Here is a 144,179-nt window from a genome sequence, read left to right as displayed (position 1 = left end):
GACAAAGAAGCTGAAAGTTGGACAGTTTGATTTTAAATCCCCAAAGAATCTACAAGAAGCTATTTTTTTTTGGAGGAATGTTATTTTACCAGTTAATGGGAAAGGCTAAAATGCCCGGCTTTAAATTAATTTTGACAGAACTGTTTGTTCTGATTAATGACTGGAGGTAATTTGACACTTCACCCTGTTGCTTTCAGGCAACAACTCCTTTTTGACCTGTTTCACCCCCACAATACATCCCTTTAAATTATACAATACCTTAATAAAAGTTAGAACATAATGTACCATTATATTTTTTAGAATTCACATGATTTAAAAAAAAGGCAAGTCAAGTCAAGTTTATTTATATAGAGCTTTTCAGCAACAAGGCACTCAAGGTGCTGTAGATAAGGAAAAAAATTACAGTCACTCAGTCAGTCATTTTCTGCCACTTATTCCATAGTGGGTCGCGGGGGAGCTGGTGCCTATCTCCAGCAGTCTATGGGTGAGAGGCGGGGTACACCCTGGACAGGTCGCCAGTCCATCGCAGGGCAACACACAAACAACCACGCACACACTCATTCACACACCTAAGGGCAATTTAGAGTTACCAATTAACCTAACAGGCATGTCTTTGGAATGTGGGAGGAAGCTGGAGTACCCGGTGAGAACCCACGCATGCACGGGGAGAACATGCGAACTCCATGCAGAAAGACCCCAGGCCGGGAATCAAACCCAGGACCTTCTTGCTGCAAGGCAACAGTGCTACCAACTGCGCCACTGTGCAGCCCTGAAAAAAATTACAATGATACAGAAAATCAAACAACAGAGGTAATTAAAAAAAATAAAGAGAACAGAATGATGGATAAGAAAATGAAAGGAAAATTGGACTGAAAACTTAACTAATAATGTTTAGGTAACACATTCAAAGGCCGCTCCAAACAAATACGTTTTTAATCTTGATTTAAAGCAACTTAGGGTTTCGGCGCTTTTACAGTTTTCTGGGAGTTTATTCCAGATTAGTGGGGCATAAGATCTAAAAGCTGCTTCTCCATGTTTAGTTCTGGTTCTGGGTATGCACAGTAGATTTGAGCCAGAAGACCTGAGAGGTCTGGGTGGTTGATACACTGACAACAAGTCTGTAATGTATTTTGGTGCTAAGCCATTCAGTGATTTATAGACTAACAGAAGTATTTTAAAGTCTATTCTCTGAGCTACAGGGAGCCAGTGTAGGTACTTTAGAACCGGGGTGATGTGCTCCACTTTCTTAGTTCTAGTGAGGACGCTAGCAGCAGCGTTCTGGATCAACTGCAGCTGTCTGATTGACTTTTTAGGCAGACCTGTGAAGACACCGTTGCAGTAATTAATTCTACTACAGATGAACGCATGAATTAGTTTTTCAAAGTCTTGCTGAGACATTAGTCCTTTAATCCTGGAGATGTTCTTTAGGTGATAGAAGACCGACCTTGTTACTGTCTTTATGTGTCTCTGAAGGTTCAGGTCTGAGTCCATCACTACACCCAGGTTTCGAGCCTGACTGGTGGTTTCTAGCTGTATTAACTGAAGCTGTGTGCTAACTTTTAAACGCTCTTCCTTTGGTCCAAAGATTATTACTTCAGTTTTGTTTTGATTCAGCTGAAGAAAATTTAGGCCCATCCATGCATTGATTTCTTCTAAGCATTTACCCAGCGCTTGAATGGGTCATGGTCACCTGGTGAAATCGTAACATATAGCTGTGTGTCGTCTGCATAGTTATGATAACTTACGTTGATGTTTATTAAAAGAGTTAGGGGGAGCATGTAGATATTGAATAGGAGGGGCCCTAAGATGTACCCTTAGGGAACGCCACATGTGATTTTTGTGCTCTCTGATGTAAAGTTACCTACTGATACAAAAAAGTCCCTGTCCTTCAAGTAGGATTTAAACCTGACTGGAAGACATCGAAGCGGTTGGTCGTTGTTAGGAAGTTGTTTAACTGTTGAAACACAGCTTTTTCAATAATCTTACTGATGAAGGGGAGGTTTGATATAGGCCTGTAGTTCTGTAGTAGCAGCTTGTCCAAGTTGCTCTTTTTCAATAGAGGTTTGATAATTGCTGTTTTTAGGGCCTGGGGGAAAACACCTGACAAAAGGGACGTGTTTATTATTGGTGTTAAATCAGATGTTATTACAGGCAAAGCTTTCTTATGGAAAGCTGTGGGTAAAAGATCGAGAGCAGGAAGAAGAGCTTAGTTGGTGTATGATTTCTTCTAAGTTGTTGTAGTTTATTTGGTGAAATTGGGAAATTTTGTTAAAATCAGTTCTAGTTGGTAGAAATAGTTGTTAGTCAAAATTAGCTCTAATCTTTGGTACTGGAGTTGATGTGGGTTGATTGTAGGTAATTAGGAAAGTTGTATAAAAGTGGAATAAGATACCTTGTGTGCAGACATAAAGCTTATCTGAAAACATGGAACAAAGAAAGCACTCGCTGTCCACTTTTAGATCTTTGGATCCATTTGGATCCAGCAGTTATATGTAAGTGCAAGCCTGGAGACAACAAGTAAATGCACGAGGCTAAGGAGTTTCATTTTAAGAACTATGGTAAAAGCTCTGTCTCCCATGTAGGTTTATGCCACTGCGTACAGGGAAACCCAATCATGAGTATTGCTACTTTGAACATTTTCATGAACACCATTTTTAAAAGAATGGTGTAATTTAAATAATGGATTACTGGAATGCATCAGGCCTCTGTTGACTCTAGTCCAAGAGCAAATATAGCCTGATTTAATGGTGTATCTCACCAAGGTGGAATTGTAATGAGTGTAATTCATAAAAGAAAATATCGGAAATACTTTCTGTGACAATCAAATATGACAGGGGACGTGTCCAGTTGGCAGGTAATCTACAGAACAACAAACATGAATTAGGTGGACAAGTTTGAACCTATTTTAGATTTACTCAAATGCTCACATGGTCATTACAATATTATACAAACAAACATATACTGTATGTACTTACATACCAGCACTGCCTGGTTAAATGTTCGTTACCAAGATGCCCCTCAACCACATGCTTTTTGTAGCCATCAACAACCTTTTAAACCAATTCTGGCTGGATATTTAACCACTCTTCCTGTCAGGTAGAGTCCATTTAAACTGGACAATTTCCTTGAATGGAAAGAAATCACTACCGGGTTCATATACACCCTGCCATGACCTGGAATCTGCTTGGACACCAGTTTCACATTGCAATGGACTCAAAATGTGTCTAAAAAGAAATAAGTCCCTGCACCAAAATCGCCACCATTAAACTGAACTGAATTTGACAACTGTTTACATGGACAATCCATAAGCCTTCTGAAGAAACTATTATGACCAGGCTACATGTTTGAAGCTTGAACAAAATTGGGGTCTCAGCAGGACAGTGACATCCTGAACCTGAACCATGAATAAATCAGGGTAACATTACATTTCACAATTGGCCCCAACCTTAATCCTGTTGAAAAATTTGTGAACTATGCTTTAAAGCTGAATTCTTGACAAAAAAAACAACCAATCGGAATTAACTTCACAAATTCTCTCATTTACCAATTCACCAACCTGAATTATGCCTGAAGCTTGTTGATAGCTACAAAAAAAATATTAAGCTCATTTAATCAAATATTAGTGGAAATATATGCATATGCTTGATCCTGTGGATAGTTTTTAATTTGTATGGTTTGGAGAAACTACATAATCACTTTAAACTTCTGCTCCTTAATGTGAAAAATCATTAAGGTTAAATGTTGCATATTTCAATTTATCCTCAAACATGAATGGCTCAAATGGGGAGAGTGTGTGTAAACCTTTCATTAGCACTGCAACAGATGTACTACAAAGGCACTTGGAAACACTGGTAATTCATCTATCCATGTCTATACCCGCTTATCCATGCAGAGTCAAGAGGGGAGGCTGGAGCCTATCTCCAGTGGTCAATGGGTGAGAGACTGCGTACACCCTGTATGGGATCCATCACAGGCCAACAGGGACAAAGAACCATAAACACACACCAATTAAAATAACAGTCAAGTCTTTTACTATGTGAGGAAGCCAGAGGATCCAGAGAAAACCCTTGCTTCCATGGAAAGAATATGCAAACCTCATCCAAAAAGACCCAGGCCGGAATTCAAACTCAGGACGTTGTTGAAATGCAGCAATACTAATAACTTTGTAAGCCTTGTGCAGCCTTGGTTAGTCCTACCAAATAAATCGAATAGATGTATTTTTTGGTGCATTGGAAAACTAATTTATTTCAGCCATATTTTTTGGGACATCAATCAATAACCCTGCCTGGATTTAATGTTTCTGTGCCTAAGACCACAAAAAACAAAAACAAGGATCAGTTTCAAGCACAGACATCTGCCTCAAACACCAGTACATGACACTAGCACTCTGACCACAATTAAGAGTAAGAGTAGACGAAAAGAAATGCACAAATGTATGAACTATAACATTTTTTCAAGATGTGGAGACTAAGAAACAGAGTACTAGAAACTAATCTGCAGCTGTATAGCATAGACCTCAGTCAGCAGAACTAGTTCTGCCTATTTCCCAAACTATATCAGGGCTACATCAGTTTAGGGTTATGATAGAAACATTAGTTAAAGAGGACAAGTAAGGAAGTGAGATCTCCTGCTGCTGAGTGTGATTTACATTGACTGGAGCTAATTAATATCCCTGAACATTAAGACCTGCACGTGCCTCGTCTCCTCTCTGTCTCTTTGACTTTGCACTTCAGGGCACATAGCAAAGATCTCTGAGAGGGGAAAGAGTGATTTATGTTAAGATGCCCAGTTAAAAGACCTGGTTTCTCAGTGAGGTTGAGGGAGGAAGGCCTAACAAGTCAGAGGTGCATTTTAGCTATGAACTTTTGTCCCACTCTGAAGGTTTTTGCAACATCAACAGTTTCTTTTTTCCCAGGATTGCCCTGCATTTAGTTCGATCCATCTTGACGTCAACTCTGAACTGCTTGCTTATCCCTGCCAAATGAAAAGCATTCCCATGGCATGACCATGCTTTTTCCGTGTTTTACCATGTGTGTGTTCAGGATGATGTGCAGGGTTATTATCTTAAAACACACAGTTATTTTGGTCTCATCTGACCAGAGCACCTTCTTCTGCATGCTTGCTGGGTCCCTTATACGGCTTGTGGCAAAATGCAAATGGAACTCCTTATGTATTTCTTTCAAAATTGACTTTCTTCTTAAGGGGCAAAGAAGTAAAAAGGGATTGGATCCATATGCACAGAACAATGTTCAGGTATTTCATTGAATTCCATAATTTCAAACTTTATATTAATCTATATCATAAAATCCCTATAAAGTATTTTGAAGTGCTTACCACATGTCAAACTGTAATAAAACATGAGGGGTGCAAGGCACTACATTTCTGAATAAAAGATACACATACTGCAGAACAGTGAGGAGTAAAATGTAAGGATGTGAAAACTGTTCCCTGGTATATCAAAGTTTTGTTTAATAAAATCAATCCTCTAAAATTTGTCAGCATTTTTTTCCACGATCAACATGTTACTCTCTTCAGTAATGCACAGGTGCAGAAACCTAGTGAAACCTAGAGTAATTCCCTCCTATGAAAAAACAAAAAAAACAAAGTCGGGTGTTTGGAAATTGCTTTCAGTTCTGAAAACAAAATAAACAAGCCTGGCCTTGTAACTAGAGAAGATAAGGTTTTACATTTATTGGAGCATGACCACAACCCCTTCCAAAGGTAATGCTATCAGTTTGTCTGACCTCAAAGGTTTCCTTGTAACGTGAAGGATGTGAAAAAGCAGTATAGCGGTTTTACTTCGGTACAAAAATAAGGAAGCTGGTTTTAGATCTATAAGTTCTTGTCTTATGAGTCTTTTGAGTATATCTATTTAAAATTTAATTTAATTTTAAAGCTGTTTTCTGGCTCTCTGATATTGTTTAACATTGATGATTATTAAAAGCACATTAAGAAAAGATGACTAAAACATGTGTTCTCTCACTCTGCTTTAGGTTATCTGTGCATCAGAACTGAAAAAGATAATCAGCATAATGACAGTTTGATTACTTTAGTTATGGCCTTATCAATTGCCCAACAATAGATTTGCATATTTGTTTTTGTGAAAGTTAGGTCAAATAATGACACTACATATATATATATTTCTTTTCATTAAATACATCACAACTGAAACCTTCCAGTTTTCCAGTCTATAAATACATTTAAAAACATTTTTATCCACTTTTGTTTTAAACTTTAAAAATCCAATAAAGCTTATGGACATGTGTTCTATTACAAATTACTTCCTCACAGTCCTTTTAGCTATAAATGTATCACTTGCTGAAAAAAGAGCATTACAAACACATACAGATGTAAAATATAAGTAAAACTTATACATCAGCTACAACAGCTGCACCAGTACTGATAAACAATACACAGTAATTACTGTTAATCATATTTCGAAACAGAAATGCATAATTTATTGAGGAACCACTTGGAGTAGAAATTGTTCCATTAGAAAAAGTAAAATGATCATAAACAGCACAAAGTTATTTATTTATTCCTGTTGTTAACTGTATACAGCATAAGACTCATTAACCCCTACCTGCACTCAGTTTATTTAGTGGTGCAAAACACAATGTAAAAATTGTAAAGTCCAAAACAATATAAAGTTAATACACACTTTATGATTGTGGACTGTGTAAATAATGTCAAGACATGATAACAAAGTAGTAGAAGTACAATGTTTAGAGTTTTAAAAAATATGTAAAATTTTCAATGTCTATTTAACTTCATTTGTTTTTACAAAAACTCTCATTATGGCGGTGGTGCAACATAAATATTGTATCTAAAATGTTGTAGATTATGCATTAATAAACAACCTCAATGGAGCCACTAGATGAATTTCATTGCTATGCAGTAGGTTCTTTTAGCAGGTCCTTCCTATTGAAGTCATTGTAAACTTTTAGATTTAGCTCTCTACCATATTGCTGATCACACAAGCTCTGAAAATGGCTCCTTGCCAAAAAAACCTTTATCATGAAGGCAAGGTTAAAACAACATCCTCTGCAACATCAACATTGGATACAAAATGCATTGACTTCTGTGAATATGTTTTTAAGTTAAGCATTAAGTTATGCTTAACAGCAGAACTCTCATATTTCTTCTGTTACACCAAGACAAACCATTGCCTTCATATCCCAAACATAGCTGACCTTCAACTGGATTCCAACAATGGCCATTTGAGTACAAGTCTGTCTTTTTGTCAGAGAATGCTAAATAAGTCAATAGGCAAAAGTATGAAATGGTGCAAGGGTCAAAGAGAGATCATGATCTGCTTGGTTGGGATAAATACATCTACAGAACACACTCAAGTTCATTTTCAGCTAATCAATTAGTTCTCACAGAACTAATCCCTGTTTCAGAATTTGTCCTGTTTGTGTACATCCTGTGCTCTGCAGGCTGATCTTTATAAATTATCAAATATCTCTGGGACTGTCAGATTACTAAATGTGTAAATTTGTAAAATTGGCCGTCAATACTGCTATAAAATAAAACCGCTGATCATAGTTATGTTTTAGACCGGAAAAGGAGACACTATGTTGTACTGCACTGAGGCAAAGCATACATTAGCTTAGTTTCACAAAAAATGAAATTTCGGACTTTTTTACAATCCTCAGAATGGCAGCTGCACCGTCATAGTTTAGCATTCAGAACAAGCAATCCATTTGATACTGCAAGCCAGTAAATAGGAAAGTCTGTACTCCCTGAGAACCACAGCTTTCTTCTTTTGCAGATCCCTTGCATACACCACTGTTATTTCCACTGAACAGATACTATGTGTTCTGTTGATTCTTTAGTGCAATTCTACCATCTTGTCAAAACACACTTTCATTTCATATGTTCACATGCATTTGCATTAACGTAACAAGTACAGCAACATGTATTTCTTTCTTTAATAGCAACACCATCTAAAAATGGAATAAAACTACATGTATCTATCTAATCAGAATAAGAAATCTGATTGATTTACATACAAACAGCCAATCTTTCTCAAAGATATCATTAAAAAGCACCCAACATGACTGCAAGGCAGCACAACCCCAATAAATTCTGTACTTAAGAGTAAGAGTGTGCACAGAAGGCATGGAATGTGCAGGTGAATGAGAGTTTTTACACTTATCTGATATTATTCTACGTATCTCGTTTGTGACAGCAGGTTTAGATGTTAATTTCTCAACGTCTGTTATATTTTTTCTGTCAACAATTCCTGCAGCCCAAAAACATGCACAAAAGCATTAAAACAGTATCTATTATTAGACTGTACCTCCATCTTCCCCCACCATTTTCTCCCAGTGAGAAAAAAATGCAATATGGGAGAAGACAGCTAATCTAACAACGGCAGAGCTTCTTGAAAGAGAGTAGAGCTTATTTAGAGTTTTATGCCAAAAAACGATGTGTACATGCATGTCCAACACTGAATCTCATTAATATGGATAAGCTGCACCCAATGCAAAGGCTCTCAGGTAAAAGAAATGAATGACCTAAGTGTGTTATTCAGCCAACAGCATGTATTAGTCACAAACCCAAGAGAATTAAGAGCCTTTTCCCCCGATGGCTAAATATCTGATGGAGCAGACAAAACCTGCAACAGAGCATCAATGCTTGACTGGTTACACACACACATGCACACACACACCAGATGAGGCTACAAATCCAACTGTGTAATTATACATGTGTAATTGTATTCCAACCAATCATGCACAATGTTTGCAGTTCGACAGAGCCTGTGAGGAGGGAACACAGCAGGTATGATGGGAAAGATGAACATAGGTATATAAGCACCACCTGCCCTGCCTCCTAAGACAGAATATCCGTACCTTGCGCCTGCGGTCCCTGGATCGATTCCTCTTTTTGATCTTCTCCTCTTCCTTCTCCCTCTGCTCCTGGGCGGCGGCCTCTGCGAGGTCCTTGGTCTTGCGGAGCTGCTTGGCAGCTTGCGCCATGGTGCCGCTGCTACTGCTGCTGCCGCCGCTGCTACTGCTCCAGTCGCCGTTGCTCCAGCCCTCCTCACGTTTGCGCTCACACCAGTTGTCTCTGTTTCCTTTTCCCGTGTCCCTCTGTCCCTCAAGCTTACTCTGTCACTTACCACAAGGTCCTCCTCTCCAGCCACATTGACGTGTGTGGGTTTGTGTCGAGGCTAGGAGATTTCTTTCTGTGTATGCAGATAATGTTGATCCTGCAGCAGCTACAAGACAGCACCCCCCCCCCCCCAACCTCCACAAAAAGAGAGGATGCTACAGCTAGTGTCGCTGATGCTGCTGCCTCATCTACTCAGCTACACCACCGCACTGAACTGAGCTGCCTCCCCTCCCCTCCCCCTGCTTTCTTCCCTGCCTTCCTCCCTTCTCTCTTCTCTCCTCCCTTCTGTTTGCAGAGACCAGTCACGCAGTTTTATGTTCAGCAGTACTGTGGGGATCCTGCTGCAGAGCTCTCTCCTCACTGTCTGTCAGCATCCTTCCACTCAAGCGGTTCTGCATATTTTCTCTCTGTGCGAGACACTTCTTGTACATGAGCTGTTGCTGCACATTGCATAAGTGAAGTACAATAGAAAAGGACGGAAAGCCTCCAAATAATCTCCAGTCTTCCCCGACTCTGACTGTGGCACCTCCTTCCTGGGAACAGATGGAGAGAGGGAACAAATGTTTAAAATAGGTGTATAACACACATTAGGTAACATAATACAGGATGATTTCTGTCTTAATTACCTTTGTCATATGTTGGATTTCGAATGTTATGTTGGCATGGAAACAGTATCAGCCTGCTTTGTTCCTGTTTTAGTGTCAGAGAAAGAAAAAGAGGAAAAACAACATGAATTGGTCATTAAAATTGCATGTCCTCCCCCTCCCACTTTTTGCTCCACCACTTACCAACACATCAGCAAGGCCCACATGGATGTTTGATGCTGGAGTTCAGGGGCTGACATGTTAAGAGCATACGCAGAGAGTATCTGGCGCAAATTTTAGTGTTTACGTATTATTATCCATTAAAATGGTCACTATTAATTTTTTTTTCCAATTAATTTGGAATCTGTTTTAAAAATTTCATATAATAAAACAGGGATTTGTCTAGTGCTCATTGTACATTTGTATTACAGGAACCAAAAGCTTATAACAACAATCCAACTGATGCCATTTATAGATATAAGGCATTTATTAGAGTCAAATTCTGTAAAATCTTTTATGTAATCCATAGCTTTTAGACAGTTGTTGCTAATGCATAATTCATTCATAATCAACAGCCTAAATTAAAATTAAATTATCATTTTGTATTTGTGCATCTTTGTACCCCATTGTTTTAGCTGTGTTTATGGAAACTGCTAAGATTTAAACAGTCAGGTCTTGGATGTTATGTGGTTTGTTGTCATATTAGGAGGACATTACCTTATTGCACCCTACCCTGCCAGGTCTACACAGCATTTTAAAAATGTGTCAGGAATATGCCATTGAATGTTGTATGGGTGTTAATGGGAATAAGAGTACATTTTTAATATTTAGAAGGCTGGGTTATGCTGTTACTGATGCCTATGTGGTAATTAGATTGCACCAAGTGGAAGTGTAACTTACATGGGTGACCATGAATACAGGTAATAGAGATGGAGGTATTGTTTTCAGGGTCAGGGATGACATGGCACAGTTAGTAAACATTATCTTCAAACTTTGGTCATGTAAAACATTTTATTGAAAATTAGTTATTTGCAGATTAATTTAATGTGTTTTTGGTGTTCCGTGGTTGTCGTAAGGCTCAAAGCTTATTTATGGAGTGTTTCATGTGTTGTTGGTATTTCAACCTGGAAAGACTCACAAAGAGAAGACAGGGATGCAATCAGAAAAGTTTAATAGTGAATGTTTAAGTCTTTGGCGCTCGGACCCCAGTGGAATGCTGAGAATGACATGAGCTTGAATGAACATCTTAGGGTTAGATTTAGAGATGTCTTCCCCCCTGGGATCCGATCCTGATGGTGGAGTGGAGGCCTGAGGAGATTTGGAAGGAGTTTGAAAGCCAAATGGTGGAGATGGGGTGGAGGAGGGCCAAAGTTCAACTGCAGAAAGGAGGGATCCATGGATGAAAATCTTTTAAAGCGGAGCCTTGAAGGATGATTGGCTGGGAGAAATGCAGACTTGACGCCGATTGGTGGAGCAGAGCCGCATTGAGGACTAATAAGACAAAGCTGGAGGTGATGGTGAGTCTTCCATGTTGAATTTTTGTTTAAACTCCATATGTCAAAATAACTACCATTAATTAGTTACATTTAAATTTACACATTTTTTAGTTTTTTATTTCTTGATACCTATACTTGAAACACCGTTTTAACAGTGGTAACACTTACCTAATGTAAAGTAGATAACTATAATGTCTGAATGTAGGTACAGATATGCGGGATGATAAAGTGGAGCAATAATCAATGAAATCAAAAATGAATTCATTGATATTGAATAATTCAAATTAACTTTTGATAGTTTTGTAACTAAATTCAATTCCATTGAACTAAAGTTAATGACATAATGTGTAGTGTTTTTATATATATATATATATATATATATTTTTTTTTTTTTTTTAAATATATATTTATATTATGTGTGTTTGTTGTCCGGGCTGTGTAGGTTTTGTGTAAGCCATGAATAAAGACATTATCTGCTGGGGAACAAAATCCTGTTTCTTTATTCACTGTTTTATTTTATCCATGACTTGATATAACAATTAAGTCCTATATAATAATTCTTAAAATATTACTAAGTAACACTTGAATCAGCCTCCATAAAACAGCCATAGTGGCAGTTTGGTCTGGAGCATCCTGGTTTGTGTCACCACAATACCAAGGTGAAAAGACAACAACAATTATCTTAGAGAAGGAATTGTTCTTGGTCATCAATCTTAGAATGGTTATAAGGGAATAGCAGAACATAATTCTATAGTAAGAACTATTATTCTCAAGTAGAAAAGAGTGCAAATTTTCCCAGAGGTGGATGTCCCAGCATATTCACCCTGTGGTCCAATTGTACAATGTTCCAAAAGCTAAATTTCCCAATCGACTCTCATTAGTTAGCATGCTAAAGATAAATATAGTGCAATGTTTGGGAAGAGCTGCCATGAAAAGCCTCCTCCCTGTGAAAAGAACATGACAGGATGACGTAGACTGGTGATACTGTATCACCACAAAATGTCTGGAACATTTCTGGATCAGTGTCCTTTGTACAGATAAGATTAAAGAAGATATAATTGTGCATAAGGTACAGCAGTATTTTTGTAGAAAAACAAGCACAGCTTTTCAGTACAAACACATATCAGCTGTCAGGCACGATGGTGGAAGGATAATGACTTGGGCTTGTTCTGGAACCTAAGTTTCTTGGCACCTTTCAATCATTGTGTCGACCATGAACTACCCTTCAAACCAAAGTATTGTAGAATCAAATGTAAGGCCATCTGACCAACAGATAAACTCGACCTAAACTGGATAATTAAAGGGACAAAGATCACAAGCAGAATAGCATATAAATTATATTCTGTCTGAAAAGAAAAAAAAAAAAATAATGGTCCAGACAATGTCCAGACCTCTACCAGAGCTATGAAGAAACAAGAATGTGTAAATACCAAAGAACTACATTGTAAGAAGGTGTGGGCCATCAGATTTCACACCATTTCAATGATGTAAAAGACTGGTTAAGTTATGCAAAATACAACTTCAAATTGTTCTATTTTTTTCCCCATCATGTTATTAACAATTGTGGATACTTTCTTTTTGCATGACTTGACATTATTTGGGTTGATAGCATTTCTCCCTCAGTAATGACTCCATCAATGTTTCTTACAGTTTAATACTGCACAAAGACTGCCGGTGATAGGAGAATTTTTATTAGAAATTCCAAAAGATACATTACTAATTAGGAGACGCAGTGACTCCACTAGGAGGCAAGGATAGTGACCAAGAGCCAAAAAGAGCTTCCTGCTAGGCTGCACTTATCAGGTGGGTCTGTCACCCAGAAATGATTAAGGATAGATTTACTGGTTTATCAAATTAAATTAAGATCTGAATGAGCTTTCTTGACTACATTACCTGCAATTCAAACTTTGCTGTTTAAAACTTGGCAGATCATATCAGTTTTTCTGAGTCACAATAGCAGAACCTTTCTCATTGTTTGGTATCACAATCATACAATTATATCCTTAAACCTATTAGCAATTTTATAGATTCAGCTGCAAAACTAAAACAATGTATTTTTGTGAAGCTGCTAGGTAGTGAAACGTTTCTCTTTGGTTAGGTAACATTTTCATTTGTATGGCTTGGTGGCTTACTGAGAAAAAAAAAACAACAAAAAAAAACTAATCACTTAGTAAGACTGGACTGAAGTCTGAAGAAAACACAAAGTATTAAGCAGAGATGATGGCTCAAAACTTCTATGCAGTCCTACATCAGGTGCTAGTTGACAATAATGTTTGGATCAGTGAAACAAAATGGAGAAAAGCCTAACAAGTTACAAACCAACATACTTTGCAAACAGTTCACTTAAAAAAAAAATGTATGTATGTTAAGTCAATCAATTAGCAGGTTTAAGTTCTTAGGAGAAAATTGTCTTAAGATAAGATCTCAAGATAAATGTTTGCAAAAACTTTGATATTTGTTACAAAATAGTCATTTTGAGGGTTTTGAAAGACAATGAACACTAAGTCAGATTTAGTGGGAAAAAAAGAATAATACACACCAATATGATAAATATAAATCACCTTTAAGTTGCAGAAAAGCTTTTCTGCCTGTGATTCTGATTTTTTGATTAATCTAGGAAGAATTAAAAAGGAGTTTGACTGAAATAATAGGGTAATTGTCTGACAATAAAAAAAAAAAACCAAACAAAAACATTAAGGCAATAATTCTGGGTCTGTGTATAACAAGTTAAAGACGCCAAGCACCAAAGAGTTGCCTGTTTGTAAATTTTGCTGCAAACCTTAATAATCCATGAGCAAAGCAACAACAACACATGCATATAAGCTAAATAGAATTATTGCTAAAATCCTGCAGTCATTATCCGAGACTATGTTTTAATATAAAAATAAAGAAACTTTCTGATCTTTGGAACCTAATGTAGAACATTCAAAGATAAGTTGTAAAAAAATGTGTAAACGAAAACCAAACAAAACCAGACAGGGTTCTGCTGTCACTGAAGAGTTATGTTTAAGCAGTTGACACGTTGAGCTGCACAAATGTTCATTATTTATCTCCAGCATGCCATGCTCTACACCTTTAAATAGATTAAGGGGCTTCCTGTGGGGGGTGACTGATGATCTACTGCTGTTTAAAACTAGACTGCATCATCTTTTGCAATTTATCATACTCTGTATAACTGCACCACCTAGTGGCTAAAGGCTCTTGTTGCAGTTACTCTGCTTAAATTTTCAAACATCACAGTCGGCTCTCAGGTTATTAACAAATGTTCTTTAACAAAGTTTAGTTATTTTCTATTATGTATTGTTCATGTACAGTTATGATGGAGAGAATGGGAAGCATGAGCCAATGCACACAGAGGGAATGGCAGACATTCTTTAATTACAGTAAGTATGGGTTGGTATGTACTCCTATTGTATTTGAGCAGCTAACATTGCTGATTTAACTCCTGGGTTCATACAAAGTAAATAGCAATAAATTTTTTATAAATTGACAGTGTTGTTTTTTTTTGTTGTTGTTGTCATTAAAATGTTATTAAAACATCATTTTGTTTTGAGCTTCTCTTTTTCTTTCACAAAAATACCTCATTGTTCATTTTATATTTCTAATGTTGTTGCCACATAAATGTTATTAATTCCTGGTGCTATGTTAAATAATTGTTTCTGAAATGTCCTAAAAATTCTTCACATCGCCCTTTACTTTCTGCCACATGTCATCTGGCCTCACTCCAAAACATACTGAGTGTCCTAAAGTCTTTGCCCTTGATGATGATTTGTGCTTACCTCAGCACAAAACACTGGGACTCAGCCAGTTTTGTTCTGTACAATGTAAAAACTGAATAAAAAAACGGCAGTCATGTAACAAGGGGCATGTTGTTCCTTTCACCTTGATTTAAACTTTCTGTAGTTGTGATCTTCAGAATAAATGAATAATAATAAAAATAAAACATGAAAATCTGTTTAACTATGCATTAATTACTGAATCTGTTTGATAGGGTCAGATTTGGAAAAGTTTATATTTAAAAGCTGTAGCAAGCTTTCTAATATAAAGTGCAAAATCATAAGTTCCCTTGTCATATTTGGCTTCCACTGAATGATACCTTTTTATTATTTTACTAGAAAATATTAAATAATCTTTCTAGAGACTTTAGAAACTATCTTTAGACATTTTCTGCTTTTCATCAGATTTCTTAGTTTTTATTTTTATGCAAGATTATTTTCATTTAGGTTCACGGTTAAGCAAACCTTTTTTTTAAAACCTTTCTTTTTTAACCTTATGTTGCTCTTCCTTATGACTTTTCATTTTAAGACACTAATAAGCTGCTAATAGTTTCATTGTTTTTGCCCTCTGCCTTTGCTCTCTGATGGCAGTTTATGCACTGACAGACTTTCAACTCTAGATGTCAGCAAACTTTCATTGCATGCATTTTGAGAATCCTCTATAGAGTACACATTTTAAAGGATTAGCTACAAGACGTTTTTCTTAATCAGTCTTTGCTCCGTTTCTGTGGAGGACCCTGTAGCCCTGCTAAAATTCTCTAATATACAGGATGATTTACTCATTGCTGAAATACAACAAGCATATTTGTGCATCATGGCACTGATGCATACATATTGTACTTTAGTCTGCCCAGTATCATTTGTATTTTTTTTTTCAGCTGGAATTTTTAAAATAAAGAAATAAATAGACATTAACATCTAATTACTGCAACCACAACTCCTAATAGTTGTGTTAGTTGTATGTTACCAATGTAAAAACTGCACAGACCCAGAAGAATAGATGCAGTTTAATTTGCCAAATGTTTTTCAAAAATTTCCATTGTTACAAAATCTATACTTTGGAGTTTGGGAAAAAGCAAGAGCATCATGAATAAAATCCATACAGACACAAACCTTTGCAAGAAATCTGAATACCTTTCACTTTTGTAGTTTCTGCCAAAAAAAAATAAAACAACACAAAAAACTAAAACTAAAACAAAACAAAAAAAATGCATATACAATAAATTAAATAACAAAAAATGCTTAGAAAGTTATCTTCTTCTGGCAAGCTAGCTAAGTTGATAGCTCATTTAATAAATAAATAGGTAGGTAGGTATATGAAATAGATAACAAATGAAAAGCTTTAAAGCATACAGCACAAGGCTACATAAATAATCTAAACTAAATTATCTTCTTATCTGTAGCTTTCTGCCTTCTTGTTTTACCAATAATTTTTTAATATTTCTCCGTTTTGGATAAAATCCTTGAAATATTGGACGTGCCTTGTGGTGCCATTTGCCCAGCATTCAGACAATGCATAATTAAAAACATTTCTAGGATGTTTTTGAACTGATATCCACACATCTTAATTCATTTATGGCTTCAGAAAAAAAGTGTTTTAATTGAAACTTTTGGTGCATATGAGGGTCCCTCCATTAGGAGCCATTGATCACTGGAGCAGAGCATGCCAAGACGCACTCTGTGAGAATCAATGTGCTTTGGGGGGTAAAATGCATTGGCAGTCGGCCAACAAATTATCTCAGAGTCACCCCTGCTGAAGCCAAGGCATCACAGTACTGCAGACCATCGTCCTGCCCAGGACAAGAATAATGAAAACTTTACCTCTTTCTGCCTGAAATGCTGATGGAAAGACTTGCACACACGACAAATCCTTACTGGTTTTAATACGCTCTCCTTTTTCATTGTCAAAGCCTTTTCAGGAAGTAACTAATAGCAGCTCAGCTTGCATGTGTATCAGCTTTATTGTATTTCCTCTTAAACATAGACAATCCAACACTGCAAAGGCATCTTGTGATAGTTTTTGAAGACAAAAAGAGACACGAAATATGCTAATTACCCCTTAAATAGTCATTAACGAGTCTAACAATGATGCCTTTGTTTCCTTCGGAGCTGTAGGAATGCCTAATTCACCCTTCCAGGAATTTTGCTGACCTCTGAGGCTTGGATTACCTGGCAGCACCCTGACAGATTGTCTCACAAGCACTTGAGAACAAGACCTGCATTGGTCCCAATCAATATTAATCCATAGTACTTTGTATCTTCTCTCTCTTCTTCTTTTAACTTTTACAAGAGTTAGATTACAGTAAATGTGTTTGCCATGCAGTGTTTCCGCAATATGCAATGTTCAATAGATTATCAGGCGCTGCTTAGATGCAGGGGGTGCGGTCCTCTTCCAGTAGCAGTATATGACAAACTGGGTGTCTCCCTTTACTGCGGCTGTAATCTTCATTTTATGTCATACTGTAGGATGATTGAGTAATAGAAATGGAGAGAGCGTGTTTAGATGTGATGCAGAAATGATGGATAAGATGGGCCAAGGCAAATAAAGTCACAATTTAATGGGCCAGATGACATGGCCTGATCAATATGGCAGCAGCCGAATAAAGCAACAGTTTCTAGTGCTTTTTGAGGTTGGTACAAATGATAAAAAGACATCACAAGTAGAATAGGAGTCCAGGGAGATCCAAGAATACAAAGCTAAAAAAAGGTTGTATAGCTGATTGAAAAAGTTTTACAAAAAATATTTAGAATGACTTATCTGACAAGAGGAATAAAAAGTAGAAAAAAGGCTCCAAAACTCAAAGGATGAACAAGTGTCTAGTTTTAATAGAGCAAACAGCTTCCAAAAGAAACTAAACTAAACCTATTTGGTTGAATCGGTGACAATTACAAGGATAACACAGTTTGACAAGACATAAAATAATATTTTAGGAACAGCAACAGGATTCACAGAGAACTACGATGCTGTAAAAAATTATTTTCCTCTGACTGATTACTCCTGTTTTTCTTTTTTGTCACCCTCAAACATTTTATCACAAAGAAAGTTTCTAACTAGTCCTTCCACAGAATCTCAGTTGTATTTGAGTTTATACTTTGACTAGGCCACTTAAGAAAAGCAACAAAGCAGGCCCAAATCATCATGACTGAGGGTCAGTATTGTATTATTTTTTTGAAAAACCTTTACTCCAGAAACGTAAACTAAAAAGTGACTAAAAAGTAGCCTTTCGCTCATTTGTGTTAGTCATTTATTTATTGTTGAATCATGAACAGTGACATTCACAAAGACAAATGAGGCCTGCAGTGTTTTAGATATTATTCTGGGTTCCTTTGTGACCCCTTGCATTAGCCATTGATACATAATTGGAGTAATATAGGTCGCCCAGTCTCCGTGGGATTCTGCATCACCTCGTCAACTCTGACCCAGAAGAAGGTTCCACTGTTGTGGAAGACGTCCTATCTTATTCCGACACCACAGAAAACTCACCCATCAGTCCTCAATGACTATAGACCTATTGCCATGATATTCCATATCCTGCATGTCTTAGAGAGACTCTTGTTGGCTCACCTGAGTGAGCAAACAATAAACTATCAGGACCCCTTTCTGTTGGAGTTGGAGATGAAGATGCCATCATACACCTGCTTTAACAAACCCACTGTCATCAGGACAAAGCCAGCAGGACTGTGAGGATCATGTTCTTTGATTTCTCCAGTGCATTTTACACAATTCAACTTCATTTGCTTTGTCAGAAACTCCAGAAGACTCAGGTGGAGGCCTCAACAATCTCCTGGATTAAAGACTACCTGACAAACAGACCACAGTTTGTGAGACTGAAGGGTTGTGAGTCTAACCAGGTAGTCAGCAGCACAGGAGCACCACAGGGGACTGTACTCTCACCATTCCTTTTCACTCTGTACACCTCAGACTTCCAGTACAAGACAGACTCCTATCGTCTGCAGAAATACTCGGATGATTCTGCAGTCGTGGGGTGGATCAGAGATGGACAGGAAGCTGAGTACAGGAAGGTGGTGGACCGCTTTGTGGCATGGTGTGGAAACAATCAGCTCATCTCAAATATGAATAAAACAAAGGAGATGATTGTAGATTTTAAGAGAAACAGGAATAGGTCAAACACTATTTCTATCACGAGAGAAGACATGGAGGTGGTGGAGGAGTATAAATACCTCGGTGTTCCCCTGGACAACAGACTGGAGTGGAGCTACAACTGTGAAACCGTCTACAAGAAGGGACAGAGCAGACTGTACTTCTTGAGGAAGCTTAGAACTCTCGGTGTTTGCAGCAAGATGCTGCATATCTTCTATAAGTCTGTTGTGGAGAGTGTGATCTCTTCTGCCATCATCTGCTGGTGAAGCAGCATCAGAGCCAGGGACTTAAAAAAGCTCAACAAGCTAAAAATAAGACTGGCTCTGTTTTGGGGACTCCTCTGGAACCTCTGGAGATAATTGTGCAAACAAAGATTCTTCATAAAATGAAGAACATTATGGAGAACCCTGAGCATCCTCTTCATGAGACTGTCCTACAACAACAGAGTGTCTTCAGTCAGAGGCTTCTTCAGATCTGCTGTAAGACAGAGCGCTACAGGAGATCCTTCCTGCCCACAGCCATCAGCCTCTACAACGGTTCTTTGAAGAAATCTGCATAATAAGAGCTACAACAACATTTAATTTCCCTTCGGGATTCATAAAGTATTTTTGAATTGAATTGAATTCACCACTGTTTCATGTTTTCTCCATTTGTGGACAACGGCTCTCACTGTGGTTAGCTGGTTTCCAAAGCCTTAGAAGTTGCTCTGGTACCGTTCTTAGACTTACAAATGTCAGTAACTTTGTTGACTTTGTTTCTTGGATTTCTTCAGATCAAGACTTGATGTGTTGTTTTTTAGGTCTTTAAGGCCGGTTCATATTCAGGCAGGAACTATTTAAATGCTTTCTTGCTTCTACATTCCTGGCAGCAGTCAGGCCTGGGTGTGACTATAGTGAAATTGAACTTTCCAGAATGTATGGTTAATCATAGTAGGTTTAACATGGTGAGATTATATTTTCCCACAGGTCCAGGTTACTTTGGATAGCTTTTTACCTGAAATGAAATCCTCATTTGAAAACTGCCTTTATATTTATTCAGGTTATCTTTGTGAGATATTAAAATTAGTTTGATGATCTGAAACATTTAAATGGGGCAAATTAATTCAATTGAGTTTATTTATGCCCTGCGATGGATTGGAAACCAGTCCAGGGTGTACCCTGCCTCTCGCCCATAGACTGCTGGAGATAGGCACCAGCTCCCCTGTGACCCACCATGGAATAATCAAATGATTGAATGAGTTTATTTATATAGATTCACAACAAAAGCCACCTCAAAGCATTTTAAAACACAAACAGGTCTAATTTATAAAGAAATATGTAGTCAGATAAATCCAGTCATTTATATTAAACAGTTTCAAAGTTACTTTCATACATTCCAATACAAGCCTTGTTTTAAACAGTGCAGTCAAGTTTAGTTTATAATGCCAATTGGTAAAACTTTTTTCAAAAAACAGAAAAACTGAAGAAATCTGTATGTGGATAATCACTTTTTCACAACACTGCTTTAGCTGAAAACTGGCTTACATTAGATGATGAACTAAATGATGAAGCATCAGTTACACTCTGCTGAAACTTTGTCATAGGTTTGGATGATGCCATATGCATCACTAGGGTATCAACGATTTTCTAAAATGATAACTGAATAAGAACTTTAAAAAAGTAGAAAAAAGACAACAAGAAGGCCCAACAGACAGCAAAAGGTAAGTGCTTTTCCAAACAGGTTTTGGTCATGGATTCCTTGCCTATGTATTAATTAAAATCTTTGTTTGTGTTATGCACCTTTTGAAAACAAGGCTTTTTGACATAGAATAAAACTTTCTAGTTGTCTCAGTTTGAACATCAACATTTAAGAGCCCAAGCCTATTTTCAAAACTACCTTAAATTACTATGAAACATCTTGGTAACTTGTCAAAATGGTAGAGTAATAGAAATGACAAGTGTTTCCAACAAATCGCTCTTTGCCATCAGTCTGTTTTTTTTCTGTTAGGCTTTGAACAACTCCATATATCAGTTTTCTAACCTCCCCACAGCATCGTCATCAAGCATCCAACTATTCCTTACTCTCTGATGGCCTCATCCTTCTCCTAAGATACAATCTAAGCTTTTGGTCTCGCTTTTCAATTATTCTCAGAGGCCTAAACAATGGCTTACATTCATTGCTTGGTTAAAAAAAATCCATCCCACTTAAAGTTTCAGGACCCACATCTGGGTGATCTAAGGTGGGGGAGATGTCTGTTTGGGCTCCTAAAGGTATCCTACAGCAAAGGGGAGGGATCAGGAAGAAGAGGGGATACAATACTTTTGTCTGCAGCAGTTTCCTCTTATGTAAGGGAAATAGGACATATTTTTCAATAAGGATTCAGCTGATGAAGCTGTTGGAGGAAACTGCAGCTGGCTTACAGAGGTCTGAGTTTGAAGGTTATATTTTAGCAAGTCATCCTATGGGAAAATCTCAGATAAGACCTCCAATAATTCAGAGACCTGCCTCAGAACTTGTGTAGGACAGTTTAAGAAAAAATATTTTAAGGAGGGAGAGGATTGAAGTGACGTGGGCTCCTGAGACATCCCATAGATTCATAGTTGTGTCTCACGACAGCAGAGTAATTTCCATAAACTTGATAGCATGTAAACATATCACTTTCATGTCTGAAACAGTACCCTGATTGGATCAACTACAAAATGGGTCCAGCAACATTCTTTTTTTAAAATTACAACACAAAACCTGCCAACATGTAAAACCCGTCCCACTGCCTCCTCACTGTCTCACTGCAGAGACAGAGAAAGGAAAAAGGAGCTGCACTGCAGCAACTGGGCGTTGGCTGAGTACATGGAGGGAGGCAGGAAAAAACTGAGTAAAGGGAAGGCGAGGCAGCATGTAAAATGTTTCTGCAAGCAAAAACAACAGTTTTCATTGTTCTCAGCTGTCAGTTTCTTTCATCTTCTTGCTTTAATTTTCATCCTCCAACTACACTTTCTCACATCATAAAGTTACTGATTAGTCTGAATATTCAAATTTTCTGTGAACAATATTTTAAACACTAATTGCACCATAAGAAATAAAGCAAATAAACTATTAGAAGTGAAAACAGATCACGGTATAACTGTGGAAGTTCTTTTTCACCGCTTCAGTGCATGTAGCTGGCATAAATGCAGTTATAAAAAGTACTTAGTATCTCTTTTTTTTTTTTTTTTTGCATTTCACATTGAATTATTCCACAGTTACATTGAAAAAGAAACAGTACATTTTCCAATTGCTCTTTGCAAAGGTTAGTGTAGATTGAGGGCTTATTGAAGTCAAGCTGTTAAGAACTTTAATTTCTCTACTAATTGTTAAGGCTAAATGGATCAGGAAACAACAGAAAAAATGTAAAATACACTTTCAGTCACAAGCTTAAACCCACTCATCATAGGCATGAATGTCACATTAATTCTGTCATATAAATTATGGATTTAAATATTTAAATTTACATTTTTAAGGTGGACCTAAAATACAACATAAAACTTAATTATTTTAAAAACAGGAATCAGGTTCACAAGTTGGAATTTAATGTTGGTTTTCTCCAATCTAGAGTCAAATAAATACACACACCCCAACTAATATTTGGTTTTAGTCATAGTCTTTAAACGTTTTAATAGGGTGTGCATTACAAAACCATTTTAGATGTGTGCTTGGCATTATTGTCCTTCTTCAAATGCTTAAATCTGTCCAACTTTTAAGTTGTTGAAATCTAGCTGTTGCACTGAGGTGAGGAAAAAAAAAATGGAGGAAGTAATCCATCTTCAGTTTTGCATCCACTGTGTGCAATACACTAGAACCTTGTGGCAAAAAGGTTGATGATTATGGTTATGATGGAACCATCACTGTAATTGACAACTGGTACAGTATAGCACAATGTTTGTGATCATAAAACATTGTTACAAAAGACTTTTAGCTGGCCCATATAGGTGAATGCAAGTTTTAGATGAGAATGAAGGTTTGGAGAAGGGTTTTTTTTTTTTTTTTTTAGACTCAAACAATTCATTTGAAAAAACTTTCAAAAAACCTAATGAAATTATTGGCATTATTTAAAACAAGATCGAACACAGTAACTGTCTTTATATAGATTCACTTTTTTCTTTTGATGCTTCGGATGTTTTTATTTAAGATCAGGTAAAATGTTATTTAAAAGGCGTACAAGGTAACTTTTTGTCTTTAGCCCTATGTTATTAATTTTTTCTTTAGTCACATCTATATTCCTATATTTTCTGTTGATGTTGTGAAATAGCTGACTGCTCATATTAGGTTCTATATTATGAATAAAAATCAAAGCTACCTCTGGTACAAAATGGTTCACAATGAGAGCATGTTGACAGAAAAATATCTTCACTTAGTTTACATCATAGGACAAAAGTAAATATTCTTAAAGTTTTATGCTGTTTTATACCAGTTTTGCATTTATAACTGAGAAATGTTGTGAATTTGTTCTGCAGATTTTGTTGACAAGATTCAAGGCTCCAAGTCATATATTTATTGTTTACATGGTTGTAATCATCATCTGTGGTGCACATGCCAGTGCACTGGCTTGGTTAAATGAGGTCTTTGCTCAAAAGCATGATTCATATACTAAAGGCCCATAAAGTGCAAACAGCTCCATTATCACCTATCTGAAAGAAACGCAGTGTGATGTTAAATCCTTAGATCATTTTTAACCCTTTTGAATCTCTGGTGTTTCATGGTATTCTGTTTGATTTATACCCTCTTTCAGCATCTTTATTATTAATTCCTATTCCTATTCTGTTTTTGCTTTTGTGTTCCTTCTTTTCTCTTTAGCTCTTCCCTACAGTGAGAAAAAAGTGCTATGTCAGCAGTGTTTTTTTTTTTTTTTCCCTTTTCCTTTTTTTGTGGTGCAGGAGAAAGAGGGAATAATGCTGCTTTTGCTAACAGGACAACTTTGCAATCTCTCCAAGGAAACCATGCTACAACAAAAAGAGATGCCAAAGCAGTTCGGAAAACTGGGTAAAAAAAAGACAAAAAGAGGAAACTGTATTTCTAATGAAAGGAAGAAGGAGGAACAGATACATCATAAGAAATTTTGAGAAAAATATTAAAGAAAGCATGGGTAAAGATCTATTTTGGAGAAATTCTGAGTATTTTAATGTCAAGATAGTTGCCCTGAGAAGACTTAACGTAATTGTAAAAATGTTTTTTCTCTGTTTTGATCAATATATGTTGCTAATAACTCAAACATTCTATCATTTACATATTTCTCTGGGCTTTTTCTGTGATTTTCATTCATAGTCCAACCTCCTTGTTGTGGTAACAGTTGAATAAATCCCACTGAAATGTTTAGCTTGTTATACAACTACATGTAATTATACATTTTGTTAAAAAAGTTCTCTTTAAATTTTAGAAAGTTAAAGAAAAGTTAAAACGTTATACAGTCCAAATCTCTTTTCTTGCTTTTTGAAATATTCTGCTGCACCACTTGTTTAAAACATTGTATCTCTTGTAGTTGATAAATGCAAACACAACTGCCTATCACTGCCAAAAAGGGAGGAGGCAAGCAAACGTAATTTAGGAGAAGCTATATGGCTACGTTCCAGGCTGTGATCATGACAATCAGACATTTCTCTAGCATAATTATGCCTGTGTCCGCAAAGCCTTTTGTAGGTGTTGCTGTAGAACTAGGGTGCTGGGATGTTTTTAGAGGTCATTCAATCCTTGTACAACCAAATGCCAGAGGTGTGTCCATCTTAGCTTGTTACCAGTGTGTAAAGATCTTCTTCTTCAGGCCTGTCTTCTCTTACTGATCAAAATGGAGGTGGTAATATCCAGGATGTCAAGATGTTGGAGCAAAGAGGAAGGTATATGGTTTGGCAAGTTCATCTTCATTTTTTGCAGATGATGTGGTTTTGTTAGCTTTTGAAGCAATGATCTTCAGGATGCACTAGAGCGCTTTGCAGGATTAGATCGGGGGAAGGTAACACTGCAGAATTTTTGAAAGAATTTTTTTTCTAAATATTTGAATCAAATGTTATTTAAATAGTTTTTAGCTCTGCTACACATCCAAACACACACACACACACACACACACACAAAGAAACATCTTGCTAGTGTAGCAGTTTTCTGCAAGTTGCACCGATCTCATGAAATATGCAGTTACAGTCAGCCATTGCCATTAAATGGTGAAGTTTGCTTGACTCTGAGTTTCATGACCCAAACTAAACAGACAACTTACTCAACCACAACACTACTCCAGCTCTGCTCATTGTAATGACATTACTCCAAGTAGTGCCCTCTGCCTCTTCATCTGACAAAGAAAGCTTTTAATTTCTCTGCATTTACATAAAAGTAACATTAAAATGAGGGAACACTACGAAAATAAGCTGAGATTAGTACAAACCAGATCTCATTAGATTTATACCTATTATAGGCTGAGATGCTGTTGCTGTGGGTCGCTTGGCTAACTACGTTTTCAAACGTTTCTCAAAGAAAAGTAATAAAGCCGTAGAAATGGGCATTAAACGTGCAGTGTATATATAAATATTAAATCTAGATTCCAAAATTGAGAAAATACTCACAAAGCACAGTTCAAAGCGAAAATTGGAATAGTTGCGGGATCAGAGAAAAGTGGAGTTGACCATATTGAAAAACATGGAAGCTTTAACTTCAAAGACCAGCAGCATGAAGGAGCAAACCTGGGACAGAAAACTGATATAAGGCTTCAAACGACTACAAGTCATTTCTATTAATATAACAACCCCTCCATTTTTCTATGCATTCCCAATTTCCCTTAATGCATCAATACTGTGCATCGTATAGTCTTGTTTCTTTGAATAAAAGGAGCCAGCAGGTAGGTCTATGAAGCTGTGTAATAACAAGCAGCTTTCCATGTTCATGCTTTCATATTTGAACAGCAAAACAATATAAAAACTAAGGTCAAGATAACATAACTTGGACAAGTTGTACACACATTTCAGTTGTTAAACCAGATCTATCAGTAGGAAAAGGGCAACAATTCTGCCAAACTATGGCTAGAAGCATGTAGGAGGATACCCAGAATGCTTAATCCATATTCATACAGTTTTAGAGGTTTTTCTACCAAATATTAAGGACACTGAAAAAAGAAAATTGAAAAACAATCATCTAGAAAATATTGTAATATTATTATTATTATTAGCTGCTTCTTTGAGTTAATAAAGACAGATCTCTTCAAAAATAAAAACCTTTCCCTTCTGGTTCATATTTCACTACACAATAACCTTGAAAGTCCAGTAAACTGATGAATGTGATTACAAGTTCATGAATAAAACAGACAGACCACACCTTTCACTGCATCACTGTTTTCTCTGCAGCAACAGATACAGTTACATAACAAGGTGTAGACTGATAGTTAACATTCCCAACGCTCACACAACAGAATTTTCTCCCTACCAACTTCTATCCCTCTTTCCCGGACTCACCTCTCCTCACCCTCCTATCCTCTCTCTTTCAGCTGGATCATGATTCTGCAGCTCAGCCTCTGCAGCATGACTCCACTTTCCTCCCTGCACCTCAATCAGCCTCTACGGCAAATCTCTGACAGGTCCGAGAAATACTGAAGGAAGCCAGACACATAAAGGTATAAAGGCATACAAACAGGTAGAAACAGTTCTATTTCTCTAAGCATTAACTCAAAAGGTTCTTTTAATTACATTTATGTATCACGTTCAAATTAGGATCATCATTTGCTCGGATGATGCAGGAAATCATCCATAAATCATCAGCATTCTAGACAGGAAAACCTCCTGTAATTCTGTTTACCTTGAAATACATGGAAATCTTGTTATATTCTGCAATACTGCTTCTTAAATCTAAGATTTGATGCATTTTATTTTTACCAATACTTGACAGGAAACCCTTTACAGGCAGTGTCCTTCATAAGTCACTGGGGAGCAATGTCAGCCAACGTGTTCAGAGGTCTCAGCATATTATAGCTTGTCTCTTCCACAACTGGTGCTGAAGATCCTTTAAACTGCTTCACAGACCTGAACCAAGGGATATGAGTTAGTCTTTCAGTTTTTAAATTCAGTTCATATAAGATTTAATTTGGCCAAAGTGTCTCCCCTGAATGTACCCCATGCTCCTACTGCCTCTGTGAATGCAGTTTTTTAGAGACATTCAATTTGTTAGAGCAGATGCTGACGAAATAGTCAACAGTTGCACCAACAATGATTTAGCATAACAACATTTATAAACTATAACTTGCTTTAATTATGAAATACTCAGTGGTTTATGTTCTGAACTTCAGTAATAGTGATTTAAGAGGAATAATCATTTAATTTAACATCTACAGTGCATAACGTTTCGAGCATCTTCGTTTAGTAGACATCTAGATAAGTTGGTCCATGAAGCTTGCACCAACAACTAATTCAAGGAGGACCCATACCAAAGCAGACAAATGGTGCGCTCAGTCGGCATTCTGAAGTTGGAATGTTCACGTTCAAGTAAGAAAAATCACACAAAACATCTCCAAAAGTTGGAAGTGACACATGGAAAGTTTGAGGTTCTCAAGCCACCCAAAGTCCAATATGCTGGTAGAAAACAGAGTAAGAGTTGCAGAAGTCAATGTTTTTTGTTGTTGTTGTTTTTTTCTTACTTTTCTGACGGGTTGTAGCCCATTAAATCAGCAGAAAATATGGTACTGTGTGATCTCTATTTGCGAACATGCTCCTTTGGGGTTTGAATACATATAATAGAAAACAAAATATGGCTTTTCGTTTAAGTCGGTCTGCTCACTGAACACAAAGATTGGCAACTCTGACCAGTTTTCCGACCTGCAACTTTAGCTCAGGTGTGATGCTATTCCTAGATAATAGTTTCAACCTTTGAGACAAACACAGGGTCAATTCCCTTCTGATTTATTATTTGAACTGTTCCACATTTATTTCAGGTGATTAAACTGACAACAAATGCTTTAAGTGTTCCATTCTTGGCAGAAAATCCTTGTTAGCTATGATTTCCACAATCTATGTTAAAAATACTGCTCTTAATTTGTTATTGAACTCTGTACTAGGAATTTGGGAAGGATGTCACTCCTAAGTTGAACACCTTCAAGCTGCAAGTTAGGAGAGGGATTTTGTGACCTGACGATCTTCTATAAGCAGTGTACACCAATGGAAGATCAGGAGTTCACAAATATACAGTACTATGTGTTCTACTGGTTTAAAGAGATGCAAACTCAGTTTATTCCTGCAACAATTCCACAGCAGCCATATAGGATATTGAACTCACAGTCAGCAGCTTTTGTTGTCAAAAATACGTCAAAACAATCTCTAAATGGTCCATATGCTCTGAGCTAAAATTAGTAAATATATTTAGTCTAAAAATATTTTGTTTTACAATGTATTTATAGATGTTTAGCAGAAGTCTAAATGTAGACCTGTTTTTATGGAGATTGACAATCACAAGAAAGAGAAGAGAATAAACTGGGCTCAAACTCAGGATTTCTTAGTTACCAACACATCATTCATACTAAATAAACACATATAAACGCTAAAACATTTTAGTGGTACCAGTTGGGGGATCTTTTACTTTCCAAGCTGGAATTTCAGCTTTGATGAGGTGATGGGTAAACAACCTGTTGTTATGAGTTCATGCAGTAAAATATGATCATCTACCTAATAGAAGACCGCTGGATCTAAAGAGTCCCGATGGGCTAAAGATGGTCCTGATAGCTGGTAAGCCAAAATGAAATCAAATCAAACTCAAATTATCTGACATTGTTATGGTAGGAAACCTTCTTTAAAGGCAGAGATAATATGCTTTTGACTATTTGCATTGATTTCTGTGAGAGATTGTGAATTTAATGTGATTGATTTTCATTATTATCATAGCGTCACCTCAAAGACACGGCTTTAATGAACAGTACTAACAGCGAAACAGACTGGTCAAGCCTTTGCTGCAAGTGTCATTAAAACTTTTTATTTTTCTCTCAGGTTTCTCTCCTAGTGGGCCTGCAATAGAAAATACGCACTGAAGTAATTTTCTGAGGAAGCGTCTAAAGACAATTCATGGAGGGGTATACCATTAAACTGTCCATTAAATGACTGAGGAGGTCATAGAGACATAAATAAGACACTGCAAAACTGCTTGTGTGTGGGCAAAGACAGCGAAGGAAGAATTGCTGGGGCTGCAGAGGAAGAAGGTGATGCATGACTTTGCAAAATTAAAAATACATGACTTCTTCAGACTCTGGCTGGATAAATGGATGACATTTAACACTAGCAAATGTAATCCAGTAAACATCTATGAGGGAATTCATCACATTAATTGTGTCGATAACAGGAAGGGAGTCTGGATTTACAGAAAGATTGCCTAACCTGATAGTTTCCATCCGCACAGGATTGTATCTTTCTATTCATTTTTATGACTCTGGTAGTTGGCACCCTGCTGCTGACCCATCTGGTACCCAGCTGGATTGTTCTTTCTGTTTAATATTTCTCTGTACATAGATCTTATAAACTATAAAGAAAACTTTGTGTCTCAATCAGGTGGATTTTATGAAAGGAAGAGTAACTATAGGGTCTCAGGGTGGTGCTGGTTCTTCTTGAGAAGAAGCTGGTGAGATAGGCTTTCAAATATCTCCAAATTAGTTGAGACGAAAAATCTTGGTCAACATGTGGGAGGGAGAAGGAAAAAGAAGACACACTGATTTTTTTGTGCACCACGTCTCTGTCACAACTCTGAACAACCACATCTGTCACATTGATATTAAATCTGCAGGTGTGCTGCATGCATCTATTTGCAAACTAACATCCATAAACAAATTTCTCCAGATGACTGAGACAAGGACATATTGACAACTTACACAATGACACAATACTTGCTGACATCTGGTTCAGGGTCTCTTATTCAGGGCTAGGCACATAATACAGTCAGAGGGAAGATGTACATATATTTAAAAACTTAAAAACATTTTACAAAGTAATGTCTCCCCATACAAATTTCTTCTTCAGATGAGTAAACACAATAGCAGTTTTCAAACGATAAGAAGCTATCTAAACTAACCTGCTTTATGTGAAAAAGTAATTGCCCCTAAACCTAATAACTGGTTTTACCACACTGAACAGCAACAACTGCCATCAAGCATTTGCCAAAAAAAAAAAAGAAACAGAATTAAGTCTTTTACACTATTAGATGGCTATAGAGAAACTTTGACCCACACTGGAGGGTTTTTAAGGTTATGCCACACCATCTTAATTGGGCTTCCATCTGGACTCTGACAAGCCATTCTAGAACTTTCATTTTTTGTTCTAGCTACTTAGATGTGGACTTGCTTGTGTGCTTTGGACCACTGCCCCACTGCGTAACCCAAGCAGCCTTACGTTTATCTAACAGATTGATGGCTGGATATTCTCCTGTAATATTTTCTGGTACTAAGCAGAATTCATTATTTCATCACTTTTGGCAAGTCGTCCAGATCCTGAAGCAGTAAAGCAGCCCCAGACCACCTCCCTACCACTACAAGATTCTATGTCTGCAAGATGTTATTTTTCTAAAATGCTGCTACTTTACAGCACATGTAAAGGGACACACCTTCCGAAAAGTCTTGTCAGTAGTTTTGAGGATCATGTTGTTTGGCAAATGTGAAAGTGAACTTAACTGATGCAAGTAATGACTTCATCACCTTAAATATTGTTCTCCCATTCTTTTATGTTGTCCAAAATGAGTAATTAATCTGCTTTTATGGTTGTTTTGTAGGCCTGCCAATCCTTGGAAGGTTTACCACTGTTCCATGTTTTCTCCATTTGTAGATAATGAGTGTCATCATGGTCCACTGGAGTCCCAAAGCCTTATAAATGTTGTTAATTACCTTTCCAGAAAGAGTGGTTGACTTTTTTACTCATTTGTTCCTAAATGTCCTTAGATCGGGGCATGATTTGTTGCTTTTTGAGATGTTGTATACCACTTCTTGTTGTCAATCTGGTTCTATTCAGTGATTTTTTGACTCTACCAATTTTGTAGTACTCAAGCCTGGGTGTGGGTAGTGAGGCTGAACTCATACACACTCAAAAGAAAAATGTAAAATCAAAAGACAACAAAACGACCAAATCCCATGAAGATATCACTGTTTACAGCAGCCACCCAAAGTCAAGTTACAGGTCAATGTCTTGCTGAATATGTCCCTGTTGTGTGGCCATTAAGTGTGCAATATCTTTTAACACACAGCAGTAAGATTCCAGAGTAACTGATGGTGCCTTGCCTGGTCAGACCACACATTTGCATAATGCATGGCCTGAGTAAACACTGTGGATACCTGGCTAGACTCCAGAGTCATTAATCTATGGGAACAAATGCTGCATTAAGTGCAAACAGCACAATAAATTTTGGATCAAGAAACGTCACTTGAGTGTTTTATTTCATTGCCAAGACACAAGCAAACAAGTTTCTAACACGTGTGTTTGGATTTGAGATTAGTTTTTCATTTGCTCAGTGAGCTCACAGATGGAGGCTCTGCTCCAAAATTGCCAAACACTTGGTTGCAGAGGATCATGAGTATGTGAGGGATCAACATTCATACTTACAGTACATTCATATGTATAGTAGAACATTAAAGAAAAAAAAAATATATATATATACAGGGGTTGGACAATGAAACTGAAACACCTGTCATTTTAGTGTGGGAGGTTTCATGGCTAAATTGGATCAGCCTGGTAGCCAGTCTTCATTGATTGCACATTGCACCAGTAAGAGCAGAGTGTGAAGGTTCAATTAGAAGGGTAAGAGCACAGTTTTGCTCAAAATATTGAAATGCACACAACATTATGGGTGACATACCAGAGTTCAAAAGAGGACAAATTGTTGGTGCACATCTTGCTGGCGCATCTGTGACCAAGACAGCAAGTCTTTGGGATGTATCAAGAGCCACGGTATCCAGGGTAATGTCAGCATACCACCAAGAAGGACGAACCACATCCAACAAGATTAACTGTGGACGCAAGAGGAAGCTGTCTGAAAGGGATGTTCGAGTGCTAACCCTGATTGTATCCAAAAAACATAAAACCACGGCTGCCCAAATCACGGCAGAATTAAATGTGCACCTCAACTCTCCTGTTTCCACCAGAACTGTCCGTCGGGAGCTCCACAGGGTCAATATACACGGCCGGGCTGCTATAGCCAAACCTTTTTACTGTTTTCCTCACATCCGGGAGAGTTACAGTGCGGAGAAGCCCCAAAGAAGCGTACCACCCAGACTGTTGCATGCCCAGAGTGAAGCATGGGGGTGGATCAGTGATGGTTTGGGCTGCCATATCATGGCATTCCCTTGGCCCAATACTTGTGCTAGATGGGCCCGTCACTGCCAAGGACTACCGAACCATTTTTGAGGACCATGTGCATCCAATGGTTCAAACATTGTATCCTGAAGGCGGTGCCGTGTATCAGGATGACAATGCACCAATACACACAGCAAGACTGGTGAAAGATTGGTTTGATGAACATGAAAGTGAAGTTGAACATCTCCCATGGCCTGCACATTCACCAAATCTAAATATTATTGAGCCACTTTGGGGTGTTTTGGAGGAGCGAGTCAGGAAATGTTTTCCTCCACCAGTATCACTTAGTGACCTGGCCACTATCCTGCAAGAAGAATGGCTTAAAATCTCTCTAACCACTGTGCAGGACTTGTATATGTCATTCCCAAGACGAATTAACGCTGTATTGGCCGCAAAAGGAGGCCCTACACCATACTAATAAATTATTGTGGTCTGAAACCAGGTGTTTCAGTTTCATTGTCCAACCCCTGTATATACTCGTACTCGTACTCGTCGTCTTCCGCTTATCCGGGACCGGGTCGCGGGAGCAGCAGACTCAGCAGAGACACCCAGACGTCCCTCTCCCCAGACACCTCCTCCAGCTCCTCCGGGTGGAGCCCAAGGCGTTCCTAGGCCAGCCGAGAGACATAGTCCCTCCAGCGTGTCCTGGGCCGTGTCCTGGGCCTCCTCCCGGTGGGACGTGCCTGGAACACCTCCCGAGGAAGGCGTCCAGGAGGCATCCGGTATAGATGCCTGAGCCACCTCAACTGGCTCCTCTCGATGTGGAGGAGTAGCGGCTCTACTCCGAGCCCCTCCCGGATGGCCGAGCTCCTCACCCTATCTCTAAGGGAGTGCCCGACCACCCTACGGAGGAAGCTCATTTCAGCCACTTGTATCCAGGATCTCGTTCTTTCGATCATGACCCAAAGTTTATGGCCATAGGTGAGGGTAGGAACGTAGACCAACCAGTAAATTGAGAGCTTTGCTTTTTGGCTCAGCTCTCCCTTCACCACAACAGACCGGCACAGTGCCCCCATTACTGCGGCAGCCGCACCGATCTGTCTGTCGATCTCCCGCTCCATTTTTCCCCCACTCGTGAACAAGACCCCGAGATACTTAAACTCCTCCACTTATATATATCTGTGGATATATGATATTCTTATGAACCAGTTCCTCTGTCCCTGCTCCACAAAAGCATTCCACAGAGATGTTTCATACTGAAATTAAATTACACACAGATGGGCTAAACTAATTATCCAATGAGCAGTTGGTTGAAAATGTGTCTAGACAATCTAAATGGTTCAAAAATGTCTAGGCTAAATTTGGTAGACATTTGGTTCAATAGTGAAGGTTTTTTCATTGTCTACAATTGGTTGTAGACAATTCTAATTGTCTGTCTGTGTGAAGTTCTGCTGATTCTTGCTGTCAGTGCACATCATGAATGGTTTGATTGTTCAATTAAACTTTAGATTAAAATGCATTTTCCTATCTGCCTGTACTGTGTGAACAGGCATATATCTTGTCATATTTATCATTATTCACTCTATTATTTACCTACAAAATACAAAATACATACATAACATTTCCCTAATTTAACATTATTATAGCAACATCAGAAATAGAACAGGATGAAATTAGTTTATAATACTAATACTAATGAAGGTGTCTTTGAGTTTTAGTTTAAGCTTTCTGACAGTTCTGCATTGTTTATAATTTTTTTGTGGACCTTTCGAGTTTTTTAGAGCATAAAGGATCTGAATCCAGATTTTCAGGAGAAGACTTTGGCACCCCACTCCAGATGCTCCATGTCCTGGCTGGTGAAGAGAACAACAAAACAGGCAGAGCGGGGGGATTTATAGTTAAGGCTGATAAGGGAATGTAAATAAGCAGGTGATTTGTATTGGTGTATCGTCAGTCTTCATCTTTACTCCCTAGTTATTTGCATTAATGATTTATGTATATTAACACAGCATATTATTAACTGCCAGTCCTAACAATATATTATCAACATATTCATTGTTAGAGCCCATTCGGTTGGCCTCTTTATATACATGTGTGCATGTGTTTGCAATCTATATGTGTCTAAGATAACAGAACTAGTTCTTGGAGTTTGGGCAGCTATCTTCAACAAACACAAAAATAAGAAAGAAATAGAATGTCTAGCAACTGAAATATCCATGTAGGATCACTTATAAGAAATAGACCTATCTACATGTGATCACTCTCTGAGGTGGGAAAGCAGGGAGGACTTACTGATGCATTGCAGATAAACTGCAGATCCCAGTAAAACCCCTCCCTTTCTTTCCTCCTTTTACACCCCCCTCCACTATCAATGCACTCGATGACATCACTGCCTCCAGACCACCCACAGTCATCACCCCACACAGATATCTACAACCTGTCACAGGCCACCACACCTCACCATCTGATCCTATTGCCCTCACAGCTCCAAGCAATCCATCTCAGCAAACCAAGGAAATATTTGCCCTTTAAAGGACTATGAAGGAAAAGTTCTTCAGTGAACAAAAGTCACAGAACTGTTTTACAAATTAGTGTAGTGGCTAAATGTGCCATTATCTTTTTGAGTTTTTGTATGTAAAATAAAACTTAATATTTGCATTGTTTTAGAGCACTGTTCATGTCAAAATATGCCCTTCAAAGTACTGTAATGAAAACTTCAGTTGGATAACTCTGTGTTGTTTTGACTGACTAAAACTCCAAGTACTTAGTATAACAAGAATTATAGAATTATCATTTGTGGTGTTCTGTCAAGTTTGTTAGGATACTTTCAGTTTGTTTTGGAGGGTAAAATAATAAATATTATGCACAAAAAGGGAAAAACTAAAAGAAAATATACTAAGGAAAATAAAAACAATACAAACGACAGTAAAATATGGGCATTACTTACACAGAAAAAGGAAACAATACATTGTCGATTTTAAAACAAACAAATAGCTAAGACATTATAGAAAAAAACTTAAAATTAAATTTTACAAAATAAACACTGAATGAGCAGTTATCTGATGACCAGAGGGGTCGAGATGGTACATACCTGATAATTAACTGACGTGTATTTACGTTCCTAATCATTCAGTGCCTTATAGGCCAAAAACAAAATTTTTCAAACTGTATTTTCTGCAAAGAGGGTGCCAGTACAACAGTTTAAGGACTGAGGTTATATGATCCATTTTCCTGGGGTTGATCAGAACTCTGGCAGCGACATTTTGGATAAGGATGGAGATCCCTGTTTATTTATTTATTTGTTCTGTATGAACAGTAAAGACACCAATACAATAATTTAACTTTCTGAAAAGAGAAGCATGCACAAATGTTTCTGTGTCCTGTTTGGACACGAAAACCTTAATTCTGGCTCCATTTTAATATGGTTGTGGTCTGATTTAGTGAAAGATTTTAAGTGGTTGTTAAAAAAAGCTTAATTTTCTGGCATTCTATGTTTATCATTTTTGAGTTCAGTAGAGCACTGATCAGTGAGTTGAAATTTTGGAACCAAAAACAATAATTTATTTTTTTGCATTAAACTGAGGGAATATATGGCACATCCATTCACTGATATTATGGACACACTTAATTTGTGCCTTCAAAGATGAAGTTAGTTGGGGACACAGAAATATAAAGTTATGCTTCATTAGCAGACAACATCATTATTTGAGTAAAAGTAGTTGTAACACTCTGCACTAGGAGCTTGAGGGAGCATGCTGATTTTGAAAAAAGATGTCCAGAGAACTGAGACTTGAGGAACCTTACACTTCATTCCTCTTTGCTTGGGCTTATAAATACCAAATGGCACAAAGCAGCATTGGTCTGCCAAGTCAAATTTGGACCAATTTAGCATTTTACCAGAAAGTCTCACACTTTCAGTCTATGGATCACTATATCCATAAACCTGTGGCAAGATCCAGCAAACTCCAAAAATAAGTTTTTGATGCATTCCTGTTTAGACATACAATGACTGTATAAGACTTGTGCAAACTAAATATATCCTGACATTACTACAAACACAATGTTTAAAATGTTTAAATTAAAAGGTTCCTGATGATGTAAATAAGGTTATACGACTATTTAAACTAAAGGTCTGATTGCATCATTTAACCTTAACATTATAAACACTTTTTTGTCAGCCTCATGTTATTCCCCTTTGTTTCAGCCTTAGGTGTAATGACGCATGAACACACACAATAGTGATAGCCTGGTCACAGTAACCTACTCTGTGGTGAAGGACACCTGCATAATGACTGCTGGTGGGGAGCTGATGTAGAAGATTTATCACACTTTATTGCATTAAATAAGGCCGTAGATTAAAATAGTGGGCACCACACACAATCATGCAGGGTACATGGGCTAACAGTTTGATGCTGTCATCACACCAATTTCACTCATGACTTGGATGTTCAATTATTTCTGCCTTCCTGCAAACACATTTGCACATATAGAGAGATGTTAACCCCCATGAGGTCAAGAAGAAGCACTGAGCTGCATCAATCCCTGCATTTCTTTATGACATTATCAATGTGTCCTTTTTCCTCTCCACTGACTCTCATCTTCCCGTTTCTTCTCTTGAATGTGCTAAGGACGAAGCTGTAACCAGCAGCCAACAGCACGAGACATCACAAATAACGTTTCATTATCAAGCTGTGTAGGTTTTGAATCAACATTTGAAATCAGTTAAACTAAATAAAATAGTCCTTAATTTAAAAAATACTGTTGGAGTCTATTTTTAACAGTGGAAGTTACAAAATACATAAGCTTTATTTTCTTTAGCTTGACATGGTTTAATTACTTTCTTGTTTGACCCATTATATATTAAAAACTTTGCCTAGTATGCCAAATATTGATTGGTATTAATAATTAAAGTTAAAATAAATTTGAATAAATTGTCATTATGATGCCTTTGGGATCAAGATGTCACCTATTTCTGAACTTATTCTGTAACTGTGAGCTTTGAATAGTTTTAACCTCCCTTCCAATCATCATCATCGTGAATGGAAATAAGATAAACCTGGGTCTCTGTTTAGCTTTGTTTGTCTCTATTCCAAATGTTTTTACCTTTTTAATTATTGCTCTGAATGCAGGCAGGGTTAGATAAAAAGCTACTTTCGTGCAACCACTTCCTGATCATCGGTTTTAACTGAATGACATGTTTTCTCATCTTTCCTATTTTTAAGGATGGGTAATACAAATTGTCCTCATAGATTATTTATTTAAATTTTCCACACACTTTTATAAATTTTTGACAAACAGACACGACCCATCTTCAATACACTTACTGAGGGAAGGAGGTCGTTGGCTGACATCTCCCCATACGTGGTTCCAACTCCATGCTTCATGGTAGGGATGGTGTTGTTGGGGTTGTACTCATCCTTCTTCTTCCTCCAAACAGCAAGTGGACATTAGACCAAAAAGCTCTATTTTTGTCTCATCAGACCACATGACCTTCTCCCATTCCTCCTCTGGATCATCCAGATGGTCATTGGCAAACTTCAGAAGGGACTGGACATGCGCTGGCTTGAGCAGGGCACTTCGCGTGTTCTGCAAGATTTTGATCCATGGTGGTGTAGTGTGTTACTAATGGTCTTCTTTGAGACTGTGGTCCCAGCTCTCTTCAGGTCATTGATTAGATCCTGCCGTGTAGTTCTGGGCTGATCCCTCACCTTCCTCATGATGAATGATTCCCCACGTGGTGAGATCTTGCCTGGAGCTCCAGACTGAGGGAAATTGACCATCATCTTGAACCTTCATTTTCTTATAATTGCGCCCACAGTTGTTGCCTCCTCACCACGCTGCTTGTGTATTTTCCTGTAGCCCATCCCAGTCTTGTGCAGGTCTACTGTTTTAACCCTGATGTCCTTCAACAGCTCTGTGGTCTTGGCCATGGTGGAGAAGTTGAAGTTAGTTTGATTTGATTGAGTGTGCGGACATGTGTCTTTTATACAGATTATGAGTTTAAACAGGTGCAGTTAATACAGGGCTTCTTAAAGAAGAACTAACAGGCCTGTGAGAGCCGGGATTCTTACTGGTTGTCAGGTGATTATATACTTATGTCATGCAATAAAATGCAAATTAATTACTTAAAAATCACACAATGTGATGTTCTGGATTTTTTTTTAGAGTCCATCACTCACAGTTGAAGCTATGATACAAATTAAAGACTTCTACATGCTTTGCAAGTGGGAAAACCTGCAAAATCAGTAGCCTATCAAATACTTGTTCTCCACACTGTACATCAGCTTGAGTTCAATCTTAAGATTTTGCTTAGTTCCATGAAGTTATCACATATGACTCTTATTGTTACCTTTAGTTGCTGAGTAAACACAAAGGTTAAATTCTTCATCTCCTCCCCAGTTTGTTTTATTCTTTTTGGAAGAATTTAGAAATAAGTGAAAGCTGTACATTTAAAACAATTAAAAATTATAAAAATAAAACAAATAAAACAAAGTGAATGTTTTCCACCAGATCTTTAATAAAAAGTATTGGCTCTATCATGATCTGGTTTGTTCTTTATATTCAAGCAAATGATGATGAATGTTTGCTTTTGGGCTATACTATATGAGTTATACATATATCTATATCTACATATATACGTAAGAGTAAATGAAAAGTAAATTAACTGGACATTTCCAGGTGAAACGACTAAAGGAGCTACATCCATTAACATGTACTTTTCCTTCCCATAGAAAAGACTCCTTGATCATTGCTTCTATGTTCTCTGTCTCTGCTCTGTTCTCTCTAACCCCCAGTCAGTCGTGGCAGATGGCCGCTCACTCTGAGCCTGGTTCTGCTAGAGGTTTCTTCCTGTTAAAAGGAAGTTTTTCCTCTCCACTGTCGCTACATGCATGCTCAGTATGAGGGATTGCTGCAAAGTCAACGCCAGTGACTGTCCACTGTCTCTACATGCTCATCCAGGAGGAGTGAATGCTGCAAGTCTCTGACTCGATGCAATCTGCTGGGTTTCCTTAGATAGAAAAACGTTTTATCCAATTTGAATAAATAACTGAATCTGACTGCACTGTTCAATGGTTAGGATTAATTGGAATGTATGTACCTGACTGTTGTGAAGTGCCTTGAGACAACATGTGTTACGAATTGGCGCTATATAAATAAACTGAATTGAATTGACTTGACATGAGGTAAATGAACTAGATATGAGATATGAGGTCATGTTGACTTTGTTGACATTGAAGCCTACAAATTTGCACACATATATCCCCCAAACCAGCTACATCCAATCCAATGTAAGAAACCTTTCCAGAGGATCAATGGCTTCTCTAATCGAGTGGATGTGTCTCTGCAGGTCGCAGGTTAGGATGGACTAACACCACCTAGAATGGGCTTATCTTTGCTGTTCGAGCTTGTTTCTACTGCATTGCCTTTTGAAAACACTCCAACTCTCCTGCAATGCGCTGAAGCCCAGAACTGTTGTGTACCCACACACCCTTAGTACATCATGTACGCCACCACTGCCCTTAATAGATCCTACACGAAAAGCTGTGCAGGATCCAAAATCCTGCAGCCAGTAGCAAGACATCGAAAGAAAGAAAAGCAAGTCATGGGACAATGGCGAAGGACACTGCAACATCAGCAACAGCTTGTTGGATGAAGTGTAGTAATTTACTGTGGGTATTATAGCTTTAAATAGGTTTCTCTGTCTGTTTAGCTCACTCTCTCTCTCATTGTCTGCCTTCCTGTCTGTGGAGCAATCTAAAATTGGCCAACCTTGATGCATTGGCTTCTTGAAAGCCTCCAAATGATATCCAATGTAAGACAAGCAAGGAAAAGCTGATTTTTATTTTGTATTTGGAAAAAGTTAATCAGCTCAAATCTCAAAATCCATATAAATCCTGGGAAAAAAATTCTGCATTTATTAATTAATGTTGTGTGAAGCAATTGTTTAGTCTTCGCTTTGCTGATTTAGACAGAATTAAACAACAAATAGTCAAAAAACGCAATGTTTTTTTTAACACATTAATTCTAACAACTACTAATGGCTTATCATTGATCCAAGTGACCGAATAATGAACAAAGGCATCAAGACTGATAGGTGATCAATAATCGGCTAATGAGGCCAAGCCTTCAGAGAAAACACTCAGAGAGCACAGTTTGGGGTGGGGGGTGGGCTTCACATCAAATGCATGGCTATTCCAGGTACTGAGGTTGCCCATAATTATTTTTTTAAAACAGAGAGAGAGCAGGGCGCAAAATGACGTCTGTCATTAGTGTTGTTTCCTTGAAAAAATAATTCATGCGTTCATGTTTAGTAGAACTGATTACTGCAATGGTGTCTTTATGCGTCTGCCTAAATAGACAATCAGACAGCTGCAGTTGATCCAAAAGACTGTTGTCCGCGTCTTCACTAAAACTAAGAAAGTGGGACCCATCACCCCAGTTCTAAAGTCCTTACACTGGCTCCCCGTATCTCAAAGAATAAACTTTAAAATACTTCTGTAAGTATAAATCACTGAATGGCTTAGCACCAAACTACTTTACAGTCAGTGTATCAACTACCCAGACCTCTCAGGTCTTCTGGCTCAAATCTACTCTGCAGAACCAGAACCAGAACCAAACGTGGAGAAGCAGCTTTTAGTTCTTATGTTCCACTAATCTGGAATAAACTCCCAGAAAACTGTAAAATGCTGAAACCCTAAGTTGCTTTAAATCAACATTAAAAACTTATTTGTTTAGAGTGGCCTTTGACTGTGCCATCTAAACGTTATTATTTAAGTTTTCAGTCCAACTTTCCGTTCACTTTTTATCAGTCATTTTATCATAAATTTTTTATTGAATTTATTTTTATCATATTTTTAATTATTAATTTTTTATTCTCTTTAATTATTTAATTACCTTTATGCCACTTCAATGTACTTTTCCAATTATGTCTCTTTTTCCTTTTTTTCATGTACAGCACTCTAAATTGTCTTGCTGCTGAAATGTGCAATTTAAATAAACCTGCCTTGCCTCACCTTCCTGAAGTGGTTGCATAATTAGACAAGGTGAAACAATTATTTCAAAAACAAAATGTAAAGAAATGAGTGAGAAATGAGACTCGGGGATTTTGCAAGGTCTTCAGTGTGCATGTGTGTGACTTTTCTGCCTTCTTCTGATACAAAAACATTAGTGTTACCTTTAATGGAAATTTTTAATGTGAATGCAGGTGAGCTTGGTGATTAAATCAGGCTTTTACCAACTTAGGCTAACAGCTAAAAGAAATTCCTAAATAAAAAGCTAGATAAAAGGCAAGACAAAAGGCAGTCTCCCTCACATGGATCTAGAGAAAGATCTATAACGTTAAAGTGGTTTAGATCAGGAATTGATAAATCATCTGCAACTGATGCAGAATGCAGCCACCTGTTTTATTTTACCTGTAAGTCTAAAAATGACCACATATCACATATGCTTGCTTCACTCCATATTCATTTGTGAAATTGTAATAGTATAATTGTTAAGTATAAAACAGCTGTTCTGTGAAGACATCAGGTTTGTTAAATCACATTAGTGAACAAACAGCATCAACAAAAGGAAATAAGTCAAAATATTCTACACACACTCAGAACACACCATTTCCACGATGAAACATGGTGGTGGCAGCATCATGCTGTGGGAAGGCTCTTCCTCACCTGTTAGAGGGGAAGCTGCTAATGGCAAGGTGTATGGAAGAAACCTGTTGGATGCAGCAAAAGACTTCATAAACTTTAACGAAAGTTAACAGAATCCAGACCTAAGTCAAATTGAGAATCTGCAGCAAAGCTTTACAAATGTCTCCCATCCAATCTGACTGAGTATGAACTATGAGTATGAGCCTAACCTTGATTTGAGTCACTGAATTGACAAGTTAAGCGAGGCAGTCTTGCTTGTGGACCTTGGCTGAGCAGTCAGCAGAATTGCTGACTATTACAGAGCTGTGATGGAGTGCTCTTTTGTTGTCAATATTCTGTTGTGAGGAAAAGCTGCTGTTTCCTTTAACGGGGTAAGACAGCAGTTGATTGTCGCTGTCTGTGGTGCTGAAATGATCGGGATGAGTCAGCAATTAGAACGCAAGTCAACAGACCACCTCAGTGTTTGTCTGTAAATGTATTCCAAATCCCACACCCACGTAGCTTCTGTGAGCCACGTGGTTCTGACTGAGCGAGTCCCGGGACCATCAGCAGACAGGCTGAGGTAGACGCTGCTTTAATCCCCTCCCTTCCTTCATATGAAGCAAAACTGCTTGGACTTCCCTTGTTAGCCACAGAAGCTCCGGTATATAAGGAAAAGTCGGAGTCTCTCTCAGTCGCTGTGAAAGCCATACACCCCTCACCTGCGCGCGCGCACACACTTTTACACCCACAATTTTCTGCATCTCCTGCATCGTCTCCCTTCATTCCTGCGTGCATCCTCTACTTTAGTCTGACCCGATGAGTTACCCGGTGGACACGATAGGAAGTCCCTTCAGGAGAGTTATGGATACTAGAACAACCAGTTACGGCTACGGCCGCCCCAGCGGCACCCCCTCAAGCGGCTTTCGCTCCCAGTCGTGGTCCCGGACAAGCCCGGGCTCCACCATGACCGCATCCTACAAGAGGACCCTGAACGCACCGGCTCCCCGGGCATACAGCTCAACGGTGCTGAGTTCCGCCGACAGCGTTGATTACAGTCAAACCTCGATCCTTAACGGTGACTACAAGCGATCTAACGAAAAAGAGCAACTTCAGGGGCTTAATGACCGGTTTGCTGTGTATATTGACAAGGTGCACTACCTGGAGCAACAGAACAAGCAGATCGAGGATGAGATCCAGGCGCTGCGGCAAAAGCAGGTGTCCCGCACCCAGCTGGACGACCTCTACGACCAGGATCTGAAGGAGCTGCGGACCGTTCTGGAGCAGATCCACCGCGAGAAGGCGCAGATCCAACTCGACACTGAGCACATTGAGGAGGACATCCAGCGGGTCAGGGACCGCTTCGAGGAGGAGGCTCGAATCCGCGAGGAAACGGAAGCCATAATTCGCGTCCTGAAGAAAGACACCGGTGACTCGGAGTTAGTGAAGTCCGAGTTGGAGAAGAAAGTTCAGTCGCTGCAGGACGAGATTGCCTTCATCCGCAACAACCACGAGGAGGAGGTGAGCGACCTCATCGCCCAGATCCAGGCGTCCCAGGTGACCGTGGAGAGGAAGGACCTCCAGAAGACCGACATCACCGAGGCTCTGCGGGAAATACGCACCGAATTAGAGGGCCACTCCAACCAGAACCTGCAGCAGGTGGAAACCTGGTTTATGTGCCGCTACACCAAGCTCAACGAGGCAGCGGAGCACAACAAGGACGCGATTAAGTCCGCCCGGGACGAGATTGCCGACTACCGGCGCCAGCTGCAGGTGAAGACGGTGGAGCTGGAGTCTGTCCGAGGGATGAAGGACTCTCTGGAGCGCCAACTGAATGACATCGAGGACCGGCACAACAGCGACCTGGCCAGCCTGCAGGCAAGGAGACACTCCGAAAAAACATATTTAGTATATGACATGGAAAAAAATTTGTATTATATTTTTCAATTCAAGTAACTTTCGTCATGTGTGTGATAACATTTTTAAAATAGGGCAAATGCTTTGGATTTCGTTAAAGATGACCACAGTTTTGCCATGATGACGCAGCTTTTTATTTAATACATTGCAAATGGCATACTTTCCCCACATAACAAAATAAAAAAATAACTTTAATTCTATCAGATATGATAGGTTTGATTTTTTTTTTTTTTTCATCTGCATTATGACTGCGGGTCTTTTCTCTCGCTTTACCAGCTTGGGAGATTTCCAAGTGATAAAAGGCAGACTCTGCACTGCACGCTCTTTTTTTCCTCCCTCCTCTCTTGCTGAGTCAGAGGCATGGGTCGATGCCTTCATTCGTTCTGTCCTTTCATTACAGCTCTCAGAGTTTAGAGGAGGGGTGGGGGTGGTGGAGGCTACCCTTGAAACAGAGGCTCAGCATCTCTACAATGCTGAATTGCGTCAGAATATATTAGAGCAACACCTTCAGTCGAGGCAAAAGTAGGAGTTTTACTGCAGTAGGAATTCAGAGGGAAATTTGAGAAAGTCCAGGATGGGCAAGAGGTTGTACAACAGAGAATAGCTCTGTCATGCTTCATCAGTTCTTTTTGTTGTTATTTTTTTCTTAGGAGACAATCCACCAGCTGGATAATGAACTGAAGAGCACGAAGTGGGAGATGGCTCGCCATCTCCGCGAGTACCAGGACCTGCTGAATGTCAAGATGGCCCTGGACATTGAAATTGCTGCATACAGGTATAGTAATGAAAACATACTTCCGATTATTATATCAGTTTTACACAAAATCTGAATTTAAACCTACAACAAATGCATTATGTTTCCAACCAGGAAACTCCTCGAGGGAGAGGAGACCCACTTCAGCACTTTTCCATATCGCCAGGCTGTCACCTCCAGCAAAATCTCCAAACCTAAATCTGAGGCCTCAAAGCTGAAAGTGCAGCACAAGTTCGTGGAGGAGATCATCGAGGAGACACGGGTGGAGGATGACAAGGCAAACATTGATGAGGCTCTGGCAAAGATAGCACAGGAGCTCTCTGCCACACCCGGAGAAGGAGGAGAGGAGGAAGAAGGGGAAAAGGAGGGTGGAGAGGAAGAGCAGGATGCTGGAGAAGAGGCAGCAGAGGAAGAGGAAGTTGTAGCCACCATTGAAGCCAAAGTTAGTGCTAGTGCCCTTTCCAAGGATGAGGATGAGGAGGAAAAAGGGGATGATGAGGGAGAAGAAGGTGACGGAGAAGATGGTAAGGAGGGAGAAAATGAGGAGGAAGAAGCGAAGGGAGAGGATGACGAAGAAAAGGGGGGTGAAGCAGAAGAAGGTGATGAAGATGGGGGAGAAGAAGCAGAGGAAGAGGAGGTTGAGGAAACAGTACTGTGCACCAAAGCTCCAGAGTCCAAAGCCTCCCCTGACAAAGATAAGAGTGGTGAAAAAGAGAGTAGTACAGGGGAGGAGGAGAAGGAGGCTGGTGCCGAAGAGGAGAGTAGCAAAAAGGAGGAAGATGACAAAGCATCAAAACGTGGAGATGAAAAGGAAGAAAAAGATGATGCAGAGAAAGGCAAAGAGGAAGATGAAAAGGATGTAAAAACAGAGAAATCAGAAAAATCTGTTGCAAAATCAGAAGCTTTAAAATCTGAAGCCAGCAAGGAAGAGGCCCCAAAATCTGAGGGATCAAAGTCCCCCAACTCGGAATCTCCAGTGGCAGGTTCCCCAAAGTCTGAATCCCCCAAACCTGGTTCCCCCAAGTCTGAATCCCCCAAACCTGGTTCCCCCAAGTCTGAATCCCCCAAACCTGGTTCCCCCAAGTCTGAATCCCCCAAACCTGGTTCCCCCAAGTCTGAATCCCCCAAACCTGGTTCCCCCAAGTCTGAATCACCCAAACCTGGTTCCCCCAAGTCTGAATCACCCAAACCAGGTTCTCCCAAGTCTGAATCACCCAAACCTGGTTCCCCCAAGTCTGAATCACCCAAACTAGGTTCTCCCAAGTCTGAAACACCCAAACCAAGTTCTCCCAAGTCTGAATCACCCAAGGGTGCTTCTCCAAAGCCTGAATCGCCGAAAGAAGGCTCTCCCAAGGCAGAATCCCCTAAGCCTAGCTCCCCCAAATCTGAATTCCCCAAGTTTGATACCATCAAACCTGAGGCTTCCAAAGAGGACAAAACAGAAAAGAAAAGTGACTCATCAGAAGATAAGAAGGTAGAAAAGAAAGATGTTGCCATGAACGGTGAGGTGGAGAAGAGTAGCCCAGAGGAAAAAGAGAAGAAAGATGAGGATGTGATTGCTAATGGCGTAGACGAGAGCCCCATCAAGGAAGATGGCAGCCAGAAAGTGGTGATTACCAAGACCGTGGAGACAATCACCACTGGAGAGGATGGGTCCAAGCATGTCACAAAATCTATCACGGTGACAGAAACAGTGAAGGAGGTGGAGGAGGTGCTGCAGGAGAAGCTGGTCTCCACCAAGAACACTGAGAAGCAAACCACCCAGTCTGTTAAGCAAGTGGCAGAGGCCGAATAAGCAGACTCTGCTTAGCCAAAGTGGAATTAGAGAACGGGGCAACCGTGAGCGGGGCGAAAGCTAGAAGAGAGAACATAAGCAATCCACAAAAAACTAACATAACAATGAAACCCATACAGCTAGAGCGATGTAACAACGAAAACCACACTAGAAGCAAATTATAGAGAGAAGCCAAAATAAAACATGACAAACTTCAAGCCTGCATGTTGAGTGAAAGCTTTAAGCAAGCTTTGCTGCCAATGCAGCGAAGAGCAAGCGACTGAGACATTTTATTCTCTTTTAGGTTCTTTCTGCTTTCATAAGGTGAGCTCAGGAGTAGGAGGAGGGGGTGGAGTATCTGCATGCTAGCTCAGGGGAGTGGAGTATTTTTCTCTCTTATGTATATGTTTAGTAGGATTGCACTTTAAAATGATTATGTAACACAAGACCGTCGAGCAGATTTTTGAGTTAAAGTAGAAGAGAGGAGGTCATGCAGGGGGAGGGTCCTTGGCGCAGACATGCACTCTACTGAAGAAGCCTTACCTGACATGTGAAGATGCCATCTGAGCCAGAAACAGTACTAAACATTAAATATGGAACATGAGGTGAAGAAACATAACCACACCAGTATACATCCGGTAACTAAAGCAATTACAGCTTAACAAATCTAAAGAAACTCCTAGCCTTAAACATGCTTTTTATCATGGTCTGTTATGTTTACCTGAGAGCAACTTAGACAAATGTAACTGTAAATGACTTGTGTATCCTTGTATGCACAGAATGAACTTGAATTTAACTACAGAAATAAATGAGGTGCTACTGTTTGCAGTCCCATAAACTCATCTTGAATTATTTCCCAGCAGCCTTTGCTCAATAAATATCATAACAAACCAAATTTTTGTCTCTTGTAATTTTTTTTTATCATTATGTTGTCTGGATAAACTGGTCCTACATTAAATTATTTAGAGAGATTTTAGTAATGGTTTCTTTTTTAAATGTATTTTATAATGTAATGAATCCATTAAATAAATGATTGCTTTTGATGCATTTTAGGATTTGTTTAGCACTGATTTTGCTGCTAGCCTTAATGATGATGATTTTTTCCACAGGGAGGGTAATTGCCCAGATGTTAATCAGAAAAAAGTGTGTAACACCCGGCAGTTAAAAAATCAAAAATCACCATCACCAAAATCACCAATCACCTAATCCTATTTATCTGATTAAGAGTGCTTGATGCTGCAGGCCATCCACCATTAAATTAATGCTAACATCAGTAGACGTTATTGATGCGCTTCACATAAAGATTTTTTATAAACATAAAGGACATAAAGAGTCCTCAGGTTTACTACCACGTTACAAAGATATACATGTTTGATGATATCTGTGTGCAGATATTAGTTGTGCAGCTCATTAGAACTTATTAGAGAGGGTGAACATTGTTTAATAAGCCTTTAAACATATAAACTGCTGTCACCTTTGCATTAGATTGCTTACAGCATTTTCTTTTTCTGATTGAAGATGTTTCACTACAGCAGTCTAATATTATGTTGGCCTGAATTTAAATAGCTGTTAGCAATAAATGGGATCTCTGTTTCATTAAACGGAAGGTGCTTAAAGGATTATTTACCACATTCTTGTATTTAAAGTGCTAAAGACGTAATAAAAATCTAACTCAAACATGACACTTTAAAAGTCTATAAAATAAAGCGTACATGAAGCTTTATGACCTTTTTGAGACTAATGTTATTTTAGCATAAAGGAAAACAAACTCTTTGAACAAGTAAAGATGCAAAGAAAGTTACAGTAATGTGCGCAAAAAGTGCTACAGATTGCTTGTTCTTTTGCTTTTTTGTCATGGTTATATGTTTCAGATCTTTAAACAAATGTTAGTATGAGAAATATAACCTGAGTAAATATCAATAGCAGTTTTCAAATGTTGATTTCATTTATTATGGAAAAAAGCTATCCAAGCCAACTTAGCTCTACGTAAAAACATAATAGCCTGGTAAATGTAAAAACTGACTGCTGTCAAGCATTTATAATAATTGGCTATTAGTCTTTTATACCACTGGATAAATGTTGGCTCTGTTTTGTGTGCAGAACTGTTCTGATTCAGAGACATTGGGGGGTCTTGAGCATGATAAGTTTGCTGAAGGTCACACCACAGCATCACAGTTGGATTCGTTAATTTTATGTTTTACTTTATTTTCATTGTCCAAGTGGCGAAGTGCTCTCAAACTCAAGGCCCTTATTGATGGATGAAAATGCTTCTGGATTTTGAGGTACAGAGCAAAATGTATAACTTCAGTAATTACAGCAAACAGTCCAGGTCCTGAACCAGCAAAACAGCCTCAGATCAGCACACTACCACAACTAGGTTTTACTGTCGGTTACTTTCGTTAGTCCTTAGAATATATTTTTATGGATGCTATTTTTGTGAAGTCTTGAATACTGACCTGAGTGTCCTAAAGTGCTTTATCAGACAAATCTATTTAAGTGAATTCTTGGCAGAAGTAGTTAATCACATTTATGATTTACCAAGGAGATGATTACTTTTTTGCATAGGGCAGGTTGGTTTGAAAAGCTTTTTACCTTTAACGAACCATGTTTGGAAAACAGCATTTTGTGTTTACTGTGATTGACTTTATCTCAAATATGTATATTGTTTGATGATCTGAAACATTTGGGTATGACAAAAAAGCAAAATACTGAAAAGATCTGTGAGGAAATCCTAAATTTTTCAGAGCACTGCATCTACTGGAAGTAAGAGATTACTGGTCAGAATCTTTTTTGAAAAAACAAATCTAAAAAAGGAACTATATAGGGGTGTGGCAGTGGCGTAGGTGTGAAGCGCTCGTCCCATGTTTGGTGGCTACAGTCCTCAACGGGTTTGAGTCCCCGCTCTCTTTCCGCTCCATTTCCTGTCCCTTCAGCCTCTTTTGTTACGTCGTTTTTTTACACTGGAAGTTGCAAAACAAAAGAAACACAGGTACCCACAAGCTTAAATGTAAAAAACTATGTAATTCTAAATAAATAGGCATCTCAAAAGTGATGATCATTTAAAGATAAGAGCGTTCAAGTGAACTCTAATCTGATTAGGCATTAGTGCTAAATGAAACATGTTTTACCTCGCAGTGACTCCCGATTAAAAGACATAAATACCTTTCGCAATAAACTATTTGTTAGACTGTTTTACATTGTAAGTCATTTTTGCAAGCAAAGTAACATAATGTTAATTATAAAACGAAAACAAGGATCTCTGTGTACAGGAATCTAATTCAAATGTGACGGCAGTTTTTGAGGTTTATAAAACAGCTTTTCCACTCAGCCCTGTGACTGTTAGCAAATTCACTAACTGTCAGAAAATTATTTTGCCATGTGTTCCTATTAACTATTTAATGTTTCATCAAATATTACTTGAGTTATCTAATGCAGGTAAGATATTGACTGTTCATAATTTCCTAACAGAACCCAAATTCTAAAAATCCAAATTTTTTCTTCCATTTTGGCTAAATAGCAACTGTTGCTAAATCTGTGTATTATGTACAATGTAAGATTATGAAGTGATTAAAAAAGGAATTAATTGATCTCTGTCAGCCTTGTAGGATACAGTACATAAGGGGTTATCAACTTAACCAGTTGTAGCAAAAAGTCTCTGAGATTCTGCATCACAGTGGAGCATTATCAGGTTGATCTAATCTTTCAGGAAATGTTTAACAGGATCACCAATCTAACACATAACATGGTCATATTTTTTTTATGTTCGAGCTCAGATTTTCTTCTAAAATCTGTTATCTTATCTTAATACCATTTATAATGAATTGTTTAAACTTACAAAATAACTGATGATCTGAAAGACAACCCTGATGGAAATGTACTTAACTGAAAGAGTCCTGCCATTTGTTGAAGGTCAAACTTCGAACTCAGAGGCAAAATGACCTACACACGTAGATTCAAGAATCATTCTTTATTTATTCAACCAAAACACAAACATTCAATGTATCATTCAGCAGTTATACATCTCACAGACATGAGGAACTGTGCAGTCAGACCTTTATAGTTTCTTCTTGATATTAGAAAGCAGTTAAGCTTGATTCGTTGCTGTAAATAGCTATCAGATTGTGTTATTGAGCACCATGTTACCAAGCAGGATTGCCAGCGCTGATGTCTTATCTGATTATTGAGCTCTGATTTGGACTGTCGCAACCAATGTGTGCTGACTTCACTTTTTACCTTTTGTGCTTTTTTCTTCAGCAGGCTCAGGTTTGGCTGTTTTTTCTTCAACTTTCTCCTTTTTGGTGTCATCCTTGTCGTCTTTCTTTGGAACAGCTTCTTTGACATCTTTGACATCAGCTTTGTCCTCCTTGGCATCTGCCTTATCTTCTTTCTCCTCACCCTTTTTAGATTCTTTTTTCTCCTCTTTCTCTTCACTCTCTTTAGAATCTCCTTTCTCCTCTTTCTCTTCATCTTTGGCCTTCTCATCTTCATCCTCTGCTCCTCCTGTTTTTTCCTCCTCTTCTGCTTCTGGTTTGTCCTCAGCTTCACCTCCTTCTTTTTCTCTCTCAGCAACAGTAGCCTGTTCAGCCTCTTCTTTTTGCTCCTCTTCATCACCACATGAATGAAAACAATAGGCTTGTTTATTCTTAATGATCATAATTATTAAAAGTTTATTTAAATAATTATCAAAGGAAATGTACTAACCATCCTCTCTCTCTTTAGTCTCTTCATCCTGCTTTTCTTCCTCTTGTTTCTCCTCCTCCTCCTTTTCTCCCTCTTCTTCTTTTTTCTCCTCTCCGTCTTCCTCTTCTTCTTCGTCTTTTTGCTCCTCTCCTCCCTCTTCCTTCTGCTCCTCTTGCTCTTCTTCCTTTACCTCCTCGGCCTCCTCTTCCTCCTCTTCTTCTTCTGCAGGAGGGCTGGCCTCTGCTTGCTGGGCGTGGCTGGCAGAGATTACACCCTCAGCAGTGCTGGAGCTGAGCAGACGGGAGGTCATCAGGTAAGAGGTGCCGGAGCTCAGGCTGGAGAGGATGGGCCGGGTGAAGGAGGGTGCAGCCAAGGTGTGGCTGTACAGGGAGGCCACGCCGCCAGTCACTCCCACACTGAAGCGAGACTCTTCCCCTTCCAAAAGCTTCCTGTTTAAGTCAAAATAAAAGGGATGAGACAAAAATGTCACTATTACATTTTTACATGTTGTAAAAAAGAAAACAAAATACATACATCTAATAAATGAATACATTTATCTATAGTTCTTTAAATGTTTTAATAGTTAAATAATTAAAGGTAGGAACTATTGAAATTAATTCATAATAAAATTTTATAGCATGTAAAACGCCATAATGTCTCTTCAAATAGACCCTAGCAAACCAATCACCTTTTCCATACCAGGATTAGCCCCGCCCACTGAGTGACAGAAATACTGACATTTAAAAGAAATTCACAAAACATGGCAACACAGGACTATAGAATGATTAAATAAATAAAAATCCCTATATAATATCTGACTAATTATATATGCTTTTCAAATATAATGCATACAATTTTTAAGAAATTATTGTAACATTTAGTTATTTCAGTATTTATTAAACTATTGAAATATTCAAAGGTATAAAAATTATTTATATAATATATAAATATATTATATAATTATATATATTTCTATTAAATAATTATTAAGTGTATGCAATTCAACATTTTATTTTAATTATTCTACATATTAATATTTATTCACCATTTATTTACCAATTTATTTATGTATTGAATTGTAGTTTAGAAAACACACAATGATATAAGTTAGACATTGTTTCTTATTGTGTCATATCTATTATTTATGAACCACCTGATTAATCAACACTCAGAGGGTCTATGCCTCACCTGTATGCTGCGATCTCGATATCCAGGGCCATTTTGACATTCAGCAGGTCTTGGTACTCCTTAAGGTAGCGTGCCATTTCCTGTTTAGTGCCCCTCAGCTCATTCTCCAACTCTGCAATTGTGTCCTAAATAGAAAGCAAGGTGAGTAACCTAAATATCCTAAGATATGCACAAGCATCACATTGTAGTGAAGTGTGCATATACTCACATGCATAGCAGCTATCTCTGCACTCTGCCTCTCCTCGATCTCGTGCAGCTGCTTCTCCAGAGATACATTGAGGCCTTTGCATGCATCAATCTCCAGTATGCGGGCCTGCAGCTGGCGCCGGTACTCTCCTGCTTCGTCCTTTGAACTTTTCACTGCACTGCTGTGCTGAGCCACAGTTTCCGTCAGGGAGCCCACCTTTCCCCTAAACCACTCCTCAGCTGCCTGCATGTTCCTTGCAGCCAGCCTCTCATACTGGGCCCGGATGTCCCTGAGAGCAGCAGACAGATCTGGAGCGGCGGCTTCAGATTCAACCGCTACCTGGACCCCCAGCTGGACCTGCGCCTGAAGTTCAGCCACCTCCCCCTCATGAATCCTCTTAAGGAAGGCCAGTTCGTCCAGTAGGGTTTCAACACCTTTCTCCAGCTCAGCCATTCCTAAAGCGGCCTCATCAGCCTCGCGACGGGCCTCCATCAACTTGCCCTCAGCTTCTTCCCGAGCCAACATCTCCTCCTCATATCGACCCTGCAGTGAGTTCAGGGTTTGTTCCAGCCTCTCCCTCTGGCCCAGGACAGTCTGCTGCTCTGCCCTTGCTTCATCAACAGCTGCTTTCAGAGTTCTGGCCTCTTGCTCATATAATGCCCTGAGACGGGATGGCTCAGCGTGCCTTTGCCTTAGCAGCAGCAGCTCGGCCTCCAGAGCACGGTTCTGCTGCTCCAGCTCACGCACCCTCTCGATGAAGCCTGCAAAGCGATCATTAAGGTCTTGCAGCTGGCTGCGTTCCTGTGTGCGTACGGCTCGGAAGTCGGAGCTGATCTGGGCCGCCTGGCTGAGCTCCCGCTCCAGGGAAGCGGCCGGGGAGGAAGAGGAGAATGTCACCCGACTGGGAGAGGAGTACTGCAGACGGGAGGAAGATAGTGGGGATGCACGGGAAGAGTAACCGGCATGGGATCTCCCTCTTACCACCACCCGAGGTGCAGGCTCGACATACAGGTGTTTGTACAACGAAGAGGCATAGTAGGGGTCATATCCGATGCTACTCATGGCTGAGTGTTGAAGGGACTGGCTGTTTTCCCTCTCCTCCTTGTGTCTGTGTGGGTGGGGATGTGTACAAAGGGCTCAGGTTTAAGCCCCGACTGCTTGCTGCAGCAGCAGGCTGTGCTTTTATAGCAGGACAGTCTGACGCAAGCACTTTCTCCAAACTCTGACAATGCAGCCTCTCTAGGCTTGCACTGCAGCAGCACAAGATGAGAGAGAGCAGCTATTGGCAAAGGGGTAGGAAGAAAAAGACTCAGAGAAAAAAAAAAATGAAACCAGTACATTTGATTTTTAAAGCAGCAAACACATAATAATTATTTAAATAAAAACAAAGAAAGAAAAATTCCATCAAGCTCCAGAATTATCACAAAACTGGAGCCCGGGTTTCACAGTATCACAGACAGCGGAGTACCTAGTTGTATTCATGATTTTTAAAGTATTAAAATATGGAAGAAACAAACTGCAGGCAACTGGGGATGGGCTGTCAGGACACAGCTCGCCCTCTTCTGGTGGAGAAGAGAACTACAGCTGTGACCTCAAATGACCTCCAGTGGTAAAATTCCTCCCAAAGAGAAGTTAAAAGATGACATTATGGAAGCACTTTGAAACAGCCAAAACTGTCTTTTTATATGTGTTTTAGAGATCATATGAGTTCTTTCCATTTTGCTCCAAAGCAGAATTTGAATTATGAATTATATGTATGTATAAAGAAAGCACAGCATTATTAAAACCATTAATAAAACATACTTATGGATCAACTGCATGTCAATGTTCAATTAAGGCATATTGTCTCTTAAGAAACTGAAACAAAACCAGCAAAAACCTGAGAGATACATACTCTTTCAGCTCATTCATCTGCTGTGTGCAAACTTTTCAGCTGTACTTTTTACAAGTTGTCTCCTTTTACCCACAAACTTGTGTAATTTATTGATATTTTATGTAATACAACAAGAAAAAATTGTCCATAATTTTGAAGGGGAACCAAATTAATAGATGAACGGACAAGTGTTGCTTGCATTTGCATTCAGCCCCCTTCACACGGATACCCCCCCAAAAAAAACAGTGTGAGCAATTGCCTTCTGAAGTCACCTTAACTGTAAATGGAGTTCATGTTTATGTCATATATTCTTCTTCAGACGTTTTTGGTGGCACCAGTGGCCCTTATCAACAATTATTGGACATGAAACAAAAGAGAGTGGGGGAAGAAATGCAGCTGTTATGTGAAGACCTTGTATGTTTGTTGGTGAACAAACAGCATCATGAAGACCGAGGAACACCCAATAAAAGTCAGAAATCAAGTTTAAAGAAGTTTAAATCAGGGTTAGGTCATAAAACAACACCGCAAGCTGTGGACTTTTCAAGAAGCAGTATTCAGTCCATTTTCTATAAATGGAAAAACAGAATATAGTAGTACAACAGTAACCAAGACATGGCCATACACTAATACGGATTACCAAGGGAGAGAGAGCATTAATCAGTAATACCTGTCTGATAGAGACTTGACTGCAGTACAACATAGCATTGTTCATTAACAGCTATGTCTTGCAAAACAAAGTTCTTTGTTCATGAAGCAGGAAAACTGCTCTGTTGATAGGTTTTGTCCACACACAATTAATTTAAACTGCAAACACATTCTGATCCAAATGTGAAAAACTGGTGTGATCATTTTATGCCCAAAATGCAAAATTTCTAATTTAAATTTCAAATCCATTTTCATCCTTTTCTGTCAATTCTCGCTGGTATGACTGGTATCGCTGGTTGACCGCCCTCACTCTGCCCACCCGCTGCATTTGCTTCTCTCACAAACCACCAAACATATCGGGTCAGAATGGCCCAATAAATTTCCAGACACAATTCCAACCTATGGCAGCACTTGAAAATGAATGAATGAAAATATATTATACCTGAGCTAGGCAAATTTTGCTGGATTGGAAAGGAATTTTAATCTCCAGATTTGCAAAGCTGGTAGAGACATACCTCAAGATAACTGCTGTTGTACTTGCAGTGATTTCTACCAAGCATTGACTCAGTAGGGCTGAATACAAATGGACACGTGTCTCATTTTTATTCCTACTAAAAAAATAATCAAACTATACATAATCTTCTCCCATTTTACATTTACATGCTACTTTGTCCACACTATGTATCACAACAAATACATATTGTGGACAGCATATTTATGTTGAAAAACCATATTTTACTTTAATGAAGAAAAGTCTTCCTGTTTGCTGTCTGCTGACTCCAATTTTACAAAAAAATATTTTTGTCAACTGCTCCTTGGAAATACTAGCAGTTCAATTATACCCTAGCTGCTAACTTGCACTTTAATTTCTTCTATATGCCTGGTGAGTGTGTGAATCAGTGCATATAATGTGCAATGCCTCCCTCAGCATTTTGCATGTGAAGACTCTCAGCTAACCATAATTTTTTTTGCTATTCATTGCAGTGTTTTGCATCAATACCGCTGAATATTTTGTGAGTGCTGTGTATAGGATATGTCCGTGCCTTTCATCTGTAACTAGTGCTGCTTGTGTAGTTCTCTTATGCACTAAAGGCCCATATAGACCTCAGAGGCAGTTCTGTACTCCTATATACAGTGAAGGCTGTATGACTCTGCAGGCTGAGTCATCTGAACAGTAGTGATCACACAAACTCCCCTGTGTCCACTTTTCCCTGTCTAACAGCCCGCTGGCAATCTGCACCAGGGTGTTTTGTTGCAGACAAGATGCTTACAGAACCATGGGCGATGAAACAGAGGCAGCAGATCATTAAATCGCCTTTTCAACCAAATTAAAATGCTTAAAGTGCTAATACCAGACCTGTGGTTTGTTTGGTCAAGAGAGATGATGAGTACTGAATGTTGGGCATCACTAAACAAGAAATTAAAAGCAATATTAAAGCTTATGAAGGCTAACTGTAAATAGCTCTTCTTTTTTGACTGATTTGGAAATAGTAATTGAAATATAATTGTACAGAAAAGCATCAATCAGTTTTTAACCTCTAAAAAGTCTATTTTCTTAAAGCGAAATGTAGAATGTAACATTTTAAATATAGAATAACAGCACTTTAGTAAGATGTTGAAAATGCTGGCCCAAAGAAGTGATTAACTGTGAGGGAAACTCATAGTAACTGAATGAAAGAAATGACACTTCCACTAACAACAAACTGAATAGACATGGTGGTTTAAGGGTTGCAACAGTGCAAGAACATATCTTTTTCAAAACTTAATTTATAATGCATAACTTTCTAACACATTTCTCATAACTTGAGATAGAAACCTTAACTGTTGAACTGGTTAATGCAGTCACAATTTTCCCCATTGTACTGAAATGTTCTATATGGTCATTAAAAAGATATAACCACAGAAATTTAAGGCTAATGAGTGAGTTTTTTCCCCCAATACAACATCCTCCTTGCCAGTTCATTTAATAAAGTACAAACCAAGGTCAAGGTCATATGATGTAGTTTGGCATTACTCCTAGAATTCCATTAACGTTCTTTTTTTGGACCCTCTGTTTTTCCAGCGGATCATAATTTCATAGTTAGATGACTGGACACTTTGCTTCACATTTTAGCTTTTGGATTTTGTGGCTCAGTTTTCCAGCCAGCTCCATTATCGCAATTAAGGGAGTTTCTCCTTCCTGGCATTACATTTCATATAAGATGCTGCAGAATATGTAGCTGCTAAGACTTGTTCCTGTAGAATACTGTATACACTTGCATTTGTCCGATACAACATAAGAACACAGAAGAGTAAAATAAATATGGCTATTCTTGTATATCTAAGGGTAAAAAGTCGTTTTTGATTAAATATCATACTATTTTGTCAACGTTTTAAAAGATTAAATCAGCTTTTTATGTTTTTCTTATATAATAACAAGTGTAACAGGTTTTGGAAAAGTAAAAAGAAGGAATCATATGTGTGAAAACATAATTTGCTTTTGTTATTCAAGATTAACCCCTAGTGGTCATAATGACGGAACACACAAAAAATCTGAAAATTCATTAAATGCTTTACTTTATAAAATTAGAGATTTTGATACTACTCAAGATCTGTAGAACATTTGACATTCATAATTTTTAAGCCTTTAAATAATTATTTCCACTTATTTATCTCATTGGACAATGTACATGGTACATTAATGTACCATGGAAGAATGGATGAATTTAATTATATTAGACACTCTCTTAATCCCAGGAGGGAAATTACGTTGTCACAGTAATTTATAGCTCAAAGTAGTGCAAACAGCGCATGCATGCATGCCTTGATGGATCGACAGAGAAAAAAACAAATGTATGGATGTTATAAAATGTTAAAGAAATGTATGATGGGCAAATGTATGAATGGACAAACAGAGAAATCAATACACTGGTGATGTAGACCAAAGAACACTGAACGGTGAAAGGGTGGATGGATATATGGATTGAGGACAAACAAAAAATTTATGTATTTATATTAGACAAATGGATGATGGACAAACTGAATGACAGATTGGAGCAAGTGGGTGATGGACAGATGGATGGACGGAGAATGGATGGATGACAGACAAGTGGGCAATGGAAAGTTATGTGGATGAATGCATGAATGGATTAATAGAACCGTGGAGGGTTGGCAAACAAATGGGTGGATTGATGGCTGGATAGTAAACAAAAATAAAGGATGGATTGTTTGATGGATGATGGCCTTTTGATCTGATAGATACAACATTAAAACTAAGGGATAGGAAATAAAATCCAAAAATATTTTTCATACTCCTTTTTCTTTTTCATTACTCTTATAGACATAAAAAAACCTATTAACAATTCAAGACTAGGAACTCAATAAACAAACAATTGTAGTAGGAGCAAACATTGCCTGATGCCTTAATGTACATGCTAACATTGTCTCCTATGTTTACATGAAGTAAAATGTATGAATAGGTGATAATTCAGAAGTTAGGCAAGTTAACTTTAAACATTTCTGCTGCTCACCAGAGGAAGCTTTTTAATCTATGCTCTCTTATAACACGATAAATAACTATTTAGCAAATGTAAAAGTTGCTAACTATAATCTATTTACAGTAGAACAAGTTTTATTGTCAACTATGGCGTCATTCATCTTAGGATGAGGCGACTATGTGCAGGCAACTCTGCTCTTTACACTTTTGTTGCACAGATCTCATTTTAAAAGTCAAGCTGCTATTTTGGTTTATCCCTGACCTCTGCCCTTCCCAGCCTTTCCCATGAGCCCAGTGGAGGTCTGGTTCTATTGGCCTATCTCTCATGTCCGTCAGAGGTTGAAAGGTTTTCACAGGTGGAATGCTGAGAGGCCGGCCTGCTATAAAAAGATTTTGATATGTTGGTCTGGGCTCACTGTTGACCAGGCAGTGTGTGGGTGAGAGCAACTTAGAAGGGCTGAGAGCTCTGTGTCTGGTTTAGAGCTAAAACCCGATAGAAACCATTAAAAATGACTGCCGTCCACCGCTTAGTTATTGTCCGCCATGGAGAGAGTGCCTGGAACCAAGAAAACCGCTTCTGCGGCTGGTTTGACGCTGACCTTAGCGAAAAGGGAGTGGAGGAGGCCAAGCGTGGAGCCCAGGCTATCAAGGAAGCAGGCCTGAAGTTTGATGTGTGCTACACCTCAGTGCTGAAACGTGCCATCCAGACCCTGTGGACCATTATGGAGGGCACTGACCAGATGTGGCTGCCTGTGATTCGTTCCTGGCGGCTGAACGAGCGCCACTACGGAGGCCTCACTGGACTCAACAAGGCAGAGACTGCTGAGAAGCACGGCGAGGAGCAGGTGAAGATCTGGCGTCGATCTTTTGACATCCCACCTCCATCTATGGATAAGGATCACCCTTACCACAAAATCATCAGTGAGGTGAGACACCTAAACTCAACCATCATGTAGCTCCTGATAGATCTTTAGTATTTTATGTGAGCAGCAACAATCTGCTTCTGTTTTGTCTATTTTCAGTCTCGGCGTTACAAGGACCTGAAGCCTGGTGAACTGCCTACATGTGAGTCCCTGAAGGACACCATTGCCCGTGCCCTACCATTCTGGAATGAAGTTATTGCTCCGCAAATCAAAGCCGGGAAGAATGTAATTATCGCCGCTCACGGGAACAGCCTCCGTGGCATCGTCAAGCACCTAGAGGGTGAGTTTTGCAGTTTGCAAGTGGACAAGGTTGTTTATTTGTTAATAAAAATCTAAACTCTAAAATGGTTTGCAGGGATTTAATCACAGAAAACAACTATGGCTGGATTTACACACAAAAAAGGCCATGGAATAGTGAGCTTTTGATTCCACTACTTATAAATAGCGTGCAAAGACTCTTGCACTGTAATGCAGGGTAGAGGGTCATGAGCTTGGTTCCCATTACAGTCATGACCTTTATGTCGAAAGGTTGGACATTTTTAAGCAGTGGTAAGGAATGAAAAAGGGAGTTACATTCACTGATCATAATAGATGAAGTTGCTTACATAAAAATATGTAATTAATGTAAAACACAATGAGATGTGAAGAAACTCAATGGGGGTCCAAAAGTGTCACAATTTAATAAAACATAAAACAAATTACTTTTATGTGTCACTAATTCATTAAAACCAGAAGCCAATATATAATTTAAAATATAAACATTTGAATGTGTCATAATAATATAGTTATGTAATTCACAAAAAGCATCTAAATTTATTTCAATGTTTATTTTTTTATTTTATTTTCTCTATGTGCAGGACATTATGAATGTTATTTCGAACAGTCTGCCATTTGGCGGGCGTAAAGTTGCACTATTCAGTCCAATTGGTCTGATGCAGACTGCCTGCACAGTTTAAACCAATGGCACTTCTGTCCCTCAAAGACCTGCTCTAACTTTGTAAACTAATAGTGTAGTTATCCTGCCATATATTTGTATCAGTTCAGATGCTTTAATACTTTTGGTTTCAGGGTATGTTTATGTTGTCTTTACCAGGCATGTCTGACGCAGCCATCATGGAGCTGAATCTTCCGACAGGAATCCCAATCGTATACGAACTGGATGCAGACCTGAAGCCGGTCAAGCCCATGTCTTTCCTCGGTGATGAGGAAACCGTGAAGAAGGCCATGGAGGCTGTGGCTGCTCAGGGCAAAGCCAAGAAGTAAGCCTGCTTTGGAGGCTCCATGAGGAGGCAGAAATTTAGACTTTTCACCCCAGTGTTTCACTTCCAGCTTTTCCTCATATTTCATTCCAAATTGGGGAAGTGGTTAATGGTTCTTTGGAAGAATGGCCAGGTCCCTACATTTTACACAGCAACACATCACTCAGTCCTTTTAAATTGTGGTCTAGCCCTAGTTTGTAGTATTCACAACTCTGGCACATTCAATAAACAAATCATGTTTGTTTGTATGTCTGCCTTCTTTCTTCATTTCCTCACACATCTTTTCTCTTTTTTCCTCCCTTCACATACACACAGCCACCTTTTTTCTATACACCCACACTCTTCCATAGTCATTTGTAAATCCGTGGTTTCAGCAAAGCACAAAGGTGCTGTGAAATTTTATCCTGAGGTAGCACAAGCGGGGAGGTGGATGTGAAATGCAGTCTGAGAGTAAAGTCAATGGGTTCATCATGGCAGTATTCCCACAATGCAGAAGGCAGTTTGTTTTCAACTCTAATCAGATCAAAGTGAGGAATGTGGAAACAAAATGGTCAATATCTTTTAAGACATATGGACAATGTGGGAAAAACACATTAGAAGTTCAGATATTCCACACAGGCATCATTCTGCTATTGCTCAGGTACCCCTGTTTATTTAGAAGGTGCTGCTGCAAATTACAGAACTGCCATTAAATTAATTGCCTTTAGGTATTCTATACCTATTGTGTCCTACAATTACAAGGATAAGAATCCGTAGTGAGAATAAAAGTAACGTGAAGCCCTAATGAAATTCTCCTATTTAAAATAAAACTCTTAAGATAGTCAACTGAAGCATTGATCTTGGACACCTCAGGACACCTTTTTGTTTTATTAAAAAGGATTAAAGATAATGTGCAGTATTGCAGATGGTCTAGTAATTAGTGTCATCACAATACTAACATTTAAAACTTGATACTGCTACAAAGCAAAACACTCGGAAATGATATATCATGTACCATGCACAAGGTTATTTCTAGTGTAGAGCAAAACATGATCAGCTCCAATATGACAATATCAAATAAAACAAACAAAGGGCAAAACAAATAGTTAGGGGACAATTTAGCCCTCATTCAGAGGAATACAGTACAGACCAAAAGTTTGGACACACCTTCTCATTCAAAGAGTTGTCGTTATTTTCATGACTATGAATATTGTAGCTTCACACTGAAGGCATCAAAACTGTGAATTAACACATGTGGAATTATATAATTCAATTCAATTCAATTCAGTTTTATTTATATAGCGCCAATTCACAACACATGTTGTCTCAAGGCACTTCACAACAGTCAGGTACATACATTCCAATTAATCCTAACAATTGAACAGTGCAGTCGGAGATAGCTTTTTATTCAAATTGGATAAAAGGTTTTTCTATCTAAGGAAATCCAGCAGATTGCATCCAGTCAGTGACTTGCAGCATTCCCTCCTCCCGGATGAGCATGTAGAGACAGTGGACAGTCACTGGCGTTGACTTTGCAGCAATCCCTTCATATACTGAACAAAAAAGAGTGAAACAACTGAAAATATGTCTTATATTCTAGGTTCTTCAAAGTAGCCACCTTTTGCTTTGATTACTGCTCCGCACACTCTTGGCATTCTGTTGATGAGCTTCAAGAGGTAGTCACCTGAAATGGTTTTCACTTCACATGTGTGCCCTGTCAGGTTTAATAAGTGGGATTTCAAGCCTTATAAATTAGGTTGGGACCATCAGTTGTGTTGTGCAAGAGGTGGATACAGTACACAGCTGATAGTCCTACTGAATAGACTGTTAGAATTTGTATTATGGCAAGAAAAAAGCAGCTAAGCAAAGAAAAACGAGTGGCCATCATTACTTTAAGAAATGAAGGTCAGTCAGTCCAAACAATTTGGAAAACTTTGAAAGTGTCCCCAAGTGCAGTCGCAAAAACCATCAAGCGCTACAAAGAAACCGGCTCACATGAGGACCGCTCCAGGAAAGGAAGACCAAGAGTCACCTCTGCTGCGGACGATAAATTCATCTGAGTCACCAGCCTCAGAAATTGCAGGTTAACAGCAGCTCAGATTAGAGAACAGGTAAATGCCACACAGAGTTCTAGCAGCAGACACATCTCTAGAACAACTGTTAAGAGGCGACTGTGTGAATCAGGCCTTCATGGTAAAACAGCTGCTAGGAAACCACTGCTGAAGACAGGCAACAAGCAGAAGAGACTTTTTTGGGCTAAAGAACATAAGGAATGGACATTAGACCAGTGGAAATCTGTGCTTTGGTCTGATGAGTCCAAGTTTGAGATCTTTGGTTCCAACCACCGTGTCTTTGTGCGGTGCAGAAGAGGTGAACGGATGGACTCTACATGCCTGGTTCCCACCGTGAAGCATGGAGGAGGAGGTGTGATGGTGTGGGGATGCTTTGCTGGTGACACTGTTGGGGATTTATTCAAAATTGAAGGCATACTGAACCAGCATGGCTACCACAGCATCTTCCAGTGGCATGCTATTTCATCCGGTTTGCGTTTAGTTGGACCATCATTTATTTTTCAACAGTACAATGACCCCAAACAGACCTCCAGGCTGTGTAAGGGCTATTTGACCAAGAAGGAGAGTGATGGGGTGCTGCACCAGATGACCTGGCCTCCACAGTCACCAGACTTGAACCCAATCGAGATGGTTTAGGGTGAGCTGGACCGCAGAGTGAAGGCAAAAGGGCCAACAAGTGCTAAGCATCTCTGGGAACTCCTTCAAGACTGTTGGAAAACCATTTCAGGTGACTACCTCTTGAAGCTCATCAACAGAATGCCAAGAGTGTACAGAGAGGTAATCAAAGCAAAAGGTGGCTACTTTGAAGAACCTAGAATATAAGACATATTTTCAGTTGTTTCACACTTTTTGGTTCAGTATATAATTCCATGTGTTAATTCATAGTTGTGATGCCTTCAGTGTGAAGCTACAATATTCATAGTCATGAAAATAAAGAAAACTCTTTGAATGAGGTGTGTCGAAACTTTTGCTCTGTACTGTTGTTGGACCACTTGTTTGCTGAATATTGGACCATTTGCACATTGCTGGACGCCACCAGGCCTCCTGGCATTTTCGGCCATTTTGTATCCAGGACAGTCTGTGCCTACACATCCTGTCAGCCCCCGCGGCTGATAAGACAGGGGTGTCGCAGCCCTGAAGCCACCGTCAACTATATAACAGAGGATGAGACGACCCACCATTTGCTTTCAGCTGGAAATCTTGACATGGTTACCATGCAACTGGAGCATCCTCTGGAGAAGAAGAGATCCCACGTGGAGTCTTCATTTATTTCTCTCTCTCTCGTTGGCCAACGAACAATTCATAACTGAGGTTTCTGGAATGAGAAGGCCAGAAATTTCACTTTGCCAATCGAAGACGTGAGCTTAACACGTAACTAAGAACACGGAGTTTCGAGGAGTCGAACCGCCACCGTGTTTCATCTCAAGTCGACTTTTGATGGTCAGATCATATTCTTCCTTTCTGCCAAAGAAGCCGGAGGACGACGTCTGACCGTTTTCCCTGAAGTTAACTGTGGACGCGCAGTTAACCAACTCAAGTTAAAGTTAATTTCCAGCCGGCCAGCCTGCTGTATTCAGTGGCAGAAAACCAGCGCTGATAAGCAGCAGACCTGCCCCAGTGTCCGCTGGGCGTAATTACAGTTGTGACCAACATTCTCCCAGTCAGGTAGAAAACAACACCTACATCTGGTGGCCTTTTAATAAATTACAGTTGCAGCTGGATTTCCCAAACCGCAGACCTGCACTCAGTACCATCTGGTGGTCACTAGTGAGAAGTGCATTTCCTACTTTGATTTTTTATTTATTTATCACTCAATTCATTAACACAGGCAGATAATTCCATCACCTATGATCAAAAGGGCATAACTTAAAGTTGAAAGTTGAAGTTATAGATCATTCATTACCACTTTTGGATAAAATTTAAGCGTTTTGCTGGGTTTTATTGTGTGAAGCATGTTTTGATCTGACTCATAAAACTAACTAAGTTGTCTAACAGGAAGGTAGGTGGTTCATATTAGAGAACACGAACATTTATTTGAAGCTAAGAACACCATTGAATGTTTAGTTTTGGTTCCCATTTTTAAAATTTTATTTTTGAATTTGGTTTTGGGTTATTTAAAAATTCTTTCCCTCCTTCTTTCTTCCCCTTTTTGTGTGTTTGCTTGATTACTCCCATTAAAGCATAGGCTTTGGTAAGCCACAGTTTGAACGGTCAAACCTGTGTGCCCATTTTAAGCAAACCCATACACCTGGAAGATACAGGTATGAATCAGACAGCTAGCTGAATAGCTTAAGCTTGTTGTGTGTGGCTAATTAATTTTAGCAGACCTTTAACCACTGAACAGCTCAGCCTGTTGTGTGCGGCTAATTAATTTTAGCAATCCTTTAATCACTGAACAGCTCAGCCTGTTGTGTGCGGCTAATTAATTTTAGCAATCCTTTAACCACTGAACAGCTCAGCCTGTTGTGTGCGGCTAATTAATTTTAGCAATCCTTTAATCACTGAACAGCTCAGCCTGTTGCATTGCTGCTAATGTGTTTTAGTGGTGATTCATAGATAAACAGTTTGGTGTGTTTGCATTGTGCATTTTGGGCCAAAGATGGAGGGAACATCCCAGACTGCAGCTGGAGATGTGTGTATGGTGGAGGACCCCATAGGAATGCAGGCACAAGAGGTGATTGGGTCAATGATTCTGTTGTTCCCAGAGGAGCGTAAAGGTCTCAATGAGTATGGCATTGAGCAATGTGAAGCCAGGATTCAGGAGTTGCTCCAAGTCATTAAAAACCCACCGAAGGACAGACAGGTGCCAGATGTGTTAGGACAGCTCACTCTGTTATATCAGCGAAGGTTAATGTTAGAAGTTGACCAGCGTGTTAAACTGCAGTTTGAGCTGAATGATACTTTGCAGACAGTGGATGTCCTTAGAGGTGAAATAACAGAGGTTGGAAATAGATTGGAAGCAATAGAGGGTAGCCATGCCACCCCTCCCCCCCTGGAAGAATGGGGGGACGAACCGAAACCCACCTCACAGGTTGAAACCTTTGGAGGTGAGCCACACCTGCGAAACCCTGAGAGAACCTGCAGGTCAGATCTGGAGGATGTAGAAGCTGCTCTCCAGAGATTACCTTTCCAGGCTCATAGAGTTCCCCATACATCCACCGAGGCAAGAACAGGTGTAAGTAGTCAGAATAGGTTCAGTGGTGCGGTGCCCCACTCCACTGCAATCAGCAGCCATGAACGGTACCTAGCTGGGGACCCAGCAGGTGTAAATAGTTCACGGCTCAGATGCGAGCAGCCGTCAAACGTGACTCGCAGTACGGTCCTCTACAATCCCTCACCTCCGCCAAGGCGACAGGAGTGCCGCCCCTGGGATACAGGTGGTTCCTACCGCCCTCAACCGCTGCCCAGGCCCCGAGTCCGGGAAGCACAGGGCCCACCGTTGTACCGGGAGCAGCCTCCACTGCCTCCTCCGAGGATGAGGCGTGATGCACTGATACCCCCTGCGTGCAGCCGGAGTGAACTCTCCGATGATGACTCAGATGGGCCGGGACCAATCCCTGAGAGTGGATTGCGCACCCGCCAGCTTGAGTCCCTTGCCAAAGACATAGAGTGTTTCGACCCTAATAATGCAGAATCAAACATTGATGATTATCTTAGGGAAGTTGAACGCTGTCTTTTAGATTTCTACTGCCCATCAGCACGGGAAAATCTGAGGCTTATCAGGAAGACAACATCCAGGAGCACCCATGTTTTCATGGAGAGCCTGACACCCGCAGTCCGAGACCGTTATTCAACCTTTTGCGAAGCTTTAAGGGAAGAATATTCTGTGTACACGGACCGGGCCTCCGCCCCACTTGGTGCTTTCACTATCCAGCAAAAGAAAAGCGAAGCACCCAGGGAGTATTACCGGCGCTTGAGAGCCGTTTACTTCCAAGGACGCAATGCACCCGGCATTGAGGAGGAACAAGCTTTTAAATCCCTGTTCCTCCACAACCTTCATGAAAGTGTGCGATACGATGTTACTATGTATTGCAGAACCAAGGCCATGAGCATGCAAGAGATCCGCAAATATGCTCAGATGGCGTGGGAAACACGTGCTCGCCCGACCAAGGGATCGGAGAGCGAGGCTAGAGTTTTACGGATACATGCAGAAAGGAACAGTCTTGCGTTGGAAGATCAGGAAATGCCTTCAACCAGAACCCATGTGAGGAACAGGTTCAGGGAACACAGTAGGTTTGGTCAGCTGGACTGGGGGGTGGTACTGAATACCAACCACAGTCAAAGTTGCCGGACCACTTCCGGTCGAACAGACGACCTGACCATCACGTGAAGCCTAAAGGTAAACCTGATGGAAAAGGGTGGAACCGACACACAGAAGGGATTATGGGGAAAGAGATGGAGGAGGCCTTACATAAGATGGTGACAGAAGCGGTGCGTCAGGCCACCACGCCCCCACAGCCCTTGAAACAGGAAGCCGACCCTTCAGTTAAACCAGACCCAAACTTCCCGTCAGCATGACTAGTCGTGGACCCAGTCTCCACAGCCATCAGAGTCTACCTGATCGGATGGGGAGACAAACCTGGGAAACTCCAAGTACCCCTTGGGACCTCCCCAGGAGAAACACCACAAACCATCTTTTCAAGGTTCTCAGGTGAACTGAACCGAAATGGACATGCACATCGTCTATACTGTCTGATCATGATAGGAGGACGTTTCCCACTGAGTTTCTATTTTAAAATAGAATCAGAGATCAACCTGATGTGCTCAATCGTGTTTGAGGAGGGGAGTAGAGCCATGCTCTCCTTCAATGAACCATCTCAGGCCGACGCTTGTGATGTAAGCATCACCAGCTGCACCCAAAACCGATCATGCATCACTAGTTGGGTGGAGCTGGACATCACACTCGAAGACACGGCTCTGGTGCACCCCATCTATATGTGCACATTAAACAAAGAGCTTTTTCTTGGTGGCCAGGACTTGCTGGACAGGCTGGCCCCACTCATTGACTGCCACCAGGACCAACTCTGGGTCCAGGCGGAGGTGCCAAACTCACTGGGTGCAAGCAGCGAACGATCCGTTGTGACCAATTAGGTCACCAGCTTAGAGGAGCCCAAAGAGCCTCTCAGGCCCTCGTCAGAGCCGGTCATGTGCACCTCTGGGACAAAGCTGCACCCAGCAACCCAGGAAACTCCTCCCGGATGCAGTCATGCATTATTGCTTGGCTCTTTAAAGAACCCAGGTGTGAAACCTCACAACCCCAAAGTGGTGGAAGGTGTACACCTGGAAACCATGTTCATACCAGAAGTGCTACCAGCATTCTGGCTGGGACATCCATCAACCATTAGAGAGCTGTATGACCGTTTGTGCCAAAAAGACCCCCTTGTAACTGAGGCACAACACAGCCACATGCTCCTTTTAGCAGATGGGCTCCGCCCTCTCCTTAAGAGAGCCAGAGTGTGCACCTCCAGTGTGCAGATTGGCATCAAACAGCTCTCCCATGCTGTGGACATTGTTCCAACAGACCAAAGGGGGGTCACGTTATCCTATGCCCATTACTCTCCTGTAGGGTGCCATAGGAGCTACAAAGCCACACTCCACACCCTCCAACAGATGGCGCACTGGCCTCCAACGTCTTACGACACCCAGGTCTACATCAAAGGATGTTTAACCTGCCGCCAGTTTCAGCCATCCCAGCCAACCAGTCAACCTCCGCTTCAGCGAAGGGGGGTTACATTACCTTGGTTCCACCTTCACACCATCTGCGTCGAACCAGCTCCAAAATTAACAGGAGGTAACAAATTCATCCTAACTGTGACATGCAGCTTCATTAAGTGGGTTGGACGCTTGTCAGGAAAGGTTGACACCATCATCCCAGCTGCTGATGTTTTGCTGAACCAGATGAAGTCCTACATCAAACTCTCCTCCCCAACATAGAGCTTGTCTCCATGTCCAAGAAAGGAGAGACCAGTGCGTAGGACTAGTTAAACAGGTGCATGTTTCATGAATCCACACTAACATGCACTAATCACTAACAACTTTCTTCAACAGAAACAGTTAAACATATAACTACCTTCTAGGACACAGTCTTAAACTGTAAGTTGGCACGATAATTTTCCATAACACTCTGCATGCACAGCAGACCTCACAAAAGTGATTAAGAATGATGTAATGGACACACATGCTGCCAGAGATTTCATGCAAAATCGTATTAAAGGAGGTTGGTTCATCTGTAGACAGTCCCACCGAGGCACAGATACCCATTGGCCTAGTTCTGCAGAACTTAGTAGAGAAATCCTAAGTCCACCACAGCAGACACCTTGCAACCTCCACAAACACAACTGGTTTATAGCCTAGGTACTGCAATTCATTTATTCTTTTCTTCCCTCTTTTCACATCTAGATAGTTTAGAGACAGGAGTCATATTAAAACCCATCATCATTCGGAAGAGCTAATGGTTTAAGCCTAAACCTGTTTTAACCATTCGTTTTTTTTTTTATTATACACCGCAAACCAGCAGGTTAAGCGTTTACAGGTCAGGATTGATTCCCTCACATTCATTCCTCACAGTTCATAGCACCGCCTTTGCCAATGACACAGTCAGGTCCCAGTGCCTAATAGAAGTTGGACAAATAAGCTATGAACCATGATTTTGTTTCTTTTATACATATATATATGTGTGGTATCTTTTATTGCGGTTTCATTTTGTCTCAGGGTTACCAAAGCTGATGACCAAGGAATGTAATGATGATATGAATGTATTGTCCTGTATTTTCTCATTGAACAACGTAGAAAGGTATGAGTTTAGTCAGAGTTTAGTCCTGCCCAGGCTGACCTCTACTCTGCCCAGGCATAGGTTTTGAGGAACACAGAGACAGTTTGTTTGTTCTGCTTCACCACGGATCACTGATTGTTCAGCAAAGGACAGAATGGTCCCAGTAGCTTCAAAGACTGCGATTCATCTCACCCTTTGAACCTAGGGGGGAATGTTGGACCACTTGTTTGCTGAATATTGGACCATTTGCACATTGCTGGATGCCACCAGGCCTCCTGGCGTTTTCGGCCATTTTGTATCCAGGACAGTCTGTGCCTACACATCCCGTCAGCCCCCGCGGCTGATAAGACATGGGCGTCGCAGCCCTGAAGCCACCGTCAACTATATAACAGAGGATGAGACGACCCACCATTTGCTTTCAGCTGGAAATCTTGACACGGTTACCATGCAACTGGAGCATCCTCTGGAGAAGAAGAGATCCCACGTGGAGTCTTCATTTATTTCTCTCTCTCTCGTTGGCCAACGAACAATTCATAACTGAGGTTTCTGGAATGAGAAGGCCAGAAATTTCACTTTGCCAATCGAAGACGTGAGCTTAACACGTAACTAAGAACACGGAGTTTCGAGGAGTCGAACCGCCACCGTGTTTCATCTCAAGTCGACTTTTGATGGTCAGATCATATTCTTCCTTTCCGCCAAAGAAGCCGGAGGACGACGTCTGACCGTTTTCCCTGAAGTTAACTGTGGACGCGCAGTTAACCAACTCCCCCTTGTTCGCTCGACCCCGCTCAGAGGAGAGCCGACAACGAGTAAAAACTATCCTTATTTTTATTTATTTATTAGAAAGCCTGGGCAGGGTCAGAGGTTGTAGAGCGATCAGAATCGCTAGTTAGGATCTCATGTGCTCTGAATGATATGTGCATGTAACTTTATTGAAACTTTGATGTGTTGATGTCTGGAGCCGCTGTGTTCCTAGCTTTGTGCGTGTTTCACCATCTGAGAGTCAACGCAACCCAAGACTGGACTGTCAACATAACCTCGTGGTGAATTTGACCATTTTCCTTTGTCTTCAACCTCACTGTGCTAGCTTGCCGCCAAAAGTTTGAATCCTTTGTGCTCAGGAGTTGGGGGGACGTTTTATGATCGGACATCACTGAGTACAGTCGGAGCTGCGCTCCAACCCCCCCCACTTGCCACCACACCCCTTTTCATATTCTCATTCCTTCTTCTGTTTTTGCCATAAACCGCTGGTTGATTAAATACATACCCACTGCCGTTTGTTGAATTTTGCTTGGTTAGATGTGTTACCCCTGTGTTTGTAGAACTTTGCATGTTAAGTAGGTGAAGATTAATAAATATTCACATAGACAAAGAGAGAGCGTTTTGTGTTCATTGTGTGCAAAAAGTGATTTGTCAGTCAAGATAAGGTAAAGTTCCACACGTTTCGGCAGAAACGGTCGATTAAACAGTGACATCTCCGGCAATAGTTATTAATTATTACGGAGTAGTTAACGGTTGTAATTGTCAAAGGCGTTGAGCCGCAATTACAACACCAGAAACATCTCTGGTCTCGATTCATAAATGCGGATTTTGGTTAAGAAATTGATTTTGTCAAATTATGATTTGTAATTATAATTATTGATCAAGATTAATCAATCAATAATCATAACCCCCAACACTGTATATAATTTAAGTTTCACTTACCTGTTTGGCAAAACAGTAGATAACACTTAGCGTAAGTGTTAATATTGTTTATGGAAATTTGTAGCTTTGATTTAGTCTGCAGTTATTTTATTTTGCTTCCATTTGCCTGTCAATTTGCTGTTGACTCAAAAACAATTGTACTACTGAGGGACAAATAAAGGCTCATTGTTTCACAACAAACATGAATCTGACACATTTTTTACAGTGTAAACAAGGATCTGGTGTGCAAATGTATTCAACAGAAGCCCTTTACAATTTCTGTCTTTCTGGTAATTTTGCATTATGTTTTCTTTAGTGATCAACTACAGCAGCAGGGGATTTTCTTCTAGTCAAATAGTCAGCTTCAGTCTGGCTCCACTGTGTCATTATGAGCCTTCGAAGCCCTCCTAACTAAAATGATAAGTAATGGCGGGAGGTGCATTGGACTGCCCAGGTTAGTGAAGCTAACATTTAAACAGATACTGTTAACTTATGTTGTCAGGTAGGTTTACTACTTCACTGTTATAGATACAAGAGATCTATTTCCAGCAGCAGCTGTCGGATGAAGTGCGATAATTTGAGTAAATGAAGGGATCAGCTTATATGGATTTTGACCAACTTAGTATTTTTGAATATTTTTTTTTTTGCATTGATTATTGAAATAGATTATTTTGACAACCCTACAAGTAATCCTGTTCAAAATATGGGCTTTGCAGCCATACAGCCATGCAGCATGGTATGGCATAAAAAATACATTCTTCTAAATGGATCAGTTTCTTACATTTTCAGTTAACTTAAGGCATGAGTCAAATAACTTCAACCATGAACATTTACAGCCACACTACCACCTTTTTTCTCTCTAGAGCATCAAATTAAATCCAATCCTATTTCAGACTGCATGTTCACGAAGGTCAATCTCCAATTGTTTACAGATATGGCTCTATGTACATAGTACTCTATGTTTGAAAGCAGAGTTTTAAGATTGAATCCAATTCCCAAGTGATTCAACAACTGATCAGCCAGCAAATGAAATTGGTCAATTTTGATGTTCTACCCTGTTTATTAAATGCATCAGAACAGTCAGTGAATACATAAAAAAATTGTTTATTTAGGAAAACACAATTATATGAATAAAAACAGATTAAAATTAAAATGGGGAGAGAAAATAAAATACAAGAAAACCAGACAAAAAAAAAACTAATAGCAAAATTAATACCACAGTAGGTTTACAATTAGATACCGAAATATCAATTCACAACAAACCTTTTATGGATCTAAAATATTCAAACATTAAATTTACTTCCCAAGTAATAATTTTATGTCATTTATTTTTTCCTGGTTTCATTGTTGATGGTGGAAGGTTTGGTTGTGACAATTTGCTCACAGATTTTATTTAAACTTTGTTCACAAAAAAAACGGGAAAAGAAAAAAACATATCACATAAAATACAACTTTAAAAAAAAAATCTGTGTACATTCAAAGTTTATTGGCATTTATTTAAAAAAAATTATAAATTTTATAATCAGTTTTAGAGCTTTATTTAAATTATAAAGCACCAAAATATGAACGGTAATATTAGATTTGTTTCACCATCCATATAATTTGACATTTCTCTTAGTTTAATATAGTTTAAAGAGTTCTTTCAACAATAGCACATTATCAAAGAAGAAACCCTAGACAAGGCAAAGCCTCCCTTTACAACAGTGTTACAGTGGCACCTACTGACAAAGAGAGAGTTAAACAGTCCCAAGTATTGTCAGGAAATTGACCAATTTTTCTGTCTAAAATCTATTTTCTTAACATAAAAGTGTATTGAAAAGCAAGGTTAGTAGTGACAGGTTATTTTTAAAACACATTTAAATTATTCAATCTGGTTAAAAACAAATTATGATTCTCCAAGAATAATAGGCTTTCAGGCAAAATAAATTAGATAAAAATAATTATCCAAAAGTCTGATAGGTTTGATGCATATCAGGAATGTTTGGTGCAGTTTTTGGAAGAGTTTCCATCGGCGGCAGTTTTAGTACTGGTGTATCTCTTAAAGAGCTTAAAGGAGATTGGGAGAGGTGCAATCTGATAAGGATTCTTGGAATAATAGATTGCTTTTTTGGTTTCTTCTACTGCTGCACCTGCATATTCTCCAGCGCTGGTGACATTCTTCTCTATACTGTTGATCAACTCCCCCTGGTAGAAATAAAAGAGACATCGCCAGACATCTTATCAGTGATATTTAAATTGGTCCTTATTACAAATTGATATAAGGGCCAGAAATTCTACCTGAGTTTCCAACAACATGGCTGTGTCTGTAAATAGCTCATGTAGCTCTTTTATGCTATATTCAAGGCTGATGATGTCCTGATGACGTCTTTCGATCTCAGTGAGCGCCTGACTTGAAAAGTTGGTCTTTGGAGGAAAAAGCGGAATATATACATACAGTTTTAATTCAAATAACGTAATTCATGCAAACATTTAATGATTCTTTTGGCAATAGATCTGGGATTTATTGAGCTACTAATCAGAGATTTCACCAACATTGGGTATGAAGATGGGAAGATTATCACATGGCAGCACATCTTCCAGTTCGTCATCCGTCATGACTTTACCCACTACAAGAGACAAAAAAGAAGTTAGTACCTGGAATCTTACAGACCTCGAAATTTGCACGTGAAGGTGAAGTAAAAACAAATTAGAAATTCAGAAAAAATAAAATCATTGAGTTAAAAAACTGAAAGTTGTATTTTGCATGGGTGTATGTTACATGCATTTCTGGATGTTTGCCACAGGAAGGCATAATTACTGCATTACCCTAAGCCTTACCAAAGCTAAAAATTAGATTCTGAAACATTATAAGGGCACACAAAGCAGTTTCAAAGCTTACCAGAGGAACAAACTGGATAAATTAAATAGGTACACCAACGGAAATTAAGTAAATGAAAATAACACGTCATCCATGCCAGATCATAAACTGCTGTAATCTGTTGATCGGTGCCATAAGTGCACTACCATGGGTATCTACAGTACTAATAATATTTTCCTAGTAAAGAATCTGATCAGCATCAGCATTTTATCCACGCTCCAAACAAGGAATTTGACTTCATTTTCACTTTGCTCTCAATGTAAAACATTGAAACAGTCAGTAAATAGCAATTACTACTGCAACAGCTACTCACCAATCTCTAGGTGTCTCTGAATCTGGGCTTTGCATTTCTCTCTGAAAGAAATCTGGACCTGATGGTAATTCTTCATGACCTCAGAAAACCTGCGAGTCAGATGTGAGTGCTGGCAGAAGGGAGTCAGCAAAATTTGTTTGTTGGTGGCTATGGTTAATATTCGCAATGTGACCAACAGTACAAGGACAGCCTATACTGCAAGACTGGTCACATGCAATTACAATAATAACCAGCTATAATATATATAGTTAATATTTGCAAAATTGTAATTTTCACGTAATTAAATGGGCATTCGATGTATTACTGCAACATAATATTACAAAATAAACAAATAAAATGCCAGTTTTAACTTGGGTGCATTTGTTTACTGGGCGTTATTAAAGGTTTACACCTTATTTTCAATTCATTCAGTGTTCAGTTTTTCCTTTTTATTTTTTAGTATGAGCCCTATATGCTGCATCTTGGTCAGATTCTCATGAATGAAAAGTGGTTCCTAACTGACTTACCTGGATAAATAAAAGTAAAAAACAAAAAACAAAAGTGATGTACGACTTTCCGTTTTCCTAAGGTGTAAGAATAACGTGACACAAAGGCCCATTTCTTAGGTTTTTGTCAAGACAGGAAAGATCAGAAAATACCATTCAAGTAAGGAAGATGCCAGTTGATCTTCATTGAACTCATTGACCATATCTGTTCTACCAACACAAACAAACATGTGGAGTTTGCTAATCCCTGCTGGGACTTTAACTGAAACTGTTTATTTCGGTCAGATGAGCCCAAGTTTGAGCTTTTCAGCGACAAATAGTCCTGGAGTGTTTGGAATATCATTGTGGAATACCAGCACATCAGCAATGATTTGCCTTTAAAAAATTAAACAACTACCCATGAGGAAATGGAAATATTATGTACCGACCTGATTCCTTTGGATTCGATGGCTCACCGAGTTATTAGTTCTGTTCTCATCTGATGCGCAGTTCTTCTGCATTACTGAAACACACGAGACAGAACTCATGCAAATGCAAACAGGGTTAAATAAAAACTTTGTATATATATATTTTTTTTTTTTAAGGATTGAACAATAATGAGCTGTAGTTGACTGTGATGCACTCCATTTCCTCTTCTGTTCTTTTGCCTGTCAAATTGCACCCTCCTGACTTTACTCAGTATTTTAGCAAGTCTAATGCTTGGCAAAGCTGCATCTGTTGCAGATGATTATCCACAGTTATATATCAATAATAATACACATAAACATTCCACGGGTTACTGCGGAATAGCCATTTCGGCTACATTTTGTAACACTTACATTTTAACTTCGTTTGGACCAAGTTGGCGTTCTTTCTGATCTCATTGTTCAGCAGCTCCAGTTCATCTTTACTTCCTAAAAACACAGAGGGAACAAATTTGATTTAGGGAAAGACAAATTTCTGTTTGGGCATGATCTGTGTCTAAACTAAAGAAATAAGCTTGGCTCTTTATGACAGAACTGTAGTTTTATCAGTATCTTTGTATCGCAACAAAATAAGTCTATTTAGATATATTTAGTTGGAAGAATATGTTTAACAGAGTATTTCTATATCTGTTTCTGTGCACCTCATTCTGTGGTAAATGGGCTGAATTTAAATAGCGTTTTCCAGTCATATCAACTACTCTGAGCGCTTTACACAATGCTACATTCAACTAATTGCACAGACAAACTTGCACACATTCATACACCGATGCGCAGATTGGTAGGCAACTTGAGGTTAGGTGGCTTGACTAGGGACATGAGAAAGCTGGAACTGGAACGGATTGAAGGACGACTACACTTACCACTGAGCCGCAGTTGTTAAACAGCCTGTGCCAAGAGAAGCTGTTAAGCTTCTCTTTTTTGGTTGCTCCAGTTGTCTTTTTGTGTATCTTTGACGATTTAACAGATTTCTAAAAGTACTGGTAAAGCAATGAGGAAACTGAGTTGCTACACAATTTAAAGGTTTTATTTAATATTCCGTAAAGTCTTACTTTTGCCGCTGTCCAAAGAGGAGAGGGTGCAGCTGTGGCTTCTATCCATTTCCTCTGTTTGGCTGGAGATTTTTTCAATGAGGCTTTGCACCTCGCTCACCTGCACACACACACACACACACACACACACACACACACAGTTTTTAAACCTTTTCCTCTTAAGAAATTAACATTATGGCTCAAATGTTTTGCACCAACTGTACAGAACATAAGTAAACACCAGAACGAATGTAAGAGAAAAGAAGAAAATTAAGTAGAGAATATCTCAAAATAACACTAATCATATACTTTCTGTCTTATGCGCAGAGGGAAGCTTGTTTTTATAAAGGCATGGGTTGCTGTTAAACCTCTCAATAAATCATGATTGCAGTCAGTGTAACCCCAGCTTCTGGTTTCAATTTTGTTTTGAGGTCGGTAGCTTTACCTGTGCAAACTTACCGTTTTAAAGAAATCCTCCAAGTCGATTGCTCTCTCCGTTGAATTGCTCATGTTAGCAATTTGCTGCGAGTAAAAAAAAAAAAAAAAAAAACGCGAGTGGAAATATTTTACGCCGCTTTAATGTTTATACTATAAATGCCACACACAAAACTAGTTTATACTCTCTCCTAAAACTCTGTCAACTTTTACCTGCTCCTCGGTGGTCTTTTTTCAGGCAACAAAAAAACTAGACACTACAGTAACAGTCAGGACCAGACTCGATCACACTCACCTTCTGTCTTCCTCCTGAGGAATTAGGTCATCTAACGCACCTGTGATAAAGGGCGTGGACGCGCAGGCGCATTCTCGTCCAACCAAGCAAACAAAGGAGCTGTGTGTCAACCACCTGTTTGCAAGCAATGGCTACACGGAAACCTACGGCCTATATAAAACGAAATTGTGAATATTTTGTCGTTAGGTATGCGTTTCTTACGAAAGTGTGGAAAAAAATAATTCGCAAACATTTACAGCGTTTTCCGTTATTATGAAAGTAGTTCCCGTTTTACGACTGGTCAGTTTGGAAACACGTTTTTAGAGTGACACGCCTGTAAACTGCCGGTGTGGTGCGAAATTCTGTTCCCCTGAAATATTCTGTTCCCCTGTGTCGGGAGCGCGCACTGCAGCAAGAGAGGCGGAATAATCAGTAATACTTTTGTATTACTGATATAAAACAATGGATGCTCACTCTGTTGGCTTCCTGAATAGATGAGAGTGTAGCTTATTTTTTCTGGTAAATCGCGTTCTAATGTAAAATATGACAAAATACTGGATTTATAAAAGATATTTTACTGCTTTGACAATGGTACTGTCTGATGTTTTGTTTAAAATAATCCGCTCTAGTATTATTTAAGTACTTTACATATTCCTATATTAAACATATTGTCCCTGTCATGTATGAGAACATATTTCCTCTCTTTTAAAAAGAGGGGAAAATATTTATAGGAACATCATAGAGGAACACAGTATTCCAGCCTGACGCTCACACCTCGTAATGTTTTGTTGCCCCATGGGACAGGGATTAACAAATCACCGTATATTTTGGGTGGGTCATGCCTCACATCTTATACAATATGATGTGAGGCATCAACCCTTATGTGTAACAGAAACAGATATAGAAATACGCTGTTAAACATATTCTTCCAACTAAATTTACCTAAATAGACTTATTTTGTTGCGATACAAAGATACTGATAAAACTACAGTTCTGTCATAAAGAGCCAAGCTTATTTCTTTAGTTTAGACACAGATCATGCCCAAACAGAAATTTGTCTTTCCCTAAATCAAATTTGTTCCCTCTGTGTTTTTAGGAAGTAAAGATGAACTGGAGCTGCTGAACAATGAGATCAGAAAGAACGCCAACTTGGTCCAAACCAAGTTAAAATGTAAGTGTTACAAAATGTAGCCGAAATGGCTATTCCGCAGTAACCCGTGGAATGTTTATGTGTATTATTATTGATATATAACTGTGGATAATCATCTGCAACAGATGCAGCTTTGCCAAGCATTAGACTTGCTAAAATACTGAGTAAAGTCAGGAGGGTGCAATTTGACAGGCAAAAGAACAGAAGAGGAAATGGAGTGCATCACAGTCAACTACAGCTCATTATTGTTCAATCCTAAAAAAAAAAAAATATATTCAAAGTTTTTATTTAACCCTGTTTGCATTTGCATGAGTTCTGTCTCGTGTGTTTCAGTAATGCAGAAGAACTGCGCATCAGATGAGAACAGAACTAATAACTCGGTGAGCCATCGAATCCAAAGGAATCAGGTCGGTACATAATACTTCCATTTCCTCATGGGTAGTTGTTTAATTTTTTAAAGGCAAATCATTGCTGATGTGCTGGTATTCCACAATGATATTCCAAACACTCCAGGACTATTTGTCGCTGAAAAGCTCAAACTTGGGCTCATCTGACCGAAATAAACAGTTTCAGTTAAAGTCCCAGCAGGGATTAGCAAACTCCACATGTTTGTTTGTGTTGGTAGAACAGATATGGTCAATGAGTTCAATGAAGATCAACTGGCATCTTCCTTACTTGAATGGTATTTTCTGATCTTTCCTGTCTTGACAAAAACCTAAGACATGGGCCTTTGTGTCACGTTATTCTTACACCTTAGGAAAACGGAAAGTCGTACATCACTTTTTTTTTTTTTTTTTTTTTTAGCTTTTATTTATCCAGGTAAGTCAGTTAGGAACCACTTTTCATTCATGAGAATCTGACCAAGATGCAGCATATAGGGCTCATACTAAAAAATAAAAAGGAAAAACTGAACACTGAATGAATTGAAAATAAGGTGTAAACCTTTAATAACGCCCAGTAAACAAATGCACCCAAGTTAAAACTGGCATTTTATTTGTTTATTTTGTAATATTATGTTGCAGTAATACATCGAATGCCCATTTAATTACGTGAAAATTACAATTTTGCAAATATTAACTATATATATTATACCTGGTTATTATTGTAATTGCATGTGACCAGTCTTGCAGTATAGGCTGTCCTTGTACTGTTGGTCACATTGCGAATATTAACCATAGCCACCAACAAACAAATTTTGCTGACTCCCTTCTGCCAGCACTCACATCTGACTCGCAGGTTTTCTGAGGTCATGAAGAATTACCATCAGGTCCAGATTTCTTTCAGAGAGAAATGCAAAGCCCAGATTCAGAGACACCTAGAGATTGGTGAGTAGCTGTTGCAGTAGTAATTGCTATTTACTGACTGTTTCAATGTTTTACATTGAGAGCAAAGTGAAAATGAAGTCAAATTCCTTGTTTGGAGCGTGGATAAAAAAGCTGATGCTGATCAGATTCTTTACTAGGAAAATATTATTAGTACTGTAGATACCCATGGTAGTGCACTTATGGCACCGATCAACAGATTACAGCAGTTTATGATCTGGCATGGATGACATGTTATTTTCATTTACTTAATTTCCGTTGGTGTACCTATTTAATTTATCCAGTTTGTTCCTCTGGTAAGCTTTGAAACTGCTTTGTGTGCCCTTATAATGTTTCAGAATCTAATTTTTAGCTTTGGTAAGGCTTAGGGTAATGCAGTAATTATGCCTTCCTGTGGCAAACATCCAGAAATGCATGTAACATACACCCATGCAAAATACAACTTTCAGTTTTTTAACTCAATGATTTTATTTTATGTCTGAATTTCTAATTTGTTTTTACTTCACCTTCACGTGCAAATTTCGAGGTCTGTAAGATTCCAGGTACTAACTTCTTTTTTGTCTCTTGTAGTGGGTAAAGTCATGACGGATGACGAACTGGAAGATGTGCTGCCATGTGATAATCTTCCCATCTTCATACCCAATGTTGGTGAAATCTCTGATTAGTAGCTCAATAAATCCCAGATCTATTGCCAAAAGAATCATTAAATGTTTGCATGAATTACGTTATTTGAATTAAAACTGTATGTATAAATTCCGCTTTTTCCTCCAAAGACCAACTTTTCAAGTCAGGCGCTCACTGAGATCGAAAGACGTCATCAGGACATCATCAGCCTTGAATATAGCATAAAAGAGCTACATGAGATATTTACAGACACAGCCATGTTGTTGGAAACTCAGGTAAAATTTCTGGCCCTTATATCAATTTTTAATAAGGACCAATTTAAATATCACTGATAAGATGTCTGGCGATTTCTCTTTTATTTCTACCAGGGGGAGTTGATCAACAGTATAGAGAAGAATGTCACCAGCGCTGGAGAATATGCAGGTGCAGCAGTAGGAGAAACCAAAAAAGCAATCTATTATTCCAAGAATAATGCATCAAACCTATCAGACTCTTGGAGAATTATTTTTATCAAATTTATTTTGCCTGAAAGCCTATTATTCGTGGAGAATCATAATTTGTTTTTAACCAGATTGAATAATTTAAATGTGTTTTAAAAATAACCTGTCACTACTAACCTTGCTTTTCAATACACTTTTATGTTAAGAAAATAGATTTTAGACAGAAAAATTGGTCCATTTCCTGACAATACTTGGGACTGTTTAACTCTCTCTTTGTCAGTAGGTGCCACTGTAACACTGTTGTAAAGGGAGGCTTTGCCTTGTCTAGGGTTTCTTCTTTGATAATGTGCTATTGTTGAAAGAACTCTTTAAACTATATTAAACTAAGATAAATGTCAAATTATATGGATGGTGAAACAAATCTAATATTACCGTTCATATTTTGGTGCTTTATAATTTAAATAAAGCTCTAAAACTGATTATAAAATTTTATAATTTTTTTTAAATAAATGCCAATAAACTTTGAATGTACACAGATTTGTTTTTTTAAGTTGTATTTTATGTAATATGTTTTTTTCTTTTCCCGTTTTTTTTGTGAACAAAGTTTAAATAAAATCTGTGAGCAAATCGTCACAACCAAACCTTCCACCATCAACAATGAAACCAGGAAAAAATAAATGACATAAAATTATTACTAGGGAAGTAAATTTAATGTTTGAATATTTTAGATCCATAAAAGGTTTGGTGTGAATTGATATTTCGGTATCTAATTGTAAACCTACTGTGGTGTTAATTTTGCTATTAGTTTTTTTTTTGTCTGGTTTTCTTGTATTTTATTTTCTCTCCCCATTTTAATTTTAATCTGTTTTTATTCATATAATTGTGTTTTCCTAAATAAACAATTTTTTTATTTATTCACTGACTGTTCTGATGCATTTAATAAACAGGGTAGAACATCTGTTTTTCTTTTGTGTTTGACCGGCTGATCAACGGAAAAGTTGTATTTTATGTGATTTAACCAGATTAACCAATAACAGGAGGACGGGAGGAAGAGTGGACGACCTGCGAATAAGTAATGGGCCAACTGTAAAAGAGGAGTCTCTCCATTAAATAAATGGGAGAAACGCGTTTTTGCCAGAGGTATGACCTTAGTAACAGCTTGTCGAAGGGATCTGAGTTCCTAAACTCATATCATAACCACTGACCACCATGCTATGCAGATGCAGACTCGGTTTTATTCATTATCTGAAACAATTGTATCTTTCATATATTTCTCAATTTTTCAGTATATTCTTTCCAATGGGGAAAAATCCCATGTTATTAAATAATTATTTCCAATTAAATCACTGGTGTCACTCTTATTGTCAACCCTAAAAGTTGCTTAAAAATAAATGGAACTGAAGTTTTTTTTTGTATTTTAATCATTTACTTCTAAATTGTATAACTTATTTTAAATTGATTGGAGTGTACAAACGTTTAGCTTGTAATCCAGGGCTTTGTATTTACCTGGGATATGCATTTGACATGGCCCATTTTTTCTTAGTCACTCTTCAAAATGGGTAAAGGGGGAGAGTGTTTGAGTTTAATTTACCACTACACAGTATGAGGATGGTCAGAATGGTAAAACGCTCTTAGATAACCAAAGAAAAGACTCCATGGAAGCAGATCATATTAATGGTTTTTGTAAATAACCCAGTAGTTGTGTGGTGTGCTAGAACGTCTGAATGATGCAAAATGGCATGTCTTGCACATACACATTAAATATGCAACAAACAACAGTTGGTGAAGGTATTGTTTGACTTCAAACTAAATCAAATACTAAAACATGCTTATGATGAAATTTATTTTATGTTGAATTCCAATGATTCTTCCAGCTGAATGTAGTCTTTGGTCTAACTTCCTGTTGTTGGCTGTAACACAAACATTTACTATCAAATGTGCTTGCAGACATCATCATATAGTACAATGTCTAGGTCTGTGACTCTGCTACTTACCAGAGGTTTGGTGGAGGGGCAGCAACCTTTGTGTCTGCCTCCACATCAGAGAGCATGATGCCACGATATGCTCTTTCTTGTAAACAGTAATGAATAAACCTAAAAAAAAAAAAGGTAGCATACAGGCATGTCAGACTGATTTTTGCTTACTGGCATAGTTGGATGTAAATTCAGAGCCATACTTGTTCCACACTGGATCAATTTCCAGGACTCTGGGGTCTCCCACCACAACCAGTAGGTTTCTGGCTCGAGTCATGGCCACGTTGAATCTCTGAGGAGATTCAGGTTCCGTTAACATTAAAGTACAGGGACATATTGGGATTTTATATACACCACTCCCACATATACTGGTTGCTCAATTATAAACATGTGGAAAAAACCATCAAATGAATTAATCTTTTATCTCATTTGTATAATTTGAAAAAACAAATGCCATAATTTTCTTATAGTAAGCTTGGGAGATTTTTTTTTCTTAGCTCCCTTAATATCCTTGTTTGACAAAGTTCCAGTTATTTTGAAATAATTCATTGTTATTCTGAATGTAAATATGGGCCCATTTTGGAGTGCTCTGAAATATTGAAATACACATTTCTTATTTGATTGGCATGTTTTCTAGTCCTGCTGAGTTTGAATAGAGACCAAGAAACAAATAGTTTGTGTTAAATCATATTTATATCTGAGGAAAACAAGAAATCATGGACTTATTAAAAGTTCCTAAACTGTCTGATTAATCTAAATAAAAAAAAACATTTTCCAATTACATTTTTCTTATAGCAGTTGTAGATGTGCTTTTTGTGATCTATCTAAGCGATTTGTTGTTAAAAATGTACACGTGGGACATTTTTCCACACTTAATAAATGTACTGAGAGTTTGTATCTAATTTTTCTGACTGTGACATTATGTTGCTACAATAAAAAATACATTTATTTTCAAGGTTTTACACATCTTTACTTTGTGTGCAGATACATTTAGAGGTCAATTTAATGTTTTCATCAGCATTTTCAATAAAGTTTCCTCAATAGGCTCAAAAGTAACAATAAACAAATAAAAAGTGCCTTTTATTAAAACAAAACATTGTTTTAAAAAAACAATCAACTGAATCCTATCAAAAAGAACTGTTTGATGTGAAACCTACCTGGGTATTTTTTATTTGCATTATAAGGTCCACTATTTTCAAAGCTAAATAAAAAAAACAACTCTTGAATATATTGAGAAGTATTGAAAACGTTTACAGGAGTTTTTATTAAATCAGATAAATTTCTGTGAGGTTATGTTGTTGCAATGAAAGATACATTTAGGCTTGTTACACATTTTTACCAGAGATGCAAGGAAAGGTTGATGACACTATATTGGTTTCTAGCACCACTTTGGCAATGAATGTTTTCAAGCAATAAATTTGCAGGAGAAATAAAATAATTTGTTAAAAGTGCAAATGGACACTGGGGACAATGGGATATTTTCTCACCTTCTCATTTTTCACAAAGCCCAAGGTGAAGTGTTGTTTAGGTGCAGTCAGTCTGGGATTACTGCGCACTGTGGACACCAGGATCACATCAAACTCTTTACCCTGAAAGATCTCGACTGTGCCAACCTGCAGAAAGAAGGAACAAATGCATAGTTTATGCAGAGTTTATATATATATATATACACTCACCAGCCACTTTATTAGGTACACCTGTCCAACTGCTTGTTAACACAAATTTCTAATCAGCCAATCACATAAAATTAAATCATCTTTATTGGTCATTGCACATGTACATTACAACGAAATTTGTCCTCTGCATTTAACCCATCCCTTACAGGGTGCAGTGGGCTGCCATTATGCGGCACCCGGGGAGCATTCTGGGGCTAAGGGTCTTGTTCAGGGACCCAGAGTGGCAGTCAGTGGGATACGAACCCGGCCCCTTGTGTCCCCTCCAGAACACAAACCTCCTGTTCTAACCACTAGGCCCCCACTTCCCCACATGGCAGCAACTCAATGCATTTAGGCATGTAGACATGGTCAAGATGATCTGCTGCAATTCAAACCGAGTATCAGAACGGGCAAGGAAGGTGATTTAAGTGACTCTGAGCATGGCATGGTTGTTGGTGCCAGACGGGCTGGTCTGAGTATTTCAGAAACTGCTGATCTACTGGGATTTTCACGCACTATCATCTCTAGGGTTTACAGAGAATGGTCCAAAAAAGAGAAAATATCCAGTGAGCGGCAGTTCTGTGGGCGCAAATGCCTTGTTGATGCCAGAGGTCAGAGGAGAATGGCCAGACTGGTTCAAGCTGATAGAAAGGCAACAGTAACTCAAGTAACCACTTGTCACAACCAAGGCATGCAGAAGACCTTCTCTGAACGCACAACATGTCGCACCTTGAGGCAGATGGGCTACAGCAGCAGAAGACCACACCGGGTGCCACTCCTGTCAGCTAAGAACAGGAAACTGAGGCTACAATTCACACAGGCTCAACAAAATTGGACAATAGAAGATCGGAAAAACGTTGCCTGGTCTGATGAGTCTCGATTTCTGCCTCGATATTCAGATGGTAGGGTCAGAATTTGGCGTCAGCAACATGAAAGCATGGATCCATCCTGCCTTGTATCAACGGTTCAGGCTGGTGGTGGTGGTGTAATGGTGTGGGGGATATTTTCTTGGCACACTTTGGGCCCCTTAGTACCAATTGAGCATCGTGTCAACGCCACAGCCTACGTGAATATTATTGCTGACCATGTCCATCCCTTTATGACCACAGTGTACCCATCTTCTGATGGTTACTTTCAGCAGGATAACGCGCCATGTCATAAAGCAGGAATCATCTCAGACTGGTTTCTTGAAGATGACAATGAGTTCAGTGTACTCAAATGGCCTCCACAGTCACCAGATCTCAATCCAATAGAGCACCTTTGGGATGTGATGGAACGGGAGATTCGCATCATGGATGTGCAGCCAACAAATCTGCAGCATTTGTGTGATGCTATCATGTCAATATGGACCAAACTCTCTGAGGAATGTTTCCAGTACCTTGTCTATGCCACGAAGGATTAAGGCAGTTCTGAAGGCAAAAGGGGGTCCAACCCGGTACTAGCAATGTGTACCTAATAAAGCGGCCGGTGAGTGTATATTTATATATTTGCAAAACTGTAAAAAGTCCTGACAAAGGTCATACTTGGACATTTTCCAAGTCTCTTTTGGCTAGATCCTTGTCTGTGTAAAGGGCCGCTTTAATCTTCTCCACCTGTCAGCACATAAAATAGGATAGTGAGGTCAAAGATAATTACAAGTCCTGCTAAATTATTAAATACTCTCCAGAAAAAAATGGATCCTTACCAGTAAAAAGCTAAATTAACTAAACATTTCCTCTGCAATTGTAAAGTTAAAAGCTCAAACAGATGACGGTGCTTAAATACTTACTTGTTTTTTGTATGGAGTAATAATACCAATTTCCTTTGGTTCAATTTGGTTCAGGCCCATTTTGTGACGATAGCTTATTAGGGATTTTAAGTATTCCTTCACTACATCCACCTCAGCGATATTGTAAATTGATGGGCAGTGGAGGTCCTTTTTTTTAATGCCTGCCACCCCGTGGAACATTAGAGGAAATTCCTGATTCCCAGAGAAAAAAACGTGAGGTAACAAGTGAAGGGAAATTGAGGGTTGTGCAGTGTATTGTCTGTTCAGGTTGTAATTACCTTCCTAGGCAGGAGTTCCCAGTTATTGTATAAACATTCCTCAAAATGACCACAAGACCGGAGTTCAGCATCATAGAACAGCTCATTGGGAATTTTCAGAATTGCAGGATGGGATCTAAGAAAAAGGAAAGAAGATGTGGAAAGGTTTGACCAGTCTTGAGGAGGAAGGAGGTGTTGGCTTTCACTACTATACTATTTTGTTCTTTTGGTTGTTTCTTACACAACTTTTTCCTAGTATGAAAATGAGCCACCTTGAAATCATTTTATACATACTTTGACAAGCATTGATTTAAAGTAATTTTCTATGTTCTATTTATTTTCTACCCCAAGGAAATTATTGTGTGACTCTAATAAATAATTGCCATAAGCAGGAGTTGGTTCAAATCCATTTTGGTTCATGAGTGTCATAATTGACCATAACCCATAAGAGGCTAGTGGTTCAAACAGGGATCGGAACCAAAATATTTGTCAGCAGTTTTAAATAGAAAATCCTCATAATATAGTATAGAATCACCTGATTATTTATCTCCATAATTAATCTAAAATAAATAAAAACTGATGCAGAAAATGTTAATTGTAGATTCATCATGTGGAAATAGTTTGGGATGAAATAGGATTTAGGAAGTTTAAAATGACAAAGAGGTGAACTCATTTTTGGCACAAAGAAAATCTTCACAAAGAGCAGACCTATAGTTCCTCAGCAGTTTAGTCACAAAGCGGCTGTTGAAGCCCGTTGTCTTGTGTGGTTTGTACACATTCATTTCCATCATTAGCCTCTCCAGCAAGGAAACACCTGCAAACAGTGAACACTGTTATTCTTAGTGAAACACATGATAAGTCACACTTTCCTGAAAGTACATACTGCATCTCATAAAAGGCAAAGACTGAGCTTACAAATGATAGTTTGCTGCATTTATAGCTAAAATTATCTGTTTCTTTTCCATTTTTTAGGTTCCCTGATTGTCTAATTTCCAGAACAATTTATCAGGGTTTTTAGTCTAGAAAGGTTGGAATTTGACTATTGAAAAATGTTAGTATTAAAAAAACGAACAAAAAACAAATAGAACACTTGCACATTTATTTCCAGTGTTTTAACCTTAGTCCTCTAAATGTTCCGTCCGTCCATCCATCCATGTGTGGTTTTGACCATCATCATGACAATCATATAAGAGTTTAAAGGAAAACAAAAACTAATGTAAAATCTTATCTGCATTGACAGGATTGTAATACGAGCCAGTTATCTTCCTCCCTTGTATTGGATGTCAATAGTAATCTTTTTAATGTTCAGTCAGTATTCCATATTTTCTCTTACATCTAGTCCAAATGGAGCTTTAACCGAGAAGTTGAAAGTCAGCCCATTTGATAAACCTTAAAAACGTTTTATCCACATTTAGCCACCAGCAGACATCTTCATGCATACTTTTTTCACTTTTAATATTTTAACCACAGTGGGATGCTATTTTGATGAAAAACAATGCCTTATTTAACAATTTTATCATCATTTTCTATCAGGTGCTTGGACCAGACCAAATCTAGTTGCAGTCTTAAAGAAATTGAAAGTAATCTTGTCTTTGTGACAGGCAAAAAAAGCTCTAAGTATTTTGTTCATTTGCTAAATTGTCTATTATGAGTAGATGTAATTATGTTTCATCCCATGAGTTTAGCAGCCTTTTTAAACCCGAGTGTCAGATGTCAGAGTCAAGTGACATAAACAAATAAATAAATAAAACTATAAGAAATGGTCAGATACTGAAAATTAGTGAACAGAGTAGCCTAAGTTCAAAGTAAAGCATTCAAAGGCTTTCAGAACCTGCTGCTAAAAATGTGAAAGTATCCTGAAAGCTTAGAAGCAACATATTAACAAAGCAAAATGGAGGATTCAAACCTTTTGCACAATACTGTATATTTTTATGCACAATTATTCAGAGTGATGGTGCTTTTATAGATCCTCGCATTAACCATAGCCTGGACGCCCTCTTATCCTCATCACAGCAGTTTAATCATGAGCAATGAGAATCAAACACAATTGATAAGCCTTCTTCTTATAAACCAACGAACAAGACATCGAAAAAATTAATAATATAAAATGAATGGACGTATAAGTCTTCATATCATATCCTCAAAATGTTTGAAATAAGTACTCAATTCAAGCTGAGAATGTTGCTTAATAATAGCAAAAGTCTGCTGGTCCGGATGGCCAGAGCTCCAGGCCCCTGAGGTGCTGCTCAGATCAAATGTGTGGCAACATGGGATACATGTTCAACATGAACCTGGAGCTGGGGAAAGTGCCACAGGTGTGGAAGATATCAGTGTGGTACCAGTGCCAAAGACCACACCTCTGAAGGACCTCAGCAGCTACAGGCCAGCTGCACTGATCTTGCATTTGATGAGGAGAGGTTGGAAAGTCACTAATGATATTCTTATGGCCTCAGATAATGGACTTGTGTCTTTTCTGGTTCTGTTAGATCTCAGTGCTGCTTTTGATACAGTCGACCATAATATTCTCCTAAAAAGGCTGAAATATGCTGTAGGGATCAGGGGAACAGCGCTAGGCTGGTTTAAATCTTATCTGTCTGACAGATTCCAGTTTGTTCGTGTAAATGATAAATCATCTTTAAACTCCAGGGTTAATTGTGGAGTACCACAGGGTTCAGTACTTGGGCCAATTCTCTTTACTCTATATATGCTTCCAATAGGTCAAATTATCACGCGGCATAGAATAAATTTTCACTGTTACGCTGATGATACTCAGCTTTACTTATCCATAAATCCTGATGAGCCCAATCAGTTAAATACACTACAAGCATGTCTTGAAGACATAAAAACTTGGATGACTTAAAATGTTTTGCTTCTAAATTCAGACAAGATAGAAGTTGTCGTCTTTGGACTGGAGTCTTTAAAAAAGAGACTGCTTAGTAAATCACTTAACCTGGATGGGATTAAATTGACCTCCGATAATAAAGTAAAAAACCATGGTGTTATTTTTGACCAGGACATGTCATTTAAATCCCATATTAAACAGGTTTCTAGGGTTTCCTTCTTTCATCTCCGGAACATTGCCAAAATTAGAAATATCCTATCCAGGAGTGACGCTGAAAAACTAGTCCATGCATTTGTTACTTCAAGACTGGACTATTGTAATTCTTTACTATCAGGATGTCCACAAAAAGCAGTTAAAAGCCTTCAGCTGATTCAGAATGCTGCAGCAAGACTTCTGATGAAAATTAAAAAGAGAAATCATATTTCCCCTATTTTAGCTTCCCTTCATTGGCTCCCTGTTAAATCCAGAATAGAATCTAAAATTCTCCTCCTCACATATAAAGCCCTTAATGATCTAGCTCCATCATACATCAGAGATCTGATTGTTCCATATGTTCCTAACAGGGCACTTTGTTCTCAGACTGCAGGTTTACTGGTGGTTCCTAGAGTCTCTAGAAGTAGAATGGGAGGCAGATCCTTTAGTTATCAGGCTCCTCTCTTGCGGAACCAGCTCCCGGTTTTGGTCCGTGAGGCAGACACCCTGTCTACTTTTAAGGCTAGGCTTAAAACTTTCCTTTTTTAATAAAGCTTATAGTTAGAGTGGCTTAGGTTATCAGGGAGGGAGCCTTCTTCCCTCCCTGTTGGTTGGAGTAAGGGGGAGTCAGGTTTAGCCTAAACCGGCTCAGTTATGGTTGAGGTGCAAACACACCCTCCATTTCTGCTCCCTGTGTGACCCCTTTTCTTTTCCGATGGTTGTGATCAGTTTGACAGAGAGAGGTATCCCAATCCTTGTGGTTTTTAGTATAACAATGACCATCAGTCTGACCCTTTGTGGGTTGCCTTGAGACGACATTGCTGTAAATAAGCGGAGTTTAACTAAATAATCTGAACTGAAACTATCTGTGTAGTTATGCTGCTATAGGCTTAGGCTGCTGGAGGAAATAATGACCACTTTCACCCTCTTTGCTACATTCTCACACTACTCTCCAATTTTGCATTATTTGCTGTTATTTCAGCTTTTGACCTTGTTCTCTCTTTTCTCTTCCTAGAAGCTACACCTGGGCTGGCTCTGTGTCTACCTGTGACACCTTTCTGGAGAGGGGAATTGTCCGAGCTTCTGCTGGCAACAACTTAATGCTCACCCTCTACCGATGATCCACATAGCCCTGTCTTTTAATGTTTAACTCTTTCTCTCTCCTAGACATGGCAATTGACTAAGCTTAACTGTAACTAACTGTATGTGCTCTCTTTCAGACTCTAACCTTGAAAACTGGCTCAGAGTTTATCTGTTCTTTCTTTCTAGGTGAAACGACTAAAGGAGCTACATCCATTAACATTTACTTTTACTCCTGGATCAGTGCTTCTTTGTTCTCTGTTTCTTCCTGTTAAAAGGGAGTTTTTCCTCTCCGCTGTCGCTACATGCATGCTCAGCATGAGGGATTGCTGCAAAGTCAACGCCAGTGACTGTCCACTGTCTCTACATGCTCATCCGGGAGGAGTGAATGCTGCAAGTCTCTGACTGGATGCAATCTGCTGGGTTTCCTTAGACAGAAAAACTTTTTATCCAATTTGAATAAAAAGCTAACTCCGACTGAACTGTTCAATTGTTAGGATTAATAGGAATGTATGTACCTGACTGTTGTGAAGTGCCTTGAGACAACATGTGTTGTGATTTGGCGCTATACAGGTCCTTCTCAAAATATTAGCATATTGTGATAAAGTTCATTATTTTCCATAATGTAATGATGAAAATTTAACATTCATATATTTTAGATTCATTGCACACTAACTGAAATATTTCAGGTCTTTTATTGTCTTAATACGGATGATTTTGGCATACAGCTCATGAAAACCCAAAATTCCTATCTCACAAAATTAGCATATTTCATCCGACCAATAAAAGAAAAGTGTTTTTAACACAAAAATCGTCAACCTTCAAATAATCATGTACAGTTATGCACTCAATACTTGGTCGGGAATCCTTTGGCAGAAATGACTGCTTCAATGCGGCGTGGCATGGAGGCAATCAGCCTGTGGCACTGCTGAGGTCTTATGGAGGCCCAGGATGCTTCGATAGCGGCCTTTAGCTCATCCAGAGTGTTGGGTCTTGAGTCTCTCAACATTCTCTTCACAATATCCCACAGATTCTCTATGGGATTCAGGTCAGAAGATTTGGCAGGCCAATTGAGCACATTGATACCATGGTCAGTAAACCATTTACCAGTGGTTTTGGCACTGTGAGCAGATGCCAGGTCGTGCTGAAAAATGAAATGTTCATCTCCATAAAGCTTTTCAGCAGATGGAAGCATGAAGTGCTCCAAAATCTCCTGATAGCTAGCTGCATTGACCCTGCTCTTGATAAAACACAGTGGACCAACACCAGCAGCTGACACGGCACCCCAGACCATCACTGACTGTCGGTACTTGACACTGGACTTCTGGCATTTTGGCATTTCCTTCTCCCCAGTCTTCCTCCGGACTCTGGCACCTTGATTTCCGAATGACATGCAGAATTTGCTTTCATCCAAAAAAAGTACTTTGGACCACTGAGCAACAGTCCAGTGCTGCTTCTCTGTAGCCCAGGTCTGGGGAATGCGGCACCAGTAGCCCATTTCCTGCACACGCCTGTGCACGGTGGCTCTGGATGTTTCTACTCCAGACTCAGTCCACTGCTTCCGCAGGTCCCCCAAGGTCTGGAATCGGCCCTTCTCCACAATCTTCCTCAGGGTCCGGTCACCTCTTCTCGTTGTGCAGCGTTTTCTGCCACACTTTTTCCTTCCCACAGACTTCCCACTGAGGTGCCTTGATACAGCACTCTGGGAACAGCCTATTCGTTCAGAAATTTCTTTCTGTGTCTTACCCTCTTGCTTGAGGGTGTCAATAGTGGCCTTCTGGACAGCAGTCAGGTCGGCAGTCTTACCCATGATTGGGGTTTTGAGTGATGAACCAGGCTGGGAGTTTTAAAGGCCTCAGGAATCTTTTGCAGGTGTTTAGAGTTAACTCGTTGATTCAGATGATTAAGTTCATAGCTCGTTTAGAGACCCTTTTAATGATATGCTAATTTTGTGAGATAGGAATTTTGGGTTTTCATGAGCTGTATGCCAAAATCATCCGTATTAAGACAATAAAAGACCTGAAATATTTCAGTTAGTGTGCAATGAATCTAAAATATATGAATGTTAAATTTTCATCATTACATTATGGAAAATAATGAACTTTATCTCAATATGCTAATATTTTGAGAAGGACCTGTATAAATAAAACTGAATTGAATTGAATTGAATTAATGCAATGAGTCCAACCCAGTCCAGTCCATATGAACTTTCCCCAAGTTATTGAATGGATTTTGCTTGCTTTCCTCCCACACCTTTTTCTTCCACTCACCTTTCTATTAATATGCTTGGACACAGCAATCAGCTACTTTAGTTGTACTTTTGTAGCTTTCTCGCCTTGTGGACCCAGAACATTTAGAGGAGGGGTCTCCGACTCCGATGCTAAAAAGCTACTGTCCTACAACATTTAGATAAGTAACTGGGTGTTCACCTGAACAACAAACTGGACTGGAGTCGCAACACTGATTCTCTTACAGATCAGACTTTCTGCCATGGAGACTGAGATCTTTTGGAATGAAGAGGGCACTCCTGAAGACCTTTGTGGCTCTTTTTTGGCATCAGCGGTTAGATAAGCTTATCAGGAAGGCCAGCTCTATCCTTCGACCCGGTGCAGGTGGTGTGAGACAGAAGGATTCTAGTAAAATCAACTTAACTCGTGGACTATGTTGCCCACCCTATGTATGAAGCTGTTGCAGAACTGGGGAGCTCCATTTATGACAGGCTGCTGCATCTTTGGTGCACAGAGTAGCATTATCACTACTCCCAGTGGCTGATAGACTTTATAGCCATCACTGCACCCAACAAACTCAATAAGTGTTTACATCCATTGTGGTTTTTGCACAGTTTGTACATTTCTAATAAATAGTGTGTTGCTGTTGTTTTATGCACAAATATACATGCACATTTTGTAAAATTTTTTAATTGCCCTACTCAGTTGCACATTTCTTTTAATCTGAGTATCCCATTTTATTAACTGTACTGTATAATATTACTTGTGGTAAATTGCCTCTTACCCTACGGTCACTTATTTATATGCCTTTGTTTTTATATTTTGACCTTTGCATGAATTTGCATGCTTCCATTTTGCCTGTCCCTTTTCTGCTGGCACACTAGCATTTCCCTAACTGATGGACAATAAAGGAAATTTTTTAGCCTTTTCTAATGCAACTTATTTGTTGTTTTGGTACTATCATTTGCCATTTACTTGAGCAAATTTTTCTGATTATCTGATTTCATTTATCTGATTTTCCTTTGGTTACCAATACATGGCAATCTAGAATTTTTATTTTGAAATTATGAAATGTCAGGTTGATATGCACCAAAGTGCTGTAAATCAACAAATAAACCCATTCAAAAGCAATAAAATATCTACACAGATGTAACTCCAAAGCATCCCAGCATGCTTTACGACATATTTTGATAATACATTTACACCTTTACACATTGGCAAACGCTGTATGCATGTTGCTCACCCAATCCATTTCTTTGTGCTATCTTTGATAGGATGATGGGGCCCAACTGTTTCGGGTCTCCGGCCAGAACAACCTGGCCACTTAGTGGTTTCAGCAATCCTGTTAGGAATCCATTTAAGGCACATTTTATAAAATATGTACTAGTGGGGTATAAGTGCGGAATTTAAGTAAAAAAGTCACATAATCTCACCTGCTATTGGAATTAAACACTCTGTTTCTACAGCCTGGCCTGCCTCATCCACAATAATGTAACTGTAATGGCCTGGAGAAACTCCGCCCGTCACTAGCCTGTAAAAAAACATACATATTTAAATTCAGTAATTTAACATTAATCATTAGATAAACAGCAGTTTGGATAAACATCACATTTCATTTTGTTCTCACCCTAACAAAAATTTTCAGCCTGCTGCAAATGGTGCCAAACTTTATATTGGTTGCAGCAAAAGATAAAAGGACCAAAGAAATTACAAATAAAACCTTCATGATGAACATGGGGAAGATGTGACAATTAGGAAACATAGACATTCAACCTATACAAATCAGGTTCAACAGATCTTTAGGTAATGGAAATTGGCTAGTGATACTACAGATCTGATTATCAACTCAGTAAATCAATCCAGGCCTTCTCACTAAGAATATGTGCGAACTAATGTTAAAAAGGGGCCACCATCAAATGAGTAATCACTCTGAAGCAGAAGTTGGCCAAAAAAACCTGAAATACTGTCCCACTCCAATAACATGCACACAAAACTCACTTTCTTTCACCTCTTGCTCATTTCCGGTTTAGGATTTTTTTTCACACCCACAGTGAACAGTTGCAATTTGCCAGTGATGTTACAAGTGGGAGTATCACAGTCCTAATGTACACCATGTAACACTAAACTTTGACTGGTATTTGGAACAAAAAAAAATCCTGATTGTGAAATTCCCAATAAAATGTAATACCTTCCGGCAGTTTGAAGGGTGGTGACCATGATCTTGTAACTCATCAGGTCCTTTTTGGGTGGTATTTCGAAAGTGCTTGTTGCAGGATTAAAGCTGCAGTGCATCTATAGTTAAAAGAGAAAGCACATATGTATAGTACATATAGTAGGAATGTATAGTACAAATAAATATGAATACAGTTCCCATGCAAAACAAGAGGTTTAAAGCAAATTTTTCCTTTAAAAAACATGTTTGGTTATATTGTCTTTACTGTCCTTCATTTTAGTTGTCATACACATAATAAAACCGGACAGAGTCCAGACCTTAACAATTTCAGGGATCTTATCCACTTTGTAGCTTAAGCAGTACAGGCGAAACACTTCATGTGGGACAATGTTTTCTTTCAGGATCTTCTCACAGAGGTGGTCCGTTGCGCTGTTGGAGGGTGCGCAAACCAGGATGTTGGAGTCTTGAGTTAACACAATTTGCTTGATGACTTCAATCAAGGTTACTGTTTTGCCTGATGGATGAGAGAAAAACTATTGTATTAAACTTAAAACAGGATGGTCTTAGGATGCAAAAGCTCATAGAGTACCTGTGCCAGGCGGACCAAATATAAGGTAGGGGGCAGGTTTTGCAGAACGGGCTAGAATATGTCGAACCGCTTTTTGCTGCTCTGGGTTGTTTTCAAGCATAGGTGTCCTGGAGATGCAACTGCAGTTACTTCAGTGTTAACAGGCAAAGCAAACTGATTCTAGAGGTTGTTTTGCCATTATTACATGCTGACCTGACGAATTTTGCGGCCACAGGCATGAGGCATGAATGTTGTGTAGAATGTTGTCCAACAGGGAAGAGTAGCCCTTTCAGTCCATGTTTGCATGCCAGCGCTGCTGCTCTGTGCTGCATTCGCAGTGGCATTCGTTGGAGTAAAAATACAAGTTTGCACCTCACACCCTTGATGAAATCTTCTGGGAAGCTGAATTTAAATTTAAAGCAACAGATTTAGTACCAAACAACAGAATATGTCAAAAAGAAAGAAACAATGGCTGATGTACTAAGTCTTGCAAATGTGCTTAAATCTCTGGAAATGTTCCACTTTTTGACACATTAGTTTCAAAAGATCCACTGCTAACAGTACAGCTTTTGTTGATGTCTTACACATAGACATTTAAATATTTAAATCTACTGGGCTGTTGGAAAACCATTTAACCCTTGTGTGATGTTCATATTGTTTTTATTCAGTCAATGTTTCTGGGTCTGGAGGACCCGTTGCATTTTGTGATTTTTAATACCTCACAATCAAACACTTAATTAAAATCATGATATGAGTGGAAACAAATTTACAATTAATTTAAAATAATTGTATAATTTTTCCTTCAGTAAATAATGAAAATGAGTCCCACAGACCCGAACACCACACAAGGGTTAAATTAATTTAATTAATATGGCTACTTTTTGCAGATGGAGGCTAAATTAATATTCTCAAATTAGAAAGGATTATAAAGAAAAGGTTAGTTTACTTTCAGTCATTAGGCTCTTACATTTCATCGAATCTCAAGTAGATCTGCTCCTCATCCACATCTTCGACCCATCCTTTGTATGGTATCTTTTCTTCCATTTCATTCTGCTCGTTCAAAGGAGTCACCAGTACGTCGCATCCAGTTAACACAACATTACAGTTGTTTAAGATATCATCTGCCTAATGCAACATTAGCAAAACATTTTAACACATGATTTTTTTAAGGTAAAAAGAGAATGTAAGTTGTTATATTTCTGTGACTCAGTGAGATGTGTTACATTTAAAAGCAGCATATAATTTTCGCTTTGGTGAGTGATCAGAAGCACTTCATCTCGGTTGCATTTCGTTAGAGCTGCGCAGATCTCGTACTCCTCGAGATGAAGCAGCACGTGAAATCTCCAAGCATAGTTCCTCCAGTTAAGTTCCCTTTCCTCCAAATTCCTGAAAAATCCCAATGATATCTTAAAGGTGACGGCCTTTAGAATCACTAGATATTACAATTACAGCCTTAGGCAACAATTATTTACAGTAGACAATTGTTTTAATTTAATCAATCCCATTTATAAATATTTCAGGGCCAGAAAAGACTATAGTGTGATTACACCAAAAACTGAACATACCTATTTAATTCTTCTGTGTTTGCTATGTTCTTGGGTAGTCTGTACTTCCTGAGATGCACCACTGGTGTAAGATTGGTCTCACAGCTGCAGAAGTAGAGGACAAACAAGTTACATTGGGCAAGCAGTTGGTCTACATGTAAAAGGAGTGGCACACAGCAAAGGGTTTCTCTGGTTACCCTGTCAGAGGTGTCTTCCTTGTGGTCTTAAACCTCTTCACTACATTTGACCCTGCATGAGAGTCCTCCTTACTCTGAGGTGTTCGACGAATGACCTCCAAGAGGCGCATAATGTCAAATGTTTCTGAACGCTGATGGCCTCTTTCAAACTTAAAGAACAACAGTTGCTCATAGAGGCCAGAGTGGTCAGAGAAAAAATGTATTTTCATTTTGTATGATTCACCTGGAATCAAAATAGGAGGGCAAAAACATTTTCCATTTAATTAACTAAACATTTCATTTGGGTTTATTTGCTTTGTGAATCCAGAGTTAAAAATTGCAATATGTGAATGACTGTGGAATTTGTATTTTGTGTCAGAAGTTCACATACGTGGCCTGAGAAGGTGGTCGTTGATCGCTTTGATAATGTTTCCATCACAGTCTCTGACAGTGAAAATGTTTTTCACAAAATCAAAGGTCTGAAGGGTGAAATATACTTGTTTGGTGCCATTGTTTTCCACGCTTAATAGCACAACTTTCTGTGTCAGAGAGAACATTTCACAAAATACATTCAATATTATCAGTGGCAGGAAAAATGCATGTTATCAAACAGAAAAGAACTGTATGCAGTACAATGTGTACATTGTTAAAGACCGCACTAAAGATCATAAATGGCACAATTAGTATGGAAATAAATGTCTATATGTTGAGCCTGTGCAGGTTTGACAGGCTGCTTGTCAACCCATAAGAGATCCAACATGACCAGTTGATTAGCCTATATTAAAATTTTCTTGGGAGGATTGAACTAATGCTTTAAACATATTGAATTAAACTTTATTTCATAAGTTACTCAGCTTGGTCTCACCTCCTTTTTAGTCACAGTGACAGAAATTTTGTCCTTCACTGCATGTGGATTCGAAGTCACTCTGACTTGATATTTTTTGAAGATTGGTTCAGGCCTGCGTAAATGACAAGTTAAATAAGACATCTGATCATCAGGGTTTGACTGCACTGCTAAAGACACCCATTATTTACCGAGCATATTTTGTGTTTGTTTTGTAAAGGCCTATAATCTATGGTGAGTCAAGGATTCAAAGATTGGACTGAAACATGCAAACACATGAAAGTGCAAAAAAAAGAGCATTCAATAAACTGCTACCCTAAGGTCACTTTCTTTCTATATGTCAATATGTAATTCATTATGAAATAATTCCTGTTAATTTTCTTTTACCCAATACGACGAGGATCCTAAAAAAAATAGCATTGTAAAGATTATTAAAAAAAATTACAATCTTTGTGTCAACAATATTAGTTGACAGGGACTATGGCATGATACCTGTAAACACTTTGTTTTATTTTATTTTATTCATTTATCTGTTTTATACAACTCTATGTGGGGGGATGTAACTTTGGATAAAGGACAAAGATGGAATTTCCATACTTTAAATATACAATGAGTGAAAAGAGTTTCAATAAAGTGAAAGCCATACATTTATTCGAGGACAAAGTGATGACAGATATCTTGCATGGGTGTATAAATTATGTGTAAAATAACTCTATTGACAATAACAGCATTACCACCAACATTTATAATATTAATAACATCAAGGTTGATGCCCTGACCAATCTGACCCTTATAATGAAAGTCTTTCTGACCAATTCTTGATTGCTCATGTAAATAAATGTTCAAATATCACAATCATTAGAGGCAATTTGTTTATGCAAAATTTTAAATTATAATATTTCAACTGGTTACCCTTTATTCCTGTATTGCTGAAATAACCTTGCCATCTTTTGACGAAGCTGAATGTTTTGGAAGGCCTGTGTTGCCATCTCTTTTTCAGTAAATGTGATTTCCGGGTTCTGTCCCCCTGATGCTCCTTCTTCTGTCTGTGTGGTGGACCTCGGTTTCTGATCTTCAGCTTCATCCATTTTATTCTGGTTAAAGAGGGGATAATTTTATATTGAATAAAATAGTCAGTTTTAAAGCCCACAAGTGTTTTTTGTGTTTGTAATATTTAATATCTCAGTTTCTGGAGTAAGAAACTCCAAAGTGACAGGTACTTAAAGAAACTTGTAAAATGTTTATGCTCAATCTTAAGAGAATATCCATGTAATCAAGCTATTACAGTCATACATGTAAATAAACAATATATTACCAGTAACTTTAATACTTTTTACAGCACATAGGGGTAGTGTTTGTTTACATGTTAAAACCTGATTGTGTCCCAAGTTGAATAAATGGAAATTGAAACATAAACTGTTATTTGGATAGATTTAAAACATGGACAATGTGACTGTGTTTGTAAAAATGAATTAAAACATATGTCTGAGTCACATTCACAATAGTTACTATAGAACCTAAGGCCTTTTAGCCTAAACTCCTTAATGTAAGCAAAGGTGCTAACAGACAAATAGCTTTTATGTTTCACAAGGAGCCTTGAGAATAAACTCATTTAAACAAATGTCTCAAAGCATAAAAAGTGGCAGTATTTCTGAATTTGGCCTGACATACACACATTTTACATGTCTTAAACACAAATAGACTACTCTCTAAAAAGTTAACTAAATATTTGAAAGTTGCATTTTGTTCGGAAGCTTTAAAACACGTGTACAGAAATATCAGTCAATGTAAACATATGCAGCATGATCTCTCAAAAATATATACTTACTGTTTAGTTTGTTGAGGTGGATATCTCAGTTGAAATTGAAGCTGAAGTTAAATTTGTTGGTCGGATTAGAAATTAATGTATGTTTGAAATTTTAAAATATCTTAGCAACAGCAAACCTAGTTGATTGTTTTCATTTAATATTCTAGAATGCTCCAGTTGCAGGTTGATGATTTCTAAAACAATTTTCTATTTTGTTTTGTTATCTAAATTAGTTATTTACATTTAACCCACATTGATGCTCTATGTTGGTTACCCTTGCAATTCTAGCATTCCTTTTGTTATTTATAACCTCGTTATTAACCATGACAACAGAGTTGTTTACTGTTTTGTCATTCAAATTCGATTCAAAAATACTTTATTAATCCCAAAGCGAAATTGTTGTCATGGTTAGTGTGATACTCAAAATTCCCAATAGCTCTAAGAAATAAGATCACAGTGTAAATACAGGAGGAAAGCTTAAACCAAAGACTACCAAGTTTCAGTTATTTTATCCTTTGATTAGTGATTAAAGTATATTTCTGCTAATTAAAAGAAGAATGAAAATGTAGACATTGTATTGCACCTGCCATTTTAAAAGGTTTGGGTTCTATCAAGATCTCTTTGCTAGAATATTTTTACAATCTGTTTTATCAACATGTTGTATTGAGATGACATCCACAAATAAATGTGTCTGCCTCTCATCTACTCACGTACTTATAGCACGCAGCAGCATCACTGGAACAAAATCAAACAGGATCTTGAGAAACCCCCTTTTTAAAAATACCCTGTAAAATAAATGTATCTCCAATGACTGAGAAAGTGCTAATGCAAAAGGATGGCAAAACTGTTAGTAAGGAAAGAAATAGACGTTTGCAAAAGCTATACACCTTGGGAGCATGTGACATTGTGTAGTGTGTGAAATATTGTCAAATGTATCAATAGAACTAAATGTAAAGATTGTTGCCTTCTGTTCCTGCTTTAGTTACTTAAATACCCCAATACTGTTAGAATGTGTTTTTTACTACACCAAACATTAGTCTATGCAGTAAAAACAATTTAAAAAATTGTCTGAAATACAAAAAAAAGCCAAAAGAGAAAAAAGCTGCTTTGCTCTTTATCTGCTGACAAACTGCCATTACTTCCCTTCTGCCTCACCGCACATTTGGCACACCTTTTATCACAGCAGGCTGGGCGCAGGAAGACACAGGTGCGGCCATTAAAACGAATTTGATGTGTACAAGGTGGCAAGCTCTTCTAATAACAGTGATTAATAATGCTCGGCCAGGAAATCGTTGATCAAACCTATGTATCCGTTTTCTGTAACAGCATCTGATTTGTCTGCTGCCCTTAATGTCAAAACAGGTCCGGAGGTTTGTTCTGTTGTTTCACAGAACTGAGAACAAGTTTGTGTGCATTTGCCCTTTCAGCCTCAAACAATGATAAAGATGAAAGATTTAATTTAGAGCCCAACAGTGAAGCTTTTTTACCCGAATGAAACAAACAACTGAAACCCTCTGAGATGTTTATAGACAACTTGGTTTTCAATATAATGTCCAAGTGGAATTAACAACCTTATTAATAGCCTTAAACGATGCTACAGTGTGTCTTTAAGATTTCTTTTTATTTATTTTTTTTTACCATTTTTGTTTTTACCAAATTCAATGTATTCTGATCTCATCTTTGTTAGATACATTAAACCAGTGCTTTTCCCAAATATCTGTGACTTGTTTTGTTGCTGTTTTGTTTTTTTAAACAGGTCACCCTTGTAAATGAGATCTACAAGTTAAATAAGAATAAAATAAATTGGTGACCCAAACTAGACATAGTATATAAATACTTCTACTAATTCAAATAAACAAGGGTACACTGACAACACAAACACCTATCACAGCCAACCTATTTCTTTGATATGTTTTTAAGCATAATGCTTTACCTTTAACATTGCGGGGTTAGTACCCCTGCTCTAGTAGGGACCCGAACTTCAGATCTTTTTTTTTGTATCATTACTATTCATCTTAAAATCTAATTTAAAAAATAAAATAAATGAAATTAAAAATAAAATAAAATTGACGTTTGCCCTCACAGATGGATTTGTTTTGACGATAAACACCTGTTTAAAGACAACATTTTGAGTTTGATAATGAATGAACCCAAATGCAAAAATATAACATTTGTAAAAATTTTCTATTTTCAGGAAACAACAAAACCCACACTAAAAAAGTTATTAAATTGATGATTTCCTTAGACAAAGACAAAAATAGATCAAATAGTTTTTATAGTATTGGTAATTAGTAGGTATTTAGTATGTTATAGTATATACATCTTTTGACCACTAGAGGTAGCTTAAACACTACTAAAACAGGGTTCTCTCCCTGCTCTTCAGCCTTTAAAGATGTTATTCAGAATCTCAACCAATTGCACAATTTAAGAGGCTTCTAAGTGATTTATAAAATGTGATTGGAAGTTGATTTTTGCAGTTTCTCTAAGGTGTAAATACAAGAGCATTGTTCTCTACAGTCACTTGAAACCCTTGAAATATATTATCATATTTGCTATACCTCTGAACAGTAGCAGAATCTCACACTGAAAATTGAATAAAAAATTCATTCTTTGAAATGAATTTATTAATTTAACACTTTTCTTTTCACCAGGAACCGGCACAACATATGCTGGCACCTTAAGAATTACTACAAAATTGCTATGCAATATATATATATATATATATATATATATATATAAATATATAAATATTAATCTATGACAGGTGTGACACAAAGGCCTGTATAGAAACTCTTCCAAAGTAGGAAAGGCAAGAGAACATACCATTTTATTGAAGCAGATGTGTGTTGATATTTATAAGTTAGGACATGGCTACAAGAACAATAACTGCTTGCCTAAAACCTGCCCATATCTACAGTCAGACCAATAGTAAAAAAACATGTTTAAAACAACAGCAAATATGACAAACAAGGATGGATGAAGATGCAATTTTATCTTGACACCATTGTTAGGAAACTGCAGCATTGAATGGCATCTAAGTCACTAAGTCTCCATAGCAACCATTAAATGCTATTTACAAATGATTGTTCAGATTGAGCTAGTCAAGAACACTTTTGGTTCGTTTGGTTTCAAACAAAGAATAAATATGTGGAAAAACACCTCATGCTCACTGTAAGTTTGGCAGAGGGTCTGTGATGCTGGGGAGCTGTTCCCTCCCAAAGCTTCTAGTTCAAGAAAATCGCATCGAGTTCTTTGAACTACCAGCACATTTTAAAGAAACATCTGATAACCAGTGACAAAAAACTGATAAATGGGTCTTTTAACAGAAAACAATGATTAAAAAAAAATCTGAACAAATTAATAAAGATTTAGTTCAACACAAACAAAAATAACCGGTACCTTGCTATTACATCATATTTTTAAACAGTTTTCTTGTCTCGGCCTTTCCCAGATAGGGTTATGATGGGATAAGAGTGACAGCACTGTGCTACACTTTACCCTTTATAAAAGTTGACATAATGTGTCATTGATTATACGCTCAACTTTTGACTATAGAGAAGTGGAAGTAATTGAAAAAAGTTTAAACATCTTTAAACTTATCTAAAACTTTAGTGTCCAATAGTGTGTTATAAATCTTTTACAAATTGTTGTTGAAATATGTAAATTATTTTTGCAGCAAAAGACAAAGAACTAGAAACAGAAGTCACTTTTTTATAAACAACCTGCAGTGGAAAGTAACGGCAGACCTGGCACTTTCTGTTACCGTGATATGCGGCAGGAGCAGTGCAGGCCCACACTTTTTCTTGTTAACAGTTTTCAATATAAATCAATAATACATGCTTGCTGGCAGGCTCAGCGGTGCTTAGCAGTGATTTCACAGACTGGTACACCCAGGAGTAGGCAGACAGGCAGGCAGCTGGGAAGCAATTTTGCCACATTTCTGATGATGAGTCCCCAGTGAGGCAGGTGCAGGCTGCAGCAGGGGTGAGTCCAGTTGCAATAGACAGGTGCATGTTAAAAAAAATTCTGACATCGTGAAAAAGTTCAATATTTTTTGTCATTCATTTCAGAAAGTAAAACTCACATATTATATAGTTTCAAGCCTTGTAATTTTGATGATTACAGCTTACAGATAATGAAAACCCAAAATTCTGTCTGAATATGAATATTACATAGATCATTAATTAAGAATAAACAGAAATGTCAGGTTTCTGAAAAGTTTTGATGGTGGCCCTCAGGTCGTCTGCATTGTTAGGTGTGTTGTCTCTCATCTTCTCCTGCAGAATACTCCTTAAATTTTCTATGAGGTTAGGGTCAGGTCAGGCCATTTTGCTGGTCAATCAAGCACAGTACCACCCTGGTCATTGAACCAGCTTTTGGTACTTTTGGCAGTGTGGAGGATGACATGGCTCCTCAAATCATCACTGACTGTAGAAATCTGACACTGGACTTGAAGCTACTTGGATTATGTGCCTCTCCACTTTTCCTCCAGACTCTGGGACCTTAATTTTCAAATGAAATTCAAACTTTACTTTCATCTGAAAACAAGACTTTGGACCTCTGGGCAACAGTTTTTTTTCTCCTTAGCCCAGGTAAGATGCTTCTGACTTTTTCTTTGGCTCAAGAGTGACTTGTCTTTGCATTGCCATTCTTAATGCACTGAGTCCAACCCAGTCCAGTCCATATGAACTTTCCCCAAGTTATTGAATGGATTTTGCTTGCTTTCCTCCCACACCTTTTTCTTCCACTCACCTTTCTATTAATATGCTTGGACACAGCAATCAGCTACTTTAGTAGTACTTTTGTAGCTTTCTCGACTTGTGGAGGGTGTCAATGACTGTCTTCTGGAGATCTGTCAAATCAGCCTTCTTCCACATGACTGTGTAGCCTACTGACCCAGAACATTTAGAGGAAGGGTCTCTGACTCCAATGCTAAAAAGCTACTGTCCTACAACATTTAGATACCTGCTCCAACACAGCTGAATCTAATGAGTGAATTACCTCTTCAGCATGCCATCAAGTTTGACAAAGCCATGTTAACGAGCCAGATGCATCTAAAAGCTGCAGGACAGTAATGGACACCCCTGATTATAGGCTTAGGAGACCTTTGCAGGTGTTTTGAGTCAATTAGCTGATTTGGGTGTGACATCATGGGTTTCCAATATTTAACTTTGACAATATTCTAATTTTCTAAGACACTGAATTTTGGGTTTTCATTATCTGTAAGCAATATTGATCACAATTACAAGAAATAATAGGGGGAATTATTATATTGTCATGATGTCTAGGACTTTGGTTTTGTGTTTTACTTTATTTCAGCATTTCATATCTATTTATATTCAGCTTCCTTGTTTTCTTTGTGTTCTATCAGCCATTTCTCCCATGTCCTCTGTTCAATTTAAGTTGCCTTCCCTCACAGCTGCACCCTGTTTCTAATGAACCACCTGCTCCTTGTTCAGTGGATGTGGATTGTACAAGACATGTTAACCTTGTTTTAAACTCAATTATCTCCCTGACCTGTTGTTTGGTGGTTAACAAAAACCTGTTTGATCAGTAATGTTCGTTAACAAACCCGTGATGTCCTCACAAAGCAGTTGTATTTGTACTTGTTTTGTATTAGATGCGAGTGGACTCTCTTTCCTATTTAAGTGGTTTCTGAAAGCAGTTGGTTGCACTGAATTTTATTTAGGGATATCACAATGAATTGGCTGAATAGAAATTCAAATTTATCTCTTCTCACCTTTTTACTATCATGATTGAATTTTAGGATATCCACAGTTCTTTTGCTCTTGCTCCTCTAAATTGAAGCTGCCATTCCCTAGCAAAGTTACTTGTAGACAGAAATTCTATCATTAAAATGCTATTATTGAGGGATGGGAGTTTACTGAAGGAGAATTTAAGAGCCAAAAAAGGAATCAGCTACATAAACATATCAGTTGTAGAAGTTTATGCTCATTGCAATCAGTAATGATTGTTTGCTGCTTCAAGATTAAACGTTGGATCTGATATAACATAGGCTCAGTGTGTGGGCTGCAGCACTACATTAACACAGCTTGGATGGGTCCCAGCAAGCTGATGCAAACTTCATGAAGACTTTGCACTCAATAAAAATATACTCTGCTGTTTGTCAATGTTAAAAAGGATTGTTGTATCCCAGATTGGTCTGTGTTTTGTCGTGATTGTTCATTTTTTCCCTTTTTTAATATTTTTGCCTTAGTCATTTAATTTTGGGTTTCTCACAATGATTTCAAGCATTTTTTAATGCAAAACTTGTAATGTCTAGCTGTGATAGGAAATCATCCTGGAATCATTCCTTTACTGTAATAAACTACTGATGCACCGTTACATCTATTGTGTTTTGATGGCAGTCTACTGTGTGATGTTTGCCATTAAGAAGACAGAACTTCTTTTAAAAACACTCAGAATTAAACAGACAGTAACAGATAAACTCCACTATAATAGCTAAATAAAACATAAACACTTTTATACTGCTCGTATCTTACACATAGATCAAATATTCATGAATGTAGTATAAATAGTTCAGCAACAAATAAAGCCATTTCTTGACACAGGCTTTTAAGGTAGTTGTATTTAAATCTTTCCTTGAGAAATTTTTTCTTGATCAAGATGACGATGACTTAATAAGCAGTAGACCTACAGGGGTTGGACAATGAAACTGAAACACCTGGTTTTAGACCACAATAATTTATTAGTATGGTGTAGGGCCTCCTTTTGCAGCCAATACAGCATCAATTCATCTTGGCAATGACATATACAAGTCCTGCACAGTGGTCAGAGGGATTTTAAGCCATTCTTCTTGCAGGATAGTGGCCAGGTCACTACGTGATACTGGTGGAGGAAAACGTTTCCTGACTCGCTCCTCCAAAACACCCCAAAGTGGCTCAATAATATTTAGATCTGGTTACTGTGCAGGCCATGGGAGATGTTCAACTTCACTTTCATGTTCATCAAACCAATCTTTCACCAGTCTTGCTGTGTGTATTGGTGCATTGTCATCCTGATACACGGCACCGCCTTCAGGATACAATGTTTGAACCATTGGATGCACATGGTCCTCAAGAATGGTTCGGTAGTCCTTGGCAGTGACGCACCCATCTAGCACAAGTATTGGGCCAAGGGAATGCCATGATATGGCAGCCCAAACTATCACTGATCCACCCCCATGCTTCACTCTGGGCATGCAACAGTCTGGGTGGTACGCTTCTTTGGGGCTTCTCCACACCGTAACTCTCCCGGATGTGGGGAAAACAGTAAAGGTGGACTCATCAGAGAACAATACATGTTTCACATTGTCCACAGCCCAAGATTTGCGCTCCTTGCACCATTGAAACCGACATTTGGCATTGGCATGAGTGACCAAAGGTTTGGCTATAGCAGCCCGGCCGTGTATATTGACCCTGTGGAGCTCCCGACGGACAGTTCTGGTGGAAACAGGAGAGTTGAGGTGCACATTTAATTCTGCCGTGATTTAGGCAGCCGTGGTTTTATGTTTTTTGGATACAATCCGGGTTAGCACCCGAACATCCCTTTCAGGCAGCTTCCTCTTGCGTCCACAGTTAATCCTGCTGGATGTGGTTCGTCCTTCTTGGTGGTATGCTGACATTACCCTGGATACCGTGGCTCTTGATACATCACAAAGACTTGCTGTCTTGGTCACAGATGCGCCTGCAAGACGTGCACGAACAATTTGTCCTCTTTTGAACTCTGGTATGTCACCCATAATGTTGTGTGCATTTCAATATTTTGAGCAAAACTGTGCTCTTACCCAGCTAATTGAACCTTCACTCTCTGCTCTTACTGGTGCAATGTGCAATCAATGAAGACTGGCTACCAGGCTGGTCCAATTTAGCCATGAAACCTCCCACACTAAAATGACAGGTGTTTCAGTTTCATTGTCCAACCCCTGTAATTTAACAAGATCTTGCACAGTGCAGAACATGGTGGGTTTTCATTACTTGCGGTAAAATTGTGAGATACAGCCTTTATTTTTATGTAAGTAGACTTCTAGAATCAGACTCTGACAGTAAAAATAATGTGAGCATCTGACCCAAATCAAAGCTGCAAGTAAACAGTAAAATAATCATATACTAGACGTTGAATGAGAATCTGTTTGATTTACTTTAGTCATTCCAACATCACAATATGAATAGATCCATCTATCCCTTATATTTGGTGACACCCCTCCACTCAAACCCAGCTCTTTCTAGGGGAACCTAAAAAGTTCTCAGGCCAAAACCTAATAATGTTTTAAGTTTAATAATTATTTCGGTGAATTCCCCAGGGTCTGCTCTCAGTGGGACATGCCTGGAAAGACTCCAAGGGGACTCTCTCAAAAAGCATTCTGATCAGATGCGTGAAACACCTCAGCTGTCTACTTTTGAGACAAAGAAGAATAAACAACAGTGTCTACCATAAACAGACCCAGAATCATCAAATACGGTTTTTACGTCAATGCCCATGTTGCTTTATGACATACACAACAAGCCTCCATCTTCCAAAGCACTAGTCATGGCCATTATTTGACAACAGTATAAAATACTTTCTGAAGTGTTTGCCTTCAACAACAAACAAGGTGCCCATAAGAAGGTTAGAATTAAGAGAAAGCTGTCTGTTACTGACACAAAAACCAATGATTATTTAAAAAAAAAAAAGTCATGAAGGATGTCACCAGCAAAGTTTTTTTTTTTTGTAAAACATGTACTAAAAACAGTAGCCTGAATGTTTCCAATCAGTGTACCTGTATGATATAAATGTTATTCAGTGCAAAAAGACAAAGTTTGCATTAACCATTGCAGCATTTTTTTCATTTTACACTGCCTCAGTATCTCCCTACATTTCTGTTTAAATAGCTGCCCAATAGAAGTATGTTTAAAGGTTCATAAAACAGCATTTTCATACACCACTATGATATTTTTAAATCTGTGTTTTTCTTTAGAACTTTGAAATCCATTTTGGTCCTGGTCCCTCTGAGAGTAAACGCTAGTTTAGACCTCCAGGACAAATTAATTTGGGTTTATTCTAAGTGAAGATTCCAAGAGGCTTCATCTAATGCAGTTAAAATATTAACTGCTTATACAGTTTCTCCACAAATTAATCATGCATTTGGCAAAGTTAGATTTAAAGTAATCTTTTATTTTACAAACATGTTTATTTTGCCTGGAAGTCATATTGAAGGTTTGGTTTGGCTTAGCTAGAGTCACAACTTGAATCCGTTATGAAATATGTGGAGAGAGCTAAATGTCAACCTCAGATGTCAACCTCAGAGACTTGGAGATAATTGCCAAAGGTAAACCATCGGAATACCATTGGTAACATGCCAAAAGCTTGTTAGCAATTATAAGAAGGGTTTGATTACTTTCATGCCAACAGAGATTATTTCATTGATTATTGAGAAGCTAACATTTATAAATAAATTTCAGCATGCCATTTTTATTAAAATGTAAATTAAAAAAAGTTTTTCTCAAAGATAATATGCCTTTTACATTATTTTATTATTGCTTGAGAGATGTCTGTCTTATTTCTGTTTCGTTAGAAACAAACTTGTTGGTTGACAAAATATTTTTTCATTCATAATTTGCCAGATGTATGAATAATTCTGGCCTTAATGGTAACTTATTACTTGCCCACTTCTTCTAAACATTAAGTTCAAAAACTGAGGGTGCATTTGCATACAGGTAAACATTTACAGGTTAAATTATTGCAAGACAGCCGACATATCCCTAACATCTTATTACAGATAAGAAAGAAATCATTGTTTTTAGTCCTCAAATGTGCTGTTTTTTTGTCTTAGATTTTCTATGTTTTTTAAGGAATTTCAGAGGCAAAACTAAACCAAAAAGAAATAATCATAATTTTTAAAGATTTTATTTTTTATTTGGGATTTCTTAAATGCGCACATCATATTTCATATTTTCTACTACAGGTGCACAATATTAATGGCAGCAAGTCAATTCTAAATTTAGAGTCTACAAGTAAACAACATGAAGGAGTTTATGAACAGCTAGTTCAATAGTATGATCACAACCAAAAGATTACTCCCAAACTATATCAATCACTAAAGAAAATTATGAGCTTTAAATGACAGAAAATGCTTAATGGAAATCTTCTTTTCCATTCAGTTCTGCAAACATCTCTGCCAATGTTGTCCTTTCCGGGCATACAATTGAAAAAATGAGCATTTGGCAGTTTAGTCAGTTCAACTGATTGACACCTGAGTCTCCACTTTGTGCTGAACGTTAATGAACTGTTATAATTTGGGGTTGTTTGGTTTCTGGTTTTTTCTTATATGTTTCTCACAGTTTTTGAATCATGCTTCTGTTTATTATTTTCCTGGTCATGCTTTAGTTTTTAACTTCTAGTTCATGTTTTGTCAAGTTTGGTTTTTGGATCTGGTTATGCTTTAGTTTCATGTTTTTCTAGTTTATGTGAGTTTGCATTCAAGAGTCTCTGTTTTGCTCCAGTCACATTTTGTTTTCTCCTGTCAATTAACTTTATTCGGTTCACCTGCTCCAAGCTAATCTGTCTCTTTGCTTCACCTGGTTCACGCTCCATATATACTCCACCGTTCTGTTATTCCTTGCGGAAACATTTTCTGGATCATGCTCATGTCTTGTTGTCTCGATCATGCTCATGTCTTGTTTTTTGAATCACTGTCTCTGGTCATGTCTGACCTTTTTGATCATGCTAATCCTGTTTTGCTAGCCTGCCCATGTCTGTTTTTGCCGCCACCCTCAGTAGTAAGTTCTTGTTAATTAAATCGTTTCATTCACGTCATGCTGCATGCTCGTATGCATTCCGGGGTCCTTCGCTATACTAACCTTAACATGAACAAGCAACATTTTAACAAACATTTATCATCTCTTTATGCAACACATTTATTACACAAAATCTAGAGTGGTGCTAACCTTGCAAAGATCAATACTTTGTAATTAATCACCAAAACACTTTAATATTTATTAATTCTGCTGTCGCTCTTTTGGTTCTGTCATATGTGGATTCAGTGATGAGCGAATGGGTGCAGGGTGTGTAACACATGCAGGAACAAAAGTTCATTTTCTTTTTTCAGGCATGAAAGCCCCTTAAAAACACAGTAATTCTGCATTGCCTTCAGAATACATTTAATCGGACACTTATTAGATCTATGCAAAATTAATTCCATTTTAATTGTAAAGCTTTAATACTGAAAGCAGCAGAACACCACATTTACAGCTTGTAGCTAAGCTAAAATTAATGCTACAAGCTACTAGAAAATTATTGTTGCCAGGTCGTGTTTAGCGTCCATGAACTAGCGGATCTAATATAAATGGCATCCTGGGCAAACCTTTCGTTTTGTGCCCTACATTTTACTTATGTGTTATTCTGAGAATATCTGAATAAATCAAGTTAAATGGTAAACTATTCACTCCAGCTTTGACCTGTCTGATGGTTGGGTTACACTTCTATAGAAGTTGGAAATCCCCCCACGGAAGTATTTTGGAGCAAGGTTTTAGATCAGATAAATGTAACTAATAAAAACCATGATTTAAAAAGTGATGGCGAGGTGTAGCTTTGTGAAGCTTTCCATCTGATTTTCCCACTCGAAAGAATAAGCTTCACAATGCTTCATTTGCGCTTCTGTGCCAAAAGTGTAAAACAAGAAGAGCGACTATAATGATATGACTTTGGTCTGTGAAGCTTCAAATTGAATAAATAAATAATGTTTGTGATGCCAATACATAAATTCTGAATATGATCTTAATCTGTCTTTAGGATACAAAGGCTGGACTAAAAGGAAGTGGAAACAAATGGCAGACAGGGGTGCGATGTGCTTGTGTTGCTTTGTTTATAACCACGCTTATGTTACTACAACATTTATTTTTATTCAAAAATACGTTTTCCACCGTGCTGGGCTTCAGGCAGTTTCTCTTTTTTGAGATGATTTTGCCTGCTTTAGACAATACTTTCACAGGGCACATATGAAGCGGGTGTGTCCAGCAACAGCAACAGCAAGTTTATACAAGTTTGGAATCGGCAGTGTTTTGCTGCCTCTTACATTTTGAATCATGCGCAAACCGACAGCCCAGTTCCTGAGTCAGCCGCGTGGTACGGTCGGCACGTGAGGCTTCAAACGTCACCATGTGTCATCAACAGAAGCAGCTTATTAAAGGCATCAACAGGCAGGTAATTAAACACCACTGAGAATTAGTCTTCCAGAAGATTGGTTTTATTCAGCAAATCATTCTTTAAAATATATTTTATTAAAATAATGTTTTATCTGATGTTGCACTGTGAATGGTTGTTTGAAGGTAAACAAATTATTGCTTAAGTTAGTTCCAAGACTAACTTAACTTCATTTCCAGATTCCTCAAGATAATCCTTGGTTCTCAAACATAAATAACATTGAATGGTAATGTTGCATCACTTTATTTCCCATAGTTTTTAACCATCTTTGATTCACTTGTTCATATTGTACAGTTGGTCTTCTTTATTCTTTCATTTTGCTTGGTAGTTGGATTGTTCTAGTATAGTTCCTGTATTTTAAAAATTGTGTGAATTTATTCCCTGTGTATGCACAGTTTTGCTGGGGGCTTTTACAGGGCTGCACGGTGGCGCAGTTGGTAGCACAGTTGCCTTGCAGTAAGAAGGTCCTGGGTTCGATTTCCAGCCGGGGGTCTTTTTGCATGGAGTTTGCATGTTCTCCCCGTGCATGTGTGGGTTCTCACCGGGTACTCCAGCTTCCTCCCACAGTCCAAAGACATGCCTGTTAGGTTAATTGGTCACTCTAAATTGCCCTTAGGTGTATGAATGAGTGTGTGCATGGTTGTTTGTGTGTTGCGCTGCGATGGACTGGCGACCTGTCCAGGGTGTACCCTGCCTCTCACCCATAGACTGCTGGAGATAGGCACCAGCTCCCCTGTGACCCACTATGAAATAAGCAGTAGAAAATGACTGACTGATATTCATAACAATAATCACAACACCTTGCACTGCTTTTGCTGGTTTATCACATAAACTAACATACACTGATGTTTGTGGTCAAAATGTGACATAGTTCCACTCTCATATTGTGTGTCTGCCTGGACACATTTCTTTTGGCCTTAGCCTCCCAGATTTGCTAGAGAACCTACTGTATATCAGCAACCTAAATATGGTTGCCAGAAACAATTAATTCCCTTTAATTTCAGTGCATTTCTAGACAACTGTTAACACCAGGATCACACCAGAATCTAAAATTGATACTTACAATGGAACTTCTTTGTGTTCATGCATACAGTATTTTTTTGAGGCTGCATAGTTGCTAAACTGTTGAAGATCATGAGCAGGACAGATGATGACCACATGATTTTTTAAGTAATGTTGAAGTACACAGCAGACACAAAACTGTGGTGAAGTATAAAGCAGAGGTAGGTAATAAAACAACAACCCAAGTTTTGAACATCTGATGGTGCACTACTACAATCCCACCAATTTATGGCCTTCCACCTAAACTAACAGGCTGGGCGAGCAGAGCGTTAATCAGAGAAGCAGCCAAGAGATTCACTATATCTGGGAGAATTTGTCAAGAATAGTTATGCACTCTACAGATCTAAACATCATGATAGAATGGAAAAAGACAATGGTTAAAGGAAGCCAGTACAACTCACATGTGCAGTTTGCGATGTGCCATATGGATAAGGGTGCTTTTTAGCCAGATGAGATCAAAAGTTAACTTTTTTGCCTACATATAAAATGTTATGTGAAAACTAACACTGTACATTACTGAGAACAGACCATCTTGCATGATGGTGGCAGCATCATGCTGTGGTAATGCTGATCTTCAGCATAGACAGGCAAGCTGGTTGGAGCTTCATATTCTGACATAGTTAAAGTCTAGATCTAAATCCAGTTCTGAATCTGTGGAAAGGCTAAAAAAAATTTTTTTACAGACACTCTCCATCCAACCTTACTTAGCCTGAGCTATTTTGAAAAAAAAAAAAAGAGTCTCAAATTTAATAATGCTGGTAAAGCCATACCCAAAACGCCTTGCTGTTGTAATTACAGCAAAAGGTGGTTCAATGAGTAAGACTCAAGGTGGCTGAATGCAAATGTATGCCATACCTTTCAGAATTTTATGTGTTAAAAAAAGTCATCTTTGATTTTCGTTCCACTTTCTAGCTATGCATTACCTTGTTTTGGACTATCACATAAATTTCCCAAAATACATTAAACTCGGCGCTGTAATGGGACAAAATCTGAAAAATTCAGCTATTATTAATACTTTAGCTAGCCACTTCATGTATAGGCTTTACAAATCCATTCATGCAGTTTCATTGTAGAAAAGGGTTAATTAAAAGACTATAAGTTACTTTCATAGAAAAAGGCCACTCATAAATTAATTTTTCATGGACAGATTAAAGCTCCACATTAAATCACAGTGTGTCATTCTGGCTCACTCAAGAGACTTAAAAGTTCTGGCTGATGAACCCTCAGAGGACAAGTTGGCCCTAAATCTCATTATTCAGTACCACATCTCTGGTTTTATTATATTGTACTGTTTTTGGATAAGTTACACAAATGCCACTATGTGTGTAGCAAGAGAGTTTCATAATTATGTGCTCATTCATAAAGCATGACTAATCCCCTTTTTACCCCTAGGATGAACTGCTGCTTGTAATATTTTGGTGTGAAGCAAAATGATGTGAATCAAGGTTCATCTGGCAATCAAGAATGACAAGGTGGATTCACAAGAGTTGGACTTGACTGGCTGCTGAAACATTGCGAATCAAGATCATGGTAAACCTAAATTATGAGAATTTAATGTGAATAGAAAGAGGAAAAAGAAAAACAAACCAAAATAAAGCTCTTTTGGCATTGCATTGATAATTACAGGTCCTTCTCAAAAAATTAGCATATTGTGATAAAGTTAATTATTTTCTAAAATGTAATGATGAAAATTTAACATTCATATATTTTAGATTCATTGCACACTAACTGAAATATTTCAGGTCTTTTATTGTCTTAATACGGATGATTTTGGCATACAGTTCATGAAAACCCAAAATTCCTATCTCACAAAATTAGCATATTTCATCCAACCAATAAAAAAAAAGTGTTTTTAATACAAAAAACGTCAACCTTCAAATAATCATGTACAGTTATGCACTCAATACTTGGTCGGGAATCCTTTTGCAGAAATGACTGCTTCAATGAGGCGTGGCATGGAGGCAATCAGCCTGTGGCACTGAGGTCTTATGGAGGCCCAGGATGCTTCGATAGCTCATCCAGAGTGTTGGGTCTTGAGTCTCTCAACGTTCTCTTCACAATATCCCACAGATTCTCTATGGGGTTCAGGTCAGGAGAGTTGGCAGGCCAATTGAGCACAGTGATACCATGGTCAGTAAACCATTTACCAGTGGTTTTGGCACTGTGAGCAGGTGCCAGGTCGTGTTGAAAAATGAAATCTTCATCTCCATAAAGCTTTTCAGCAGATGGAAGCATGAAGTGCTCCAAAATCTCCTGATAGCAGCTGCATTGACCCTGCCCTTGATAAAACACAGTGGACCAACACCAGCAGCTGACACGGCACCCCAGACCATCACTGACTGTGGGTACTTGACACTGGACTTCTGGCATTTTGGCATTTCCTTCTCCCCAGTCTTCCTCCAGACTCTGGCACCTTGATTTCCGAATGACATGCAGAATTTGCTTTCATCCGAAAAAAGTACTTTGGACCACTGAGCAACAGTCCAGTGCTGCTTCTCTGTAGCCCAGGTCTGGGGAATGCGGCACCTGTAGCCCATTTCCTGCACACGCCTGTGTACGGTGGCTCTGGATGTTTCTACTCCAGACTCAGTCCACTGGTTCCGCAGGTCCCCCAAGGTCTGGAATCGGCCCTTCTCCACAATCTTCCTCAGGGTCCGGTCACCTCTTCTCGTCATGCAGCGTTTTCTGCCACACTTTTTCCTTCCCACAGACTTCCCACTGAGGTGCCTTGATACAGCACTCTGGGAACAGCCTATTCGTTCAGAAATTTCTTTCTGTGTCTTACCCTCTTGCTTGAGGGTGTCAATAGTGGCCTTCTGGACAGCAGTCAGGTCGGCAGTCTTACCCATGATTGGGGTTTTGAGTGATGAACCAGGGTGAGAGTTTTAAAGGCCTCAGGAATCTTTTGCAGGTGTTTAGAGTTAACTCGTTGATTCAGATGATTAGGTTCATAGCTCGTTTAGAGACCCTTTTAATGATATGCTAATTTTGTGAGATAGGAATTTTGGGTTTTCATGAGCTGTATGCCAAAATCATCCGTATTAAGACAATAAAAGACCTGAAATATTTCAGTTAGTGTGCAATGAATCTAAAATATATGAATGTTAAATTTTCATCATGACATTATGGAAAATAATGAACTTTATCACAATATGCTAATTGTTTGAGTAGGACCTGTATAGTAGAATGATTAAAAGAAGAGGAAGAAATTCAGGTTGAAAAAATACCAGGAACAACAGTGATAAAATAATGGTGAACTCTAAAAAACTTTTTGAGCTCCTTTTTTTTATCCATTCTTCATGGTGAGGAATATATATTTTGTGAAAACATAAATTTTTAATAGCCATACAAAAGAATATGTAAAAAAAAAAATAAAACAATGGATGCAGTTTAATGTTACCCATGTTGCTCTCAGTAAATTGACAGTGTAACTGAGACTGTAATTATTTTTTTTTTAGATCTTTTTGTAGAGCTCTCCTGTAACAAGTAACTTTATTTTTAGACTTGCAAATGATTTAGACTTGCAGAGTCCTAGGTTGCTTTTTCACAAGGCTTGGTGACAGCTTTAAACCTGACTTTATACAACATAACTCTAATTTATCCATGTCTGCACAATCTGTACAGGTTTTTTTATATTAAATGCAAAGATCTGCGATGAAGGTAATCAAATTGTAAGTTTTTTACATAATAACTGATTTTGATATGTTAAATTATCAAATCAAATAAAATAAAAATATTTTACATGCAGGTAACAATGCTTCCATCTACCACCAAAGTATTTCTTATGTGAAATGAACACTAAATTGTTTTTGTTTAGATAATCAATTCTAAAACCCAGCTATGCTTTGATCTTTAGTGTCATTGTTCAGTTAGAAGGTGAATTTCTATCCAGTCTTAAGTCTTCTGCAGCCTCTTAATAGTTTTCTTACTGAAAAACCTTGCATTTAGCTCCATCCATCTTCCCATCAACTAGCTTCTCTGTTTCTGCAAAAGCAAAGCATCCCCACTGCATGATGCTGCCACTACCATGTTTCACTGTGGGGTGGTGTGTTCAGGGTGATGAGCTTCATTGTTTATTGCTACTCAAAGCATTGTGTGTGTAGGAAATAAAAAAATCAAGGCAAGCATTTTATGACTGTGTTATAACATTGGTTTTTTACTTGTCGCTTTTCAAGTTTCAACATAATCGCCCACCTTAGCTGTGGGATCTGTGTTCCCATGAATTTCTTGGCTGCTTCTCTGATTAATGCTCTGCTTGCCTGACATATCATTTTCGGTGGATGCCCATATCTTGGCAGGATTGCAGTTGTGCCATTCTCATTAATGATGCACTGAACAGTGCTCTGTAAATTGTTCAGACAGACATTATTTCAAAACCTAACCCTGCTTTAAATATCTCCACGTCTGTCTTCCTAACCTGTCTGTCTGCTGTGGTCTTTGTGGTGGTGATTTTTCACTAATGCTCCTCTAAGGTCTTCACAGAACAGCTGGGGTAATACTGAGATTAAATTATACAGGAATCTATTGACTTATTATTTACTTAGTTGCATGCCCTGGTTTTCATTTAGGGTTATTTGAGTAAAACGGGTTGTATAAATATGCACAGCACAGTTTCTAAATATTTACTTGTACAAATTAAAAACCAAACATCATTTTCTGTCCATTTCACAATAAACTATTTTGTATCATTCTATCACATACAGTGCCAATAAAATACATTATCAATGCACTGTGAAGAATATCACAACAAAGTAACGCTCTGACCAATAGATGGCAGTATTGTGTGAGGAGAGTGAGCTCCTTTTTATATACATTTTTCTGTTTTTAGCTTCTATGCTAAGTGGCAAAGCTGAGGTTTAACCAACACTAATTAATGTAAATGTTGTAGCTTACTTTCATTTGGTGATGCTAATTGAAACAGTCTTCTTCCTGCTGAGAACCCCATCAGCGTGGTATTGCTTTCAAGGACTGGAGGTTCAGTAGTAAACACACCAGATCAGTTTGAACTGATGTTGTCTGTCACAGGTTATTTGATCAGAAAGAAGCTATAATACTGATAGGCTATAGGAAATAATTAGGATTTCCATCATCCTAGAATATGTTCACCTTATAGGTTTTATATGTATCTAGAACACCTGATATGGCCACTGCTGTATATTAACCTTAAGATGCAGGATCAAGACAAAAAAAAAAAAAGCCAATCTGAGAACAAATGTATGAGAAACATTTTATATAGTAGGATAAATGTCAATTACTGACACCAGCTGATATAATTCGAGGCTGAACTTTCAAACATATGACTTTTAATAATACAGAGAAAGTTTAAAAGGAATAACTAAGTGCTGAAGTGGGATTTTAAAGACATGGAGATCACTTTACACACTTTTATCTCCCCACTCCCTGCCTACTGCAGCAGCCTCTTTACCTGTCTCAACCAAAAACCCATTAATCGTATCGAGTTTTACAGAACTCAGCTGCCAGACTTTTAACAAGAAAAAAGTTGATAGCTCACCATTCCTGATTTGTCCTCTTTGTGATGGATATCATTTGGCTTCTTTCTTTCAAAATGTTACAATTATCTTTAAGGCTTCTAGTGGCCTCTCAGTTTTTGATTTATCTGACTTTCCTTGTGTTATCTTAAAAGTCAATAAGTAGGCTCTAATATCCACAGGCTGAAGACACTTTGTACAGTTGAAGGACAGAGTTGAAAAAGTGATTCCTGTCAAAGTGATGGAAAGGGATGTCTGAGGAAATATGGTCAATGCATTCACAAACTTGTGAATCAGTGAAGTAACCTCAGAACTCTGGGTTTTTAAGTCATATACTCAAAGGATAGATTAAACCTTGCTTAAGCCTGTACATCTGTTTGACAATTGTCTGCTACTACACCTCCCAGCATGATTGCAGTTAACAGGGAGTGGGCATCACAGCTCTGATGTCACAGTGAGCTATATAAGAACACGTGAGACGCTCCATCATTGCTTTTTCTCCCGCTGAAAAACCGAGACTCGATTACCACGCAACGGAGGCGCGCATCATTCTGGAGAAGAAACTCATATGTGGGTTTTCATTCATTGTACTCACTGGCCAAACTCATAAGAAGCTCGACGAGCTGAAAGCTTAATGAGATAAGACCACCAGTTAGTTTATCTTTCCGATTGAAGGCGTGAACCTGACACACAACTCAAAAAAAATCCACGGAGGTTTTCCAAGAAGACGAAATTTTCCTCTTTGCTTTTGCTCCAGTCGATTGCTGACGGTCCGTCATATTTTCCCCCTTTTGCCAAAGGAGGATGAGCCGATCGTTTTTGAGTTTGTTACGGACGCATAACAACCATTACCATTTTTGCCCATAAACTGCTGGTTTGACTTTCATAGACACTGAACGTTGTTTTATCTTTGTGTGGTTAGTTATTTTACCCCTTTCTGTGTAGAATTTTGCATGCTTGATTAGGTGAAGATTATTGAATCAGAATAGCAAAGTGTATCAGGGCTGTTGATTTAATAAATGTTCACGTAGATAAAGAAAAAGCGTGTGTTTATTTTGAGCAAGAGTGATATATCTGTCAAAATAATATGAAAGTTCCCCCACCTTCGGTGAAACGATTTATTAAACAGTGACATTTAGCGTGGTTTTGGTTAATAATGATCAATTATTAATGATAATTTACTAATTGTAATTATTAAGGGCTTTGAGCCCATAATAGCAACACCAGAAGCCATCTCTGATTTCTATTCGTAAGTAATGATTTTCTGTTAAGAAATTTGTACTCGTACTCATCGTCTTCCGCTTATAGGGGACCGGGTCGTGGAGGCAGCAGATTCAGCAGAGACACCCAGACATCCCTCTCCCCAGACACCTCCTCCAGCTCCTCCGGGGGGAGACCTAGGCATTCCCAGGCCAGCCGAGAGACATAATCCATAAAGTTAAATGAATGCTTACAACAAAATAGCAAAGTCAATTGAAAAAAACAACTCACTGTAGCATTTTGTTTTATAGAGGGTGAACTATGATACATGAGTTTAATATAAATTTTGAGTCTTTCTCTGGTCAGGTTGTTTAAATTATAGTTCAAATATATCAAAGACAAATGAATATTAATTATTTTGTATTTTTTTTGATTGGCTCCTCTGCAACCATGAACCTTTCTTTCTGTTTTGTTTGCTTAGTAAGTGTTAAAAACTATGAACATAATGAAACAATCAGACCTTAAAAATAACAGTGTAGCCTGTTGAGTTATGGTTTGGTCTTTGAAATCCTGCCTATTTACCAATTTTTTAAAGTTATGTATGAGACCCCAGTCCTTCCTCTCTTCTCATGAGGAACCAGCTATGTCACAACAAACATTATATTTTTGCTTCAACAATTTGTTAGGACTTCTGAATGGATTTGCATGGAATTAAGCAAATACGTTCAAATTTCCCTCAAAATGGATATCTCGTACTCGTTGTACTCGTACTCATCGTCTTCCGCTTATCCGGGACCGGGTCGTGGGGGCAGCAGACTCAGCAGAGACACCCAGACGTCCCTCTCTCCAGACACCTCCTCCAGCTCCACCAGGGGGAGACCAAGGCATTCCCAGGCCAGCCGAGAGACATAATCCATAAAGTTAAATGAATGCTTACAACAAAATAGCAAAGTCAATTGAAAAAAACAACTCACTGTAGCATTTTGTTTTATAGAGGGTGAACTATGATACATGAGTTTAATATAAATTTTGAGTCTTTCTCTGGTCAGGTTGTTTAAATTATAGTTCAAATATATCAAAGACAAATGAATATTAATTATTTTGTATTTTTTTTGATTGGCTCCTCTGCAACCATGAACCTTTCTTTCTGTTTTGTTTGCTTAGTAAGTGTTAAAAACTATGAACATAATGAAACAATCAGACCTTAAAAATAACAGTGTAGCCTGTTGAGTTATGGTTTGGTCTTTGAAATCCTGCCTATTTACCAATTTTTTAAAGTTATGTATGAGACCCCAGTCCTTCCTCTCTTCTCATGAGGAACCAGCTATGTCACAACAAACATTATATTTTTGCTTCAACAATTTGTTAGGACTTCTGAATGGATTTGCATGGAATTAAGCAAATACGTTCAAATTTCCCTCAAAATGGATATCTCGTACTCGTTGTACTCGTACTCATCGTCTTCCGCTTATCCGGGACCGGGTCGTGGGGGCAGCAGACTCAGCAGAGACACCCAGACGTCCCTCTCTCCAGACACCTCCTCCAGCTCCACCAGGCGGAGACCAAGGCATTCCCAGGCCAGCCGAGAGACATAGTCCCTCCAGAGTGTCCTGGACCGTCCCTTGGGCCTCCTCCCGGTGGGACGTTCCTGGAACACCTCCCGAGGAAGGCGTCCAGGAGACATTCAGCATAGATGCCCAAGCCACCTCAACTGGCATCTCTCGATGTGGAGGAGCAGCGGCTCTACTCTGAGCCCCTCCCGGATGCCCGAGCTCCTCACCCTATTTCTAAGGGAGTGCCCGACCACCCTACGGAGGAAGCTCATTTCAGTCGCTTGTATCCGAGATCTCGTTCTTTCGGTCATGACCCAAAGTTCATGGCCATAGGTGAGGGTAGGAACGTAGACCAACCGGTAAATCGAGAGCTTTTCGGCTCAGCTCTCTCTTCACCACAACGGACTGGCCCAGTGCCCCCATTACTGTGGCAGCCGCACCAATCTGCCTGTTCCTAACAGGGCACTTCGTTCTCAGACTGCAGGTTTACTGGTGGTTTCTAGAGTCTCTAGAAGTAGAATGGGAGGCAGATCCTTTAGTTATCAGGCTCCTCTCTTGTGGAACCAGCTCCCGGTTTTGGTCCATGAGGCAGACACCCTGTCTACTTTTAAGGCTAGGCTTAAAACTTTCCTTTTTGATAAAGCTTATAGTTAGAGTGGCTTAGGTTATCAAGAAGGGAGCCTTCCTCCCTCCCTGTTGGTTGGAGTAAGGGGGAGGCAGGTTTAGCCTAAACCGGCTCAGTTAAGGTTGAGGTGCAAACCCACCCTCCATTTCTGCTACCTGTATGACTCCTTCTCTTTTCCAATGGTTATAATCAGTCTGACAGAGGGAGGTATCCCAATCCTTGTGGTTTTTAGTATAAGAATGACCATCAGTGGGACCCTTTGTGGGGTGCCTTGAGACAACATTGTTGTAAATAAGCGCCGTGTAACTAAATAATCTGAACTGAAACTATCTGTGTAGTTATGCTGCTATAGGCTTAGGCTGCTGGAGGACATAACGACCACTTTCACCCTCATCGGTACATTCTCACACTACTCTCCAATTTTTTCATTATTTGCTGTTATTTCAGTTTTTAACTTTGTTCTCTCTTTTCTCTTCCTAGAAGCTACACCTGGCCTGACTCTGTGTCTACCTGTGACACCTTTCTGGAGAGGGGAATTATCCGAGCTTCTGCTGGCAGCAACTTAATGCTCACCCTCTACCGATGATCCACATAGCCCTGTCTTTTAGTGTTCAACCCTTTCTGTCTCCTAGACATGACAATTGACTGAGCTTTTACTGTGACTAACTCTATGTGCTCTCTTTCAGACTCTAACCTTGAAAACTGGCTCAGAGTTTATCTGTTCTTTCTTTCTAGGTGAAACGACTAAAGGAGCTACATCCATTAACGTTTACTTTTCCTTCCCATAGAACGTACTCCTGGATCAGTGCTTCTTTGTTCTCTTTATGTCTCTGCTCTGTTCTCTCTAACCCCCAGTCGGTCGTGGCAGATGGCCGCTCACACTGAGCCTGGTTCTGCTGGAGGTTTCTTCCTGTTAAAAGGGAGTTTTTCCTCTCCACTGTCGCTACATGCATGCTCAGCATGAGGAATTGCTGCAAAGTCAACGCCAGTGACTGTCCACTGTCTCTACGTGCTCATCCGGGTGGAGGGAATGCTGCAAGTCACTGACTGGATGCAATCTGCTGGGTTTCCTTAGACAGAAAAACATTTTATCCAATTTGAATAAATAACTAACTCTGACTGCACTGTTCAATGGTTAGGAGTAATTGGAATGCATGTACCTGACTGTTGTGGAGTGCCTTGAGACAACATGTGTTGTGAATTGGCGCTATATAAATAAAACTGAATTGAATTGAATTGATCTCCCGCTCCATTCTTCCCTCGCTTGTGAACAAGACCCCGAGATATTTGAACTCCTCCATTTGAGGCAGGAACTCCCCTCCAACCTGAAGAGGACAAGCCACCCTTTTCTGGTCGAGTACCATGGCCTCTGACTTGGACGCACTGATCTTCATCCCAGCCGCTTCACATTCGGCTGTGAACTGCCCCAGCGCATGCTGTAGGTCTTGGCTACAGAGGGCCAGCAGGACCACGTCATCCGCAAAAAGAAGAGACAAAATCCACTGGTCTCTAAACCAGACCCGTTACGGCCTTTGGCTGCGTCTAGAAATCCTGTCCATAAAAGTTATGAACAAGACCGGTGACAAAGGTCAGCCCTGCCGTAGTCCCACATGCACTGGGAACAGGTCCAACTTAGTGCCGGCAATGCGGACCAAACTCCTGCTCCGCTTGTACAGGGACTGGATGGCCCCTAATAAAGGGCCCCCGATTCCATACTCCTGGAGCACCCCCCACAGGGCATCACAAGGCACACAGTCGAATGCTTTCTCCAGGTCCATAAAACACATGCGGACCGGTTCGGCAAACTCCAATGAACCCTCAAGTACCCTGTAGAGGGTATAGAGCTGGTCCAGTGTTCCACGGCCGGGACAAAAACCACACTGCTCCTCTTGAAGCCGAGGTTCGACTATCGGCCGGACTCTCCTCTCCAATACCCTGGCGTAGGCCTCACCAGGGAGGCTGAGGAGTGTGATCCCCCTGTAATTGGAACACACCCTCCGGTCACCCTTCTTATGAAGGGGGACCACCACCCCAGTCTGCCAGTCCAGAAGCATTGTCCCTGACCGCCACGCAATGTTGAAGAAATTATTTTTATGAATTATGATTTTTAATTATAATTTTTGATAAATATTAATTAATCTATAATCAAAACCGTTACACCTCAGTTTAATACATTTTATCCTTCCTTCCATCCATCCAGCTGGTGCCTATTTCCAGCATTCTACAGGCGAGGTACACCTTGGACGGATCGCTGGTCCATTGCAGGGTAACACACAGGACAACCAACCACACTCATCCATTCACACCTAAGGGCAATTTAGAGAGACCAGTTAACCTAACAGTAATGTATTTGGACTGGGTGGAAGTCGGAGTACCCGCACATGCACGGGGAGAACATGCAAACTCCATTCAGAAAGAGTCACACTGAGGACCTTCTTGCTGCAAGGCAACAGAGCTACCAGTCCTACCACTGAGCAACCCCCCTTTATATATTTCAATAAATCCAATTTAAAAATATACAAGGGGCAAAACTGGGATTACAAATAAGCTGCTCAATCTTGCAGCAAAAGGAGAAAATTAGATATGTGCTGATCATAGAGATGGAAATCAGGGCTATTTTGACTAAGATAATAAAGCAGAAAATACTCAAAACAAGGTAAAAGCAATCAGTCAGTCATTTTCTACCGCTTATTCCATAGTGGGTCGCGGGGGAGCTGGTGCCTATCTCCAGCAGTCTATGGGTGAGAGGCAGGGTACACCCTGGACAGGTCGCCAGTCCATCGCAGGGCAACACACAAACAACCACGCACACACTCATTCATACAACTGAGGGCAATTTAGAGTGTCCAATTAACCCAACAGGCATGTCTTTGGACTGTGGGAGGAAGCCGGAGTACCCGGTGAGAACCCACGCATACACGGGGAGAACATGCAAACTCCATGCAGAAAGACCCCCGGCCGGGAATCGAACCGATCTTCTTGCTGCAAGGCAACAGTGCTACCAACTGCCCCACCGTGCAATCAATCAATCAATAATTGTTGGTGTTTTTATTCCTGATGTTAAATCCTCATTAATTCTGAATTAACTGTGTGACTGCATAAATAATTTATATTTTTCAACAACAAGCCTAAGAAACCAAAATAAAAATCATATTTTGGAGATTTGTTTGAAAAGGCATTGCTATATCACCCTCCCCAATTATTGATGTATTTGGTAAAGATGTGTACAAAGTCTTAAAATAAACTTTTTTTTCCTTTTAGCAGCATAAACTCACAGACATGTGTTGCTCTTCCTTAATCAGGAAACAGCTAAACCTGTCCATGTCTACTGTCAATAATTGAAAGGCTTGGTTGCAATTATTACCATGAGAACCAAGTTTATTGCCACCACACACAGTGAGGAGGATAATAAGAAGGAAAAACAAAATATCAGTTTGAGAACTGTAGTAAAATGTGGGATCTGGGTATGACCAATTCTCCATTTAAAACCTTAGACACTATATGCCAACATTTCGTTTAGGAGGCATGTTGAAGAAGCAAACATAAACATGTGGAGTTTGACAGGTGGACCGCTTTGACACTTGATAGGGACTCTAACTGGAACAATGATTTGGTCAGATGAGACTACGGTTGAGCTCTTTAGCATTCCACGAGGGTTTGGCATGAAACAAATGAGAAATATATAGAAAGGTTGGTCATGCCCAATGTAAAGTATTCATAAAAACTGTTATACATCACCTTCTTAGAGTCATAAAGCTTTGATCACTCAAAAAACTTAAAAAATACTTCTTACCTGGATTATTAGATGATGGGTTCTAGACACACAAATCGCATCAACACTTGTTTACACAACCTGTGAACTGCACACACTTGACATGGCCTGATCATGCAGTTAGATGAAAAACTATTGAGCTTCAACCTGTAAGGGTACTACACCTTTTCCTGTTTTATCACTTTTCTATTTTTCACTGGTCTCCCATATTTTATTCATTTTGCCTGCAGCAAAATGACAGAGGCAAAGGCAAAAGGGAACAACATTGACAGAGAATTAATGTTGGGGAGAAAAGGGACAGAGACAAATGAAGTGTCATTTCACCAAACCTTCATAAAATAATAAAGCAAAAGATTTGTACGCATGAATGGAGAGTCTCTCTGAAAGAATCTGTTTGGAGTCCGACTCACACCTCCCAGGGTCATATGGAGTCTGTGTTTGTCGTCGTCACGTCATGTACCTTTGATAGATGGTAGAGGCAGAGAGCAGGGACTCTAACTATGTGAAAACAGAGGAGAATAATCCTCATTTGTATTCTGTTCATGCAAATGTGCAGTTTTTATGAAGAGAATTTAAATAACCTCTCTGTGAAGAACACAGTGGAGTGACCGCTTTGACACTTAAGAGGGAAGTCTGGCAATTGTGACGAATAACACTATTTAAAAAACATTTGGCTTCTTAACCATCTGCAACAGGACCCAAGTCAAAGAGGCCACCATGAATACAAATACTGGCTGGCCATTGCTGATACGTTCCATGAACAAGAGGTTAAAGGTTTATGATAAAACAATTAAAACTGCCTGTCTTATTTAGTCAGTCAGTCAGTCATTTTCTACCGCTTATTCCATAGTGGGTCGCAGAGAAGCTGGTGCCTATCTCCAGCAGTCAATGGGCGAGAGGCGGGGTACACCCTGGACAAGTCGCCAGTCCATCGCAGGGCCCTGTCTTATTTACTATAATAATAATAATAATAATTAAAAAAAACAACCCCTCAGTAAACATTTCTTTGAAAGGACAGAGGAAATATGACTGCCTTCTAACCGAACGTACAAAAAGGCGAAATTTTAACAATTGAAAAGCAACCACAGAAAAGAAACAATATTAGTCTGAAAATAAATGTGATTAATTTTTTTTTCTGTTTTAGGTCAGTTAGGATTATCAAAATTAGCTACATGTGTTAAATGTCAGAATAATGGGACAGACACCATTGGATTTTAAAAATTTTATTTTTCTACTTGTTTCAAAGGTGTAAGTATGCAGACTGGGTAATGTTATTGATGTGATTCAAAAGATAAACTGCTATCAAGGATGACAACCAGACCCTGTAATTGTAAAACTGTTACATTTGGTTAAAGTGGACTTGGTGCCAACATGAGAAATCCTGCTTTCCAGGAGTTCAGTTTGAGGGTTTGGGTTTTGATTAAACCATGACATATATATTATATATGAGTTTTAAACATTCAGCACAATTAAATATCTGGATTCAACTGTATCTGTTGATGTCTCACTTTGGTTTGGACAGATTATTTACACTTAATAAATAAAATCCTCATTTGAAAACTGCTGTTAGTTTTTGCAAAACTAATTTGGTGTAAACATTTCTTTGATGATCTGAAACATTCTACAAAAAGCCAAATTGAACAGTGTGTGTACAGGGTCTGAACTGATGGAGGGTAGCATCAAAGACAGAGAGAAAGACGGAGAGGCTATTGGCTGACTTCAGGATAAGTCTGCTTTGCTGAGAGACAAGGCCTTGAACATATTCACAATTCAATTTACCTGAAAGAGTAAGAGTTGCCAGCAGAATTTCAATAAAGCAGATGAAGGGAGAAGAGTTTAACTTATTTTACAAGAAACTACACTTTGAACGAAGTAAACCTTCTACACAAGAAATATATTACCAACAAACAAGAACATTTTCATGCTTTGCTCCATTTGCCCATATGATTGTGAGACAAAGAATAAAACTCCAATGCTCTGAGCTCTAAAGGGTCATCCTCCAGCATTGCCTTAAGCAGATATTAGCAGTGATGGAGAATGATGGAGGTCTATTTCTGTATCAATGGGCTGCAGAAACTTTTTGAATTACTGCTAAAGGAGGGAATCTGCTCTTTTTGTGTAATGACAGCAAGAGGAGGGGACCATCTTCTACCAGTAGGCATCTGTCTCGTACAAGATTAGACATCTGTGACTTACCTCTCTGGGGATTAGTCCATTTGATGGAGGTAGACTGAATACATGACCAAGTCACAGGCAGGAAGTTTTTTGTATCAATTTAGTACCAACAAGTACTAACATACCGAGATACATTTAAAAATATTACAACAGGCCTTTTTTAAGGTCTATGTGTTTTGTCATAACATCAGCCCCTGAAGTCAGCTCTAGTAAAGCCAGTGGTACTTGTTACACAGTTTGAGAACACATGAACACAAAATAACAAACTTACATTTGTCGATGCTCAAATTGCAGGGTTTTCATAGGAGAAAGAATAAAAAAACAGAACGGTGGGAAAATGACTTTAAAAACATTAGTATTGTTCAGAATGGCATCCATGAAATCACTGATGATTTCTCTTAGTGTTCTCTGAGATGAAGAAGCATGTCTGTCCTTGAATGCTCCAGTATATACACAAAATTGGCATGGCTCCCTACCTTCTCCACAAATTGCTAGAACTTTGAGAAAGTTGGCTGCAGCATTAGTGATGCTCAAAGCCTTTGCTTTCAGATCTCAAGCAATGCAAGGGCAGAAAGTCAGAGTGGCAACACATTGTTAGTTACACAGTAAGAGAATGATTGTGCTGAACCACTGCATAAGCAGGGTAAATCAGCATATATTGGAAAATGGGAGCACATGTGTACTCCTAATAAGGAGGAGGTGTTTGGGTAGGCTTGTAGTCCACCTATGATTTGAATAGTGTTTCTAAATAAAAATTGTCATCATTCAGCCCAAGACATCTGGCTCTACTGAGTGTAATACTAAGTGAAATAATTAAACATTGTGGTGTGTGGTAAAAATGTTAAACCTTGTTTTTTTTTTTTTTATATAGGTTTGTCAGCCAGATAGTATTCAGGTGAAATTCCTCTCTCTAAGTTTAGAGTATCTCTGAAGAAATACATAAAGTCATGAATGCTTTAGGTTTATATCAACAAGAAGCTAAGATCAACACTTAAATGTTTAATTAAACATATTACTACCTTCCAGGTGACAAATGGCATTGGGTAACACATCTCATCAGTCATTTTAAATTTGATTCACCACCATGGCAATATCAACAGTTATAAGGGGTTATTAACAAAACAGATTTGTTTGTCATATTGTGAGCAAATCATACAAAGCATCACAATTTAAAACTGATGAAAACTCACTAAAAGATTTTGTGATTAATTGTCAACAAACTAAGGCTCAATTATATGCAAAGTTTCATCGCCATGACTTAATTCATATCCATTTATAGTGCTGTCATTTAATAAAACAAAAGCCATTATGTACAAATTGTTCTACACTTGTAACACTAGTTTGTAGCTGCCTTGCATTTCAATGATAGTTGGCTCTAAGTGAATAATAGTCTACCAACACCCATTCTATGCATCTGCAAACATTTCATGAGGGTCACAAAGACTCTTTGTATAAACCACAGATATGCAACACTGCTATGGAATTTACACTAGTAATACTCAAATGTTGCAGCAATGATCCATTAATACTGTTACTTAATCTCAAGCTATCCCATAAAAAAAGCTTTTTCTACATAGATGAAGTTTCTACCCACCTCAGAATGTTATGCAGAATGCTTAAAAAGGCGAGGCAATCTGACTTGCTGCCTAATTAATTCAGCAAATAATTATTAACTCTCAGACTAAGTTCAGAGCCCTGAACTTTCATCCGAAGATGGCGGAACAATTATTAAGTAAGTGAAACAATAACATTGAAAAACTGACATCATTTGACATGGTGAGATACACCCTGGACAGGTAGCCTGTCCATTGCAGGGCAACACAAAGACGAACAGGACAAGCAACCATGCACACACCCATTCATATCTAAGGGCAACTGAGAGAAACCAATTAACCTAACAGTCATGTTTTTGGACTGTGAGAGGAAGCCAGAGTACCTGAAGAGAACATGCAAACTAGGCAACAATGCTACCAACTGCTAATTCTACGATTTCCGCTAATTACAGGTATTTCTAAAGCTCTCCGAGAGTAGTTCTTGGCTCTTAGACAACTCTTGTCAATCTTCTTTTGTCTCCTCTCTTTTGTAAGAAGCACCTGACCTGGCTGGTTTATGGTCAATTAATATAGTTTCCACTTCTGGATTGAGCACTCTACAGTTGTGACCAGAATATTCAAAAGTTCCAAAATATATCTGTAACCAAAAACAACCCACACCGATAGATTGGCAAAGAACTTGAGAGAGCTCTTTGCTTTTTTCTATCATTAAATGCTACTTGGCTAAGAAACCTTTATAAAGGCCATTAGTCAAGACAAAACTAACTGGTAATATTTGCACTGTTAGAGACTGGATTGCTTTTGAAATAATAAAAAATTTTACAGATTGTCCTTGCTTTCCATCATTTTTGTGGCTCTTTTAAGACGTCTCCTGCGCTGTATGAAAAATAAGGTAATTTATGGACTATTTAGTTTTCATTTCTTTGCATGGGAGGATTACTATGGTGTGAATTTCAAAATCAGCTTTATGTGACAGGTTTGTGCACACAAAGAAAGACCTTAACTTCGGTCCCACTTGCTCTCAGTGAAGACATTCAAAATATAAATAAAATATATTTATAGTGTTTTTACAAAAGAGGAAGACAAGGTTCAGTTAATACGCATTTCATGTCAATATATGCATCAGAAATATAATTATTTGGAAAAAAAGCTTCTTTTTCCCCACTTTATTTCTCATTGAAGACCTTGCTATATAAGTTTAACATTTTTCACTTTCTGATTTTAATTTCATAACCTATAAAAAAATTAAAGACTTAATCAACTAAATAATTACCGATTGTATTCTTGCATAAAAATATACCAAGTAAAAAGTTTTCTACTTCTAAAAAAAACTAAACATTTTGCCACATTATTTGTCCCTTAGAATGTGGTAGCAAAGCACAGTCCTTTGGTTCTGAAGCCCTTCCACTACATTTTTTGCCAACACTGCTGTCCTTTGTTTCTGACTGAAACAAACAGCCTCTCACAAAGAGACATTGGGGCCACATAAGGAAAACACCAAGCAGAGACTATTATCGGAGCACTGGAGGGAAATGTCAGTCACAGTGACATAAACATTTATTGAAGGATTATGCTCTATGCCCCAGTACACTCATGCACATTTACAGTCACTCACATGCTAATATACACACACAACACCAATCACTCAAGGGGATGGATGCTGACAAGCATATCTTTAGCCCCTTTAACTCTCCACAAATCTACTAATGAGTGGAAATAAAGACTTGATTAGAAAATAACCATCGTAACATGGAACAGTCTGAAGGACTAACTTGAAAATTTTAAAGTGTTACAAATTTCTTGTAATTTGGACGTTATTCAACATTTTAAAAATTACAGTTTTTTTATATTGCAGTCTCGCTACCAAAACCTTTCATCATCCAATTTATGTTGCATTTGTTTCCAATTTCTCAGGTGCCTTTTTGGCAATTGTTATGCAATTTAAATTTCTTTCTGTTATTTGACCACTATTTTGTAAAATACTAATAAAAACATTTATGTTTCAGTGAAAGTTTTAAAACTTCATAGATTTGAAATTGTATTTTTTTGCTTCTAAGTCAAAAATAAATATGCAAATGAATAGTAGGTTGAAAGCTTTCTTGATTGCTGTGAGTGTCTTGATTTTTGCAAAACTTCCAGAGATGTTTATCCGTTTAACATCTCTCAGAACAAAACTATTGAATTTTTTTAATCTACTCCATGTGCAGATGCAAACAGCTAAAATTAAAATATGATCTCCCTGTATATCATAAAACTACCATAATAGAAAAATTATAATTTGGAAAAGTTATAAAGTGTGCTGAGGTTGAAAAACATTGCTTGGTGATGCAATAAATTACTTGGCTTTTAATAGCCAGCCTACATAAAGCTCAAAACCTTCTATAAACCAGGACTTTTCAAGTTTTAAAAGCAGCTGCTGCTTGGTCAGATTTAGACATCAAAATTTACATGCTGAAGTTTAGTCTTCAAAATGCTTTTGTTTACATTTATGAAACACTGGTTAGCAATGTTGCCACAAAGTTAGATGATTGCAAGCTGGAATCTATGGGGATTTTCAGTGTAAGCTTGCTTGTTCTCCCAGTGTTTCTTTTGGTTTTATCTCTGAGATCCAAACACGTGGCTATTGGTTGCCATGACAACCATGTTCCTGGAAGACTTCGAGAACCAACAACCAGGATCAGTACATCTGACGAACTGTATCTTAACTGCAACCTGACAGATTTTGTAGCAGTAAATGAGGGACTTAAAACAGAGATGATTCAGAAAAAATGCTCTGTGACCAGCTTACTTAATTGATTCTGAAAGTTTGAAGTGAACCATAGAATATAGCTTTATTACTGAACTTTCTGCAGTTGGGGTTTTCCAATCACTCGATAAGTGCTTTCCATGCACCCTGTAGATGACCCTACAGATCGTGCTAGTAAGTCTTTGACAAGACATTGCCTGCCCACAGTTAGCCTGAGTACTGCATCATACCAACAGTCTTTCAACACAAAATTTGAAACTGTTGAGAATGTGTGAGTGGGTTGTCCAAACAAAGGGGGACAGTTGCCGTGTAATTACAGATTACACATTCTGTCACCACAAACTTCAGAGTATTTTATTGGATTTTATTTGGAGCACCCAAAAGTAACACATATTGCAGAGAAAGTTGATCTATGATTTTGAAACATTTGCAGTTAAAAATCAGACAACTGTGGTGGGCATTTTTATTTAGACCCCTTTAAGATCATTACCAGTACAGAACCTTAGCCACAATTTATTCCGCTTTACCTGCATGCACTTCATTATGTTGGTCTTTCTTACAAAATTCCAATAAAACCCATTAAAGTTTTAGGTTGTTAAAATGACTAAACTGTGAAAAGTTCAATGTGTACAAATACTTGGTATTTTTCAGCATTTTTGGCAGAATTTAAAAGTTCAGCTTGTGCAAGAGGTGGACAGATTCAGTGGTTCACTTTGAATAATACATTTCAGATTTAACAATACTTTAGTAGACTTTCTTATGTTCTGTTGCTAAATAGCTAAAAAAATAAATAAATAAATGAATGTTTTTAAGCCAATTACTTTAACTCAAATGTAAAGTAAGTGGTATATTATCACATCTCCACCACATCCTTATGCAAGACTCATCTTGTGGAGCACTTTCAAATAAAACAAGTACAGAGAAACCTTTTATACAACTCTAATTGTTTTGCTCTGGCATAAACTGACCTAAAATAGATAATCTTAAGGAAACTCTAAGGAAACACTTTCTAAAATAAAATGTTAAGTAAATTAAATTATCTCCAGCGACGCCAGGTCATTATGCCAATGACTTCACTCTCAGCAGAAGAGGAATAAAAAAATCCCTGACATGTCCTTTAATTGTGATAGCACTAAATTACTAAATGCACTGTAAGACATGGAAAGGACCTATTGTGACTGAACCTGTTTGTTTACTGCTGTTTATATTCCAGAGCTGCTGACTGCTGGAGAGCCTGTCACATTCGTCTTTTTTCAGTCTCGCACAACTGCACCTTTGTGAACCAGCACAGCCATTCTGAACCCTTCAGTCAACATCAGAATACATAAAATCTTCGTCTAAACAGTCTCATCGTGCCTCTCCAGTGTTGTTCCATTTGGATTAGCTGTGGCTGCTTGCAGGGGTAGGGCTGTTGCCTTGACGGATGCCAGGCCTTTAACTGTAGCTGTATGAGAGGTAAGCTTTTCAGGCAACCTGGAGTTTAACATCTTGCGGTCAAATATCATCTGATGATATTCAAACACATTACAGTCTCCAAACATGTATGCATGTACAAACTGACCTTTCTGTCAGACATCAGTAACACCACAATTATTGCAGAATAATTAGTGGTCAATGACTAACCAACTACCCATCTACCGCTTTGAAATATTGTAGCCATTGCTTTTACTGTACCAATATGTATATTACAAAGCAATTACGCCTGTGTTCTCCTCCTTTTTTATTATTGGTCAGAACATTGTACAGACGTATCACCTGAGAAGCTGCTCTGTTTGAAATTCAGTAATGTGTATTTCTTTTGAATGTTCTTAGTTCATTTCCTTGGGGGTATGGGGAGTCTTTTTTCTGTTGGCGTCTATGAATTTTCTTCACACAAAATCCAAGACTCATAAGAGGCAGAGAGATGATGGTGAGCTCACAACTCAGAGCTAGAGTGCACAGTTGCTGCTGCTTTCTTTGTCAAGTGAAGCAATTTTGTCAACTTGCTGCATCCTTCAAAGAAAGAGCTAAAATCTTTAGGTGTAATCAGAAAGCAGCCTGTTATTTGGAATATGTTTAAACCACTGTGAGCCTGTCATTTTCATTGCATCAAAACCTTCACCCTTTATATTTGATCCAACATTACAATTGTTGTTTAACTAGCAAGCTTGACTAGTTATCAAGATGAGATATAGCCATTTGTTTAATTTTTATTTCCTCTATGAAAAAATGGCATTCTTCAAAAGTAAACTCTTTACTTGCATGTTGAAGGAGAATCTGATTTCTACCTTTTCAGCTATGCAAATCAGCCTAGGAGGAGCAGACATGCAAATAGAAGACAAAAATGATTTCATTCATCTGTCATTTTCATAAACCTTTATTGTTAGAATCAGTGTGCACTGACACAAAAGAACACTCCCGAAGAAAAAAATGGATCAAGACCAGGCACAACTGCAAATCTAGGAAGATATGGCTTTTCACCTAAACATACATCCTGGGCAAGGAGAGCATTGATCACAGAAGCAGCCAAGAGGTACTATGTTACTCTTGTGAGATGCAGAGATCCACAACACAGGACTTTATGTCAACTTTTAGTAGGTCCTGAGGAAGAAAAAAAACATGATGGAGGCTGCAAAACACTTGAGACTGAGGCAGCGGGTCACCTTCTAGTAGGATACAATCTCTTGACATACAGCCAGAGCTACAATCCCATGGTTTGGATCATATCAAGTGTTAGAATGACCTAGTTCAGCTTGTAATTCAATTATTAAGGTGTACTAAAACCAAAGATTTGATGTTCAGTGATCAAATTAATCCATTTTATCCCCAGATTTCCCTGCAAAATAAGTGTGTGCATTTCACTCCTTAGACCTCCTTAACACTTTATATGTGTTACTTTACCTAATTTCACCCCAGTTATTTTTGAGAAAATGTAGGTTTTATACTCTGCAACAATTGTTACCGGTGGGAAACCGCATAGTCTAAATTTACACAAATTCTTATATTTGACCTGTTTACATATATGATATAAAAAATAACCCTAACGTGAAGTACATTACTAATAGGCATGGTTATAAGTGTATTAAAGACTTTATTAGATACATAAAGACAAAATAGCAATACATACAGAACTGAACTAACAACAACGCAATTATTGTTAAAAAGTTACATAACCTTAGAGGTCAGAATGTTTGTACTTTCAGAAAAAAGCTGACAGTTTTAATAGATAAAATAAGTTCATATTGTGACAGTAGCTTCACTTACTGGCAACCAATATCAGTGGCTGAAAATGAGTATAGGCTACAATATTATTTGACAAAAACACAAATCAGTAAAGTTTATTACTGTACCTGAAATAGTGAAAAAGGCTGTATACTGTAGGGTATTATCAATGGCAAAAATCTAGATATTTACTTGAGTCCCTTGAGTCATGTTCAGTAATTTTAATACACCTAACATAGGAGTAAAGCAGAGTTTTAATGTGTATTGATTAGATTTTACTCTTCATTAAAAATCTTGAAGCTCTAAATGTCAGGTATAACATCATATTTTTCCACTGAATTTGTTGCCAGGGTTACAACACTGTTATCCTTCCATCGCACCAGTAACTGCTCCCTCTTCGAAGACTTCAGTGCTTCCATTAGGCATTTTATTCAAAATCCTTCATGCTGGTAAATGGGATGTCATACAGACGACACAGTCTCAATGTACCAAGGGATTCTAAACCTCATTTAGTTATTTCGTCAATGAGGCTAAGTGAAGTGAAAAGGTTATCATGCACACATGTGCATCCTGGAGGGACCTCTTCTTGATTAGCCAGACCAAGGACTACGCTTGAGCCCTGTCCTAAGCCAGTTTCAGGCAGATGTGTTTTCACTCCACAATAGAGATCCATGTGAACCATGTACCCTGTGGGTGAAGCAAGACTCCACAACTTGTACCCAAACTGGTTTGCCCCGATAACCTGTTTGCAGCCATGCTTGCCGTAATGGGGTATCATGCTTTCATCAACTAATAGTTGTTTGGTGTATGGCATCATCTTGTAGGAATATTTAGTGCACTGAAGATGGGCCGCACTTTGTAGACAGGGCCGTCTGTGGCCTTTGAGGTATCCACCAGACCAATTGAGCCCATTATCTCATCAAAGTGATTCCTTCTCATTGCATTTGAAATGGCTTCATTGTACTCATCAGGGTCATATGACCAGTACATATGTTTCTGTGGTACAGAACTATAGCCAGATGTGAACAGAATCCCATAAAAAATCATCAACTCCTTCATACTTATATCAACTATATTTCCTTTGGTTTGAATTGAATATCCATTTGACATCTCAACAGTGAGCTCAAAGTCTGATGATAAATTAGCAGGAACAAATCAACAGGGTTAGGTTTAATTTGTTTTATGCAATTTGCTGCAGCTGGGCCATAGGTCACAAAATGTGGTATAAAAGACAATGCTGTTCGCTGTGAACTTCTAAAGACCCTGTCTCAATTTTGCTAATTTTGAATGGATTTTGTCTGTTTTTTATTGTATTGCAGGATTTCATGCTCATTTAGACATCTCTTTTTTCTTAGAGGTGGGTTCTCATTTTGTTCATTGCTTCTTCCTTTTCTGGTTTGTGGGGTCCTATTTTCCGTAAGGTGCCCCCTTTTTCTTTATTGTGTGCTCTCATTTTTCTTTGGGCATCTTCTTTTTTTTGCCCAGACACTGGAAAACTCACTGTCTGGATGCAATAGGTTTTCTTCAACAAATGGTGCTGAAATTAGACCTAAGGGAGTTTAGCAGTTTGGGGGCAGGAAACTACAATAAAAAGTAAACTGTGATTACAGTGTTACTTTATATCCTTTATGGGAGCAAAGATTAATGTTGGTTTTACAAAACGTGCAACAGACTCCTTAATGCTGGAGATATAGGCAGCACAAGGATTTTTGGTGCAGGGCGTGGAGCATTCCAAAACTGCCCTTCGGAGAACCCTTGCTTCAGCATGCCAAGTTTGTGGACCCCAAGTGTAGGTCTTATTGTGAGGTTGGAGATGCATTGTACTTTGTGAAAAGGTATGTATTGGACACACAAAATCTGTTGTTTTTCTTTCCCTTCTCCCTCCCAAACTTTTTTTTTTGCACATTTTGTTCTTATATTTCCTGAGCTGCTTCCAATCCAAGGGCCCCAGGAGCATGACTATCAGTTAATGGACATCCCCATTTCAGATCCTGCCACATTTGACATTGAAGGTTTTAGGGGGGCTTATGCCATCACTTAAGAATAGAGTAAGTAATGTGAGAATAGAGTAAGTAATTTGAAGGTATGGATGTACCTCACATCTGGTTATTAAACCTAAGTAAAATCTTACTAATTAGAGCTAATTGGGTCAATTTCTTCAAAGGTGACTGGTATAGACAGATTTAAATGACTGTCCACCATTTCAGACATCTTCTTGTCCTTCCACACTGCCCATGCAGAGAGTTTTTTTCTATGGTCGGCATTAACAAGTGAAATAGCAGGAACAGCTTGACACTGGATGGCACCTTATTGTAAAAAATTACTATAAAATTGCTGGAGTCCAAATGTTTTAAATGTAACTGAAAAAGCAAAATCTGCTACGAAGACATACAACGTTCATAAAAATGTATAAATGACACACACACACACACACACACACACACACACACACACATACCAGCTAACCTATCTTGTTTGGGTGTATAATTTGAGGCACGGCAAGCTTAGTTTAATGCCAGCGGCAATAAATGTTGCTGTGCTTACTTTTAGTGTTCTGAGCAAATCAGGCATAAAAGATCCGGCATAAAATCAGGCATAAAAATCAAGGTATCAATCAGTGGTAGAACATTTAGTAACAAAAGTACAAAATATTGCAGTGATATTATATTATATTAGAGTTTACTTACTTTCTCTTTACATCTTTTTCCAGAGGTGCAGGTAGAAAGTAAAGAGACCTAGTCATTTGACCATTTAAAATAGAAACATACATTGATACTATTTATAGTACAGAACCTATTTTGTATTTTAATACTTGTATTAGCTGCTTAAAGTAAAAAAACAAAAACAAAAAAAACATTTTTAGAGCTTACAAAAATTTATAAAAATTACTAGCAACAGTTGCAACAGTTGTTGCCAGTGGAATTAGACTAATTCCACTGGCTGACTCTGACTCTGCAATTCTGTCTCCAGAGGTGCAAATCTGGTAGAGATTTACCCTAAAATGCCTGCAGCTGTAACTGCAACCAAAACATGTATTTGGTGAGGCAGTTAAAATGCAAATGCACTACACAATTTGGTAAATTCAGATTTGTATTCATAAAGAAACGTTTCAAAGCCATTTAACTTTCCTTTTGCTTTACAGTTATTCACTACGTTATGTTGGTCTGTCAACTCTTTTAACAAGTACGTTCAGTTCAATTTAATTCAATTCAATTCAGTTTTATTTATATAGCACCAATTCACAACACATGTCGTCTCAAGGCAAAGTCAGTTCAATCAGATTATACAGATTTCAAACTTTCACTAAAGGATTTGGTCAACTGTCAAAAGAGTAAACTTAATTTATTTTATTAACATGTGAAAAAAGGTTATTAAAATTAAGTAGATTGAACAAAAATTCCTGTTAACAGGTGAAGGTACAGTTTTCTCAGAAAATGTGATGTCTCACTGGAGTAACTGTGCCTCTTTGTTTATGTATTATTGCATGATTGGGTATATAACTACGTGCAAATGCATGAGAGCTTTTTTGTGTGATTAATGGATTAGAGGTGGCTAGAGATGCTGCTGTCATGTTGGATTATATGGAGCGACAAGCTCCACTGCTTCATCTCATAGATCATATCAGAGCAAACCTCTCACATTCCTGCCAATTTTCTGCTTCACTTCATTTCCTTCTCAAAGCAACCTTGTGTGTGTGCCTGTGTGTTTGTTGTTTGTGTGTGTCTGTGTGTATATACGTGCATAAGTGTGCGTGCGACTGTTTGCTTGTTTGTGAACTATCTATCCAGTATCAGTTGAGCACAAGACCCAGGCTGTCATAGCTACACTTGTGCTGAAGTTTCCAATAATGCACAAGCCTCTTTTCAAATATTAGAGCAGTAAATCATGCAAAAGTACACTATCAAATTTGGACACATGCAGCAGAAGGAGACCTTTATAGATAGTTGTTCAAATGACATGTTTATATTCCAAATAAATCAACCTCACCTCAAGACGGTACACAAAAATTGCCCCTGTGCTTTACCTGACATTTTGCATGAAGGTGAAATAGAACTAAATCAATTTTAAATAAATTATAAATAACGTTAATAATGTATGCCAGGATAATGTTTTTTCATCTAACTTGGTTTTAATTGTGAAGGAAAATGGATTTATTTTTTCATAAACAACTGAGGGATAATTTCATTTTAAATTTGTTTGATCATTAAAGTTTTGGTTAATAAAAATAATCTGTGGCCAACTTTCATAACTATTTGTATATGCAAACATTCCTGTGCAACATACAATTTTAGAGGGTAATATTTTATTCTCATGCAAAAACAAATAAGAAATATCTACTGTAAGGATTATGATTATTGATTGACTAATATTCATCAAGAATTATAATTTAAAATCATAATTTGAAAAAAAAAAAAAAAGTCTTAACCAAAAATCATTACTTACGAATAGAAATCAGAGATGTCTTCTGGTGTTGTGATTATGGGCTCAAAGCTCTTAAATAATTACAAATTATTAACCAAACCACAAACTCACTGTTTATTCAACCACTTCACCGAAGGTGTGGGAACTTCGACCTTGTTTTGACAGATAAATCACTCTTGCACGAAATAAACACAAACGCTTCTCTTAATTATATATATGAAGATTTAGTGAAGCCAAATAATCCTTATATACCATTATTCTGGTCCAAAACCATCACCTAACTAACAAGCACCATTCTACACAAAGGGAATAAAAATGACTACCTAACAATGATAATAAAAGAAAAATATATATACGCATTTATTGTCTATGAAGATCAAACCAGTAGTTTTATGGACAAAATGTGTAATTTGGATTAAATGGAAAGAGACGTCCTCCTGATGCTGATGTCTCGATTGCAGCAATCAGCTGATAAAACGGTGGGGCCACGCCCCTTCAGCCACTATCAGCTGAACGCCCCAAATCTTAACAAAGAGTCATAAATTCTCAGGCGGGAACTCAGTGGAAAATCTCCAGCAATAAAACTGGAACAAAGAGTGGTCGGGCAAGGCCCAGACCGCAATTGCTTTGAATGAAAACTTTTAAAAGTCCAACTTCTAACTCCTGGCTGATTTGACATCAGCCGGACAAAACATTAACCACGCACAATTCAACAGCGCTTGCGCACCAAATCAAAACACAGCTCAGCATAACATAATTCAATTGGTATTGCATGCAACAAGTTAATACCTGAGATTAACTACTGGTGATCCTACATCACCTTAACTGCCTCATCCTGCCCAGACTTCTAAATGCACCTATCCGGTTAAACAGTAATTTCTCATCCGTCCAGGAGGGGAAAAGATGAACCGTTAGTCGACTGCATATACAAGGAGGAAAACTCATCTCCTTGGACATGGAACCTCTGTGGGTTTCCACCTGCGCCAGGTGTCGGCGTGGTCTTCCATCGGTAAATAAATCTCCTGATCTTCTTGTATCAGACAGATTTCCAGCTTTCAAGCTCTCCCGGAAATGGCCTTGTGGAGCAAAAGTTCGCCTGCGAGCACTTGTCTCTCCAGATATGCGCCTCCAATGCGCTGTCCTGTGAGACAGGCAGAAAATGGCAACGAAACTCTGCACCTCAGCCGGTTTATGCTCCTAGTGACGTCAGAGCTGCGACGTCTGTTGAGCTGCGTGTGTCAAAATGGATGACCCCAACACTACGGGTAACTAAAAATGGCCTGATCACCCAGACAACATTTACAAATGGGGCCCATATGGGCGGAAAATGGTTTTACAAATGACACCTATAAGGTATTGTTACATGTTACATGATGTCCTCATATGGTAAACTGCAGGTTTGTTGCAGGATAGCTTTGAGTAAAAGTTAAGCCAAATAGTGACCAGCTGCTTAGAAACTCGGGAACAAAATGCTGTCTGTGAATGCAACATACATACACATTTCAGTGTGGAAGTGTTTACTGAAAGGGGAATGCCAGCTATTGTCAGTATCAGTGTGGCGTTTAAACTGAATTCAGAAGAATTTTCTAGTGAATACACACAGGGACTGCTGTTTAAAGTTACTAATGCTAAATATGCTAATTGCTACTAAACGATGCTGAAGACAGCTTAAAATGTCAATTCCATAATAGTTTTTTTGTAGTGTTTAAAATATTGGTAAAATTCTATTTTATAGTGACTCCTCTTTCATATTCCGTTTGATGTTAGCTCTGCTCCTAATATAAATAAATAATGATCATGTTTGGAGGGCTACAAAACATATTGAATAATTTTAAATTAGAATTCTACAACCATCTGATGAATGAACCAAACTATTAAACAACTAAATATTTACAAACTTCCTAGAAATGATTCTTCCCAACATTACTTAGATCCAAAAAAGTTATTTGAGCTCAAACTATTTAGTCTGTGCATACAAGACATGCTCTCATACTGTCTCTCACCCCTGGTTTAAACTTGAGGTTGGCATTATGTTCGTAAGTGATCTCTATAAGAGCTCTGCACCTTTAAAATGCAGCCAAGAGTTTTAAACCGAAATTTATAGAGTCATTATTGGAGCTATATCACAGTCTGCTTGGCCTCACTGTGGAACCTTTATATTTTTTGACAGTGAACACAAAGAACTGCAGACAGGTATAAACCAAGACAGAGATCCTAAATGTTTCTTTGCTGTTATCCTCAAAGAGATTATCTTAGAGATACTACCTTTCTCATATAGATGCAAGGTATGGGCATTACATAATAAGCTTTATTTAGAACATTAAAATCAATGTAGAGCAAACAACGTATGTGTTAAGTCAGCATACTTCACATCTAAAATTGTTTTAAAATTCAGTCAGGTTTGAAAAATACTTATCTTTAATTTCTTTGGTCATTCCCATAGCTGTACTTAGCTGTTTGTTGGAAAAGGGTTGAAAAATGTCCAGAAATGTGAAATGCAATTGGAAGGATAAGCAGTTTGAAAAGAAAAGACAGAATCCAACTTATATGCATGTTGCATTTGAAAAAATTATCCCAATAACCGAAATGCAGTGAGCCTATACATATAGCCACAATACCATAACCTGTCCTGACAGCTACTAAGAGTAGTTCCAGACTATACCAGTGTAATACGATTTTAAATGTGTGCAGTTCGTGCTCGATCAGTGTTCTGCACTTGGTCCTTTGTCAAAATTGCCTTTAACATGCAGGACTTTGTATTTCTTACTTGTCATGGCTGAAGGCTAGAAAATATTGTGTGAGACTTTAGCGTTAGATCAGCAATCCTCAGCAACTGCCTGAAGCTAACCTCCTGACAGCACATTTATTTCAGCAGCCTCACTCATGGTGACATCACTCTTCCATGGTGATTATTCAACGCCATGACATGTGAATTATGAAAAAAAAAAAATCCAGTGATGAATATTGAAAAAGATCTACATTTCTCATTCGGTCATGAGCCCCTCATTTTTCCACGAACTAACCTATTTCTAGAAGCATTAGCACAATGTACAAAAAAATTCAATTTGCTCTGTTTACCGTTGAAACCAGAAACAGGTTTGAAACCTGTGAAACATAGAAAAACTGTGTAGTGGCAAAAACAATTTAATGTGTAAGATAGCAGGTTTATTAAAAATCTTGGAAATATAGATATTTACATACACTGTATAAAACAAGACATATCCATGTTTCCTCATTGTCTAATATTAAGTGTTTCCTGTTTTAGGAAAGTTAGGCATAGCACATTTCTATTTACTATAATAACAATTACTATTGATATTTTCAATTCAATTCAGTTTATTTATATAGCGCCAATTCACAACACATGTCATCTCAAGGCACTTCACAAAGGTCAGGTACATACATTCCAATTAATTATAACCATTGAACAGTGCAGTCAGATTCAGTTATTTATTCAAATTGGTTAAAACGTTTTTCTGTCTAAGGAAACCCAGCAGATTGCATCCAGTCAGTGACTTGCAGCATTCACTCCTCCCGGATGAGCATGTAGAGACAGTGGACAGTTCCTGGTGTTGACTTTGCAGCAATCCCTCATACTGAGCATGCATGTAGCAACAGTGGACAGTCACTGGCATTGACTTTTCCCTCATACTGAGCATGGATGTAGCGACAGTGGACAGTCACTGGCGCTGACTTTGCAGCAATCCCTCATACTGAGCATGGATGTAGCGACAGTGGAGAGGAAAAACTCCCTTTTAACAGGAAGAAACCTCCAGCAGAACCAGGCTCAGTGTGAGTGGCCATCTGCCACGACCGACTGGGGGTTTGAGAGAACAGAGCAGAGACACACAAACAATACAGGAGCACTGATCCAGGAGTACTTTCTATGGGAAGGAAAAGTAAATGTTAATGGTTGTAGCTCCTTTAGACATTTCACCTAAGAACAGATAAACACATTTCTATTTACTATCATAACAATTACTATTAATATTTTCTATATATAATCACTTTACTCCTAGTCAGAAGTTTACATACACTAAAACTTACATGCCTTTAAAAAATGTCTAAAGGCCTAGATGATTATGTCTGGGTAAGCTTCTGATAGCTTAAGTCACAACATTTTAATTAAACAGTGACACACCTGTTGATGTATTTTAAATCAACACCTAAAACACATTGCTTACTTTTTTATGACAGCATGGAAAAATCAGAAGAAAACAAGCAAGATATCTGGAAATCAATTGTGGGCCTCCACAACAATGGACCAATATTCCAGCAAACTATTGTAAGAAACTTGTGGATGGATACCCAGAAGGTCTAACCTATGTCACACAGTTTAATATGCATATTTACCAAATATTAAGGATACATTTGTAAAAGTAAAAAAATATATATCTTTCCCAGTTTATGGGGACAATTAGTCCCTATACTGTAAAATAGTCGTTGTCTGGCAAATGTAAAAAGTTTCCAGAGAACCACTACCTTGCTAAAACAACTGAGGTGTTGGGCTGGCCAAGCTTGTCTCCATACCTAAACCCTATTGAGCATCTGTGGGGCATCATCAAACGGAAGGTGGAGGTGG

At 38.5% G+C, this 144,179-nt stretch overlaps 6 protein-coding genes and 2 long non-coding RNA genes across 10 annotated transcripts; 4 read left to right on the top strand and 4 right to left on the bottom strand.

The window, feature by feature from the left end:
- Positions 1–42,579: 42,579 nt before the first annotated feature.
- On the top strand, positions 42,580–47,279 carry nefma (neurofilament medium chain a). The gene is made up of 3 exons (XM_047373649.1): positions 42,580–43,817; positions 44,507–44,631; positions 44,725–47,279. The coding sequence occupies exons 1-3, from the start codon at positions 42,759–42,761 to the stop codon at positions 46,403–46,405; spliced, it is 2,865 nt and encodes a 954-aa protein (XP_047229605.1). The 5' UTR covers positions 42,580–42,758; the 3' UTR covers positions 46,406–47,279.
- A 3,057-nt stretch (positions 47,280–50,336) lies between these two features.
- Positions 50,337–53,617, bottom strand: nefla (neurofilament light chain a). The gene is made up of 4 exons (XM_047373694.1): positions 52,461–53,617; positions 52,253–52,377; positions 51,086–51,513; positions 50,337–50,986 (listed from the first exon to the last, which is right to left on the bottom strand). The coding sequence occupies exons 1-4, from the start codon at positions 53,499–53,501 to the stop codon at positions 50,607–50,609; spliced, it is 1,974 nt and encodes a 657-aa protein (XP_047229650.1). The 5' UTR covers positions 53,502–53,617; the 3' UTR covers positions 50,337–50,606.
- Positions 53,618–58,838: 5,221 nt separating this feature from the next.
- On the top strand, positions 58,839–60,862 carry pgam2 (phosphoglycerate mutase 2 (muscle)). Its single transcript, XM_047373695.1, has 3 exons — positions 58,839–59,358; positions 59,455–59,635; positions 60,449–60,862. The coding sequence occupies exons 1-3, from the start codon at positions 58,942–58,944 to the stop codon at positions 60,616–60,618; spliced, it is 768 nt and encodes a 255-aa protein (XP_047229651.1). The 5' UTR covers positions 58,839–58,941; the 3' UTR covers positions 60,619–60,862.
- An 11,346-nt stretch (positions 60,863–72,208) lies between these two features.
- On the bottom strand, positions 72,209–77,139 carry LOC124873138 (syntaxin-2-like). Of its 2 annotated transcripts, none has more exons than XM_047373665.1 (9): positions 76,998–77,139; positions 76,727–76,789; positions 76,289–76,388; positions 75,594–75,668; positions 75,204–75,277; positions 74,291–74,399; positions 73,653–73,726; positions 73,398–73,523; positions 72,209–73,304 (listed from the first exon to the last, which is right to left on the bottom strand). In XM_047373665.1, the coding sequence occupies exons 2-9, from the start codon at positions 76,775–76,777 to the stop codon at positions 73,092–73,094; spliced, it is 822 nt and encodes a 273-aa protein (XP_047229621.1). In that variant the 5' UTR covers positions 76,778–76,789; positions 76,998–77,139; the 3' UTR covers positions 72,209–73,091. The 2 variants fall into 2 exon arrangements, with proteins under 2 accessions (XP_047229621.1, XP_047229620.1); XM_047373664.1 differs by having other exon boundaries at positions 76,916–76,998.
- LOC124873139 (syntaxin-2-like) lies at positions 77,086–81,375 on the top strand. Its single transcript, XM_047373666.1, has 7 exons — positions 77,086–77,183; positions 78,073–78,147; positions 78,460–78,533; positions 79,343–79,451; positions 80,019–80,092; positions 80,222–80,347; positions 80,441–81,375. The coding sequence occupies exons 3-7, from the start codon at positions 78,462–78,464 to the stop codon at positions 80,666–80,668; spliced, it is 609 nt and encodes a 202-aa protein (XP_047229622.1). The 5' UTR covers positions 77,086–77,183; positions 78,073–78,147; positions 78,460–78,461; the 3' UTR covers positions 80,669–81,375.
- A 963-nt stretch (positions 81,376–82,338) lies between these two features.
- Positions 82,339–99,788, bottom strand: LOC124873137 (putative helicase mov-10-B.2). 2 transcript variants are annotated; one of them, XM_047373662.1, is made up of 22 exons: positions 99,641–99,788; positions 98,725–98,906; positions 97,834–97,927; positions 97,360–97,507; positions 96,990–97,212; positions 96,814–96,897; positions 96,472–96,634; positions 96,216–96,373; positions 95,462–95,650; positions 95,270–95,388; positions 94,998–95,194; positions 94,696–94,799; positions 93,941–94,038; positions 93,751–93,849; positions 86,874–86,979; positions 86,187–86,301; positions 85,909–86,100; positions 85,664–85,732; positions 83,973–84,098; positions 82,689–82,777; positions 82,507–82,605; positions 82,339–82,422 (listed from the first exon to the last, which is right to left on the bottom strand). In XM_047373662.1, the coding sequence occupies exons 2-22, from the start codon at positions 98,898–98,900 to the stop codon at positions 82,359–82,361; spliced, it is 2,712 nt and encodes a 903-aa protein (XP_047229618.1). In that variant the 5' UTR covers positions 98,901–98,906; positions 99,641–99,788; the 3' UTR covers positions 82,339–82,358. The 2 variants fall into 2 exon arrangements, with proteins under 2 accessions (XP_047229618.1, XP_047229619.1); XM_047373663.1 differs by having other exon boundaries at positions 95,270–95,376.
- Positions 99,789–102,430: 2,642 nt separating this feature from the next.
- LOC124873025 lies at positions 102,431–104,562 on the bottom strand. Its single transcript, XR_007039419.1, has 2 exons — positions 104,372–104,562; positions 102,431–103,592 (listed from the first exon to the last, which is right to left on the bottom strand). It is a non-coding gene; the product is annotated as an uncharacterized LOC124873025 (long non-coding RNA).
- A 6,987-nt stretch (positions 104,563–111,549) lies between these two features.
- Positions 111,550–133,317, top strand: LOC124872171. Its single transcript, XR_007039210.1, has 3 exons — positions 111,550–111,799; positions 114,254–114,391; positions 133,188–133,317. It is a non-coding gene; the product is annotated as an uncharacterized LOC124872171 (long non-coding RNA).
- Positions 133,318–144,179: the final 10,862 nt, after the last annotated feature.

This window comes from Girardinichthys multiradiatus, chromosome 8, assembly GCF_021462225.1.
Source record: "Girardinichthys multiradiatus isolate DD_20200921_A chromosome 8, DD_fGirMul_XY1, whole genome shotgun sequence".
NCBI lineage: Eukaryota > Metazoa > Chordata > Actinopteri > Cyprinodontiformes > Goodeidae > Girardinichthys > Girardinichthys multiradiatus.
Note: the sequence above shows the minus strand (reverse complement) of the source record. Positions and strands in the feature narration are given on the sequence as shown.

What these genes read in the sequence shown, in the direction of transcription:
- nefma (XM_047373649.1), top strand. Translation starts at nt 42,759, where the DNA reads ATGAGTTACCCGGTGGACACGATAGGAAGTCCCTTCAGGAGAGTTATG. An exon ending in GCGACCTGGCCAGCCTGCAG is followed by an intron (nt 43,818 to 44,506) that starts GCAAGGAGACAC and finishes TTTTTTTCTTAG; the next exon opens with GAGACAATCCACCAGCTGGA. An exon ending in ATTGAAATTGCTGCATACAG is followed by an intron (nt 44,632 to 44,724) that starts GTATAGTAATGA and finishes GTTTCCAACCAG; the next exon opens with GAAACTCCTCGAGGGAGAGG.
- nefla (XM_047373694.1), bottom strand. Translation starts at nt 53,501, where the DNA reads ATGAGTAGCATCGGATATGACCCCTACTATGCCTCTTCGTTGTACAAA. An exon ending in CAGAGATAGCTGCTATGCAT is followed by an intron (nt 52,378 to 52,460) that starts GTGAGTATATGC and finishes CTTTCTATTTAG; the next exon opens with GACACAATTGCAGAGTTGGA. An exon ending in GACTAAAGAGAGAGAGGATG is followed by an intron (nt 50,987 to 51,085) that starts GTTAGTACATTT and finishes GTGGTGATGAAG; the next exon opens with AGGAGCAAAAAGAAGAGGCT.
- pgam2 (XM_047373695.1), top strand. Translation starts at nt 58,942, where the DNA reads ATGACTGCCGTCCACCGCTTAGTTATTGTCCGCCATGGAGAGAGTGCC. An exon ending in ACCACAAAATCATCAGTGAG is followed by an intron (nt 59,359 to 59,454) that starts GTGAGACACCTA and finishes GTCTATTTTCAG; the next exon opens with TCTCGGCGTTACAAGGACCT. An exon ending in CATCGTCAAGCACCTAGAGG is followed by an intron (nt 59,636 to 60,448) that starts GTGAGTTTTGCA and finishes TGTCTTTACCAG; the next exon opens with GCATGTCTGACGCAGCCATC.
- LOC124873138 (XM_047373665.1), bottom strand. Translation starts at nt 76,777, where the DNA reads ATGAGCAATTCAACGGAGAGAGCAATCGACTTGGAGGATTTCTTTAAA. An exon ending in CTCTTTGGACAGCGGCAAAA is followed by an intron (nt 75,669 to 76,288) that starts GTAAGACTTTAC and finishes CTGTGTTTTTAG; the next exon opens with GAAGTAAAGATGAACTGGAG. An exon ending in TCAGAGACACCTAGAGATTG is followed by an intron (nt 73,727 to 74,290) that starts GTGAGTAGCTGT and finishes TGTCTCTTGTAG; the next exon opens with TGGGTAAAGTCATGACGGAT.
- LOC124873139 (XM_047373666.1), top strand. Translation starts at nt 78,462, where the DNA reads ATGCAGAAGAACTGCGCATCAGATGAGAACAGAACTAATAACTCGGTG. An exon ending in TCAGAGACACCTAGAGATTG is followed by an intron (nt 79,452 to 80,018) that starts GTGAGTAGCTGT and finishes TGTCTCTTGTAG; the next exon opens with TGGGTAAAGTCATGACGGAT. An exon ending in CCATGTTGTTGGAAACTCAG is followed by an intron (nt 80,348 to 80,440) that starts GTAAAATTTCTG and finishes TATTTCTACCAG; the next exon opens with GGGGAGTTGATCAACAGTAT.
- LOC124873137 (XM_047373662.1), bottom strand. Translation starts at nt 98,900, where the DNA reads ATGGATGAAGCTGAAGATCAGAAACCGAGGTCCACCACACAGACAGAA. An exon ending in TCACTGTGACTAAAAAGGAG is followed by an intron (nt 97,508 to 97,833) that starts GTGAGACCAAGC and finishes TCTCTGACACAG; the next exon opens with AAAGTTGTGCTATTAAGCGT. An exon ending in AAACTGCTGAGGAACTATAG is followed by an intron (nt 86,302 to 86,873) that starts GTCTGCTCTTTG and finishes CCTTTTTCTTAG; the next exon opens with ATCCCATCCTGCAATTCTGA.